Here is a 121,896-nt window from a genome sequence, read left to right as displayed (position 1 = left end):
AGATGAGAAGTTGGACTATTCCAGTGGAGCAGACATTGTGCCTCACTTGGCTGAAGCCCGCAGAGCACCTATGCTCCATGAGATGAAAACAGTAATAAGAGATGGTAGTGTGGGGTACCTCAGATATGGAACTTTGTCAGTCACTTATAGCCCAGAGTGACCTGGAAGCCTGCTAGTTGTATTTCTTCCTTCCTTCCTCAAGGTTAGGAACAAAAGTTACCTGAGAGGTAGAGCTGACAAACCTGAGGTAACTAATGCCTATGAAAGGGGATGCTGCCATGCAAAATCAGATGGATGGTGTTTTGGGGACCAAAGGGGAATGCGGGTATGTATATCCTGTATGTAAAATCATACAGGATTCTACACCTCATTGGATGCCCCCATAGAAAAGCAGGAGTCTGGGAACCATACTCTGCTTTCTCCACATAGGTAAGCATTCCTGGACTTAAACCATTCCCTGTGTAAGAAGATGGAAAAGGAAAACTGTACATTAGTTTATTATAAACTTGAAATCACTGGGAAAAGCCTCGAGTGACTCAGTCTACCTACCTCTAACTGATGAGATTTATTTTCTGCCATTGGGCAAAATATGGATGGAATTAAACACTAAGTAAATAACACTTCTTGAGCACATAGCTTGAAAATATGGTACCTGCTATATGTGAGTCTTCATTATACAGAAGTTCCTTGATGGCAGGCGCTGTACGTTTTTATCTTTGTCTTTTCACAGCTAATATAGCTCTTAACATATATTAGGCTTCTCCATCAATATCAATATATTTGGCCAATTAATGACAAACTAATAAAATTATAGTTGTTTGCTCTAAAGTAAATATAAAAAGTCAAATAAAATGAAGAGTTTTCTTAGTTGACAAATATCTTCAAATAAACTGACAAAAATATTTTTCATTTTGCTTACATATTGCATGCTTCAGTATTCTTATAAACAATGTTTTCTTAGTATTTTAAAGACATAGATAATAATTGATTTGAATTATCTCACATAAGGTGAATTTAACTGCTCCTGATGTCATATACACATGCCAAAATAATCCACAGATCTAAATTAGCTAGACCTAGCTAAAGTTTAGAATACTTTTCCACATTCAGATAACGTTTCTTGCAAATGTTTTAACAAAAGCAACACAAAGACTAACAGTAAATGTGTATTACACCGTTCTTTACTCACTCAGAAAATAATCCATCCAGTGAGAAGAACAAATTTTCAGAAGGCCAGCACAGACCACAAGAGAGATTTTTGTAAAACTCTACATGCAGGGTGTAAGGTAATCTAAAAACATAATTTTCAAACTCATACTTGCAGGTTTTATGTTCATTGTAGTGGATTATGAGTGAATAACCTTTGTAAATGTATAAAAAATATTGGTGAGGTGCAAATAAGTGAGTATGGGAAAGAGTCTCTTTGTACATACTCATATGCAGAGAAATGTTACATTTTACCTTATGCTAAAGAATAATGAGGATGTTTTCCCTTTTGTTCAATTTTGTGTGTCTGCCAGTAGATGGCGGTACCATGTTGAATGCTGTCAGCCTTTTTTTTTTTTTTTTTCCCCCCTCAAAGCTGTTTTCTGATATATGTTGGGTACCATAGAGTGAATCTCAGAACAGGAAGCGGAGGCATAAGCAGAGAGGATTCTGGAAAGGTCTCTTTGTTTTCTTGTCCACAGAGAAAGCAAAGAAAAAAAAAAAAAAACACTGTAATTAATTTGTAAATCTCTGTGGCCAAAAATCTGAAGAACCGCAGAGGAAGGCACCTTATACTCTAACCATCTTGGATACGGGGCTTTGTTATGCTGTGATCTGTAAAGCTCTGTTTTATCAGGTAAGCTGGCAAAACATTTAATTATCTGCACCATAGAATCTAGCCACCAGATCGTTTTTCTTACTTTAAACTTATCTTCATGCTGCTATTTTTAACTTAATGCTGTTTTAGTGTAAATTACAGGAACCAAACTCATCATTTGATGGGTAAACTGCTTACTATTATATCCTTTATCTCTCAAAGGAAATAGAGCCTCTGTTAGAAATGGTGACTTATGGTAGAGACTAGGCATTACTGATCTCATGCTTTTGAGACATGCAGATTGTTATGATTCATTGCATTCAAGGAAAATATTTTTTATTGCACAAAGCTGACCTAATGGATTTCATGGCTGTACATCATCTATTTGAATGTCCAGTGTGCCTACTATTTTTTAAACATAAATTTATAGTGAAATTGGAACTATCATTCTTGTGCTTTAGTCTTTTATTTAACATCTTTGCAGGGTCCATGTGTATAGGGAGTGATAACAATATAGAGGTGTAATAACCTATTTTCATGGAGGGAAAAAGATAACCAATACTAACCATTAAAAAGAGACTTACCTTTTAATGATAAAATGATCTCTATGTGCTCCATAATGTGTTATTTCTTTTATATTTTAATATGTTCTTTTTTATATTAAGTATTTATCTTTAAATTTATTGACTTAAAGGGAATTATATTTTCTTGAATAATCTCAGAAGCTTGATATATTTCTGTTTATTTTTTTCTGTATAGACTTAACAACTGGTTGTTATTATTATTATTAATTACAGGGAGAGCCACTTCAGCTATTAAACAATTACTTACTTAAACTATAATATATATTTTCTGTATTTTTCTTTAAAATATTTTATAGCAAACCACAAATTCTGTATTCAGTTAGCAATTGCATACTTAGAATAAGAAATTATTCTTATAATTTGTAGGTATTAATTGAAAGAAGGGTTTTAAATATCATAAAGTCGTTATTTTTTAATACAACAGGTGGTGTAATGTAGCATATGAGGACAAAGATAAAGGCATAAGTGCTTGTAGGAATTTGCATGAAAAAATTTCAACACAACCACTCCAAGTAGTGTATGTCCTATGTGAAATAAAGACCTCTGATTTTAACCTGGGCTTCCAGTCTGTATGGTCAAAATGGCCTAGGGATAGAACTTGAGTATTTAAAAACAATCATAATTCCTAATGATATGGCAAAATATTGACTTTTCAATATTTTACACTGAGTATCAATTATACTCCCCCTAAACATAAAATAGTGGTTGCCTCAGAGAAAAGCCCTGAGTCTTGTGTATTTTGGAAGAACTCCTACCATAGGATATGAAGAAAACTGTTTCTTTGAAAAGGGTTCCCAGAAATGGATGCTAATTGGCTTCAGTGTATTGTATGCTCCGTGCTTCTCTACAGGGGACTGCATTTGAGTAACTTTGTTCTATGTAAACACAAGAGCTGGTCTTGATTGAACTGTTTTACATTTATGAATGAATGCTTTTATTTCAGCCCTCAATATCAGCAATTTTGTCAGTATAGTTGCGATAATCACTTATTTGTCTATATATGTAGTCTGATGTGAAGAGTATATGCACACAGAGTTCTTCACAAAACTGGCTCTTAGAAAATTTTTGGAAATCAAACCTGTTTTGAGTAAGTGATATATCAAGTAAGTTTGGGCATCTTACTCTCAAGAAGAATCTAACAGTGACTTCATTTGTAAGATCAAGAAAAATACTGATATTTTCAGAAGACCAGCACAGACCACAAGAGAGATTTTTGCAAAATTCTACATGCAAGGTGTAAGGTAATCTAAAAACAATTTCAAACAGATACTTGTAGGTTTTATGTTCACTGTAGTAGATTGTAAGTGAATAAGATTTATTTAGTGAATAAGATTTATTTATTTTAGAGAGAGCACAAACAGAAGGGGCAGAGGGAGAAGGAGAAAGAAGCTAGAGCAGACTCTGTGCTGAGTGTGAAGCCCAATGTGGGGCTTGATCTCACGATCCTGAGATCATGACCTGAGCCAAAACCCAAGAGTTGGACACTTAACCGACTGAGCCACCCAGGTGCCCCAAATAAGACTGTACTGTAATTTAATGATGTAGTAGAGATAAATAAGCTGAGCACTGAACTGGAAGGCTCAATTTCTGATTCAAGTTCTGCTACTCATGAGCTATGTCACCTCAGAAAAGACACCATGTATCACTGAAGTACATTTTCCTTGCCTGTATGGTTATTAGAATCAAAAATATATAAGAACACTTACTGTTTTTAAAATTTTATGGTTCTAATTTATCTGCATTTTCTTCAATTGCTTTCTCAGCTTAACTGTAATATGATATATCTTTAACACATACTGAGTTGTATATTACCACTAATGTTGACAGTGGTAATATACACTATCTAAGGAGATAGAAAAATAGAGGACTAGAGATGTTTTAAAGGTCCTTGGCCAATTCCTTCTGTGGTGGAAATGAACAGGAAGCAATATGGAGAAGTGAAGAAGAGCAGAGCTGACAGACTGAATCTTAGCTTCACTATTAAATGACAAAGTATTTAAACTTTCTAAGCCTCTATTACATCATCTATAAAATAGGAAGGAGGGCATCTAATGCTGCAGGACTGTGTAAATAAATAGCGTCTGTCCGGTGTTTATTATATATCCTGGGACAGGACTGAATGCCCACCCTCCCCTTTTCCCCGGCCCCCCATTATTCATGATGGTGATATAGTATCCACCACCACAACAGGAAGGACAGACTGAAACTGCCAAGAAATTCTGTAGCTGAAAATTATAATTCTCATCCCAGAAGAATGCCCTTGCTGAAACAACAACAATGACAACAATAACAAATGTGCTCCCTACAATAATATCGATTAGTGTTAACATCCTGAGCATTTCCTGGGATTTTAAAAAACTTCCATAATACCTTCTAGAAAACCATTCTTTGGCCCAATGATATATTGCCATGACTCCACTTCAAAGACTTTCTTTTTTTAACAAATTAGGGGCAAGGAGCTTTATTTCGCTTGTGCCTTAACAGATACACTTATCAGAAAAAAGTCCTCTTTGAAGATTCACAAAGAAAATTAAGGTTTCACCAAGCACATTTAAATACCCCAAAATTTCTACTATGGCCATCAAATTACGGAGCCTAACTCCCAGAAATGACCACATGTGTTGGCTATGTGATCAACACACAATCTCTCTCTTGCTTAAGTCCTATTAATGATACAATAAAAGGTGGAAAGGCAAATTGTGCCTGATGAAATTGTGAACATACTGCAAAACCTCTACTTCCCTCCAAACGTTTTCTCTACATGCAGTTTTATGCTCTTGACAGCTCTGTGCTCCTGGGATCTTTGGGAGCTACAGCTGGGATGGCCATTCAGTACCCCAGGCCTCCTAATCCTGCCCTTCAGCCACCCTGGGCCTCTTTACACAGACTCAAGTAACTGCACTGTCATTTTCATCTTCATGGCAGGCAAGATGACTTAATGGGCTCATGACTAGACAGATGTGAGAAAGTTTGGGAGACTTAAAGATATGAGGGGAAGTTTTCTCAATTAAACTGTGCTCTGCCTGGAATTTGTGGGTTAGTCCGTCTGCCTTGATTCTAGGTAACTCCAGCTTTTGTGATTCCTTATCTTTAGGGTTGAAATTAACTGAAAGCACTCATAAATATAAGGATATGAAGACAAATGCACCTTTTTTCCCCACCAAAGAATGAACATGTGACTAGATAGTGAAATTTCTTTGTGTGAGTGGCCCTACAGATTACTTTTTCTCATTATCATTCATGTATAGGAATACTGTGAACTCACTGAAGGTTGGGAATTAGGGCTTTGTCAGCTAAAAATATATTATTCATTATACCTTAATACTGATGGTTGTTTTCCAGATTTTCCAAAGCTATGAAGATTAATTACCTACCTGCCCCTGAAATATAATTTAAGATATTAAGAGTACACTTCTGAACTTTTGGGATCTATTTTTAAATTTTGATTAATTTCAACACTAAGTTGTCTTTGGTTCCACTTGAATTTTACCCCAGAAACAATTTTAATGGCAATTCAACAGAAAACCTGGTATCCGAACTGTTACTTCTTGAGGTAGATATTTGTTTGAGGTAGTTAAAAAATTTGGGAAAGACAAAACCCAATTGGATTATTGCTTGTGCTGCAAGGTCATAATATTTATCTTTGATTAGGATGCTACTTTTTATTTCAGTTTTACCTGATGATATTTTTCACCCTGGGGTAGAGTTAACACATTCTTCAGATACATCTTTTTTTTTTTTTTTTTAAGATTTTATTTATTTATTTGACAGACAGAGATTATAAGTAGGCAGAGAGGCAGGCAGAGAGAGGAGGAAGCAGGCTCCCTGCTGAGCAGAGAGCCCGATGTGGGACTCGATCCCAGGACCTTGGGATCATGACCTGAGCTGAAGACAGAGGCTTTAACCCACTGAGCCACCCAGGTGCCCCACTTCAGATACATCTTAATGGAATATTAACAAGTGTAGATACCTATATCAGAGCAGAATAGTGTTAATTTTCTTTTACTTGATAATGTGGTAATAGAGAAAATCTGGCTCTCCTATTATGCAAAGACATACTTTGTTCTATGAACTGCCTGACAAGTATCAACTCTTGGGGTACCTAAAATCTGAAACTACACCCAGACGTATAATTAGCCACAGTAGAAAAATTCCTTAAAATTTGTATGAATGCCTCCTGGATACTGCAAGTTTTAATGTGCTCTATTTATTGATTTTTTTATTATACTCTATCTCTTTTCCTCAGGATTTGAAGTGTTAAAGGACCTCGTAGAAAGAGTTTTAAAGATATATGACTAGAGAATAACTTCAAAGTAGCTTATAAGCAGGGTTTACAATGTTAAATATATATATTCCGTACAAATACAGTGCATATAAACATATGCTAGCTGGTGGTTTGGATAAGGGAATTCTCAGGGGTTGTTTCAGTTCAGAGAAACCTTTTAAAAGTCTGGAGTTATTTCTGTAATAATTGAATTAGGTTTTTATCCTTTTGGAGACTGCACATAGGGAGCCCTTCATGTGATTAAGCTCTGTGCTGGCGCAAAGTGAAAGAAATGATGGTCTTTAAATTATTAAACGGTGGTTGAATATTGTTTTATTCAATGGGTGAATTCAAAGATGGGAAGTCACTCTTTAAATAACTTTGGCCATTTTCTGCCAAGAAGCTCACTTTGGGGAATTTTAATCTCCTAATATTCAGAATATTCTTACTTGGGTTGTACAGAACATTGTGTCCTTTCCTTTCCCAAGAGCTCTGACTGGAATAATTCACTAAATCCCAGTTATTATTGCTAAGTGACATTGTGATTTTGATCTAAAACCCAAAATATTCTTGCATAGGGCTTAACAGGACACATTTTAAGGGCTTAAGCCTCTAGTTAAGAACCAGTCATCTGTTAGTTTCTCTGTCTCCTCGGTGTTTTTGCTTATGACATTTATTTTTCTCTCTGTAAATTATTTTTGTTCTACCTAATGAAGTGTTGAGCACTTTCTTTTCATGGAACTTATATCATGTTGGAAATAACCTTGCAAATAAATTCTTAAGGAAACAACTCCAAATTTCTACATAGGCAAAGTAGATAAGAAAAAGAGTGAAGCTAGCCGGGTTGAGACTACAGAACTGGACAGTCATAAACAACCGTATCCTTTCCAAGAACAGGAAGTCCCATCTTAGGGCTAGGAGACTGATGAATCAAACGATTTCTCTAAAAAAGCTAAAAATCCAAATTTTCATTAGAAAGCTCCCTCTTGCTGTCAAATAAATAAATAAAATCTTTAATAAAAAAATCTCCCTCTTATTAAGTGTTGTCATCTATTTCAAATTATTTACAATACTGGTATATCCAACAAAACATACCTATAGGCAGGATATGGCCAAGGGGTTTGGCCAGGTTTTTTTGTTTTGTTTTCTTTTTGCCAATCCAACCAGTATTTTCACCAGTGAGGAAAAATAAACCTGATGGAGAGGAAATGGCTTGACTGCATTTCGAGGCACAGCCACAATAACACTCATATTTCTTATCTACTACTCCAGGCCTCAATCAACTGCCTGTAATTTTCCTATTACATTCATTTCAAACCGTTGAATATTCTGTGCATTGCCTTCCATATTTCTGTATTTCCTGCTGATATTTAAGTCATCAAATTTTACTTATCATCATAAATCCTTTTTATTCCAGTTTTGTTGTTATTAGTGTGGCTATCATGTTACTGCTATGATAGTTGAAATAGTATGTAATATTCCCACTTCTGCCCTGTTCTGAAACTACTGAAATCTGTCTTTGAATTAAAATTCAAAAATCAATCCTTTAATAGGATATATACATGTTCTTGAGTCCCATATGGTCTCAAAGTTCTAAAATATCATATTAAATGATCTTTAATCATAGTTAACAATGATTATAGTTCAAGTAAATCCATTCTTAACACTCTGTTGGGCTCCACTACCAATCTGTTTATACCAAAAATTAAAGTATATTATTATATCAGCTTTGGAAGAACAGACAAAAGTATAATTCACAATCATATTGCATTCTCTTTCATTGACATAAAAATTTGGTAGCATTAAATAAGAATACAAAACAGATACATGCTCCTGGAATGAGAACTTCTTGGCCAGTAAATGGAAAATCGGGGCGGGGGGGAGCAAAATGAGAAATGACAAAAATTAGATTTTTAAAACCTCACTAATAAAAATGACAGAAGAAAACAGTTGAAGGGAAATAGATATGCAAACATTCTGAGAAAAAACCGAAAAAGGTACAACATGATAAGCTTTAGCTGCACACTGGATTCACCTGGGAAGCTTAAAAAAGAGCAATGCTGGCTCCACGTTAGACCAATTCAATTATATTCTCTGGGGCTGAGCCTGGGTATCAGTGTTTGTTTAAAAGCTCTGCTAGTGTAGTTCAAATATGTGGCCAGGTTTGAAAACCAGTTGACTGAAGGAAGGCAGAGAAAAATAAGAAAAACTAATGAAAGTTTGGCTAGTGAAGTAAAAGAGAGCTGAGAAATGACTTTCAAAATAATTTGAAAATTCTAGTAAGTGGGCATGTTAGGTAAAGAGACTATGCAAATACTTAGGAAAATAAAAAATACATTCGTGTCCACTTCTTCCTTGGTTAGCAAGGCTGGTATTTATTCTATATGTTTAAGCAGTTTTATATTTCAAATTGCTAATTTCCTACCCTTACCTTTATCTGAAAGTTGACCCAGCTGCTGGCTATGGTATATTTTGCAAGTTAACAATACAAACAATTGTGCATGCTCAGAAATAAGCATCTGTGAACTGCAATTTGTACAACCAGAGATTCACTCTCTTTTTATTCTGTAACTCATAAATTGTTCCCTTGAAAATTAAGTCTTAAATAATCAAATAAGAGTTTCTATTGAAAGATACTCTTTGAATGTCCAGGTCATCCAACTGGGAAAAAAAAAAAAACCAACAACACATTGATTTCTATTTTTTGAAACAGCAACTGTGACAGATTGAGAAGAAAGGCAGACCAGTAAACCAACAAATTTTTTAAATTCAAAACACATTTAAAAGTATATTTTCCAGAAAGCGATATTTATAAGAAAGAAATGAATTAACCTAATAGCTAAGTGGAATTAATAATGAATTGTATTTCTTAAAAGGAATTCCATTACTAAGGTGAGTCAGCTTTTTTCAACTCTTTAAGAAGACATTTGCAGGGTTAACAACCCAGTCGTTTTTTTATGTTGGCTTCTTGCAGTGCAGTCCTTTCCACAGCTGGGAAGAGACTGCGGTAGCCTTTAATAAAACAATCTTCTATGGTCTCCAGGGCAAATTATACCCCAAAGTCTTTCCTCTAGATAAACATCATTTAATATTTACTACTTAACTCTGTTTTCTTCACAACCTCTACCATTCTGTCAACCTGGTCAGTAAAATTACCCCATAGAGAAAAGATCTGTTAAATCTCAAGATGAGAATACCCATATTTTGAGGCAGGAGGCTGGTGCTTCTATAGTAAACTGAAGAAATACAACATCATGTTTGAGGCTAGATTTATAATGGATGTCTGTGAAACAGTGCCTGGGATCATAAACTGGGATCGGATCTTTTACTTAAAAATAATTGATGTGCTATCTTTCCATACAAAGTACCTGGGTAGTAAATAATGAAAATATAAAAAACAAACCAGGGAAATGTTAATAAGAATTAAAGCCTGAACCAGAGAAGAAATGTTTTTCAGAGAAGGGTCACCTTAAATTATTCCATGAGTATAGAAAGTGAAAAATTTATGGTTGATATCAACATTCCCTTCACCAACATGGTGACAACTGTGATAACTAACGTGATTCTTTGGGGAAAAGCATTTTAACATGTCATTCAAAAGCATTTAATACAATTGAAAAGGGAAAGAGTAATGCTTAGGAGTAAATACAAAGTGGCAGAGCACATCCAAGTTGTGATGCAGATCTTTATGCAAATTAACACAAAGAAGTTAAGCTACACCACCAAAGCCACAAAAGTGAGCTCTCACTCATACCTTTGTTAGACATGTTGTTGGCTAGGTGTCTTAAAATTACTTGAAGACACTATAAGGCATGTTTCTTTTAAACATCCATTAAATGTACAATAGCGATGACATGTCTCAGACAACATACTATGAGATCAATTTAATCATAAAAGAATACACATTTTTTTTCAAAAATCCATATCCCTCAGGAAAGCTAAATTTAGAGAATTTTATGCCTGAGAAAATACTTTCTATTTATTCTCTTGAATTCGTCTCGAATAAAAAGTCTCAGGGCTAAATATTTAAAGCAATTAAAAGGCACACTTATGTGGGGTCTCTTTGAACCTTCACAACCAGTTTTTTTGTAAACCTAGAATGGCTCTAAAAAGAGAGAGTCTACTAATTTTTTTAAAAAGGGGGTGACTTGAAGAATTAGTGAATTCAATGCCCAATAATGCAGAAGCAATTTTATCAGAATCCTGAATGACCCACGTCTTTGAGATAACTCAGGGGGCACACATGGAACACTGAAGGAACGCAACAGATTCCAGTTCTGTCCTTCCTAGCATCTTCTCCCTTTAGCTTTTACATTCCTCCTTGTGATTGTTGTCCTCTCTAGCCAGGCCTTACTTGCTAGATCTTCCACCCTGGGGAGAACTAGGATGGACAATCTACACCCATCTTGGCTCTCAGCAGTTTGGTTGCTGCAAATCCTTGCCTGAAATACAAGCTTGCATCACATGTAATTTTTTCTTACCTGTGGCATTCTGGTTGTCTTTAGCCTCAACAGAACTGAGCACTGAACAGCATCCTTCCTGCCTTTACATGCAGAGACCTTCCACTGTGTGTTCCTGCTGCAGTAAGTGGCATCATTGACACCTAAATCAGGGCACTGCACTCAGGCCCTTGCTCTAATTTTGGTGCCAGTGATGTGCTCAGTGGCTGGAAAAAAAACATTGACTTTTTGGGACCTGAATTCAGATCCTAGAAAAATATTTCCCCTATTTTGGCAGGATGCAGTTGTGGAGGGGGATTTAACCAAGTGACCTGTCCTATTCACTGAAAACTAGACAATGTTTTGTGAGTTTTTTTTTTTTTTAAACTGCTATTTGTATAAATCTCTCATCTAGGAAGAAATTACATATATAAGAGTTACATAAAGAAAACTAACATGAAGAAATCATGTATACAGAATTGAATTGAACATATAGATTTAGAAGGATATAAGGGGTAGTTCTTTTCAGCAACCAACTGCCCAGCTATGTTGTACTCAAGGCATTCATAATATTTGTTTATCAAAAAAAATGGTTTAAATCTGATCAAGCCCTTACTTCATGAAAGTATTCTGAAATGAAAATAGCCTCTAACAGGTATAGTCCAGCCTAGCTCACTTACATGATTAGTCCAATATTCAATAATCCTTGCTCAGAGTACAGGACTCTTGCTGTATCCATCATTCCTTCCCAGACAGATGGATGTTGGAGTGTATCTGATACTGAGTTTCAGAGTCTGGATGGACACTAGAACTAGAGTTTTAGAAACCAAAGAGGCACTACAAATGAGCTAGTCAATTTTCCTCCTCTATATCTCTTTTGTAGATGTGGACAATGAATACCTAAGATTTGAGCGTTCAATATTTCATAGCAAGTGATGGCAAACACACTTGTATCTAGAATACAGGTTCTTTGAATTGCAGCTTCCATTCCCCTCCTGTTTTCCTCCCTCTTCCTTACCTTTTCATTAAGTCTTGTTTCTAAAAAGATTAAGCACAGCAAACTTTTCCATTATGTTACACTGTCTTCTGTGGTACCATCTTAGGATGATTAGAGTGTAAGGCATTATAATCATCTATTCCTGGGGCATGCTTAATAGAGAAGGTCCCTCACCTGGCTGGGTTCTGATGGATGAAGAATCACATGACAGTCAAAACTCAGCCCTGCCTAAATCAACCTGTGCTGCAGTGGAGTTTACCCGCAGAAGTGATCTGAAGGCAGTGATTACAACCTCTCTGCTCCAGGCTAGATAAATTTCAGTCCTCTGTATTTTATACCTCAAAAGAATGCAGGTAACATGTAGAAAAGTAAGCACCGCCATCTTGAATGAACGCAAGTTGTACCTCAAGATCCTCGTTCTAAGTTCCCTCAGGTTGCCAAGTGAAAAAGGCAATCAACTCTTAACACTCAGTTGTGAAAACAGTGTGCTGTCATTTTGATTACAGTCAGTAAACAGTCTGTGGTTGCCTGGAAAGAAGCTGCCTAAAGCACACGGCACCAGCAAGCAGTAGGAGAAACGTGGCTGAGGGCAACTCAGAGGGCTCTCCGTTATGGCTGAAGCAGCACTAATGTTACCCTGATGTTAGGGATCAAGGATTTATTATTGGTCTGAGAATGCTGTTTGCTTTCTGTTTGCCATGATGCCAATTTATTTCAAAATAGAAAGCTTTCTATAATTCTGCTATATTCAGATTGAAATGTGGTTTCCTCTCCAGAAACACATGTGCCACAGGCACACACCCACACAAACTATTTGCTTATGGACAGAGTAACTTCTTCACTATAGCGTTTCTTGGTCCCAAATCCTCTGACATAAGGACAAAAACAACAATCTGGCCAAGTAAAATAGAAAAATTATCCATCCAGAGAAAGCCCCCCACCCTTTTTGAGCATCAGAAAAGAGGATGGCCTCCCTTTTTACTTTTTAACTCATGTGTTGGTTCATGGGTTTCATCATTTGGAGGAGGATGGGGGGGGGGTGGGAAGGAGAAAGGGATATACCAGACCAGCACTATTCAATAGAAATATAGTGAGTCTTAAAATGTACTTGGAGATTTTCTAGGTGCTAAAAATATAAGGCAAAATAAACAAGGGAAATTAATGTTATTGATGCTATGTTTTACTTAAGCCAACATGCCCCAAATATTATCATTTCTGGATTTGGCACTAGCCACATTTCAAGTGCTCAATTCCTGCATCTGGCCAGTGGCTACTACACTAGACAGGGCATTTGTAAAATTTGTAACTTCCTGCTTACTAGTAGCTAGTCAATAAAATCTTTATTGACTCAAGGAATTTAACAGTGATGTTGAAACATAATAATCCTTATTCCTCAAGGAACTTAATACATAAAGGTAGAAGCAATAAGGCACATCCTTAAGAACAACAGAAGATAGAATACTGTAATTATTATATGAATTTTAAAGACAATATGTGTGTGCTCTGGGAGTTTAGAGAAATGCAAAATCACTTCTGACTTTGGAGTGAAGGTAGGATTTTAATGGCAATGACTGGTGGTGAACGATATTTCAGGCAGAAGGAATGTTTGAAAGCCCGAGGCCAGAGATTGGGAACTTTCAGGGAATGGCAAATAGATCAGTTTGACTAGAGAAGAGCATATATATAGGAAAGTATGTAAGATGAAACTGCAGAAACAGATGGTAAAATATTTTTAGAGAGAGAGAGACTCTGATTACTTTTTCTAAAGAAAAACAACACTGGATTTGGTAGCAACGTTTACTAGCCATGCAATCTTGGACAAGTTACTTATCCTCTCCGGACCTTATAGCTCCTTTATCTGCAAAATGAGAGCAATAATCACATTTATCTCATAGGGCTATTGTGAAGATTAAATGAGCTAATCAGTGCCTATCGCACAGTAAGTGCTTAATGTTCTTTATTATCATTATTATTTCTTCTCGAAGGCATTCTGGAGTAGGGAATTCTTTGAGTAAAGCATTCAGTCTTCATTTTGCTTTGTTTTAAAGAGAGTCTATAAGCTTAGCCTATTTATACAATTACCTTTGAGGTAAACAAGATTTCAATGCATGTATTTTGATCTAGAGTAAATAGGACTACGTAATTAGGAAATAGAGTATCCATAGAGAATTTGTCTTTCATTGCTGTCTTTTTGTTTCATCTTGTTAATGGCTGTGTGATACAAAACTAAGTTACTTTATTTACTTGTCCAATCTCCCATTAGCAGACATTTCAGTTTTTTCTAGGCTTTGTTATTATAAAATGTGCTGCCATGAGTAGAACACAAGCCTTTTTAAAGGGTACTTGTAGGTTGAAATAAAAATTACTAATCTGGGGGAGGACACCAAAATTAAAAATCCGTTTATTCAAAAACATGTCTGCTGAGCACCTACTATGTGTCATACACTGTTCTAAGCACTTGGTTTTCACCAGTGAACAAAATAGGCCAAGAAAGGCCAATACTCTGCAAGGCTTATATTCTACCCAGGAGAGACAGAACATGAATAATAAACATTACAAATAAGTAAATTATGTAGCACATAATGAGGTGACATGCTTTAGAAACCAATAGAATGTGGTAAGAAGCTGGAGGGGTAGCATAGTAGGCCTCTTTGAGAAGGTAAACGTTTGACCAAGACCTAAAAGAGATGGGGGAGTTAGGCACTCATCTACCTAGAGAAAGAACATTCCTGAGAGAGGGAACAGTATATCTGCGCCTGGAAGTTGCAGAAGACAGAGAGAAGCTAAGCTTGACTAAGAAGCAGTGAGGGAAGGGGAGAGCAGGAGGAGATGAACTCAGCTAGGTAACCGTAAACCCATATCATAAGGCCTGATAGGCAACTGTAAGGAGTTTGACCTTTTCTCTGGGCAACTCCTGAAGGCTTCTGGTCAGAGGAATGACATGATTTGATTTCCATTTTTCCCAAATTGCTCTGACTGCTGGTGAAAATAGGCTGGGAGCAGGGAGACAGGAAGCTATTGCAGGCTTTTGTGAAATACTGCCATAAATCATTCCAAGGTTCTGGGTTCAGAGGAATTACACCACAAGACATTAAATGAATGAACAAATGAGACTGAAGAAGCTATGATTGTCCTCTCTGAGAGATCCTAAAAATGAAAGCAATATTAATGGCACATATATTTCTAACTTCAAAAAGCAAATAAATAAAATTATAGTTTCTGCAAGCCAGTCATTGTTCAAGTGTGATTCCTGGGACAGAAGCACCAGCATCATCTGTGTGCTTGTTAGAAATGCAAAAATGCCTCACTCCTATCAATAGACTCAACTACTCTGGGGTGAGGCCTGGCAAGCTGTGTTTAAACAAAAAGCCTTCTAGGTGACTCTCATGCTAACTATGAAGAGCCACTACTATAAACTTAAATGGTGAAAATAGATGGACTGACAGATCCTTTTCAATTTTAGGATACTGGATTTCCAAGTTTAATTTTTAGCATTTATTTCCATAATAAAATGAAGTATATTCCTTGAGAAAAATAATTCATTGTAAGGAAGCATAGACTCAGTCTGAGGGTTTTGAAGGGGCGGGGGTGGGAGGTTGGGGGAGCCAGGTGGTGGGTATTATGGAGGGCACATATTGCATGGAGCACTGGGTGTGGTGCATAAACAATGAATTCTGTTACACTGAAAAGAAATTAAATTAAAAAAAAAGAAGCATAGACTCAGGCTTACGAACAAATAAATCTCTTAAATCTTGTAGAAAATTTTGACATTTATTATATCCCATCTCTTTATACAAATATGATGGGAAGTGGTATATTATTTTTTAAGTCCATATGCAATAGGAAGTTGAAGACAAGGAGAATGGACAAAATGGAGGTGATAAACTTGTTAAGACTGTGGATTAAGGAAGTTACTCTTTTGGAATATACATTTAGCTCTGGGCCTCCTGGACTCAACATTTTTAGAGGAAGGCAGGAATGAATTTTATAGAACTCAGAGAAACAGATATTAGATTTTAGGTTAATGTGAATCACCATGAAGTCTCCTGATGGTCAAATCTGATCTAGGAGAATCTTTGGAGTACCTAGAGGAGTGGATGTATGGTTTACTTTATAGACAAACTTCTGTGTTTCATTTCATAGTATCTTGGTGATTTGGCCATTTGGAATTGTCCCCTTGATAAGGGCCTCAAGTCTTAAAACCAAATGAGCAGCTGGTAGGATAGGATGATTACAGACATTGGAGAGCCAACCAGCATTCCCACCCAGATGGAAGGCTGCCTCTTCCCTGTGGGGAAATGCTGCCAGAGACCGGCTGGCAATGTCTTTGAGTTCCTCAATAAGAGGCTTTGGATCTGCTTCAGCCTTTGCACAAAGAGCTAACTAAGTCCCCAGAGTTTCAAAGCTAATGCTTGACAGAAATGGTTTTGATCTGGAAAATTCTAAGACAGGTACATCATAATATGAGTATAAAGGAAGATGGATGTACTGAAGGTTAAATGGTGAAAAACAGTGAAAAGATAAACTAAAGAGGAAAAATGATGGTCAAAACCAATGAACCTGGAATAAGACAAAATAATTTTTAAATTACTGGGACTAGGTCTTAAAGAATAAATAAAATAGATAAACTAAAATACCACAAAAAAGGAATATAAACAATTAAACTCACCTCTATAAAATTCAGTTGTTGACATTAGTATTACAATTAATAGCATTAATATAAATTCGTTAAGAAAATTAAAATCAAAGCAGCTTTGTCCAATTTTTGTCAGCTGGTGACACCTCCCCTTTTCGGGGTAAGGCCTTATCGCATTCTTTGATCTATCACTTCCTCATCTGTAGCGTGAACTTCCCTTTAATTTCCAAAATGCTGATATTCTATGAAGATGATTTCAAACTTTGGGGGCGCTCTCCTGGGCCAATACTTGTATTAGATAATCTGAAAGTAAAGTTTCTGAACTGTCTTATTTCAGTAAGTTTTTAATGGATTTCACCAAGTTCAACTAATTTTAGCCATTTGTAGAAGATTTATTTGATTTAACCTCGTTTGGCTCTTTTGTGCAATTACATTCAGGGCATCTGGTAAGCATGTGTCCCTTGTATTACCTAGTGTCCCTTGTATTATGTCCTAAGCAAGATTTCTTTTCCAGGTTTAGTTCTCAGAGAAAGTTTGTCTTTTTATATGCAGCTATTAGGAATTGTTTTTGTTTTTTCCTAAATCCAGTGTGCTTTCACTTTTTCTTGCCTACTGGGAACATTAGAGCTGAATTCCAGCTTTATTGTGTAAAGTAACCGTCTCAAATTTCTAGTAACCTCGGTTCATTTCCTTAAGAGCAGCATCCTCAAATTGTAATCCATGTGCTACATGCACCAATTTCATTTAGGGAGCTTGTTAAAATGCAGATCTCCTGGCCGTGCCCCAGACCAACTTTTTCAGAATTTCCAGAGACTGAACCCAGAAAAATGCATCCTTAACAAGTACCCCAAATGTCTCCTATGCTCACTGAAGTTCAAAACACTTTAAGGAATTCTCATGCTCTAAATAACTGGATTAGGCCAATTTTGTATTGGTGAATCTGTAAGCAATGGTCTGCTTTTAAAGATGCCTGAGAAGAGATCTTAATAAGACACAATGCCACTTGAAGTATGAGGCCTAAATGGGAGCGTGAGGCCATATACAGAAATCACTACTATTCCCCATGTGTATTTGGGGTTGGCAAATCTTTCCTATCTGGAGTCCAGGCCATAGGATATATTTTCTCTGATCCATCAATCAGTGATTTTCACAATAGAGAGAGGAGAGAGAATTCAAGCAAATCAGAACTTTTAGGGATGTTTTCTCAAACCACTTTCCTGTTCCTCCTTAACTCCTTGGTTTCCATGGATATACACCTTCCCTACCTTTTTTTTTTTTTTTAAGATTTTATTTATTTATTTGACAGAGAGAGATCACAAGCAGGCAGAGAGGCAGGCTGAGAGGGGAGGAAGCAGGCTCCCTGCAGAGCAGAGAGAAGAAGGGAAGCAGGCCCCCTGCTGAGCAGAGAGCCTGACGCGGGACTCGATCCCAGGACCCTGAGATCATGACCTGAGCCGAAGGCAGCGGCTTAACCCACTGAGCCACCCAGGCACCCTCACCTTCCCTACCTTATACCCCTCCCTGTTCCCATACTAAAAGATGATAAATATTTTGGAAATATATCTAAATTGATATTCTGGTTTTTCAATATCATGCTCATTATATGTCAGGCTGGAGATTAAGGTATTTAAACCCAGTTACCTGTGTTCTGGGGAGGAGAGGCAGCATTTATTAAGCTTGTGGCTGTAAAGTAGAGGGAACATTTATCGAAGGGCTATACATTTATTTAACAAATCATTATTTCAAGCTCCAATGCATGGGTCTGTCTGATGTGTACTATTAGTAGTACAGTAAAGCTCTAAGACTATTATTACCATTATTGCTTCTTCCTTTTTTTTTTTTAAAGATTATTTTATTTTATTTATTCAACAGAGAGAGAGACAGCAAGAGGGAGAACGTAAGCCGGGGGTAGTGGGAGAGGGAGAAGCAGGCTTCCCACAGAGAAGGGAGCCCTATGCAGGGCTCAATCCCAGGACACTGGAGGGTCAGAACGGAAGACAGACATTTAAAGACTGAGCCACCCAGGCACCCCGATGTATTTCTACTTCTAATACTACTAAAACCTCCTGCTTTTATGGGAAATCTACTTTTGCCAGCTCTTGTATGAGTGACTTACAGCCGTGTTCATGTATGTGTGTATGTATGAAATATAGATCTCATTTAGTTCTAACAACAGCCCTGTTTCACGAGGTATTGAAATCCCCATTATCTGATGGGGAACTAAAAACTGGATTGGTTGGGTAACATGTTCAATGTGACCTAGCTACTGAAAGACAGAGCTAGATCTGTGCTATTACCAAATGAAAGGTAAGAGAGGAGGCAGAGGGAAGGTCATAAAGGTGCCGGCATACTATAAGTCACTGAAGGCCACTGACAATTTTTAATAAGGGTAGGATATGTGCTTTAGAAAGATAATTTTGATGACAGTAAAGAAAAGATTGGTGGCTTAGGAATGAGTTCACATCTGGAGACAAAATTTTAAAAGACAGTGTATAAAAGAAAAAGATGAGATTTAATGGTTTTGTTTATTTGTCATAGTAAATTGTAAAGGGAGATTTATTGGTGAGACTCCATTACCAATTTGGCTTATGAGCATTGACTAAGTGAACTGATGTAAACATTGTTTTAAATATCAATTGCTGATTTTAAAATTACATATATTGTCTTTCAAAATAATGACCGGTTTAACTGGGCTAAGTTATTGCTAACAGTTATAGCTGAAAGGAATATGATATCAGACTGTTATACTTAGGTTAATATTATGTCTTGGCTTAGCATGCTAGTTTTTATTTCTGTCTAAAATTTACTCATAGAAGCCACTGAATCAGGCTTATTGGTCTTATCTTAGCCAGCCAGTCAGATGGGGTTTTAGGTGGCGAGGAAAAGGAGCGAAAAACAAACTAGAATAATGACCCACAATACCAGTGTGGACCACACACTCCACTGGTCTACCTCTTTGGTCTTTTGAAGAAAGAAAGAAAGAAAGAAAGAAAGAAAGAAAGAAAGAAAGAAAGAAAGAAAGAAAGGAAGGAAGAAAGAAAGAAAGAAAAAGAAAAGAAGGAAGGAAGAAAGAAGGGGTGCAAAGAGGGAAGAAGGAAGAAAGGAAGTAGAAAGTAGAAAGATGCTCTGGAGCTCTGGCATGTTCAGAAAGAGTAATTAAATCAAGGCTGCCCAAGAAAAGTGGCCCATCCCCACCCCAGGATTCTGGCAGTGGTTCCTGGCCCCATCCTTCCTTGAGCACATCAGGGCTTTCAGATCCAGACCCAGACCCAGAGCACCCATTTCAACCCAAATGCCAAAGATGCTAGAATAACTTCACCTGTTTCCCTTTCTACACAGATTATGCAGCAAGAAAGCTGACAGAAGTCGCAACAGAGTTCATCAGGGATGAGATATCTGTCAAGGATTTGTGGCAGAGTGGCTTACAGGAATAAAAATACAGAATCTCTTCTAGAGACAAATGAGATAATTCCCAGAAGTGGCCTGACGTTTTTCCAGAACAACGTGCTGTAATTATCTAAGGTATCTAAACTACCAGTGCGTTTAAACTTGTGTTTGTGAATGTAAACTAAAATCTCTATCAGCTAACAAGGTCAGCTGTTTCAGGGGACAGGAGGCAAAAGACTGATTACCTCCCTTCCTGCTAGTTTGTTCCTCCAAAGAAGCAAACACTTAGAAACATGGCAGAGATGACCTACAAGAGTGGAATCGTGCCAAAGGCTATTAATTTAAGAAAGAGAAATTAACCTAACTTTTTATTTCTTTTTCTTTTAAGAGACATGCATTCTGTACATTTAGTAAACTAACCAGGGCTGTATTTACTTGTATTTTATCATATTTATTTGGTGATTGGATGCATAGCTCGCCTGTTTGCAAGGGGTAAAGGACATCCAAATATGTGGTTAGTATTTATTTGATTGTAAGGTGGCTTCTGAACTGGTCAAGTTTTTGTACCAACCAAGGAGTATTTACTTGTCTGGTGTATCATCTGCAACTAACTAGAAATACTGTCTAAAACTGTCTTAGTCAAGAAAGATGCTTATTGAATATAACAAGAAGTGCAGAGGTTGTTTGGGTCCAAGAGCTGAGCGACCCATCAAGAGCCCAGGGATAGATCTGTCTCTGTGATCTGACACCCTCAGTGTGTCAGCTTTGCCCTCAGAATGGCATCCCTTCTGGATATAAGTTGACTAAAGTAGTCCCAGTATCATACCTCAATGCAATAAGGTCCAGGAACAGAATTCTGTCCCTCCTTGTCTCTTTATTAGGAGGAAAGAAAATTTCCATAGACATACACTTAGCAGGCTTCCCCTCACCTTTTATTGGCAGAACTAGGCCACAAGACTATTCATGAACCAATGATTGGCAAGGGGCTTGGAGAAGGTATTTGGAGTTGAATGGATGTTGGGGAGTTGAACATGCAATTGTGTTCAGTTTGAAAACATATGGTAGAAAAATTGAGGAGCTAATAAAACAATTTGTCTATTACAATGTTGGCTTACTTGTTATTACTTAGCAGTTGTCTCTCTGAGCTTATAGTTGTTTGATAAGGAAAAAGTCACTGAGAACATCAACACCTAGAAACTAATGATTATTTCCAAGGTAAAGATTGTTCTGATGACAGAAATGAGCTCATTCTTTCCTACTCAGCTATTCCTCCCCCACCTCCCCGGAGGTATGCCATTGAGTCCAGGTAGAGAAAGGCAGAAATAGATTCTTTTATTAAAAAGTTAGCAAATCAATTAATAACACTTATGTGTGGACAGTTATGAGTTTAGCTAACAGGAAGGGAACAATGACAGTGAAAGTCTAAATTTCATTTATATTTGGCCATGTCATAGTGACATCCTTGTCATACAATTACTTTCTTGATAGGTTTATTCAGACCAATAGTATTGCATAATTCCTTGACAGAACAATGAGAGCAAGAGGTAATGATACGTAAGATGCTAGCCTGGGCTTTTTTTTTTTTTTTTTTTTTTTAAGATTTTATTTATTTATTTGGCAGACAGAGATCACAAGTAGGCAGAGAAGCAGGCAGAGAGAGAGAGGAGGAAGCAGGCACCCTGCTGAGCAGAGAGCCCGATGCGGGCCTTGATCCCATGACCCTGAGATCATGACCCGAGCCAAAGGCAGAGGCTTTAACCCACTGAGCTACCTGGACACCCCTAGCCCAGGCTTTTAATTTATCTTCAAATAACTCAAAAGTACTTAAAGTATATGTCAATATGTACCCATTAGATGTGGGTTTTATGTTTATTATTAATTCATTCCTGTTTACTTTCTACATTAAAAACAAAGGTTATGACTATATTGCTCTGTTTCTTAGATTGTACCACCCATTTTTTTTTTTTAAGATTTTATTTATTCATTTGAGAGAGAGAGAGACAGAGCACAAGCAGAGGGAAAGGGAGAAGCAGACTCCCGGCTGAGCTGGGAGCCTGAAATGGGGCTCAATCCCAAATCCCGGAGATCATGAACTGAGCCGAAGACAAATACACAACCATCTGAGCCACTCAGGTGTCCCTGCACCACTCCATTCTTAACATGAGGCTGTATACATAGTAACTTCCCAGTGATGTAGTGGACTTATCTCAATTCCATTTCAGAACACATGAACTAAAAATCTCATTTCAGAGGCTTGGAGCCCAGGCTATTTCCTGAGTTATTTGAGTTTAAATCCTGTCTTCTTGACTTACTTCTGGAACTTGGACAAGTTATCCAACCTACCTGTACCTAGGTTTTATGATCTCTAAAATGGGAATAATAAGATTAAATAAGATTAGATGATTAAACTTCATAAGATTAAGTGAGTTAATGTATATAAATTACATGTCAGAGTATCTGAGACATAATAATAGTGTAACAGTTTTATCTATTACTACTGTTTAATTCTCAAAGCCACCTAGTTAGGTAAGCACACCAATCAGATGTCATTTCAAAAATCTTCTAAAATATGGAAAATAATGTTTAATTCTGCCTTGGAGAGTGTCCAGTGGTAATCATTATAATTGCCGGTTGCTCTGTATATGCCTTTAATAAATTATTATTCTCTTTGTCACATATGCTACCTGAAAATATAGTAAATACCAGATAATCACTAACCCAAAATGAAAACCCCTTTAGAAAATATTAATAACTTTATTTAAAGGAAGGGTAGTTATCCAGTCCATTTTGTCTTTTAGATTATGTCCTTCATACAGTAGTCTCTCATTTATACCAAAAAAACACAGCATCCTTTCCTTAGCAGTGGACTCAATCTTTTCCCAACAATTTGCTCTCTCATCATCAAGGACATGAAAATACATTGTGGGTATTTATTTTCTGATCTCTCAAGTTGTATGACACAAAGCAGCTTTCCATCCTTGAAGATGGCAAATTTACAGCCTCTGACATAATTTTGTCTCCATGGGAACAGACCAGAACTAATTGATTTTTGTCTGTAACATAATCATAAAGATCCCTACACAGGGAGAGAGAAACTATTGATATTAACAGGTTGTAGGCCATTGCAATTTTCCAAACTATCTGCTATTCTTGAAATTGGGCAAGATGAGAACTCACAGGCTATATGAGTAGTGGGAAAAATAGTACTTCTGTCCTTGCCATGTAATGCCATGGCATATTCCAAATGTTAACCATGTCCCTTTTTTTCCAGAATCTGATTCATTAACAAATATTAGCTTTGTATTTGTATTTGTTGGTTTCATATAGTTTTAGAATCTTATGTTAATATCAAATCATACAGATATGTGTATATGTGCCTGGAAAACTGAACTGAACTACATAAATCTATTTTTCTGTAGTTATTTATATAAAGCTTAGGTCTTTAAAATCAAATCATACAATAGTAAGATTCAAGATAAAAATGTCAACTATAATAGGAAAAGTCAGTCAAGAATAGAATGTGTGGAAAATGTTTTGCCTCAGAGCAACAATTTGTTTTGTCAGTAGATGTTTTGGTGAAGGTTACTGAGCTTCTCTGTGCCTGTTCTTCATTTATTTTAAGTGCAGGGAGTTGACTAATTGTCAAATCCAATATATGCCTTTTAATTAGCATCTTCAAAATTCCTCTTTTGGCATCTATGTAACTATTTTGACTTCATTGTGTAATTTTCCTCTCCTTAAAAACTGATAGTCACAGGAGTCCTGCCTTTTCATCTTTCCAGTCTTTTCCTAGACAGTGTTGTACATATTCTTATTTTCAGTTTCAACCAGTGACTCTTTAATCAACATTTTCCCAGCCCAGACAGCTTTGCGATTCTCAGACCCATATTTTAATTACATACCCAGCTGTCTCACAGATATCTCAAACTAAATGAATTCCAAACAGAATTTATTATCATGCCCTACAACCCTCTCTACTTCTCTGTTGGGTTAATAACAACTTGTGGCTTAAACCATTCTGGGATTGAGCTTGACCTCATATGTCTTCATCAAGCCACATATCAAAACATCATAAAATCTCATTGATTTTCTAATTTTGCACTGAATACAGTCCTCTGGCTATGGTTTGTTTTCTAATTTATTGATGGCCTACTCTCTTCCAGGCATTGTGCTCACCTTCCAAGAGGATTTTCTCATTTAATGTCACATTAACTCTATGAAGTATGTGCTATCATTGCTATCATTGTTCTTATTGTGCAGACAGAGAAACTGAAGATTATGAAGGATTTAAAAAAAAAAAAAAACAAAAACCTACCCAAGGTCACTCTGCTAGAGAGTAGCAGAGCCAGGGCTTGAATACAGTTCTGATTGCCAGGTCTCGGCCCTTAAATAGTACAGCTACAGTCACATTTTCTTGCCCTCTCCTTTAGACTCCTGATGTCCATCTGTTTCCTTCTAGGGAAGTTCTCAAAGGGTGGTTTGTGGACAACTGGGGGTTCCTAAGTCCCTTTCAGGGGGACAGTAAGGTCAAAACTATTTTCCTAATACTAATGCTAAGAAGACCTTTGCCTTTCTCGCTGATGGCACAAAGGTCATGGAGTGAGACAGTTCATGCCTTAGTAGGAAGCAAGGAAGTGGCATCAATCTGTAGGATGAATCCTTGTTTTCTTCACCACCACACACTTTCAGTAAGAAAAAAGTGCCAGTTCACATAAGAATGTCTTTGATGAAGCAGTAAATAGTATTCATTATATTAAATCTTGACCTAAGAACATCTGTTTTTAATGTTCTGTATGATGAAACTGGAAAAATACATGAAGCATTTCTGCTGTGTACTACAGTACCATGGCTGTCTCAAGGAAAAGCACCTGTGTGATTGTGTGAGTCAGGAGGTGAAAAAGCCACTTTTTCTTTTGTTCATGGAACTCCATTTTCACTTGAAAGAAGAACTGACAAACTAAGGAAAAGCCTGTCACTTCGGGAAAAGCAAATGACAGCATTTGTTGTCAATGTTAAAATTGGAGCTTTCAAGTGGAAATTGGAATTTTGGAAAACTTCTACCTGCCGCTGGGAACTAGACAGCCTCCCAATATATTATGACTTTTCTCATGAGATCAATGGTGATATTAACAAATGTGATCTTTGAATGTTAATGAAATTTGTCAAAGTTGGGGAAATCTGCAAAATACTGTGCCAATAGTTTCCAAATGATCCATGCACGAAGGCACAAAATCCATCCAAGAGGCAAAATCAGTACAAGTTCCTGATACAGATTCCATACTGAAACTAATACAAAAATTACCATTTGTAGAGCTTTGGTGTGTATCAAAGAATATTCACAAGTGCCTGAAAAGACAAGTAAAATACTCCTTCCTTTTTCAGTTACATATATATTTTAGGAGGATTTTCTTCATGTACTTCAATCAAAACAACGTATCTCAACAGACTGAACTTGGAACCCGATAAGAGACTCTGGCTGTATTCCATTATGCCAGACAGTAAAGAGATTTGCCCAAATCTAAAATAAATTCCTTCTTCTCACACCATTTTTAAAAATTTGTGATAATATAGTTATTTTTATTAAACATACATTTTATATGTAGACATACAAGGGCTTATTATTACATTAATAAAAGTTATAAAATCTCCTAATTTTTAATATGGTAAATATGAATAGATAAGTTGCCTATAAATAAAAGCTCTTTGACATTGTAATTTTAAGAGTATAAAAGGGTCCTGAAACCAAAATGTTTGAAAACTATTGCTCTAGGATCAGCCCACCTGTTTACCCTTCATTACTGCCACTGCTTCTTATACTCTTCAAGTTAATTCCATCACTCCTATCCATGGCTTATGAAGTGTGCTCTATGAGACCTTTGGTGATTATATCCTGCCAGTATTTCAGTCCTTGCTCTTACGAATCCCTTTTGAGCAGGTTGGTCTCTACCCATAATGAACTTCTTATTTTTTAATTTTTTAAAATTAATATATAATGTATTATTAGCCCCAGGGGTACAGGTATGTAAATTGCCAGGTTCCATAATGAACTTCTTAGTTCTTCCCAGGCCCTCCCTGCTTTTTCCCATGCATATACTGTCTCCTAGTCTAACATGTTTCTACTGATATGTCTTTGTCCCAACTTTGTCCGAACCACTACCGCCACATTAGTTCGTCAAATCCCAACCAGTCTAATAAAATTTCCTCAGGGAAATACCCTGAATTTACCCTTCCTATCCTTACCTTGATCCCATTTATGGAACTCAGACAATAACCAGCGGTACATAATTGTATTATAATTATTTGTGTCCACATCTCTCACCCTGAACTGTCAACTCCTTAAAAGCAGGGACCATGGGTGTTAATCCGAACATAGTATTGATACACAGTAGTTCCTCAATAAATATTGCTCAAATAAATGATCTTTATCCTTCCATGTTTAAAATTCTATGGTCCATCCTATAATAGGATTTTTTGAACTATAGTATTCTTGTTGATTAAGAGAGGGATGCATTTCCTTTAGTCATCCACATTCACAGACACACTTTGGTTTTTAATCAAAGAGATCACCTCCTTAGTCTTTTTTTATCTTTTTTGTCCTTGTAAGGAGAGTTCTGGAGAAAATCTGGCATATTAAATTTGATGTATTTTAATAAATTATAATGCATATATATTCATTAATAATATATATCTCACACCAAGGCATCAGTAGGAATTAATTTTTTAAAAGTCTGCTCTAATAGGAATATAAAATTATGTAAGAGGTCTATATAATGGGCTTGCAAAGAATAAGAGGAAGAGGGAAAAATTAAAATAGAACTGCCATGAAACTATGAGATGATTCTAAAAAGCAAAGCTGCAGAAGAAGCCATGAGAAGCTCCCCTCACTGTGATTTTTAATATCTCAACCTATCCAAATATTGGGCAAACCTTAGTTCACCTTAAAGGAAAAGCCGAGAGTCTGGAACTGGCCTACCTTCTCAGGATTTAGAGACAATAGTGTGGCAGTTTCAAAGAGACTTCTTTACCTCTTTTTGACTAAGACTCAAATTCTTTGTTCTAATCCTTGATAAGTGAATAGGAAGGTAAAAAATTATTTCTGTTTAAATATGTTTTTACAATTTTTTGATAACTTGCTCCATGTCATCTCAAAGAAATCAAAGTAATCTATGCAGATTATTAAAATATCTCATTAGATATTTTTAACCTAATTTCATTTTAAAAGTTAGGAATTAGGAAACTCCAGTTAAATGAGTATGATTGGTTATTTCTTTACGGCAAAGTGTTGCCACATATAGGTAAGGTATTTCAATGACACTGAGGTTGAGGGAAGTTAAATGTCATAAGCAAACTGTTAGTTACAGGCTCAATATGAACCCAGAACTCAGATTCTGATTGCTGCATGTTTTTCATTCCATTATTAATAAAGAAACAAAAATTAGTTTAACTAAATGCTCAAATACAAAAGTAACCTTTTTTTCCCTCCCATAAGAAAGCAACCATGTTTCATAGAAATGTCTTAAGATAGCTTTGTCATGCTGTTGCATTTTTTTTTCTCACCATAGCACATACCCTCCCTAATGTCCATCACCCAGCCACCATATCCCTCCCACTCCCCTCCAATCCAGCAACCCTCAGTTTGTTTCCTGAGATTTCATTTTCATTTAGCACTTGGTAAGAACCAAATCCATTCAGTTGATGAAAGGTGATTAGAAATAGGTGGATTACACATCTCTGGGTATTTAAGGCTTGCAGTTAATGTGCAAACTCCTTCCACATTCAAAAGTATAAATGCGATGATCCCATACAGCCTAGTGCTGGGTTATGTGAACATCAAAATGGACATAAAATGGCTAAAAATTTTAATTCTAGTTTGTGCCATCTACCATGAATTTGGAAGGTACAAATTAAATAGCTGAATTAGAAGATTTGAGAATACTTTTTCTATTTTAATATAAAATGAGCCAACTAATTTATTTTGTGCCTTCTAAATTCACTTGATAGGGTACAAAACAAAACAGCCCCATCCCACCATAAATCAGAAGTTCTTTTTCAGAGCTAGTGGCAAAAATGACATGGCTTTTTGACAGCTGATATTTTATAACTTACTTGGAATATACTTTCATAGTAGCAAAAAATACAGCAATGTCACATTATAAATACTAATTCAATGAAAAGACACAACTATTAAAAATACTTTAGTCATTGGAATAGACCAGGCAACTAGTAATTCAGATATAAACTCAAAAAACTTACATAATAATCTATAATCATTTTTAGTCTATATCATTTTTCTTACATTGCTGTAAGACCTAGAGTTCCTCATTCTTTGTAAGCTTAGTATATCCATGAAATAAACAGCTAAGAATTAAAAGGCCATTTAGGGATAAACTACTATGGAGACCAGAATAAGTGTGGGAGCAGAGATGAGGTGGGTGGTTGGGATAGGGAAAATGTCACAGATGACTTTGATGATTACCCTGATGTCATGGTTGTAGACTGTTCTATAAGGGATTGATGTACTAACTATATTTTGTTGTTACTGTTTCTTTTTTCTATCCTAATTTTTTAAATGTGATTTTTGGCACAATGCAAAATAAAATAACTGTTAACTTAGATTTCCAAATACAAGAAAAATACAATAATCCAGCTTGGATTTCTGGCATTTTTGACAGTTCTGTCACATTTCTAGCAGATTTTTTTTTTTTTTTCCTTTCCTGGAGAATTAAGCAGGTGTCAGCCTTCTTTCCTTTCTAATCCCAGACAGTTGCTTGGCATGGGTGAATATGACCCTGTACTCTGTACTTCCTAGCCCACTCCAGGAGCTCATTGGTCAGCTGTGGTTCCACCAAATAAGGGCCTTACTTAAAAAGGAGAGTGGCTTGAATTGTGAGAATGCCTGAAATCACAACAGAGGAAATAGCTGAAGGAACAAAAGATAATTAGATTGTGATAGATGACACCAACACAGTGCTTACTAATCCCAAAACTATTCTAGACACTTAATGTAAATTAATTCATTTATTCCTTATGATAACCTGGGAGGACAGTTCTCATAGCATCCCCATTTTATAAATGGAGACTGAAGCACTAAGGGGTTACATTCTGCAAAGTCATACAGCTCATCAATGACAGAACCAGGGTTAAGAACAGAGGCAGTCTAGTTCCATAGTCCATGCTTCCAACCACTAAACCAAATGGAAGATTCAGAAAGAATATGAAAAGTGTCTTGGAGTAGTTGAGTAACAGCAGACTGGAAAAGGAAATACATTCTGCATTGCCTCAGAAGATGCTTCAGAAGGATCCAAGGTGAGAAGCTGAAAGGAAATCGTTTTGGGGGTACTTGGGTGGCTCAGTCAGCTAAGCATCTGTCTTTGGCTCAGGTCATGATCTCAGGGTCCTGGAATGGAGCCTCATGTCAGGCTCTCTACTCAGCAGGGAGTCTCCTTCTCCCTCTCCCTTTGCTCCTTCCTCCTGTTCATGCTTTCTCTCTCTCTCTCTTTCAAATAAATAAAATCTTTGAAAAAAAAAAAAAAGAAGAAAGAAAAGAAAATAGTTTTAACTTCTCCGTCACTGCTGATGGTCAGGCTTTGTTTGGATAACCAGTGGTCAGTGATGATGATGGTGACAACCACAACAGCGGTTGGATTAGGCAAAACTTCTTTTCTTATTCTGAGATTTTAGGAGCCAGGCATATACCAGTGTATTTCTTTATTTGGAGAGCTAGTAAGATGTGATAAAAAGGAGTGGGGGTGGGGAATGATGGGTCCTTAAGTAATTTCACTGATAAGCATTACTGACATTACTCTTTTTACCAAAGTATACTATAATATGTTTTGGTTCAAAGGTCTCAGACCAGACTTTGATAGACTTATAAAACTAGTTTATTGAACATTAGACTGGATAATGATGTTTCCAGGTTAAAATTTGTTGTGCAGCACTAAGATGTTTATACTTTTAAAAAGTCACCAGAAGAATCCCCAAAGGAACATTGTAAAATGTTTATACTGCGCACTGAGAAAGAAAAGAAGTCTATGCATTGAAGAAGAGAAGTTTTTTCCCACCAAAATAAATATTCATTTATTAATATACTACCAAAGAATTTACTAGAAGAAACATTAAATGTCATCTTGGCTGATTTTCTTAATCCCTCTCACTCACTTGCTTTCCTATCTCTCGTGCATCTTTTTTCCTTGGTAGGCAATTCTTATGCAAGAAGCTAAACGTAATTAAATGTGCAGGATGAAAAGATGGCACAGGCACTGCTGGTACCCCCGGGGCCTGAAAGCTTCCGCCTTTTTACTAGAGAATCTCTTGCTGCTATCGAAAAACGTGCCGCAGAAGAGAAAGCCAAAAAGCCCAAGAGAGAACAAGACAATGATGACGAGAACAAACCAAAGCCAAATAGTGACTTGGAAGCTGGGAAGAACCTTCCATTTATTTACGGAGACATTCCTCCAGAGATGGTGTCAGAGCCCTTGGAGGACCTGGACCCGTACTATATCAATAAGAAAGTGAGTGTTGATTTTATACTTTCAAAAGTTAAGTTATATTTCCAAATTTAAGTCTTTAATTAAACACTAATGTTAATATACTTTTCTCTGGCTCATATACATACTGCATCGTAAGTTTTCTACTGTTAAAGACTTTGTACTTTTTATTTCCACTTACTTTTAAGCACAGTAGCCAAAGTCAAGATTTGGCTACAGTGAAGAGCTATGATAGATAAATGAATAATTTCTATAATTTCACAGTAACTGAAATAGTCAAAATTAAAATTGACACTTACAAAGCAAAATATCTGTTATCACTGACATATTTCAGCACATGGTAGACAACAGAAGAAGAGCCATCTAAAAGAAGAGTTATGGGCATATGTACTTCTTATTTTTTAGTTCTTAATTGTCTTGAAGTTTGCTCACAAGAGATTTGTATTCTAGAGGGTAATAATCTTACTTAGCATCCTCCTGTAAAAAGATAATACATTGACAAGCACAGTCACACCTACTTATTGTTAAAACATCACTCAGCAAAAAAAAATGTCAAGAACAAAACACAAAAACCCCTCAAGTTTTCTCTATCTACATATGATTTGAATCAAGTTATGACTATGCCTTCCTAATGCTATAATAATATTATAATTCTGTCAGAATTAACTAGTTTTTGAAGTTAAACCAGCTGTGCAGAGTTTTATAGCAAATGTTTTTTTCTTAATGGATGATAGATACTGCATCATCTAATGGGGTATTTTGGCATTTTATAACACACAATTTATATTTCACATTCATAAGCATAAAAACAGGTCTATATAGAAACTAGAGATAAATAAATATCACCATGAATTGATGGTTCGTGGTTTAAAGAAGTTACTGAACGCCTTTATTAATCAGAGCCAGTCCTTTTAGAAAGAATAGCTAAGGAAATTGCATTCTCTAAGCAGTATGTGATTTAATCTTATAAGACCAGTGATGGGTAAAGAACCTGACAGTTAACCATCCAAAGGTGGAACTAGCCCTATTGCCCCCAAGGAGGGCTTCTCAAACTCGCATGTGTATACACATCATCTGAGGATCTTGTTAAGATACAGATTCAGATTCCAGAGGTCTCAGAGATCCTGCATCTCTAACAAGTCCTTGAGTGAGACTCCTGCTATAATACAGGGGCCACACTTGGAGGAGCAAGCTCTAAAATGCTTTCTATAAGTCATAAAATCAATTTAAATAGTTAAACAGGCCCTTTCTTTTTCCTTTGAAACTAGTTTCATGAAAGTGGCATTTAATACTGATTCACACATTTTTGAAAGTCATTTGTTCCAGTACTCTACTATAGAAATGATAAGGAAAAATTTGAAAATTTGAAATTTAGTTACAGTTACTGTTATACATGATTTTGACAGTGAGACCTCCCCCCCAGAAACTAGAATAAAATTCTCCTTAAAATTACTGATTCAAAGTATATATTTGCAAAGATGTCTTTAAGAGACAGGGGTATGCTCACTCTGACATACTTAGAAGTATTAGCTACTAAAAGAAAGGAAGTATCCTTAGGAAAGGAAATTGGTAAGATTAAGGGGTGGGGAGAGTAACAGAGACAAACACTGGCATTTTCCAAAGGAAACGGGTCTTTAGAGTAGCCCTGAAAGCATTTTCCTCCCCAAATCAAGGCTATTTCATTGTAGACGAGCTATACCAGGCTCCCTAACAGAGGTGTCATTAAACATTGTGCAGCATTTGCTTAAGTCGGCTTATTTGGACTCCACCCTCTGCAGAGAACCTTCTTATTATAATTTGTCTTCCCACAGATCTGCTTGAAAGGAAAGAAAATGCTGGTTATGCCACTGCAATTATTTCAGTCCACGTGACAGTAATACATCTCATTGTAAATAAATAGATTGGCATTCTGATTTTGTATGTGAGGCTTTCAGGCTTGGTTACTGTGAGTCCGCTGCTAAGAAACAGAATTGTTCTGTGTATGTTAACGAAGTCAGTTTTTATGGCCTTCCTGTCTGAGAACCAGACTTGGACCTTGATTTATTCCTAGTGGCCATGGTCTATCTTGTGAGACATCTAGACTATTCACTTTTTACTGCTGGCGCACAGCCTTTCTTTATGAAGTATCTATAAAAATGAAGGCTGAGGTACTATTGAAGAAAAAGGTAGTTTGTGATTGTTAGGATTGAAGGAGCTAACGTAAGAAGCTAATGGAGAAGTTCTGGAATTAAAAACATGGTATGAAGTTTGTGTTAATTATTTGAATAACGCAGGTAAAAAGGCACTTCAAAACTGTAAAGCATTATGTAAGAATTTGCTGCCATTAATTATGATATATTTTACATACCTAATTTAATCAGATAATCAGATGAGCCACCTCACAATGCATTTCAATGGTGTTTAAACTGACCAGGTAACAACTGAAGAATAGTGATGGTGATAATCATAAGAAGCTAACGTTTGTTGTGCTCCTACTTTGTTGGGCACTGTTTCATCACGTTAAGTGTCATAGTTCATTTAATATTCCAAGAACCAGTCGAGCAGTACTATATTAGCCTCATTTTACACACGGGAGGTCAAGCCCAGAGTGGTTAAGTAACTTGCCCAAGTCACACTCCATAAGTGGTGAACTCAGGGATTGAAGCAAGGCAGTCAGAATGCTTAAGCACTAAGCAAAACTATGTATGGCATTTTTTAATAAAATGAAAGAAAATGTTAAAAAATTGGTTGTATGCTTTTTTGAACTCTCTATTTCATAATGTCCTATTTGGAGATATAAAGCTTACTCTTGCCTCAAGTAGTAAACATTTTAGTGAACCTGTCAGATGTATATTCATCTGGGAAAAAGCAAGCAGCATTCCAGAGTGAACAACAACTAGTTTGTCATACTTACACTATAACATTCATCACCTTAGTACTAATATGTAATAATTTTTTCAAGTCACATCATTATTTATCATCACTTGAAGACCAGATTTTGGACTTGACACTATTTATCCCTCCTCCAATTATCTGTCACTCTCTCCAGTAATTTTCAGTTTGTGCACATCTCTCAATAACCTCAGAGTCCCAAATTTCAAGTGTCTTCCTTGTAATTATTTCACTATACAGGATATTAGTATTTTATTCCTCATTTCTCAGAACTCGAGGTTTTGTGTTAGGTGGTGTTCACCAGAAATAAACTTTAAATTGTGTTCTTAAGGCCTGCTCTGTTCCAGAACCTGCAAATTCAATGAAGATGCTCTTGACATGTTATTTTTAATCCCATTAGTTCCATGAAGGCTAAGGCTAATCTTTCGGGAGAGCAGAGGATTTCGTGTTTAAAGGGACATTTCACTCCTGTCACTCTGTTTTTGGAGATTTTTCAAAATAAATTCCTCTCCTAACGCTACAAGTGGTAACTTCTTTTTCAGGGAAACTGCCTCACAAAAGAATGAGTAAATGCACTTTTAATTATTGTGAAGTTTACATCATTGAATGCCTAAATGTATCTAGATTGTTTGTAATATTAAATGATCTAATCCTGTGATTCAAGAAAGTCCTTTAATGCATTTGTGCTTCGAGGGCAGTATTCCCAATATCCAAAATCCCTTATGGATGATCTCAATGCTAGTAAAAAAGTTTACTTGCCCTCCTCATAGAATTGTTCAAATTTATAGATTGCTAATCATGGAAAACGGTTGGTTAGGTAATGTTTGGCTCCATGGTCTTGAATACAAAAGGGCAATGTATGAAGAAATTGGTTTTCTCTGTCCTTTATGCTTAAAATATAAGTATTTCTGTCTACCTATTCAAACACTACCATGTTGTCAGTGAACATGATTGTATGGGATACAAACCTTAGTTTAAGAGTAAAAAGAGTAAAAACATATTATTAAGCAAATGGATGTACTGATGTCTTAAAGGTAAATGGCATCTTAAAGGTAAGCCTGCACTTAATTAAAACAAGTGTTTATTTACAAACCACACTATTAAGTACTGTGGGGGGAAAATGGAGAAAAAGGAGATTAAGGCTTTTATGCTCAATAGGTTCTAACAACTTCTAATGTAGTCCTCAGTGGAATGAACCCTACATGTAAATTGCTACTTGACTGTAATTAAAAGCAACATGCCAACGTGTGCAAATTTATATACTAAGACTTACTGGTAAAGGGAAACAATTAGAAGTGATCAGAAGGCAGTGATTTATCTGGAAAGACATGATGGAGGAGGTGATTTTGATAACTGAGGACATTTTTGAAAGTAGGTCTTTCCAAACCTGGCTGCAGGTTTGGAAAATTACCAGAGGAAATTTTAAAAATAATACCCATGTCTAGGCCCATCCTCCAGAAATTGACTCAATTGGTTTTGTATGGGACCCAAATATTGGCAAATTTAAAATCAACTCAAGAGAATCAAATATAGAGAGAGGACTAAGAACTTTGATTAAATAGTTGGTAGGACCTCATTGTCAGGCCTGTTATGGACCTGAAAAGGGGGGAGTTTATATTAGCTGACCTCTCAGTTACCTCCATCCTCTAGGATTTTATGACATTTTCAGAATCAGAGGGCAAAGCTGACAGGTTGTGAGTTAAATTGACGGTGGACAGTCAATTTGTTGGAGCAGAGACGGCTTAGTGGGAAAAACTAAAAGTTGATCCTGGAGAGATGTGGTGGGAATCACTGAGTAACATGGCTTAAATGCTAAATTGATGGTTACAGGTTTCAGGTCATAGAATTTTAGCTACAGAATGCCCTTTGAAATGATGTATTGAAGGCTAATTCTCAATGCAGCTTTCCCTTCTTAGTATTACCAGCAGATCTACAGAATCAGCAAAACCAGGTTATTCAGCCTGTTTGAACATTTTATTTTATTTTATTTTATTTTCAGCCTGTTTGAACATTTTAAAGTAGGACAACTACCATAGGGAAAATAGAGAGGATTCATAAACTTTAGAGTTCAAAGATTTGAAATAATTAAAATAAAAAAGATTATTTTTGTAGCAATATGTACAGAATAATCTGAAAAAGTCACCAAAACTGGAGACAGATGGTAAGCTTTAAATAAAATTGGAGTCTGTAAAGTTACAATTTGATAAAAAAATTTTTGTGTAGGATCATCAGTTTGTATCAGAAAGTTGGAACTCTAGAGACAAATTAGGTAATAGTAAATCATATGTTTACTATGTTAAGTCAGGCGAGAAACATCTAACATGTATATAGTTATAATAAAACAATTTGTTTAAACAAACAAGTTTGAACAAACAAATCAGGTAAAAGGTTCTTCATCTGCTTAAGCTCTTCAAGTAAGCCACATGTCTAATCTAGTAATTTTTTTCATATTTTCTTTTTCAGACTTTTATAGTATTGAATAAAGGGAAGGCAATTTTCCGATTCAGTGCCACCTCTGCCTTGTATATTTTAACTCCGCTAAACCCTGTTAGGAAAATTGCTATTAAGATTTTGGTACATTCATATCCTTTTCATGTGACTGAATGCTGGTACTTGATTTTATAGAAAATGTCATTCTTTTATACATATTTTTATATTTATATTTCACATATATTGTGTTATATATTATATATAATTTCTTTAATATTAATTGTGACATTGTTATTTAAACTGTTCTCACTAATTTTTCTGCCACTTATTAAAAGATTTGTATAGAATGACTATTATGATCCTAGAAGTAAAAATGAACTATGTTAGTGAATGTGTAAATGAAACATACTGTGTAGAAGGAACAACAGCAAATCTACTTCACACTCTTATTATCCTCCAGACCACACATAATTATTGCTAAAGAAACATAGTCTATTGTGGTTAGTATTATTATCCATAGTACCAAATATTCTTACTTTTATGCCTTAATTGGTTCTGTATCTTCAGCACCTGGATCTGTCCATCCTTCCTTTACTAAATATTTATTAAACTATATATGTGCCTAAATATCTAATATATATTTAAAAATCACTGAACTTAAGACTACTTACAATGATAGTCAAAAACCATCAAACAAGGACAGAATAGGTGTGGATTTCAACAAATTCTCCAATAGGTAATGATAAAATGGAAAGGTATTCAGAGGCTGTGTTTAAGAATGGACATTTTTTATTTTTTTTAAGTTTTTATTTAAATTCCTGTTAGTTTAACATACAGTGTAATATTAGTATCAAGTGTACCATTTAGTGATTCAACTCTTCCATACAATACCCAGCGCTCATCACTAGTGCACTCCTTAATCCCCATCTCTATTTAACCCACTCCCCACTCACCTCCCCTCTGGTAACCATCAGTTTGTTCTCTGTAGATAAGAGTCTGTTTCTTGGTTTGCTTCTTTTTCCTCCTATGATCATTGGTTTTGTTTCTTAAATTCCACATATGAGTGAAATCATATGGTATTTGTTCTTCTCTGATTGACTTGATTCAATTAGCATTATATCCTCTAGCTCCATCCATGTCGTTGCAAATAGCAAGATTTCAATCTTTTTTATGGCTGAGTAATATTCACGTGTGTGCGTGCGTGTGTGTGTGTACACACACCACATCTTTATTCATTCCTCGGTTGATGGACATTTGGGCTTTTTCCATAATTTGACTATTGTAGATAATGCTGTTAGAAACACTGGGGTGCATGCATCCCTTTGAATTAGTATTTTTGTATTCTTTGGACAAGTGCCTAGTAGTACAATTGCTAGATTGTAGGGTAGTTCTATTTTTAACTTTTTGAGGAGCCTCCATATTGTCTTTCAGAGCAGCTGTATGTTTGCATTCCTACCAACAGTGTAAAAGCGTTCCTCTTTCTCTACATCCTTGCCAACATCATTTGTTTCTTGTGAGATGTTATCATTTTTTTCTTTTTGAAATTTTTATTTAAATTCTAGTTAATTAACATATAGTGTAATACTGGTTTCAGGGGAATTTAGTGATTCATCATTTACACAAAGCTCCAATGCTCAACATAAACGCCCTCCTTAAAACCCATCATGCATCTAGCCCATTCCCCACACACTTCCCCTCCATCAATCCTATAGTTAAGAGTCTCTTATGGTTTTTTCCCTCTTTTCCCCCCCTCCCCTATGCTCATCTCTTTTGTTTCTTAAGTTCCACATATGAGTGAAATCATATGGTATTTGCCTTTCTCTGACTGACTTATTTCGGTTAGCACAATACACTCTAGTTCCATCCACGTCATTGCAAATGGCAAGATTTTTTTCCTTTTGATGGCTAGTATTCCATTGTGTGTGTGTGTGTGTGTGTGTATACATACCACATCTTCTTTATCCACTCATCAGCTGGTAGACATTTAGGCTCTTTCCATAATTTGGTTATTGTTGAGAATGCTGCTATAAACATCAGGGTGTGTGTGCCCCTTTGAATCAGTATTTTTTTTTTAATCCTTTGGGTAAATACCCAGTAGTGCAATTACTGGGTCATAGGGTAGTTCTATTTGTAACTTTCTGAGGAACCTCCATACTGTTTTCCAGAGTGGCTGCACCAGTTTGCATTCTCATCAAGAGTATAAGAGGGTCCCCTTTTCCTACATCCTCACCAACAACTGTTGTTTCCTGTGTTGTTAATTTTAGCCATTCTGACAGGTGTGAGGTGATATCTCATTATAGTTTTGATTTGTATTCCCTTGATGATGAGTGATGTCAAACATCTTTTCATGTGTCTGTTGGCCGCCTGTATGTCTTCTTTGGAAAAAATCTATTCATATCTTCTGCCCACTTTTTAATTACATTATTTGCTTTTTGGGTGTTGAGTTTTATAAGTTCTTTATATATTTTAGATACTAATTTTTTATCAGATATGTCATTTGCAAATAATCTCCCATTCTGTAGGCTGCCTTTTAGTTTTGTTGACTATTTCCTTTGCTGTGCAGAAGCTTTTTATTTTGATGAAGTCCCAATAGTTTATTATTGCTTTTGTTTCCCTTGCTTCAGGAGACATATCTAGTAAGAAGTTGCTATGGCGGGTGTCAAGGAGACTACTGCCTGTGTTCTCCTCTAGATTTTAATGGTTTCCTGTCTCACATTTAGGTATTTAAACAAGAATGGGAATTTTATACAGATAGATTCAAAATAGCCTTATTTGAAAAAAAAAAAAACCTAACTAAAAGAGAGACAAAAGACTGGTTAACCTAGAGATAGGGTAAATAGGACCAAACTTTTTCATTTTAATTCTTTTCATTCTATGGTTTGATATTAGCAAGCACTTATATTTTTAAATTAAAGATTTACCCCCCAAATAACCATAATCTTCCTTAGAGTGAGGTCTGAGTGAGATCCTAATAGAAATTAATCACAGCTAATTCTCAGGAAGTTTTCAAAACAGCACTCATCTATTTAGGAACGGTGTGGACTAGATACAGAAGGATATCTAGATGGTCCATTAAGTTCTCCCACAGTCTAAAGTGAAAATAAAAAGTTAGAAAACAATATTAACTTATCAGCAAAAAAATTCCCTCTTCCTTTACTCTTAATAAAAACACTGAAAGAATGAGTCACATCACAATAAGATTATTAAAAGTACCTGATTACAGTACAATTCTCAATGTAATCCTTGAATATACTGGGGTATTCTTTCTCAGATTTTTATATTGCATTCATTAATGTTTTATCAGTCAGTGGTGATTTTAAATTATATCTGAAGTTGTACTTCAGATGTAATAACATACTTTTTACACTTTTATTTTACACTTATATTGTGAACTTACTAAAGAATGGTCATTTCTCCTTGCAGTGCTATTTCATATAACTGATTGGAATGCAAAATTCCCATTGCTTAAAACAGAGATCTCTTTCCATTAAATTCAGTTCTGTGAAGTTTTACATTTCATGTAAAATGAAAAAGAGTAGACCAAGGATGTATGACAGGCTTTGAAGTTTCTTATTACTTTTGCCATTGTTTTAAAACAAGTTAGATACATTTCACAGGTAACTTTGACAATTTTTTTTTGTATTGGGTTGTTTGTAAATGGTCTTGATAATATACTAGCATTTATTCCTTAACTATCATCCACTTTATTCAGCATGCTTATCATGTGCACTATTTTGACCAACTGTGTATTTATGACCTTGAGTAACCCTCCAGACTGGACGAAGAATGTAGAGTAAGTAGGAATGACCTTCGAATGAGAAATGCACATTCAAATTACCTAGCATTTGTCTTATGGTTATGGTCTGACTTAAATTTTACACGTTTCTGGAGTCAGGCTAAAAATTTCAAAGAAACAGTTATTTCCATAACATGAAAGAACATAAGGGAAGTTCTTTGGGGGAGCTTCTCTTCTATGAGGTAAGTATTCTTTCCAAAAAATGCATGATAGTATCTGTTTAAGAAAGGTTGTAAAAAGTAAATACACTAGCTGGTAAACTAAACCAATCATTTAGCATAAAAGTTAAAATTCAATAATAGGTATGCATTTTAGATTTTTTTTTAAAAAATGACCATTTTGGGCACCTGAGTGGCTTAGTGGGTTAAGCACCCAGCTCTTGATTTCAGCCCAAGCCATGATCTCAAGGAGCCTATGCAGAGCCCCACATCAAGCTCTGCACTCAGCAGGAAGTCTGCTTGTGGATTCTCTCTCTCTCAAATAAATAAATATTTAAAAATAACAAGAACAATGCCATTTGAGTAATATGATGAATAAAATTATTTTATTTTGGTATATTACTATTATTGTTATATTCTCATAAAACAGATTTAGGTGTTTAGCATAATTTATTATAGTAGGTATTTTGGATATATGTTATATCATTATAGTTGGGAAAATACATTTAGGTGTTTAAGTAACTTAGATATTTAGTTATACTTAGATATGTAGTTTATTCAGACACAGCATGTGTGCTAAAACACCACAGATGTGTTCCATAAAAGAAATAAAACATCTCTACAAAATCATAGCTCAAAAATAGTAGGGCTTAAGGGGAAAACATGATTAAGAGCAGATCACTCAAAACTTAGGAAACTTTGTAATTAAAACACTAATAAAAAACCATAACAATCCCAATAAAAATACTGCCAAGTTAAAGCTGTATAGACATTTGTACTTAAAATCACAGCCAGAAACTCCTTTGCAGACTCACAACCAGGTTGTGGCCTTTCTGCTTTAAGATGAAGACCTGGGGACATTTCTATCATGTCATCAAACTAAAATATTTGATGTATTATTTTAATACAAAGGAAAAGTTCTAAGCACAATATTTCTTGGGCATTTAACTAGCCCCTGCTTCCACTAAAGAAGGCTCTTATATGTCAACTTTCTGCATTAGTACTTAGGTCTCCCTTTAATGCTAAAGATGTTTTATTTAAATGTAAGGATAAAAATGCCACTAATTGATTCAAAACATCAATGTGCTGAGAAAATTTTTGCATTAACTAACATAATTTCTGCATTATAACAGCATTATTTCCTAAGTTTTCTTTCACATGTGAGATTATTCATGACAGAGAAACACATTATTTAGTGAAACAGAAGGTGTTTAGGTTATGTAGATTATTTATGTATTGTATAATACAATAATAACATTTGGTGAAAAAGGTTTTTAGTATGTTCTTTTTATTGTTATATTTTTAAAAAGTAATATCCAATAAGAGATAAGTTATTACAACAAATATTGCCACTTTTATAGACTTCTATTGGGGATTTAATGCACTAATCTAAGCCATCATTTGTCAGTTTAACATATTAAAGATTTTTTTTTAATAGTAGCTTGGAAATGTTCCTTAGAAATAATTTTAGTAGAGAATCCAGTTCTTATGCTGAGGTAAGCAATTTAACAGAATTCTTTGTTATCATTTATAATTTGTGGATTAACAAATGGACATACCTATATAAAACCAATCTGTATGTACTCTTCCTAGAAGAAATTACTGAAACATTTAAACAGTACAAATCACATTTATTTGTATAATATTATTAAAAGATAGGTAAAGAGGACATTTGAATATTATTACTTGAATATGCTCGTCTCTCTCTTTCCTTTCTTGGGGGCGGCAAAAGGGAGGGATTAAGGGAAGGGGAGAGAATCTTAAGCAGGCTCCACATCCAGCACAGAGCCCAGAGCTTAATCTCATGGTCTCATGAGCAGAAATCAAGAGTTAGGTGCTAAATCGACTGAGTCAATCATGTCCTTCAGCAGGTTTCTCTTTTTAAGGTCATTTTTAGAGATAACTATATCCATTATGAAAATGGTCTTGTGCATACAAAATGTTTTGACTTCATTTGGTGGGAAAACTTTGTATAATTATCAGGATCATTTATCACTTGACAGCAAAGTAGCAGGAAAACAACCAGAATTAGTAGTTATAGCCTGTAAGCCAAACCAAATAAACAAGAGTGCAAAGAAGAAAGAAATCAGTTATGACATGAAAACAGGTCACTGATAGCATAAACAGTTTGGTACAAAGAGGTGATACACACAGAATAGGCTGAGGACCATATGGTATAGTGAGGGTCATGTTATGAAAGCTAGGCACAGATATACAGACATCATAATTATAGGGAAAAAAAACTGGGTGACATGGACAGAATCAACAGTATGATCAGAAGCCTAGTGAGGCAGAGGTAAGAAAGATCAAGGCCCCCTCAATTCTCACTTACTTGTTCTATCTAGTTTGCTAATAGGCACTTCTGAACACCTGTTCTGAGGAAAGCTCTGTCTCACATGTTAAGCTCCAGGACACTCTTCCTTGGATAGGTATCAACAAAAACAGGGATAGGGGTAGGGACTTTAATATTAGATAACTTAGAATTGCCTAAGCATAGACCATAGGGCATTAACCATTAATGTGATAAATAAAACATACATTGAGCTGTCTCTTATGGCTTTTCACAAGATAGCTCTCTCCGAAAGGCAATGTCATGGTGATTATGTGTGAGGTGCAAAGGTCCAAACTAAAACACAAGTAAATATAAGCTTGGCATTGTAAACTATATCTTTTTCTAAAGAGGTCAGCTACTTCATAATAAGTAAAAATAGCAATTAAATTTATTTCTCAAAAGATCAACTGACTTATTTTAAAGAGGAGGAGGGGTGTTCTTAGGAAAACTTGATGTGAAGATTTCTACATAGATTTTCCTCTTATTTCTTTGTACCCTCATTTGAGAGAAATTTCTGCAGAAAACAATGCAGAAATAATTCTCCTAACTTTATTCACATATAAAATACTAGTAGGTGGGAAATACAATTAATTTTAATAAGAGTAAATCAAATCTTTGTGGCTGGGGTGAAATAATCTGAAGAATAATCTTAAATAGCACTTTTTAAAAGAACACAATGTTGAAAAACAAGTACTCTTTCTCAACTGTTTTTGGAAGAAATAGAGAATATTATTAACACTCGAAGGAGAGAGGGCTAAAAATGCACTATATATCAAACAGTAAATGGAAAAGCTTTTCACCATTTTGGAGGCTGAAATTTGAATGTGAGCATGTTTAAATGATTTGGCTCAATTGTATAGAAATGGTAGCTGATACAGGTAAGAATCAGAAATTTGCTTTTGCTCTGAGCTTTGATAATTTGTAAATGCACATATATAAAATACTAATAAATTATAATTTTCCTTGTATAGATATATATGAGAGAAGCAGTTTAAAACTGTATGCCTGACTCTTAAAGATAAAAAGGGGAAGCATATTTTCTAGGTTAGATATGTGAAATATGCCTAAAAATAAATCTAATCATTAATAAATTTGAATGGAGTATTTTATTATAAATAAATAAATCCAAGAAACTTTTACCTATAGAGCTGTATTGTCTAATGAGGGAAACTCTAGCCACGTGTGAAACCTGAAATTTGGTTAGTCTTAGTTGCTGAAATAATATTTTAGCTACGTTGGTTTAAATAAAATATAATATGAAAATTAAATTCAACTGTTTTTCCTTACTTTTTTGTTTGGTTACTGAAAATTTGAAGACTACATATTTAGCTGGTATTACATCTTAATCAAACAGTGTTGCTCTAGAGGGCCAAGCTTGATGATTATCCATAAAACATATGAAATTATTATTCTAAAGTCTAAATAGTTAAACAAGACAAGATTCTTTGGGGAAGATAACCCTTTATCTTTGGGGAAGATAACACTTTAACCCTTTACTCAGGCTTACAAAATCAATTAAACTAGTCAAGTCTCTGTAAATGGAAATAGGAAATAAGATTTTAGCAAATAAAAAAAACCACAAAAGGATACATTTGCCATATTTGAAACCATGTGTATTAACAGCTCAAATGAAACTGTTAATTTTTATTTGGATGCACTTCCTAGGTACACATTCACTGGAATCTACACCTTTGAGTCACTTATAAAAATCTTGGCAAGAGGGTTTTGCTTAGAAGATTTTACATTCCTTCGTGATCCATGGAACTGGCTGGATTTCAGTGTCATTGTGATGGCGTGAGTATTTTTGAAAAGTGGTTAAGCTCAAAGGAATGAAAATGGTTGTAGCACAAACCAAGTGGTTGTGACATATTTTAAATGCAGAGTTTGCTTATTAGCCAAATTAACTATATACCTTATATATTTTGAGAATACACATTACAATACATACAGTAAGGTAAATCTATCTGGTAAAGGAGCAATAAACAATTACTGTCATGCCATATAGTCTTCCATTTCATCAAGATGAAGTATTCATTGAGCATGATACCTCAACTATACTTTTATTTCTTACAAACTTGTTCATATTAGTGAAAATTTCATTGAAATAAGGCAAAATTTTATTCCTTAAAAGCAGCTTTCAGCATATGGCACCCTGAGGTCTATAGCAAGTCCGTTTGTTAAACTCAAGGGGCTCTATACACCAAGCCCAAATTTCATTCTTTATTTAGTATAAACTTTGCAAAAACTATCAGTAACTCTGATTTAATTCTACAGGTATGTAACAGAATTTGTAAGCCTAGGCAATGTTTCAGCCCTTCGAACTTTCAGAGTCTTGAGAGCTCTGAAAACTATTTCTGTAATTCCAGGTAAGAAACTGGTATAAGAAGATAGGCTCCTTGTATCTCCAACTTTTCTTGTGTATTATTGTGTTGTGTGTGAACTCCCTATTACAGATACGTGACAGAGTTTGTGGACCTGGGCAATGTCTCAGCATTGAGAACATTCAGAGTTCTCCGAGCACTGAAAACAATTTCAGTCATTCCAGGTGAGAGCTAGGTTAAACACTGGGGCTGACTTTAAATACACTGTAATAATATTTAGGTTGAAATCACACTTAGATCATTAGACTTGTTTATAATTCTTGTTTGTCAACTTCAAGAATGCCAAATGATGTTTCAAAGCTGTTCAGTTCCTAAAATTTTAGAAATTACATGCTTATTTGTAAAGTCAGCCTTTGAGTTTAACAGAGAATTGCATGAGTTGTCTATAAAAATACTAGTTTTGTGCACATGTGTGCACTCTCTCTCTCATGCTTTCTCTCTCTTTTTGCATTTATGAAGTCAAGTTTTCTCTTCTACAATATGGAAAAAGCTTTGCTACCATGCCTTTACTAACTTAGTTGGGTTTTACCATTCACTGCAGATCTATTCTGAAAATAGATCTCCTTTTATAAAGGAGAAAAGATTATTCTTGAACAGCATGGCTTAGGATATTTAATACTTTAAAATTCTTTTCTCCTCTGAATTATTGCTACTGGAGGCTGGTGTAAAGAATGGGTTGGAGGGAGAGGCCTCAAGAAACACAATCTGAAATGAAAAATAACTACAAGTTCTTTAGATGTTCATGACAACACATTAAAACCACACACAAAAAAGCTTCCCGCCTAGATATTTACACTTCCATTTTAAATCTCCAGAAAGCATACTATTCATAAATAAAATCTGCTTTTCATCCATCTCCTAAACCATCTGGCTATCCATAAAGCTTTCGTGTCTAAATAGCCAAGCAACCATTTACAGGAAAAAAGATAATGTGTGTGACTAAAAAGACATTGCAGATTATGACACTCTTCTTTGGATGACCTACTTTGTCTCTCCTCAGGTTTAAAGACCATTGTAGGGGCCCTAATCCAGTCCGTGAAGAAGCTTTCTGACGTCATGATCTTGACTGTGTTCTGTCTGAGCGTGTTTGCTCTAATTGGTCTGCAGCTGTTCATGGGCAACCTGAGGAATAAATGTTTGCAATGGCCCCCAAGCGATTCTGCTTTTGAAACCAACACCACATCCTACTTTAATGGCACAATGGATTCCAATGGGATATTTGTTAATATAACAATGAGTACATTTAACTGGAAGGATTATATTGAAGATGACAGTAAGAAATATTGCTACATTGTTAACCTTAGTGTTGCTGAATGAATTTTCAACTATAAATAGCTAAGGCTGTGGGCTTGAAACCATCTTTGTTAATACACTTCATTTTGTCATCCACTTTGGAAATAACTGAGATAGTCAAACTCTCATTTATTCCTAATGTCAGTAGGACAGATATGAAATGAAATAGTTTATTCTTTATATTAATAGGTCACTTTTATGTTTTGGATGGACAAAAGGACCCTCTACTCTGTGGAAATGGCTCAGATGCAGGGTAAGAAACACAATTTTTTTTAAAAATGTGGAACACTTTGAGAAAAATCAGATGGGAAAAATACAAGGGTATTCTTACATATGTGTAATAGTGATGCTACCTACTTAGGAAGTACCTTCTCTGTGTTAGAGGGCTGCTATCAGTTCTAAACTTGTGGTCATTAAAATCACCCCTCTGGGTGAGGACATTTTCTCCAGAATTCCATAGTTAAGATGTACCTGATTTTTACCCTAAAGTGTGAAGACCCATAGTCTGTCTTTTTTGTAAACCCATTAGAGCTGTTTAATAAATACAGGGAACATTTTGATTGATGTTGGTATGTTCTGATATGATAAGTTTTGCTGTGGCTGGAAAAAATCCAGAATATAACATGATCTTCAGCAGTTGGGAAACTGGTTTTTTTGTTTGTTTGTTTGTTTTTTAAAGATTTTATTTATTTATTTGACAGAGAGAGATCACAAGTAGACAGAGAGGCAGGCAGAGAGAGAGAGGAGGAGGAAGCAGGCTCCCTGCTGAGCAGAGAGCCCGATGTGGGACTCGATCCAGGACCCCGAGATCATGACCTGAGCCGAAGGCAGCGGCTTAACCCACTGAGCCACCCAGGCACCCTGGGAAACTGTTTTTGAGAGAGTTAGGTATTCTTGAAATAGCATGAAAACCCTGTGTGCAAAAAAGCCAAGGGACAGATATATGTCAAAGGCACATGTAGGTCTGAATCTGCATGCCTAATAGTTCTTTTTGGTCACATTCTACAATAAGAGACACTAGTCATCCTGCTAGTCACTCATGATTAACACATTTTCCCAAGAGTATTATAAATTGATTTTAGGTCAGGGTGTAATTTTTTTAGAAGCCAAGGACAGCAATAGTTTTTGACTCTTAAACCACAGAATTTACACAGAAGAATTTTGAGTCATCCTAGAAAATGGGAAACTCATGTAGCCATAAAGATCCAGGAGTATTATTGAAAATGTATATCAGTCCTGGAGATGGTGTTTGGGCGGGGCGGGGGGGTTGTTTTCCTGATATTTTCCCTAACCTTTGTTAGGCGAATGTAGTGAATAAAAGCAAGAATTCTAGAGTTCATATATATCTGGATTCAAATCCCTAACTCCACCATTTACAAACTCTGACTTTAGAAAAGTGTGTTCTAAGCTCTCTTTATCTGAGTTTATTTATTTCCAAAACATCGAGAGTAATATTATCTCTTAGGGTTGTTCTGGTGATTAATTACTTAATATACATAAGCACTTGGTTTAGCACTTGGTCCACCATAAGTGTGTATTGTATTTTAGGTATTATTTTTTATTATTAATAGTTCATCTAAAAGCCTGACAAATTTTTGGATAAGGCTGGAAGATGCATACTTTATCATTATTCAACTATAAAAATCACTTCTATTTATTGAGTACTTAGTATGGGTTAGGTGATATACATGATAAAATTAATAGCCACTCTTATTAAATATCAAATAAAATTCTAAAGAAATCTACCCAATTTGAAGAATTCTTACAAGTATACAATAATCAAGACAGTATGGTACTGGGGAAGGAGAAGATAAATAGATCAATGGAAGAGAACAGACACCCCATCCCAAGAAAAGTAGATCTACACAAATGTAATCAACTAATTTTTGACAGACAAAAATTCAATTCAATGGAGATAGGAAAGTTTTTGAACATATCATGCTGGAGCAATTGGAAATCCATATGTAAAGAAATGAACCAAATACAGATCTCACACCTTACACAAGAACTAACTCAAAATCAACCATAGATCTAAATGTAAAATTCAAAACCATAAAACTTCTTTAAGAAAGTATGGAGTAAAATCTACATGACTTAGATTTGGTGATAAGTTTTAACCAATAGCCCAATTCAGGAAAGAAAAAACTGGAAGGCTAAACTTAAGTAAAGTTAAAAACTTCTGCTCTGCAAAGACACTCTAAAGGGAATGAAAAAAAACCAGCCATAGTTAGGAAAAAATGTTTGCAAAACATTTATCTGAAAAAAAAAAAAACTTGTAGCCAAACTATACAAGGCACTCTTAAAACTCAACAACAACAAAAAACAAATAACTCAATTTAAAAATAGGCAAAAATCTGGACACCCTACAAAAGAATTTATACAGATAGTTAATAAGGATATATAAAGATGCCAAACATCATTTGTCATTAGGGAATTGAAAACTAAAACAACAATGAATTACTACTCCATACCTATTAGAATGGCTAAAATCCCAAGAAACTAGTAACCAACTGCTGGTGAGGATGCAGAACAAGAATTTTCATTCAATGCTGGTGGGAATGCAAAATAGTGCAACCATTTTGGAAGACAATTTGGCGGTTTCTTACAAAATTAATACAGTTTAACCATATGATCCAGCGATTTGCCTACTAGATATTTAGCCAATTAACTTGAACATGCATGTGAATATTTATAACAGTTGTATTCATAATCACAAGAAACTGGAAACAATCAAGATGTCCCACAATGGGTGAATGGATAACTGTGATGTATTCATCCAATGAAAAATTATTCAGTGATAAAAAGAAAATGAGCTACCAAGCCACAAAAATATATTGATGAACCTTAAATACATATTAATACATGAAAAGAAGCCCATCTGAACCTATATTTGTCTAATTCAAATTACATGACATTCTGAAAAAAAATAAACAGTAGAAATGATTAAAAAATCTGTTTTTCAAGGGTTCAAGGTAGGAGGTTGACTGGGTGATGCATGGGGGATTCTTTAGGGTGGAGAAACTTCTGTATGATTCTGTATTGATGAGCATTAAGCATTTGTCAAAACTCATAGAACTTAACAGCACAAAGAGTTAACAATGTATGCAAAAAAAAAAAAAAAAACAAAAAACCACAACATTGTATGGTTGAAATATCCCCAGGTGAAATACAGAATGTAACAAAGGGATAAAAATTATTTATAATGTATAAGATAACCTTACTGAAGGAGTATAAGTGTTGATCTAAACAACTTTGGAAATGAGTGGAGTCTATAAGGCAAAGGCAAAAAACAAACAAACAAACAAACAAACACAACTGTACTCTAGCTGATAAAGTTTTCTTCCCATGCTAGTATGGATTAATAATCCTGAAACAACTATGCATGTATGCTAGTATTGAACAATGAAGCATATAGATAGTAGTTGATAGAAGCCAGCCACTTTTGGACTAAGAAGTTACAGATAAGCAAAGGTGGGAGTCTAGAATGGTATCATGGTAATGAAATAGGGTTGGAGAGAGTATGACTTCCTGGTTAGCTTAACAGCACAAATGTTTACATATACATACACATATTCATATACATATATACACAAACTTGTTATTAGAAACCGGATCTAGGTGCTATGTTTATTGCTAAGGCAGTGTCATTGCTTCTAGGCCCTCAATTGACAAAGCAAGGAGATATATGTGTATACACATACACACACACACACTTGTCCTGGGTTCTAATACTGTTCTCCAATAAAAGAACAAGGACTTGTTGGAGAAATCACTAATTCTAGAGCAGGAAATATAAAAGATGAGCCTAAAGCATCTTGTAGTGCCACAGAGTAAGAAAGTGTTAAAAAAACAAACAAAAACAAAACACACAGAACCATGGGGTTACATCAAAGAGATACTGGAGTCAATGGCCAAATGGCCAATGGCCATTTGGAGTCAATGGCCAATGGCCAAAACTGGGACAATTTAAGCAATAAAATAAATAAAACAATTAAATTGGAATTCAAAGTATGAAATGAATATCTTAAGGACCTACTCATATAAAGAAATGATTGAAAAAGTAAATAGATAAACAAATAAATGAGAGATAATAGACAAATCTGCCATACAAAAGAATTCTAAGAAATTTGTGTACATACTCTACTCTTAAGAAGGTGGCTCATAACTCCCCGTTCCTAATATGCGGGCTGCACATAGTGACTTTACTTCAAAGAATCCACTACGGGGAAAAAAAAAAAAAGAAAGAGTAAATGTATAGTGGGAAAACCTGACAAACATTACAATCAAGTGATGAAAGTTAGTATACAGTGATGTCATATTCATCCTATGTACCCTTGATATGGTGTGACTATAATGGTATTTTACCTCCCCACAAATCCATTCCCAATCTAATTATGAGAAAAATGTCAGACAAATCCCAATTGCAAGACATTCTTCAAAATACCTGAAAATATTCCTCAAAACTATCAAGATAATAAAAAACGAGGAAAGTCTGAAAAACTTTATCAGGAGAAGCCTAAAGTGACATGGTGACTAAATGTAATGTAGTATCCTGAATGGGATCTTGAAACATAATAGGATATTAAGGAAAAACTGAGGAAATCTGAATGAAGTACGGGCTTTGGTTAATAATAATGTATCAGTATTGACTGAAACGTACCATACTAATATATTAACAAGAGAGGAAACTGGGCATGGAAGCAGGGCATTTATTCTGGGCCCTCTTTGTAATTTTTCTGTAAATCTCAAATTACTCTAAAATAGAAGCTTTATTTTATAAAATTCTACAGAAGTGCCTACTGAAATAGCTCATTAAGTGGTTCCCTATCCTTTGTTTCCTGGCCTTTCCTTTTTAACTATTGATTCTTGCAACTTTGTAAAGAGCAGAACACTGATGATCTCAGAGGCAAAAGTATGTGTTGCTACCTTTTTGCCATTCTAAAATGTCTGCAAATCTTACTCCTTGCATCCCAGTTTTCTATTGGTTTTCCTAATAAATTTCATCTAATAACAGTATCACTGTAACCAATTACCTAAAGTGCTCCGGAAATGAAGGCAAGAAAATCCATCATAGACAGCAGCCCTTGGTTTTGACAATTCCTATAAATCAACATCGACTGAAATAGCTGTAATTGACCTGACACTAGCACCATTTCTCTCTCTTATAGCCAGTGTCCAGAAGGATACATCTGTGTGAAAGCTGGTCGAAACCCCAACTATGGATACACAAGCTTTGATACCTTTAGTTGGGCTTTCCTGTCCCTATTTCGACTCATGACTCAAGACTACTGGGAGAATCTTTACCAACTGGTAAGTGTCTTGTCCATTAGGGCTGCTACAACAATATACCACAGCCTGGATAGCTTATAAATAACAGAAGTGTATTGCTTACAGTTCTGGAGACTGGGAAGTTTAAGATCAAGATGCCAGCCTTGCTTCATTCTGGCAAAAGCCCCTTTTTAGTTCCTAGGCTGTCATCTTTCTATGTCATCACCTGCGTAGAAAGGGCTAATTCAATTCATGACAGCTCCACCTTCACCATCTAATCACCTCCCAAAGGTCCCACCTTCTATCATACTAGGCATTAGATTTTCAACTTAGCAATTTGGGGGAAACACAGCATTCAGTCCACAGCAGTAAGGTTCAAATTAACACATGTGAGATTTAATTTTATGAACATATATGAACCTACTGGTATCAATATTGTTAATAACACTGTAGAATACAGAGGAGAGTCCAGTACAAAGCAGGTATGCCTAAAATCCCAACTGATCATTCAGTCAGTACATGGTACAATATAAACTTTTTATATGAAGGACATTCTGCTAGGAAGAATGGATGATGCCAAGATTGTTCAAGGCTTTGAGTTCATAATCTAGTTGCATGTGAAAATATTTTAAAAATCAATTATATAGGGGCGCCTTGGTGGCTCAGTGGGTTAAAGCCTCTGCCTTTGGCTCAGGTCATGATCCCAGAGTCCTGGGATCAAGCCCCACAACAGGCTCTCTGCTCCGCGGGGAGCTTGCTTCCTTCTCTCTCTCTCTCTGCCTACCTCTCTGCCTACTTGTGATCTCTGTCTGTCAAGTAAATAAATAAAATCTAAAAAAAAAAAAAAAATCAATTATATAAAAAATTTCAAGTTAAACCCATGGTTAATTGGAGCTAGAAAAGGAAGAAAGAAAGATGTTATCTCTAGATGATGTAGAGAATAGGCTGCCATGGAAAGAGAACTCCATGGAAAGGAATTAAAGATAATTATTTGTTATAATTAATAATTAAAGATAATTATTTATTAATGGTGCCCCCCATTATGGACTCTATGATTTTAGTGAAGTTTTACATATTTATATCCAACATATACTCATTTGAAAAGGGTGTGTTTGTATCAAATGACACTATAGTCAAGCCTCAGATAATTTAAATATTATTTGTGTGTATGCGTGTGTGCACGTGTGCACTTACATGTGTTCACTTTAATACCAAACAAATCTTGGCCAAAATACACTGGATGCTAAAAAGTATTCATCTCCTCACTATCTAATTATGGAAATCAAATCTTCATTTGGGGACATTATAGAAAATACTCATGAAATTATCCTTTGTTTCCCTAGACATTACGGGCTGCTGGAAAAACATACATGATATTTTTTGTCCTGGTGATTTTCTTGGGATCTTTCTATTTGGTGAATTTGATCCTGGCTGTGGTGGCCATGGCCTATGAAGAACAGAATCAGGCCACCTTGGAAGAAGCAGAACAGAAAGAAGCTGAATTTCAGCAAATGCTGGAACAACTTAAAAAGCAACAGGAAGAAGCTCAGGTACTGAGTGATAATAAGCAAAGTTTTATTACTATTGTTATTACTACTGTAAGTTTTAAGAATATTGTTACAGCATAGAGGTCAAACTGGAACCAGCTTTTCATTTGGTATACAAGCACTGGCATTAGAAATAAGAGAAAGCTATTCAAACTTAAAATTGTTTCTGAAGTTGAAATCAAAGGAATTTTTGACATTATATATAAAGAAGTTACTTTGGGGTAGAAAACACATTCAGGATAAGGCAGTCTATGAAAGTGTATCATGAAACCTGAAGGGAGAATCTGACATTCAGCTTAATGTGAAAAGATACATAACTGATATTTCCAACTACTCATGTTTCACCCCTAATTATAACATTTAAGGTTTTATTCTGAATTGAATTTATCTCAAATATTAACAAGAAAACTTTATATATACCTACTCTTAACCACTCTTTGGGTTTTCTGCAGCATAAAAGGTATTTGCTACAGCCCTATCAGGATATCAGGAAAGCATCTGCATTAAATGACAACTTTAAATTCTCTAGATTGATAGGTTATTTGAACTCAGGGCATGGTGAGTGGGTCATCCATGTCTTGAGGGAAGAGACAGAATAGTATCTGCTTAAAAGGAAAATAAATAAATAAATAGGTGAAAGTCATGGGAAGACAATAAAATGTGATACATGGTAGTAAGAGTTTCTCTACATTTTTACCAGTACTTGGTTATGGTTAGTCTTATTAGCCATTCTACTAAGTACCTTATCATTTTATTCTGCATTTTCTTAATGACTAATGATGTTGAGCATATTTTCACGTTCTTATTTTCTATCTGTGTAGCTTCTACTGTGAAGTGGTTGTTTAAATCTTTTGCCCGTTTGTTTTTTAAACTGGGCTTTTGGGGGGCGCCTGGGTGGCTCAGTGGGTTAAGCCGCTGCCTTCGGCTCAGTTCATGATCTCAGGGTCCTGGGATCGAGTCCCGCATCGGGCTCTCTGCTCAGCAGGGAGCCTGCTTCCTTCTCTCTCTGCCTGCCTCTCTGCCTACTTGTGATCTCTCTCTCTCTGTCAAAAAAATAAATAAATAGGGACGCCTGGGTGGCTTAGTGGGTTAAGCCGCTGCCTTCGGCTCAGGTCATGATCCCAGGGTTCTGGGATCGAGTCCCACATCGGGCTCCTTGCTCGGCAGGGAGCCTGCTTCTCCCTCTGCCTCTGCCTGCCTCTCTGTCTGCCTGTGCTCACTCGCTCTCTCTCCCTCTGTCTCTGACAAATAAATAAATAAAATCTTTAAAAATAAATAAATAAATAAATAAAATCTTAAAAAAAAAAAAGTTTCTTAGGGTTTGTCTCCCTCTTGATTTCATCTTGTTTTATTTTTTCCTCTCTTCCCCTATGATCCTAAATTCCACTTATTAGTGAGATCATGTAATTGTCTTTCTCTGATTAACATTTTCACTAGCATAATACCCTCTAGTTCCACCCACTTGGAAATGGCAAGATTTTTTTCTTTCTTTCTTTCTTTCTTTCTTTTTTTTGATGACTGAGTAGTACTGCATTATATATACATACCACATTTTCTTTATCCATTCATCTGACTATGGACATCTGGGCTCTTTCCAGAGTTTGGCTATTGTGCGTATTGCTGCTATAAACATTGGGGAGCAGGTGCCCCCAAATACAGATCACTGCATTTGTATCTTTGGGGTAAATACCTAGTAGTGCAGTTGCTGGGTGGTAGGGTAGTTCTATTTCCAACTTTTTGAGGAACCTTCATACTGTTCTCCAGAGCGGCTGCACCAGCTTGCGTTCTCACCAAGAGTGGAAGAGGGTTCCCCTTTCTCTGCATCCTAACCAACATCTGTAATTTCCTGACTTGTAAATTTTAGCCATTCTGACTAGGGTAGCACCATTTGTTGAACAAAATATTCTTTCTCCATTAAATTGCCTCTGAACCTTGTCAAAAAAGTTGTCCAGATGTGAATGAGACTATTTCTAGATTCTATTCTGTTCAATTGATTTGTTTCTCTTTACAGGAATACACATTTTCTTTATTACTGTAGCTCTTTAATAAATCTTGAAATCGATATTATAGCTCTTCAATTTTTTTTTCCAAAGCTGTTTTAACTATTCTAAGTCCTTTGCAGCTTCATGGGACTTCTGAAATCACCTTGTCAATATCAGTTCCATTAGTTTCCATTGCTATGTCTTCAAGTTTACCATGTTTCCTTCTGTAGTGTCTGCTATACCAATAATCCCATAAAGTGCATTTTTCATCTCAGTTTTTGTAATTTTCATTTCTAAAACCTTGACCTGTATCTCTTTTATATTCCCCACGTCTCTAATATTTTGAACATACAGAATATAGTAACTATTTAAAATCCTTAAAGCCCTTTTTCTTCTAATTCTAACATCTGTTTCAGATCTTGATTAGTTTTAAATTTTTTCTTCATTACTGGTCATATGTTCTTGATCTATCTTTCTTTCCTTCTCCTTCTCCTTCTTCTTTTTTCATTCCTGACAATTTTCAGTTGAATTCCAGACACTATTAATTTTACCTTTTTGGAGTTCTAGATATGTTTGTCTTCCTATAAAGATTCTTGATCCTTATTTGGGGACATTAGTTACATTACTTAAAAACAGCTTGATCCTTTTCCATCTTGAAACCTCTGAAGATTTGTTAGGTAGGACTCGTAGAGCATCTAGTCTAAGGCTCACTGTTCCCTACCACTGAGTGAAGATGCTTTTGAACACTCTAGCCAGTGCCCCATTAATGATGTGTCTTCCAAACAAGTGTTACATACATTTTGTCCATTTTAGTGGTTGTTTCAGGACGGAGAGAAAATCTATCTTAGCCAGAAGCAGTAGTCCAAATAACTTTTGAACACACTGACTTTTTGATAGTGATATTTTTTTTCAGATGGACAGGTCATTTAAAGCATTATTTGAATTACAGTAGATTTATAGATTCAATGGGTAGAGTTAAAATTTAAGTTTTTAATAATTCTGAGTTACTCTTAAGATGCACAACATATAGTATTAAGTCCTTTTTTTCTGAGGCATTTTTTGGTGAGACAGGGATTTGACAATGAATTGTTTAGCTGGTTACCCAGCCCAACCATATTCTTAGTATTTGTTAAACATACTGGCTTTGCTATTTTCATCTTTGATGAAGCATCTTTGATGAATTGATGCTTCATTTCATCTTACCACTGGGTACAGAGTAGTATCATGGCTATAGTTCAGTGATTTTACAAGGAAAGCTTTAAATATGTTTGGTGATACTTAAAAACTTCATAAAATATACCTCATGCTTGGCAGAAAGTTCTACTATATTTCAAGTACTTTAAAGTTTATTTCAGATCACTATATATATAACTATATCACTATAAATAAAACACAATTATAAGATAATGAAGTACATTAGCTATTTACAGGACTAATTATTTATTTCAAAGTTTTAAATAAACATGGGAAATAATATTTGTAGGTTGTATATAAATGTATTTTAAAGCATTGGATTATTCTACTTTCAATTATAAAAAGAAACAGAAATGTGCTTAAAAAATACTATAGTACAGAAGTAGGAATACATTCTGAAATTCAGCCACTTGAGGGTAAAATATAGCATCAATTAAAAGAGTAGAAGATTTTAAATTTAGAAGTAAAAGTGCACAATGTCTTTTAGAAGTTTAAAGAATCTAATTATCTATATCCTAATTAGGTCAACTAAAAAATGTGCATTCTTTTCACTTAAAAGTCAATTATTGGATTCCATGATTTGGCTCAGCTTTAGCTTCCTATGTACAAAAATTTACGCTGATCCTAGGGTGACTGATCCCAGTGTTTTAATTTGGACTTAGATGACACAATACAAATCCAATTTTACTTCCTTACTGAGAACACAGGTAACAATGCCCAGTAAGTAACCAATATTGAAACAGAGGAAGGTGTTGGAAGCAGACAGAGGAGGAGATGTAGTCTACCCATGAGATCATTGGTGCTCCACCATAACTTACGTCTTACTAACCACCTGTCACTCTTCAAAGGTACCATCTAGCCAATGACTTCATGAAGCCTAGCATCAATTCCATTTTCATTTAGTATTTTTTGAAGGGCCTCCTAAAGCTAGTCATTGTTTAGACATGAAAAAGTAACAGTAAGCTCATTGAACTCACAAGTCAAGTGTAACTTTAAAGGATGACTGAAGACAAAACCCAACAACAACAAAAAAAATGTTTTATGTTGAATCATCATAACTGTGTTTTGCATTTAATTTGTGATCTTTAATTCGTCAATGGGGCCTAACACAACATATCTCATAGAAGTTTATATAGGTCTGATAGGAAGAATTTTATAGTAAGCTTTAGGACAAAGTTAGAAATATTGGCATTTAAGAGAGCCAATATAATTAGAAGTAAAACTGAAATAGGTATTATAGTTAATGTCTTGTAATTTTGAACAGGTTTGTTAAACTGGATTTATGTTTAAAGTGAAGTATAATTAGAAGCAGTCATGTGGATTTATTTCTTAAGGACACACACATACAGTGAGTTATAGAGCTTATGTTGAATCACACAGAAATGTTATAAAGAGAACTAAATGTTACTCCTTGAGTAAATATTAAGCATATATTTGTTATTTGTTACAAGAGGAATTCATCAAGAGGCATCTGGGTGGCTCAGTTAGTTAAGGGTCTGCCTTCAGCTTGGGTCACGGTCCCAGGGTTCTGAGATCAAGCCCCGCATTAAGCTCCCTGCTCAGTGGGGAGTCTGCTTCTTCCTCTCCTTCTGCTGCTCCTTCTGCTTGTGCTTTCCCTCTGTCACATAAATAATTTAAAAAAAAAAAAAGAGCAATTCATCAAGCCAGTGAAAGCAATACTCTTAGTCTAAGTAAGCAGAACATTGGTCTTGTCACAGAGATGGGTAGAAACAGGTACAGACATAAGAGGTGACAGGAAACATCTGCCTTTGAGCGAATTGGCAAATCACTGGCAGTGGAACAAGTGACAGATTGAGTTGATATGTGACACAGAAAATGTGTTGTGTCGGGAGGTTACCATTGTTGCCTTAGAAATGCTTTAGTTCTGAGTTATTTGAACTGTTATCCAAAATAGGTAGGGAAATCATGTCTTATGCAAAACAAATTCCGGAAGTGATTTAAATGAACAAGAGTTTCAGGATTACGGCAAAGGAATATTACCAACACTTCCTTTGTTTCTAACTACAAACAAGTCAATAAATGATTAACACTATTCATTGCACTATGTTACTGTGTATACAAAGTGGAAAAAAGAATTAAGAACTTTATTTGGATAAAAATAAATATATGTATATTCATTCCTTCAATAAGTGCTATATATTATGTATTTTTATGTATTAAGTACTAAGCAACTACATTGAACTTGCTACAAATAAGTGCCTCATTTATTCACTTTATTTTATATATACTTACATTAGCCTCATTTGACAAAAGGCCTTTAATATTTATCTTCCATTACTGACATTAAAAATAATATTAACAATCAAGATAAAAAATCTGGTTATATGACTGTATGTAATTCCATAAATACCCAAATTCTGAATTACTGTTCCATTTAATTGCTAGGCATAGTCCTATACTGAGTCTTAAATTGAATATAGTATTCAATATGAACAAATATCTGTTTTATGTTTTATGTACATTTTACATTGCTTAGCCCAACACACATATTTATTACTTATGTAATACTATGGTTCCTATCTCTGGGATCACAATAATCTTCGAGAATTTGTATTTATAGTACCTTTAGTCTAAACCTCTTTTTTTTTCTTTGAAATTGTAGTTGAGATGAGATTCAGAAATGGAAGCTACTGTGGAGGGTTTGCTTCTCCTCAGGGAGAAAAAAACAAAAAGCATGTGTTGTCAAGCTCATTATATATAGTTTTATCTTCTTTCCTAAAATATTTCTGTTATACAGACCATTCTGACACAGAGTCTTTTATGAAACCTTGAAAATTCAAGTCTATACAGGTCTTCCTCTTCCCCAACACCACCCCAGTGTTTGAGACAATTGACAGCATAATGCCTTTTTCATTTTTATTCACCAAACATTCACTGGACACTTTTTATGTCTGGTGACATACTAGACAATGTGTATAAACCCATTTGACAAAATTCCTACCTAGCATATATCTAGTGGAGAAAATAAAACAAAGTGCGTAGATAAATTAGAGCTGTCTGTATTTAGTAATGACATATGTAAAGTTGAAACAGTATTCTCATAATTAATTTCCACTTCCATGATTATATTTAAAAACAGGAATATGCTTAATGAGAACTCAGCTTTGATAGGAACTATATCACTGTTTCATATCCTCTAGTCATGGTTAGATCACTTCCAGTCTAAAAATACTATTCATTACAAAACAATCTGCCGTGCTTCACCTTAGAGATGGTTGTTTCTTCAGTATATACAAAAATTCAAAATGATAAAATATACTTAGTGCTGAAACATAAAAAGAAAATCTTTAAAGAAAATCTCATAATCCCTTAAATGATTATTTCAGGTACTTATTGATTGATATGTTAATCATTTGTTATTTATAATAATAATAGATATTTTATAAACATTAAAAAAATTAAAGCTAAACGTGCAATGTAATAAATTAATCATGTTCATCTCTGGGATTAACATAACCCCAAGGATGTGAATGTCAATAGTAAGGGAATTCAAATGAAAGAAGAGGTCAAATGAGCCAATATATTCCCACTACTTCTATCTACGGGTAAAATAGTAGACACTTTAAATTCTTTGAGTTCACAAAAAGGGAAAAGAAAAAGTCTTAGACCTAGATTTAGAAGGAAAAAAATACCACTCAGTTGTTGGGATGGAATTGGAACAGTAATCAGACCAGCAACCACCACTAAGAGAACATTTGTTTTTAAAATGTAGAAGATATTTTTAAGAGATCAACTTTTCTTGAAAATGAAGCTAATCTCAAAAGAGTTGTTTTTTTAAGCCTCTCCAAGAGTGTGCTAAACCAGACTTTTCTTGCCTTAATGGTTAGCATATTGCTTTATACTGTTTTAAATTGTCGTTATTAAGTAAACTCTCTAAGACACAATGAAGTGACCAGAAGGCACAATGGTTACCTATTGTTCACAGTCTTAATGACAACATTTGTACCACAGTCGACTGTTTCTAAAAGTACTTGGTGTAAACAGTGCCTGACTTTGTCTTAAACAGGCAGTTGCAGCAGCATCAGCTGCTTCAAGAGATTTCAGTGGAATAGGTGGGTTAGGAGAGCTCCTGGAAAGTTCTTCAGAAGCATCAAAGTTAAGTTCTAAAAGCGCTAAGGAGTGGAGGAACCGAAGGAAGAAAAGAAGACAAAGGGAGCATTTTGAAGGAAACAACAAAGGAGAGGGAGACAGGTTTCCCAAATCTGAATCTGAGGACAGTGTCAAAAGAAGAAGCTTCCTTTTCTCCATGGATGGAAACCGACTGACTAGTGACAAGAAATTCTACTCCCCTCATCAGGTATGGTTTTCTTCGAAGAGCTCCAGTTCGTTCTGTCATTACTATTGCTTTGTAATTACTCTATATTGTTTTGGTATATTTTTATAATATCTGATATAAATGAGGGACAGGGAACTACCATTTAACATGATTCTTTAATTTGTATCATAAGCTGTCTTTAATATTATATGTGCTGCCGAAGCGAGCACATAAGCTGTCTTTAAAAGAGACTTTTAAACCATTAATAACTTTTAAGGCAATCAGCTTTAAACAACACAATTTTGAGACCATGTTTCTTAATTTTCAGTTTTTGGGGGGTTAGGGGAGTAAAACTTAGCTATCAGAACTCAGTAAGAGTTTGGCAATCTCTTGTTTACCTTTTTCATTTTGAGACCTCAAATGAACTTATTATCTCTGTATATGGGTGTCGGCCTTTATTGTCTGAGTTGTAATGGCCACATATGCATGAATTTAAAAAAAAAAAGTCTCTGGATTTTGCCTTGATCTTTTGATATGTGAACCATGCTGTCATAAGTCTCCATTATGCTGACATGGTGTCACGCTAAGAGACATCAGAATGAAATGATGACCTAAATGCTCTTGGAAGAGACCTAAACTGAACAGTCTATTTTTGCTCTGACTTAATGCCAACTACATAGTTCTTCAGCATATTTTCAAGTCGAAGAGGGAAAGTAGTCTTAACTTTGTTAACACATTTTATGGGTTACATAATGTAAAGAATAAATAATTATGAATTCTGTGATAAGTAAAGTTATGACTTTGAACACTATTTGGTTCCACTAGAATTTCATGTGCTATGAATTATTAACTCTTCTAATCATATTAATCTGGGTCAGAATTACACCCTAAAAATAATGCTTTGAGGGATACTATATAATTAAGATAAAGCAAAAAACTATATATCAACCAAGAGGTATGATATCCTTCTTATAAAGAACAAAAACTTTTTTAAAAATTGGAGTGATAAGCACAAATTCAGCATAGTGTTTAGCTCTTGGTTGGGAGGAAGAAGCATATGCAAGGTGTCAATGAGTGTTTATCATTTGTATTAAGTACGTAAATAGAATTTTAAAAAATAAATAAACACACATTAATAACTTGAATTCTCATAGTAAGACAAAATAGATGTGCACACATGAGAAGTTGAAAGATAAAAACCATTTTCCTCCAGATAATGCCAATATCAAAAGGTCCAATTATTATCTTGCATAAAACAAATATAAAGTATGGTTTAAATAAATACAACACATTTGGGATTAACTGGAAGCTCTACTGGGCAAGTTAATTTCTCTGACTAGATCTTTTTGTCACCTTGATTTTGGCATTATTAGGACTATAAGAGTCATTAGGATTAAGATTATTTGACACTATACCATAATGACTGACCTCATAGAAGCTTGTGTTCATATCTCAACTTCCAAGTGAGTTCTGTGACCCTACTCAAGTGATTTGTATTTTTGTAAGATTTCTGTAAAAGGGGGTAATAATGTCTACCTTAAAGAGTTGTGAAAGATTAAGCAATATATAGAAACCTTATGTGACAAATAATAAAGCTCTTATTAAGATAAAATTGATGAATGATTCCAAATGAAGGAAACTAAAAACTTTTGAGTAGTTGCAATTACCACAAAGGTGTATGCACAGTAGCAATATTTACATAAGCATATTTATAAGCTTATATTTTTGCATATTTTGCAAATTTAAGCATTTTTTTAAACAGTACTGTTTCCATCCTTGTTTCATTACCACACTCAAATAGAAATTGGATTAGTGCATTCAGCCAATCGACAAATATTTAATGAACACCTACTATGTGGCAGAAGTAGTTCTAGAAAATGAAAATACTTTGTGAACCAAAGAAGGATACAATTCACCGACCTCATGGAAATTTATACTAAAGAAGAAGACAGACAATAAATAAGATAAATAAGTTACAGACTATGTTACAGGGTGATAAGTGCTATGGGAAAAAATAAGCAAATCATGAAAAGGGGATCAGGAGCACTAAGTGGATGTAAGAATTTTAAATAGGGTCGTTTGGGAAGTCTTCACTGTAAAGGAGACATTTAAGCAAAGATTTGTAAGGAGGCAAAGAAAGAGATTATCTCATTGAAGAGTATCCCAGACTCAGGAAGAGCCAAGTGTAAGGCCCTGGCAAAGCAGTATGCCTGGAATGCTGAAGGAGCAGCTGGGAGGCCTGTGTTGAGTGAACCACAGAGATGCAAGAGCACAGAGAAATTAGGTGGCAGACACAGTTTTAATACTAAAAACAGAATCAGTATATACATATGTTATATGTAGTTCATTTTACAGTATTTGTAGATAGATAGGAGGTAGGTAGATAAATGGAGAGATACACAGATATAGAAGATATTTCAAAAGTAAAAGAAAGATCCTATGAACCGATACTTACAAATCCCAATAAAGACAGACAGGGAGCATTAACACAACTCACAAGCAAAAATATACCAGAAGCAGTGTACGATTTCTGGCTGTATAAACAAAAAAGAGTTCTGTGATAGTAAAAAGAATCAATGAAGGTAGCATAGGAATAGGAAGCATAAGATGGACATGGCATGCATTTAAAACAAATTTACCTTCTGAAAATGTCAAGGCCACAAATTATGGGAATGCTGCCCTCTACTAACATAAATGTTTGAATGTTGTTTTACATTTACTTCATTATTTTATCTTCAAATAGATAAATCATGTTCATAGTACAACATGGAAAGGTACTTAAGGGTGTACAATGCAAAGTGAATCTCCTCCAAAGATTTTAGCTATGTTGTTTGGACACACCGAGACTATTTATTTTAAACCAGAAGGTTTGCTGCTATAACCAGTTATAGTTGTTGATTTATTGAAAACTCTGATAGGTACAGACAACTGTTAACTTGAAATTCTATTAAGTAAGTATTTCCACTAGAACATCTTTACATTCTCTGCATCATCTTCCATCTGGACTCTTCCCAACTGACTTCAAGTTCAATCCCTACATGCAGGACTGTGTATTACAGGCCTAATTACTTCTATTTTCCTTTTTGTTAACGAAAAATTTAAGAAAGAAAGTTCATATTTTCTTTCTCGGAACAAGGCAAAACATAAAAAAGAAAGATACCTGGGATTCATGTTTTGCCATGCCTGAGGCAAAGAAAAATGGCCTTTTGGTCCTTAAAGCATAAAAGCTTGTTTTCCTTAGAGAAAGGGCTGCCACAGCTGTGGGTATTTCCTCTACTTTGCTGCATCTTCTAGTGTGTTATTTTTGGTTTATTTTCTCTGAATACTATTTTTGTTATCTTCTTTTTCGGTCTCTGTTGCCTTGAAAGCTGTGCTCATACCCATTATTATACTTTCCAAAGAGTTAACAGAAGTTTCAAATAAACTTAAAATTCTGGAACGCCTTTGAAAACACCCCAACATAAAAACATTCAAATTAAAGGCCACGTAGCAGATACATTATAAACACGTACATACACCATATACTCTCAACCGATATCATACAGACTGATTTTCAGTTTCCAAAGGTAGTCGCTGAACATATGCATATTAAGATGATTACACTGAATCATCCTAGGGGTTAATGCAAGACAAAGTTAGGATTCTTCTACTACCTGCATTAGAATCACCTGGAATGTGTATTGAATATTTAGATTCCAGAGTCCTATCCCCTACTTACTAAATCCCAAATTAAAAAACAAAAACAAAACAAAACAAAAAAACTGGAACTAAAAATATACACTAAAGTTTTGAAACACAACTCTGATAGTAGCCAGTATTATACTGATAATTAAAATTGAGTCTAAGGAGAGTAAAACATTACCATTCTTTATTACTGGGGGTTAAGTTTAAGTCTTCATGATATCTGATTTCTTGATCACTTTGATTAACTAGAAAATCAGTCTAACTACTCTCTGACATTGGGTAGCCAACTGTGTGCAAACTGAGTGTCACAAAGGCACAGTCTCAGGCTGGACAAGCTGGATAACGAATAATAGTTTCTGTGGATATTTTAACTAAGACCAAAACAAGAGCACATTTCTTAATGAGTAATATCTTTCCAGAACATCACTATGACAGAGGGCAACAACAATTACTCTGATCCTTTGCAGTCTGGGAAAAGCCATAAAAATAAGGCTAAAAATGGGGCCTAAGAAAATCAGCATGACCTAATTAGGCAGATGATCCAAAAATAAATTTGAAGGAGTCTGTCTATTCTATGTTTTTACCCCCACTAAAATTATTTTATTTGGCTTTATATACTGACTTTTGGAATAAGAATGGGAAGGTACAGGAATATTTGCTGTGGTCATATGGATATATATGCATATGTGTGTGTACATATATATACATATATAGGTATATATACATACAAGCATACATATATATAAAACCCTGGCTATGAAGACAGGTGGGGGAGGTCACGAGAGTCCAAGCAGGGGACGCAATGGGGACTGTCATTGTTAAGAAAGAGGACAGTAAACAAAGATTCCACAGACTGAATAGAGATATTTTTGAAAACTATGACGAAGGCTAGAATAGAGATATTTGGTGCTGCTGGTTTAAAATTCATCCAAAAGGTTAAAGAATGGATTTCATGTTATATCTTCATTTTCTAGTACCAGAAACCATTTGCTCAATTTATTTGTGAACACATGTAATAAAAAAGTTCTGAATCATCCAGTTCCTTCTAATAAAATTAAAGTGAGATCAGAAGGATAAGCTGTCTTCTACTTCACCCTCTTCGGTTAAGTCATGTACATACGTCTTGCTTTTTTAATCTAGTGTTGAATTTTAAGTAATAATAGCAACTTATATGGCACTTCAGGAATTCTCTCTGTTGTGGTTGTTAGCACATATATTCCCTTAAGGTGAATCACTAGTGGCTATTTAGGAAACTATCAACAAATTCAGAAGATAGCATCATAGGTAAGCTTCATGACTTTTATTCCCACGTGGACAGAGACAAACAGATTCAGAAAAAGAGTAAACTAATTTCCTTTTAGAACTTAAAAGAAGAGAGTAAGAGATAACAGTTTTGTTTTTAAATCATTATCTAGAAGTAATACATTTGATACAATATTTTAAATTTGAGCCAACACTCTCTCGAGGCATAATTTATATTCCAAGTTGCATGTCCCTCAGATCATAGCAACTCAGAGTAAAAGTCATCTACTATTTGTTTAACCACCACTTCCTCCAAAAAGAATCATTTGTCCTTTCCAGCATCATGTTCAGACCGGTAACATAATGGTAACAAAATCCACCTCACAGTATTACAGTTAAGATCAAATGAAATGGTTGTGCACTTAGCAAATTGCAAATTAGGATTCCTAATCAGAAAACAAAACAAAACAAAACTCTTTATACTTAAACTTGTATTGTGATCTTTAATAAAAATATCAAAACATGAGCTCTCTATAAACTTGAATTATATATTTTAAAAGCATAAATAAGAACTATTTATATAGTTTAAGAGCAAGACTATTCTAATCTAAATGCAAATCGATTCTGCAATATTAAGACTTTTGTTAAGTAACTGTGTTTCTGTCCCCCTCCCCTGCCCCTACAATTCCTTTCTTCCTTGCTCTCTCCCCAGTCTCTGTTAAGTATTCGTGGCTCCCTGTTTTCCCCACGACGCAATAGCAAAACAAGCATTTTCAGCTTCAGAGGACGAGCAAAGGACGTCGGTTCTGAAAATGACTTTGCTGATGATGAGCACAGTACATTTGAAGACAGCGAGAGCAGGAGAGACTCACTGTTTGTGCCGCACAGACATGGAGAGCGACGCAACAGTAACGTTAGTCAGGCCAGTATGTCATCCAGGATGGTGCCAGGGCTTCCAGCAAATGGGAAGATGCACAGCACTGTGGATTGCAATGGTGTGGTTTCCTTGGTGGGTGGACCGTCAGCTCTAACCTCACCTACTGGACAACTTCCGCCAGAGGTGATAATAGATAAGTTAGCTATGACACTACACACCAATTTGAAATAATCAAAGCCTGGGCGGTTTAGCCTGTTATACCATCCTGCTTCCCCAAAATGAAATGCCTCAAAAATAATACTCAATTTATTGAATGAAAAACAATAAATCTTTAGAACCAATTGAATCGTATGGGACCATTAGCTTCCAAATGCCTTAGAGTTTTTAGAGTCTGGGAGAAAACATATCTGCAAATTCAGTAAACTTACCAATACAAAATAATGGGTACTGTGACAACTAAATTGTTATTATACATGTATGCTCACATAGAATTATATAATTATTCTGTAAATTTAATATACTTAAAATTTAGTATTATCAAGACCAATATATGGATAATAGGCAGTTTCCACACAAATATCAGTATTATATGCTAAAATGTTTTTATATGTATTAAAATGACTCTAAAATATTTTAATTTCTTGTAGGATGGCATATAGAAATAATCAAAGAAATCTCAGGAAAGCACACACATTTCATTGTACATCTGTGTTTGTGCATGGAAAAAAATTGGCCCATATACGTCAATATTGTCAATACAGCTTCAAAGAAAACACTCAAGACTTGCAACATTATAATCCTACTATTTTGGGGGGAGAAGATTGATCTAATTACTAATCATTGTGATAAGCTGAAAATAATCTGCATTTGAGTGAAATGAAACAATATATGATTTTAGCATGCTTATGAAAATTTCTCTGAAAATTCCAACAGGTTAATTAAAACATTCCTGCAACAAACTTGCCCTGTACAATTGCATCTAACTGGTGAATTCTTGTTAAACACTATCACCTGTGATAATTTTTCAAAAGTGTTTATAACTTAATAAACGCAATATGTTATTATTACTTGAAAGTTATTACCTAGGAAAACTGCATGTAGCATGATTTTCCAAAGAAATGCTATGTGGTATTATAGTATTCATCGAAAGGGTGGTTTGAACCATTAGTATTTGGTTTGCAGGGCACCACCACTGAAACAGAAGTCCGAAAGAGAAGGCTAAGTTCTTACCAGATTTCAATGGAGATGCTGGAGGATTCCTCTGGAAGGCAAAGAGCCATGAGCATAGCTAGCATCCTAACCAACACAATGGAAGGTAAGAAGCAAGACATGAGATAGTCAGCTTTACATGATTATATATGCTTTGTGGAACTATTTCTTCATCTCATAGAATTATCAAAGTCAACTACCCAAGATCAGAATGGTGTAACAGACCTAGGTAGATGATACACAAAATATATTGTTATCACACTGGTTACAAAAACTAATACTGTTCCTTTTTCTTTTTAACAGTGGTAGTCCCCCACTCCATATTATGTTAGTGAGTTTTTATCATTATGTTACATTATCCTTAAACAATCAGAATATACATTTTCCTTCTTAATTTTTATATGTAAAAGCACAAGGAAACATCTCTTTCAAGCTTTAATCTGTTCGCTGGGCCAGGAGGTAGTGATATGGTGTGGGGGGGAGACATGTGAATGAACTGAACAAATGAAAACTTGTGTTCAACACTGACCCTAAGAAAAGACCTCTTCTCCATCTTCCACATACCCAGAAACCATTACATTCCTCCAAAGGAGAGCTTTAACAAATGCTTGTTGATTTTGACACATGCGAATGGATAGCAACTATTGTATTGTGCCCCTGTTCATTCATTAAATAATTCTCCATTTCATAAAGGTTGGAGGGTATTTCATTAGTTCTACAATTTTATAAGTCTTTTATATAAGTAGTATTTAACATGTGGTCTTCAATTTTAGTATATGTGCTGCCGAAGCGAGCACAACATGTGGTCTTCAGAAAATATCACTAACATTTTGTATCTTGTCCTGTTGGTGTGTATGATATCTGAACAGTCACGTAATAATTATAACAAGTTTCACCTACTAAAATTACTAGCAACTTTTTAAAATATTTTATGTTAAAATTCTGAAAGATATGGGTAATATGAATAACATAAGTAGATATAGGTTTGAATCTATACTAAAAAAGGACATACCACATTCTCATTTGTGTGCAAGATTAATGCTGATGTGGAGACAATCAGAAGAGAATATTGGTCCCACACATTAATAATAAGGATCACAGCTTTAGACAGCATTCTTAATAGACACTTTCAACAGAAATAATAAGTGTTTGATATATTTAATATTTCTGTAAGTCTTATTTAAAAATTGTTTTGGGACACCTAGATGGCTCAATTGGTTAAGCATCTGTCTTCAGCTCGGGTCATGATCTCAGGCTCCTAGGACCCAGCCCAGCATTTGGCTCTCTGCTCAGCAGAGAGTCTGCTTCTCCCTCTCTCTCTCAAACAAATAACATTTAAAAAAATAAAAATAAAAATTATTTTGATAAAAAGAATATGGCAATATAATCAATTACCTAGTTATTAGGTAATAAAGTTAGTTAATTTTAAGCAAAATATTACATTGATGGTGTTTATTTTCTGTATTTAATTAAAGGAGAAAGATGTTTATATGTTTATATGATATTTTTAATGAATATTTTGTGAAAATATCTAATGGGATTGCCTTCTCAAGTGTTAAGCTACTTAAGTAATACAAACATCCATCCCCAGGTAGAAGCACTGATTTTATAAAACAATGTATAATCTATAGCAACAACAATTCATTTTTATTGTTATTTACTATTCTTCCTCTTTATTATTCCCCTAGAACTTGAAGAATCTAGACAGAAATGTCCACCATGCTGGTACAGATTTGCCAACGTGTTTTTGATCTGGGACTGCTGTGATGCATGGTTAAAAGTAAAGCATCTTGTGAATTTAATTGTTATGGATCCATTTGTTGATCTGGCCATCACTATTTGCATTGTCTTAAATACCCTCTTTATGGCCATGGAGCACTACCCAATGACCGGTCAATTCAGTAGTGTCTTGACCGTAGGAAACTTGGTAAGTTCATTTAAAGTTTACTTATTTCCTTTGGTAGGAGTGGGAGATATAGACCAGAGGAAAAAATCCATTTGTGCTGTGTAGGGAATCTGAGCAATAAGATCTAAAATTCAACGTGTGGGGGCAACTGGGTGGCTCAGTTGTTGAGCATCTGCCTTCTGCTCAGGTCATGATCCCAGGATCCAGGATTGGGCTCCCTGCCAAGCAGGAAGGTTGCTTCTCCTTCTCACACTCTCCCTGCTTGTGTTCCCTCTCTCCCTGTCTCTCTCTCTCTGTGTCAAATAAATAAATAAATAAATCCTTTTTAAAATAATTAAATAAATAATAAGATTCAACTGGTATGAATGCTGATTGCTCAAACCAAAGTCCATGCTAATTGACCATGGTGTCTTACCAGTTGCAAGTTCATTAAAGTTTTTACCATCATTCTTGCTGAAATATAGGTCCAGAAAAATCATAATCTAATTCTGGCTCCACAAAAATACAGTTTTAATATACACAGCCTCTGAAGAAATCATGTCCACTGAAGGAAATATATGAAGATTGATTTCTGCTAAAAGAGGAGAGTTGTTTCAAACTGAATTAGTTAATAAAATCCTTCAGTAGAATTCACATGAGAGAAGAAATAGTTGGTGAAAATGAATTTGTAATTTAGCCATAGTTTTGTTTCAAATTATTTGAGCAGGCATCTATGTAGGTGTATGTGGACAAGTACATTTCCTCCTTTATATGATAAAATTGAAATGGATAAACAAGTAGGAGAAGGATTACTCGAGAGCTTCCTTTTTGGCACAAGACAGAAACAAACTCAAACTAGCTTAAGGGAAAATTAAAAACTGACTCCTAGAATGGAAAGAAAAAGATGAACTACAAAACCATATAAAAGGAAATTTTGCAGTTGGGCTTCAGGAAATGCTTTAACCAAGAGCTTGGAAGTAGCCCAAATGTTCACTTCATCTTTTGTCTCTGGGTCAGGAAATATGCTCAGCCATAACGCATTGGTTTTACATCTTGTAACCTCTGCACTGGAAAAAAAACTATCTCTTTTTCAGTTCTAGTTCAAACACTCACGATAGGACTCTTGTTTAGCACAGCTTAGGTCAGATACCCACCTCTGGTTTAATCATGGGCAGAAGGTAGAGCCATGTGAAAACATGACAGACTTGAGCAATCATACAGGTGGAGGAACAATTCCCAAGAAAAGCTGAAAAAGGAATACTGGGCAGACAATTACATAAATGTCTACCTAGTAAGTGACCTCAACGTTACTCCATTGTTTGAGTTAGTAGAACACCTACCAGATTCTTGGGATTTTCGTCGTCTTTGGCAACTGTGAATGGATTTTTTTAATGATTGTTCTCTGATATTTCCAATCACTCCATGTCTGACTTCTTTTCTGGACCTCTTATGTCTACTAAGGCTATGTTTCCACTCAATGTTTTTATATACTCAACAACTGTAGGAATTATCTACTCTTGTGGTATAAGCTGTGCCCTGGTCCTATATTTCCAACTGTTACAGAACGTGGTTTAAGGATAACTTTAATCAGCAACTGTAGGAATTATCTATTCTTGTGGTATAAGCTGTGCCCTGGTCCTATATTTCCAACTGTTACAGAACGTGGTTTAAGGATAACTTTAAACACAACATGTGACAGCTGAAAGATCATCTTTCTCACAGCTTATTGAAAGTCCTAACTCAGTTCAGTCTTGTGTTACCTCTAGTAGCAGCCTTCCAGCTTCAAAGAGCCTTTCAACTTCAAAGATAGAAATCTGATAGCCATTTTGACTTACTTTTCCTTTATTTTTTATATACAAGTTGATAGAAGACTCATTATTTCTTTTTTCAAGGTATCTCTTTTTTAGTCTTATAACTATGATTAAAATAATATTTTTAAGACTCTGCACTCAATAGGTTTGCACTGTGCTGAAGTATTTATTATCTGTATTTATGGTTCAACAGTCCTATCTGATTTTTAAGACTCCCCATCTGATCCCATCCTTGTATACTATCTTATTGTCCATTGTTTCCTAACCAGCCACGATTGGCCCATCAGAACAGCTATGTCACTATACCACATAAACATCACATGTTTATATATTTACATATGGGAAAATATTCACTATTTTCTATATTCTCATCTAGAGTGTTCTGACTCAAATCCCCTCAATTCTTGAAGGTTATGCCCATTTTTCCTTTGTATCTCCTACAGTGATTACATGGTTGTAGCTCAATAAATAACTAACTGGTTGTTTCCTACCCATATGGGCTGCTTAAAATAGCATGTTTTCATGAAAGAATATGGGTTTTGGAGTCAGGTGGAACTGGATTTGGCTTCATTGCCAATGCTTACTAATAATGTAGCATCTGGACAAGTCTGATAAAAAATCTGAGTCCTTGTTTTCTGTTTTGAAATGGATATAATGATACCCATCTCCTGGAGTTGTTGTGAAGGCCGAATGAGGTAATATGAAAACAATACTGAGCCTGGCATCTAGCATGTGCTCAATAAACTATTTCCTTCCTCTAATATATGCTAGTAACCTTTCTCCAAAATACTGATGGAAAACAGTCTTCTCTAGCTCGTGTATTTTTCCCAAGATACTGCACAGTTAGGGAAGTTGAACAGTAGGGAAGAAATTTTGGAAATTTGCCAGAGTGAAACAGGAAATTGAGGTTTTATAGAATTCCAAAGTTGAATCACAAGAGTTTGGAAGCACAGGATAAGAGAGGTTGGATTATAGGAAAATCAAATGGAAAAGCACTAGACTAAAGCACCAAATCTGGGTTTAAGTCCAATAGTCCGTGCTAAATAACTGGTGCTCTTGAAAAAGCTGTTTAGATCTTCGGTCTGTTTTCCAATAAGTAGACTATATTGAACAAGATGATTTTTTATGTCCCTTCCAGTTCCAAAATTCTGTAACTTAATGTGTAGCAATGGAGATAATGAGGTACAGAAGCAGGATGGAAGACTGGTGACTGACAGATTATGGTAAAACCACTGATATGCTGAGGTTAGCAATGGAGATACAAGGCTCGTCAAGATAAAGAGTGCACATGATAGGAAACAGACCTGAGTGAACTATTGCTAACCGTAAAAGTAGGAAAATGTGTAAACTGTTTCTATTAGCTGAAAGCTCCTGTTATTATTAATAATAATATCAGATATATAAGGCTTTTCATAGTTTCCCATTTATCTTATTTTATATCCATAACAAGCTTTATCATAAATATCTATGTATAGAAAATTATATCTATGTATAGAAAATTATATCTGTTTAATTATATATTAAGTAATTAAAAAAGCAATACATAGGGAGACAGAGAAAGACAAAAAAGAAAAAGAAAAAATGGGAAGTGGGGGAGAGGGAGAGAATATATTCCTTATATCATGGGTACTTAGCTAACTTTAGACTACATTATCCACTATGGATGGTTGTATTGCATATTTTATGGAGTTTATAGGTTGCTCATTTAAACAAATTTAGTTTCTATGGAGTAATTATTACTACTCCAATGATTGCAAAATACCTTACAAATAAGGACATCTAGGTTTGGGCTGAATTGTTAACAAATGGACATCTTGTAAAAGACTTGCGGAAATTTCAGGTTTATTTAGATCAATGTGCCCCATTTGTATCCTGTTTCTGGAACACATAAAAATTACATCAGTCCTCTACTAATTGGATTGACTGATCAAATTTGAGTTATCAGGAGACCTCAAATATCTGTTAAGTTTCTCTAAGATGCCTATTTTGTTTTTGTTATAACCATTATAAGGTGCACCCACCTTAGAGATTTTATAAGCAAGAAATCTTCCATCAATCATAGCAGGTTAGACAACCTCTTTATCATACAAACATTCCCAACTAACCGGTGACTCTTTCTTCAGGGAATACAGATGGAGGTTTGTAGTTCCTTACACTGATTACTATTCTTACTATAACTCTCATTGTAACCAGTGATTAAGAGTTCATGATATCCCCTTATTCTGCTGGACCCTGAAGGGAAGTCAGAACACAGTACCTGTACTAAGGATCTTACAGGTCATTTGCAAATAAAAGCCTAATGAAATACAATTAGGAAAATTATTTCAATTAAATGGTGTGGTATAGGATATGAATTTAAAATCTCAGGAAAGGACATGATAACTCTTTGAAGGAAAAAATAGCTCTTGTTTATTGAATGATAAAAAACTGAGGAGCCAAACCCTTAAATTCACTTGGAGACATCTCGCCATCAATGAGAGAGTGCTATCCAGCCCATCTAACTCCTTTCCTACTATAATATAAAGCTATCTTGTCTCCAAACTAACAATTTATAAGGAGGGTCTTTTTTTTTTTTTAAGATTTTATTTATTTATTTGACAGAGAGAGATCACAAGTAGGCAGAGAGGCAGGCAGAGAGAGAGAGAGGAGGAAGCAGGCTCCCTGCAGAGCAGAGAGCCCGATGCGGGACCCGATCCCAGGACCCTGAGATCATGACCTGAGCCGAAGGCAGCGGCCCAACCCACTGAGCCACCCAGGCGCCCTATAAGGAGGGTCTTGTGTAATAATTGTGTGTACACCAACTTCCGAATAAAATTTGATAGGTAGTACATTGCTGACAGAAATCCAAGAATTTTAGATACAGACCTTATGTCATCTCAATTAATACCCTCATTTGACAGATGAGAGAAAAGAATACCATAAATGTTAAATCATTTCCCATGATTTTTCTTAAAGTACATTTCAATTTCACCTTCCCCACCCAATCAACAACAACAACAAAAAATATTTAAAGATGTGTATCCAAAGACATGGGAATAATAATAAAACTAAAACCATTTTTAAAAGAGGCTAATAATAATACAGCAAAAGTAGACTACAGCTACATCAAATTCACTACAAAAAAAAAGGAACATCAGTCTGGGCAAGTCGAGGTTCTGCAGAGTAAACTGACCAATACTAGGCCTTCAGAATGAAAATTTCTCCTTTTAATGTATATCAACAGAATTTTCCTCACTAATACTCAATAGGAAAACCTTCCTATTCCTGAAATAAGAGCTTATTCCCCAACATTTGATCATCCTAAGGTTTGTGCCCCCCATAACAACTCAAAATGCCCTGAATTTCTTTATTCTTGGTCCAGACTCCCAGGCTGATTCTTATCTCCATCCTTAAAACTTACACTTTTGCTGTTATCATGTGTCATCATGTACAATAGGTTAGGAACTTTTCACTGAACTTCTCTCCTTACTAATGAAGCTGGCTTATTAAAGGAAGCCTATAAATTCATTGTCCATAAGAAATTTATCAGCCTAAATGAACTAGGTTTATGCAGTCTTGGGTAGGTATACATTAATTACCACTGTATTTTCAAAGGCCAGCAAAATTTCTTCCATTTAGGTGTTCAACAGACTTTTTTCCAAATGAACGACTGGATACAGAAGCATATAACCTGAGTTTCAAGAGACAAAAAGCTTCTTCAAGAAAACAAGACAGAGTTAGGATATTTGATTTGTTTATTTATTTTTATTTTTATTTTTTTTTAAAGATTTTATTTATTTATTTGACAGACAGAGATCACAAGTAGGCAGAGAGGCAGGCAGAGAGAGAGAAAGGAGGAAGCAGGCTCCCTGCTGAGCAGAGGGCCCGATGCGGGACTCGATCCCAGGACCCTGAGATCATGACCTGAGCCGAAGGCAGCGGCTTAAACCACTGAGCCACCCAGGCGCCCCGGATATTTGATTTATTAAATTATTTATTAATATTTGATATATTAAATTATTTCATATTTATTATATTACCTATAATATGTATTATATTGTGTATAATATATAATATATTCTATTTATTTAATATACTATGAATATTAATTAAATATTTGATATATTAGGTATTTCCCTAAGGTCTTTCTTTGTTTAGGAAAATAATATGTTACTAGATTAATTTCTTTTTTAAGATTTAAGTATTTGAGAAAGAGATAGGGCACGCGAGAGGGCATGTGCATTGGGGAAGGGGCAGAGGGAGAGAAATCCTCAAGCAGACTTCCTGCTGAGCTCAGGAGAGGGAGGGTTCCACTTCTCCCAGGACCCTGAGATCATGACGAGTGCTGAAATCAAGAGTCAGGCATTTAAACTACTGAACCACTCCACTGTCCCTATGTTAGCTGCATTTATACATTTTTCAGGGCAGATAATGATTTGTTTTAATTAACATGGCATTTTAGGAATTTAAATAACTTTGATACTGTTATTTTGACAGAGTTCCTTCAAGGTAAAGGCTGACTTACCTTATAAATGGTAAGCTTGACTTTATAGTCATAAAATGCAGCTTTTACTTATTGTTAATTAGGTTAATTGCTTTAAAAGATTTTTTGCAAGAGTAATTTCATAATTCTTCATGCTCTTAGGTCTCTTAGCCTGTGGTTCTGAGTTAAAAAACAAATTCTGAGTTTATTTCATTGTTTCTATTGTCAAACAGACATTCATCCAACCACTCAAATAATTTATTAATTTTAATTATGGGTATATGCATACTGAGAATGTTCTCCTGCTGCTTTCAATTAAGTCTGTAGCTCCTTGCTCTATTAATCCATTAACCTTAATTCTGAGGCATGCATCCAAAGAATATTATTATAAAACATCTGTGGCAAACTCACTCTTATTTTAGGAATACTTATGAAGTTACAGAAATAAGATGGTATCCTTTTAAAAACCCACAAAAATCAAGACTAAAATATGGTTTTTACCAAATTTAAAATACATTTAGAGTAACTTCAATTAATATATAGATTTGTTCCTAATGCAGTAATATGAAAAACAAAATTCACTGTGACTATGGGAGAAATCTGGTGTACCAAAAAGGGCAGTAATTCAGTAGTTACTACTCAGTATCACATTTACAATATGAATGAGGAAATGCTTTAAAATCAGCATTTTCTTGGAGATCTAGCTCCTGGAAAAATATGCTAAACCTTGTATCAGTTTGTCACATTTCTCCATTTTAAGTGTTAAATATTTTTTATTCAGGACTATTTCATATTCTTTACAGATTCTTACAGTGTCTAAAGGTTTTCAGTGTTTGTGATCTTTATTTTACTTCAGGTTTTCACTGGGATCTTCACAGCAGAAATGGTTCTGAAGATCATTGCCATGGATCCATATTATTATTTCCAAGAAGGCTGGAATATATTTGATGGAATTATTGTCAGCCTTAGTTTGATGGAGCTTGGCCTGGCAAATGTGGAGGGATTGTCTGTACTGAGATCATTCAGACTGGTATCTACTTAGACTATGTTTATATTCATCACTGGCATAAAATTTATTTTGAAAATGAATCAGTGCATATCTTACATTTACTATTAATAATATTTTAAATCTACACCAATACACGTGAGACTCTAAGAAGATACATAAACATTCTCTTTAAAGCTAAGTGTGACTATTTTCTAAGAATGATAAACATGGTGGAAATCATTGTTATAAAACCATGATAAAACTATGTTTTAAATTCACTCAAAAAACTTTTTTGCTTCAACTCTTTAAAGAAATGCAAATAATAATTCTAGGCCTCAATTAGCCTTTGCTTTTTATCAACCTTACTTATATTAATGGGAACTCCTTTAAAGGTACTTATAGGAAAATATTTAATACCATTAGCATTTTAAACAATAGTCTAACAAACTTTTTTAAACTTGGCAAAAAAATTATTTAAAAATGTATAAAACTTAATTGCAAACTAAATGTGTATTTTTTCAAATTGAAAAGAAGCCTTTATTTTTCATCAAATTAGTTCATTTTAGTTTTATTTTATAAATATCCATTAAAATATGTAACATACTTTTCATATTTCTTTTTACTCTAAAATATTGTCTGAGGGTGACACTAGTTTTCTAAATTCAATTTATATGTCTGTGTTTTCAGGGATATATCTGTTGATCAATCAGAAATGTTTTATTTATCTTGACATATTTTATCTTTTTAGTTTTGCTTTTAATGATTTGATTTACAATTTGTGTATTACTAACTATTTTTTCTGGATTTGAATTTTAGTATGGTTTGAGATTTTATATCCCTCAGAGGTAGGTCTACAATATGGCATATTAACAAAACACTGTCTAACTAACTTCCAAAATTATATTGTGATTACTACTGAGGGTATGTTTTCACTTAATTACAGCTTCGAGTTTTCAAGTTGGCAAAATCCTGGCCCACGCTGAATATGCTGATAAAGATCATTGGCAATTCTGTGGGGGCTTTAGGTAATCTCACCTTGGTGTTGGCCATCATCGTCTTCATTTTTGCCGTGGTCGGCATGCAGCTCTTTGGTAAGAGCTACAAAGAATGTGTCTGCAAGATCTCCAGTGACTGCCAACTCCCTCGCTGGCATATGAATGACTTTTTTCACTCCTTCCTGATTGTGTTCCGCGTGTTGTGTGGAGAGTGGATAGAAACCATGTGGGACTGTATGGAGGTTGCTGGCCAAACCATGTGCCTTATTGTTTTCATGTTGGTCATGGTCATTGGAAACCTTGTGGTACGTATATATTACAAATGTGCATAATTCAGAACAAGATCACACAGTAGCCTGATGCAATAGACAGCTCTGGTTTCATCATCAATAAATTGGACTCAAATCCCAGGACTAGCACTCTGAGCTTGGGCAAGTTACTTAACTTCTTTGAGCCTGAAGTTTCCCAGCTATGACAGCTAAATAAGAAAGCTGAAATCTTATGGTTGGTTTGAGGATTAACTGAAGTGTATTTATGAAAGTTTGGGAACAAAAATACTGGTTTTTTTCTTTGTTTTTCAAGAAAATATTTTTATGAAGACTAATTTTATCCCCATATTATCATTATGGCCTGAACTATTTTTTACCCTATTACTACTGTTAAGAAAATGATCTCCAGTAAATCCAAATTTTTAACTGTCTATTCTATATTGAAATTGCTCCTTACACAATCATAGTTCATACTGTTGGCTTATTCAGAAGCATAATTTGCATTTCACCAAATTTTGAAGATAAACTTTAAGAGAATAGAGTATTACATTGTAGCTATGTATTGTAATTATTCAAATGACTTGGAAGGGGACAAAATGTATCCTTCCCTGAATTTGTTTTATTAAAAGAAAATAAATTATTACAGTTTAAATTTATTCACATATATGGACAGTGCCCAGAGTTAAGAAGCTACTTTTAGTTCTGACTTAAAAGCACTAATGTAAAAGCACAATTTGTATTTTTATGTGTTTTAATGCTTACATTCCTCAATTACGTGTGTACATAGTGTTCTTTATGCCATAATACTTGAATCTCCTTTGAGACACACTTCAAATAAGACCACTTGAAAGAATGTGGGATAACTATAGACATGCAATTTTTTTCAGAATAGTAAATTAGGAAGCTCTAGATTCTGAACAAAATCTGATACAGAAATAAGGAAACAAACTAGGGTTCTTGCTTTGATGGGAAATGTGTTAACCTTACACAATTCACATTTAGAAATTTTCATTGTTATAAATTTTTAACCATTGGACAAAGGAATTTACATTAAAATTATACTGTTTTAACACATATTGCCAGGCTATCAAATAAATAAATTCATTATTTATACACAGGAAGCTAGACATTCTCCAGAGAAACCAATAATATGAAGTAAAATGACTAAAATGATCTTTTCTCATTGGCCAAACCCATCAAATGGAATTTTTTTCCCTTCACTGGCAACCCTGAGTAGACATCTTTAAGTCTTAGAAGTTCTAGTTTCCTGTTGTCCTCTTGGTATGAAAGAAAAGGCACTTGTTTTATCATATTGCCCTTACAGCAGGTAGACAGTGTCAGGTCCTTTAAATAGTGTATGATTAAGACACTTGTCTAAAATACAGTAAACATTCAAGAAACATTTGTTGAATTAATTTTAGCAAAGATCTATGAGTCCCCTGTTTAAGTTCTTATTTTATGCATACTTCATATTAATGTAATAAATTTTCTTTTTTTCATTTAGGTTCTGAACCTCTTTCTGGCCTTATTGTTGAGTTCATTTAGCTCAGACAATCTTGCTGCTACAGATGATGATAATGAAATGAACAATCTCCAGATTGCAGTAGGAAGGATGCAAAAGGGAATTGATTATGTGAAAAATAAAATACGAGAGTGTTTCAGAAAAACCTTTTTCAGAAAGCCAAAAGTTATAGAGATCCATGAAGGCAACAAAATAGACAGCTGCATATCCAATAATACTGGAATAGAAATAAGCAAAGAACTTAATTATCTTAAAGATGGGAATGGAACGACCAGTGGTGTAGGTACTGGAAGCAGTGTTGAAAAATACGTAATCGATGAAAATGATTACATGTCATTCATAAACAACCCTAGCCTCACTGTAACAGTGCCGATTGCTGTTGGAGAATCTGACTTCGAAAACTTAAATACTGAAGAGTTTAGCAGTGAGTCAGAACTAGAAGAAAGCAAAGAGGTAAGAATGCTTTTAAAGTTTTTGTCACCTTTCCTATAATAACCATCTATTATGGTTACTTAGGTATTTTATTGTGTTTATGTGCATTATTACAAAGTATATTGAAAGTAATACATATGACTTTCCAAGAGCAGTGTTGGAAAATTATGAGATATTTTTTTATTGGGAAATCTATTCATAGAAATTCCAGCTTTAAAAAGGAAATCATCATTCTCAATAATTTGTATATTCATCTTCTAGATAGTTTCAAAATCTGGCTAAAATTGTGGCCTGCCAAAAAAATAAACCATATTTAATACCTTCTATTCCATGTACTGCATTATACTCTTCAGACAAATCAATGAACCATATTTTATTGATCGTTGTGAAAGTATCATCTCCTTACTGTCTATACTAGGTTTTGCTCTGAATTTTTTAATGTGAGACTTTCATGTAGTTTTTGTTTACTTCTGAAAGTTTTACTGACTATGATAGAATGTTATACATTTATGGAAGTGTTACACATATTTGGAAAGTGCAAGTAGCGCTGACTGAATTTTGCCCAGTCAAGAGTAAGCAAATCCACTAAGTGTTCCAGATTAACTTGAAAATGCTAAGATCTACTTAGAAACGCTCCACTTGAGGATTATAGTTAAGAGGTAAAAATTGAAAAGCTGCTCTTATTTACATTACAAGTTGTTCAAAATAAAACAAAGGAGAAAGGAAATTGTTCTTACTGTGTGATTAGAATTCACAGAATCCCATAATGGCAGCTTAATGGTATTAATTCTGCAATTTTGTGTTATGGAGAACAGGAAAAATTTTTTACTATTACTTAATTTTGCACTTCTAATACACCAGTGGGAAGTAAGTCTAGCACAGAGTTATAAGGACAGATTTTAGCTTAAGGGTATGATATTAGCATCACAGGAATCAGACATGGTGTCTGATTTTGTGAGCATATTTTAAAAACTTCTCTTTTTAAGAATGGTATCTGTAGAATTTGTATAAGTAATACGTAGTTGACAATGTCATAACTCATAGCTCCTGACCCTTTCTTTCTGGCATTTTGGTGCTGCTGAGATATATTTTGATGGTAAATTTGAAAATATTTTTTAAAGGTAATAACATATACAAAATGATGTATAATATTCCTGGAATTCCACTTGAAGTCCACTTACTGAGCTTTCAATTCCAATGTATGTATTGCTCATTCTGAGAAAATAAAAATTCAGTCTAATTTTATTTTTCATCACTTAAAAGATTTATTTAAGAAAAAATAACAATTAGCTAATGAGCAATTATTGAACTTTTTTTGTGAACTCGGCATTCTGCTGCATACTAAAAGTAAAAAAGAGTTAAAGGAGAGCTCTACAATATATCTCCCTTTGGGAAATCTCAACATCTTTGAGGAAGCCGACACTAATTCTCAAAATCATTAAAGACCTATTAAAAAGTTTTATCCTGCAGGACTGAATATAAAAATTATAGGTACTAAGAACAGCAAGAACATAGCAAGTTGCTAAATGGAAGAGATAAAATTGAAATAGGCTTTGGGTCAAATGTATGATTAAAAAGTCATAGCAAAACCCTACTGAAGGAAAACCACAGTTGAGAATGAGCTTGGTATTGAGGTACAGTAGTGGAACAATCAGCATGAATAAAGTATTCGTTGAGAAAACAATGGAAATTTGTTTGGGCGAATCAGGTATTTTCAGATTGTAAAGTCTCTGAAGTAAGTAGAAAAATTTAGAATTGCCTGCATAGTCAATACAGAGCTATTTGTTCTGAAGCAGGGGAAGGGCAAAAAGAAAGTGATGTTTTAGCAAAGGATATCAATGAGTAAAACAAAGTGAGGGATGAAATTGTTTATCTTGAGGAATGTGGTAACAACCATTTGATAGCAGAGGTGATGAAATTTTGGGCTAAGATAAGGTAATATGTGTGGGCACTGAGACATTCTGGCAATCTGACAAACTAGTGAAGACTACGAAATTGGAAAAAACAGTAAGTTCACTCTCTGAAATGGCCTTTTTAGAAACGTTACCAGGTGTAAGTGGTAAGGGAAAGAAGTCAATTGGAATATACTGAATTAGAAGTGAGAATGTTGGGGGGAAAAGGCTGGGTGAGAAATCAGGGTTTAAAAACAGATTTGATAATTATCTGACTCCTTAAAAATAGACGAGTTTACCAAAGAAGGAATTATAAAGAGAAAATAAGGGAAGATTAGGGACAAGACTAGGGGTCAATCTGGGGTCAAGAAGAGGCAGAAAATCCAAAGAGGTAGAGAAATCCTGTTACATTAATATCACAGGTTTTATCACATTGGATTTATGGAAATTAAATATTTAATTACTTTCTACCAAAAAGTTGGTTTCCAGAATATTTAAAAAACTCTATAATGCTTGCAGATATTTCAAATGACTGCCTAGAAAGATACCACCTCATTGCCATGTCTTTTTAATGGCTAGAACATCATAAATTTGGTATATAGAGATACACTGTCTAGAAAACAGTTTATCATCTGAACAAAAATTCCTTTTTAGGTGACTCTTTATAAGCCTTTCATCCTCTTCCAAGCTAAATTTTGGATACATGGAAACCAATTACAGAGTGTAATGAAATTGTTTAAAGTGTATATATAGTGTGAAAATTTATCAAACTAAATATAAAATCAAATACTTTTACAAAGCTAAGATAAAATTTCAAATTATTTCACATGGTAGAAATAAATTCAATAATAAATTGTATATGATTTTTGGTTAGCACAAAAAAAGTTAACAGGAAATTCTCATATATGCTCACACAAAGTTTAAAAAATATAATGTTTCTAAAAAATAAAAAGCAAAAAATCAGCATTTTCTAACATTTTACAGTAGGCTTAGATAAATTCCAGAAAAGTTCATTTTAACCTGGAACTTCTGAAAACTGCTGGCACTGAACACAGGTCATGTTTCAGATGCATAGTTACGTTGGCTGGGTTATTCTTTTTTAATAATCATTGCCCACACACATATACACACAAATGAAAAATAACATATGCATAAAGTAACACTTGGGTTCATGCTTCTGAGTTTTTTGACCATAAATAGAAAAAGAACATTGAGCTATGTTTTGAAGAACACAGAATATCCTTTCTTTTTACTGACAAAGTAAGAAATCATACAAACTAAACAAATGGAGTGATACATTTCTCACTAAAAGATTAATAAGTAATTTAAAAAGCTTGTAATATATCTGCTTTAGGGAGCAGTAAGCTAATCATTAACTTAGATAGTATTTGAAAGCTCTGGTCACTCTACTCTTTACATTCATTTTCATAATACTGCATATCTAGCTATAGTATACAATTAAGAAAGAATGATCCCTGAAAGTTGTTAGAAATAAAGATAAAAATTGCTGATATTATTTTTATAATATATGTTGATATATCTATATTCATTATATCCACATATATGGCTCGCTAACATAAACAGGCTGGTATGAAAACAACTACAAAGCTTGGCATGAAAAAAATGTAAGAGAATGAAAGGTATGAAATGCAAATTAGTGATCTTTTTATCATGGGAAATCTTGGAATTATACAAATCTTGTAACAAGATAAAAAGTAGAATTTTGTTTGTTTTCGTATTTTTAAAGTTCACGTAATCATGATCTCTTGGAATATTTATAGAACTATGAATTTTTGCAGTTTAATTTTTTAAAAGGTTTCATTGTCTTCCTAGATGAGGATATGGAATAAATGTTCTTAAGAATCGTATCTGAAGTTGAATTCCAAAGCACATTCTAGCAATATCATACCGTGACCTTCACTACTTACCGTTCTTACTTCTCACAGGGGTAAAATCAAGCTGGAGCCATCAAGAGTGCAGCTCTGGTGTTTTTTAACCAGCCAGAGGCTCGGGCCACCACTTTTACCCAGGTTACCCAAGCAAGTGGTACATGTACAATCACTTTCGAAGTGAATTTTGACTGGCCTGCATGCTACTCAGCTGTTCCTTCCCCTGCCATGGCAAGGAAGCGCTAGATGTGCCCAGCCGCTCTCTGCTGAATTGTGTGACACATCATAGCATGGTCAGGAGAGATGGGCAGTCCCATATCATACTTGATTCTGCTAATGAGTCTTCCAGTTTAGTCTTTTAAACTCTGAAAAGCAATAATTGCATGCTCTATAGGATTTATAGCTGTTTTAAAACATGACAGGAATGTTTAAAGTACAATATACTCAAGAATTTAAGAGAGCATGCATTTTTTTTTATTTCTCTGCTTTTATTTCATTAAAATGAGACCACAATTTTTTGTTGTTGTTGATTCAGCCCTTATAAGTAAATTGTATTACCAAAATGAGCCTCATGGGATATTTTTTGGTAGTGCCATTTTTAGATCATTATATTCAGATTCATGAATATCATTTCCAACCCTTCTAATTCATTTGCTCAAGACAAAAATGTGTGCTTTCATGTTTTTTTTTAAGGCTCTATAAAAAATAAAAGCAGGGTGATCATAAGCTTCTGGATATGAAGGGCCATAGTCTGTATGTATTTGGGCACCACATATCTTGGATTTCATGTAGTTTAGGAAAGTTTTTAAGTCATATTGTAAAATCGTTAAGTGTTCACTGCAAAGAAATCAAAAGAAGGAAAGCATCATGATATGGGTAGTTCACATCTTGATAATTAATTGGTCCAGTGTACCCATTTTTCAAAAAAATTTCCCTAATCTACCTTAATGTTCCCTAAAACTAAGCAGCTAAAAAAGAGACACAGAAAATGTCCTGTTTTTTTAGTATTAATGATGGTTTTATGACAAGTAAAGGGCATCTCCCAAGATTACTAGAGGTTTATGGATTAAGCCTTTAGTTTATTCTTTTCATGCAACCTTCTCTTATTGATTTCAGTGCTTACTGGAATCTCAGCCAAAGTGTGGGTTCTGGAAAGAAAATTACAAAACAAAAGTAGAATAAAGTTCTTGAGTATTGGCAACTTCAACACTTTTGGTGAAAAAGAGTATCTAACTAGAGTTTGGGGTTGTCTCTAGGTTTAATTCATACATTCTCTCTTCTTCCTTAGGGATAACTGAGAATTAGCTGGAGAATGCAACAAATTCAGAAATAAAATTATTAATGAACTGTAGAAAAAGGTATATAGTCCCTGATTTATGCAATTTTTACTTAGCAATTACTTTTAATTTTGTGGTGTAAACCAACACTGACCAGTTGAAAAAAATCTAATTCATTCTTTCTTCAAAAGCAGAATAGAATTAAATGGTACTGGAAAATTATCTTTTACATCAAGTTTATAGCAATATTCCCTCCTTTACAAAGCCTTCATAGAACTGAAAATAGATACTTGATTAAGATCCCAAGCACGTGCCCTTCTGGAAAAGGCACTGTGTTCTGTTTTCAGAATCTGGAGAGCAATGGGCTTTCTCTCATTTCCCATTTCTCAATGGGAAACCTCTGGGCTTTCTCTGTCTTGCTCTCAGCGTCTTCCAAACATTCTTTGAGAAACTGAATGTGAGGCAACTCTTCCAGAAGCACAGATGAGTATATGAATACCATTTTAAACCCATATTGACCTTCAGAGAACTGTTTTGGTGCTTTCATGTACTTCTGTTGAAATAAAACCTAATTAGCACTAGTTTAGATTTAAATTTTTGTATATCTTCTCAAGATAAACCAGCTTTTTCTTTTGGCTTCTTGATGCCCTTTTACCTTACTCTTCAACTACCACACAGTTATTTTCACTTTCAAATATCATGTTGTTATTAAGGCCACTTTAAAATTAAAGAAGCACCAGGGCTATTGCGCATTTAAAATATGTTGAGGCAAAAACCACATGCATGTGGTTTATACACTTAACCATTCAATAAATGGTCCAGAAAAGAGAGCTATTGATTTTAGTCTTGTTCTTCCTGCCTTGGACAAGCAGCCCAACGGCCACCTGGTGTGTCTACCTATTCTTTAAGTGAAATATTATAAGTCAAGATATGGATTTGCATATCCAAAAGATCAGACTAAGGCCCTAATAGTATGTGTGACCAAAAGATTTTCCTCTTCTACTTGTAAGACAAAACTCCGAAGTTGTGAGAGAAATGGCTAGATTTTAAAGGCAATCTGTAATGGCTGAATCTTTTATTTTTGCCTCTTGAATCATACAGCAGTTTGTGAGAGTCAAACATTTGACAGCTGATTGAAAACAAATGAAATGTAAGCGCATTTCAGTGGAAGTAGGCCAGTTGCTAACATTCTCTTCTATCTCTGAAAGTTAAAATTTCATTATTTAATTGGATAAAAATCAAGAGCAATATTCATCACAATGGAGAATTTCTAAATAAGTTCATGTTATTAGAGGGGAAAATTGTCTCGTGGCCTTTATGGGTGCTGATTCTGTCATTTCTTAATGAACGGTATTTGCAGTTAATCTTCTCGAAAACTTCATATTCAGGGACCATGTCCTCGAGAACATGGTTCTTGAATCAGCGTGCGGCTTCCACAGTATTGCGCCAGGCTTCTGCTATAGCCAGGCATGTTTTCTGTGGCTGAATTAGGCCTGGAGAATGTTGCATCTTAAAACCTGCTTTCCAGTGTGCATTTGTAGAGCATAAGCCATCATCCCTCTGTAGACTCAGTACTTTCTACAAGGGATGGAAGAATCAAACCTTAAGTGCCATAAAATATTGGAGGGGTAAGAAGAAAATAGTACAAGAACACAAGTTTGAGCTTGTACTATATGGTTTTATATGGAAGCTTTCTATAGTTATGCCTATATAACTAATTATATTTTTCTAACTACTTCTGAATAAGTATTAATTTAGTTATTTAGTATAGTATTGAGCTCCTTAATATGGAAAATTTCATTTCAGTTTTCTTTGCTTTTTTTTAATACCATTGTAGTATCACAGCTATGGCAATATAAAGAAAGTAAGTTATTCTTTGTGTTTATCATCAGTCACTTGCTTTTAAATCAGTTACTTGCTTTTAATAAATACAGAAGTCATTTTGGTATGGCTATGATAAAATATATCACAGACTACACTCTGCCAAAGTACTGAAATAGGAACTGCTTAGAATACATAGACGGTATTATATCAACATATACGATTTTAAATGCTTAAGTAGTTTCTAGGGCAGAAATGAATTATTTAAAAAGACAGTTGTAAAGTTCTTTATGTATACAATGACTATCAAGCAGTATATCGTAATTGTTAAGTTGTTATACATTAATAAGAATACACTCTAAGGTTTACTTTATAAAAATGTGAATAAATTCATGACTTTTGAAATTTTATGCAGTTGATACAAGATTTTTGTAACTTCATAGAATAAAATGTATGCACTCTCCTATGACCTCCTGCAAAAAAGGGGCCTATGAAGGTTACAACATGAATAAGCCTGATTCTCCAAGTTAAGAATTAACTTTATGTCAAACTTCATAAGGAAAGGAGCCCCCCACAAAACACTTCTTAGTGAAATGAACCCTTGCCTACCAACTACCTTTTAAGCTTTGGTGCATGAGGGTCTAAAAGACTGAACATTCCTTAAGAAGTGTAAGTTTAAAAAGCTTACCCTTAGGGGCGCCTGGGTGGCTCAGTGGGTTAAGCCGCTGCCTTCGGCTCAGGTCATGATCTCAGGGTCCTGGGATTGAGCCTCACATCGGGCTCTCTGCTCAGCAGGAAGCCTGCTTCCCCCTCTTTCTCTGCCTGCCTCTCTGCCTACTTGTGATCTAATTCTCTGTCAAACAAATAAATAAAATCTTTAAAAAAAAAAAAAAGCTGACCCTTATATTCAGAAAAACTCCTGAATAATAGTGAAGAAATTCTTCATGTAAAATGGGTTCTGCTCATTTAAAAGAGCAGACTACATGTGGAGCTTTGGCAAGGGTTCAGAGATGTCTGTTTTTAAAACACAAGTTGTGCCTCATAATACCATGCAGATAGAGGCAAATGAATTCACCACTGACCCTCTACTTTACAATCTTTACAATATATAAATGTATAACCTCACATAGCTATTTAGAAAATTGAAAGCATTTCTATTCAAACATGTTAACCACATTCACAGAAATATTTATATTGAAAGACAGTACTAATCCAAAAATACATCCGTAGGTCAGTAGTTGATAAAGAGTAGATTCAGTTGTCATTCAGATTAGTGGCTACTAGTAGTTGTGCCATTTGGGTTTGTTTTATGTAAATATTTGTATTTAAATATAAGATGAAACCTGTAGACTATATGGCAGACTATTATAATGCAAAAAATTGAACATTTCACCTTATATTAACACTGGTAAAATGAGAACAGTATGTTTTCTAGAGGTTTCAAATGGAAAAATATACATGTATTTGTGTATATATACACATATACTGATTACTTTCTCCCCTTGTATTTCTTTATTGACTATCTGCCAGTATTTTAGAAAAACATTTTGGAAATAGCATGTGTTTTTATTGCTAAAATATTATTAACTAAATAATTCCTATTCATTAAAAATGTATTTTCTAATACAACTAAATAAACTTCTGTCAAGGACATTATTGAGTTATACAACAAAGTAGAGAGATGAAACTATCTGAACACTATAATTCTCTCTATGAGAGTAATTCAGAAATGCAATCAATCATTCATTTATTGGCTCTTTATAAATTTGATAGAACTATTTTGTGTCCATTCTATGCTTGGGTCTTTTGGTATATGTATGTGTGTGTATTTTTGGTATATATGTTTATATTTATGTAATAATAAATATATAATTTGTATCTATGTATAACTTTATGTACATACATAATTTATAAATATTCATGAGCATATCTGATCAAACAAAAAAGCATAATAGCCTAACATTCTACAAAATTTAGCATGGAGAAATCATGCAAGAAAGAAAGGCTTCATGGAGGAGGTGGACCAGGACTAGGCTCAGAAGAAATTATCCAACTTGGTTTGACCAACAGGAAGAAGAAACATGAAACTTTTTATAACTAATCTCAAAATAATTTGGTTTCTTACTGGATTTATTTACACAGTGGTTATTATTGCTTCCACTCATCAGATGTCATAGTGTTCAACCCATCAACCACCAGTGAAATTGGAAGGGAAGAAGAGTTAGTTGCTTAGTTCAAACAGCTATTCTGCTTTTTCTTCGTTTTATCAGAAGCTGTTACAGTTCTATACAGTGGTAGCTTCCCTGGGATTTTCTTAAAAGAATAAAGATATTCTGGTTAAGAAGCAGAAATATCCTGGGGGAAGAAAATATGTCGTGGCCTTTCTCACCTCTCCAGAAGAGTAGAGGAATTTATTGGCAAAAACTCTCGCACTATAACGATCCTAAGAACTATCAGCCAAAATTGATGGCCTAGCTTCTCTCATTAGCATACTCCATACTAGGAAATATTTTATTATCGAATTCAATTTGACTTATTTTTCATAATATATTTAATGTTCATAATATATTTAGTTGGACATGATTAACCTCACCCTCAAAGTAACATCACAGAAAATATTATCTGGATAATACTTTCCAAATAGTTCACATTATAAAATATTAAACTACATTTGTGTTATGATATTAGTAAATCAAGAATCTTGAGCCAAATTTTCTCCAATATGACCAATGTTTAGGGAGTCATTTGGGTGCTCGCTTCGGCAGCACATATACTAAAATAGGGAGTCATTTGGGGATTTTTCAGTAACACATTAACTCTTTCAGAAGGTTAGGGCAGAGTGACCCCCTACCACTTAAAAGTTAATGGGGACTTAGAAACCATTACAATGTCCATGTGCCGTTTTTTCATCCTAAAAGCTTTACATTGGCCAGGCTGTGTGGTATGTCATGTCTTTGCATCTGTTTTCATAAAACACTGCAAATCCATGTTGTTTTCACAAGTGATCTCCAAGTACTTATATATTTATTTTTGTATCATTAAAGTGGTTCTTCCTAACCATGTGGCATGCCGCAACGATTTATTTAAAGGAAAAATTCACAGCCTGATAACATGTTGAATTCAGAATGTGCTCCTAACAAAGGTCTATACAGATTCTGCCCAATGTCATTTATGAAGAAATTTCCATTTCATTTAGAATTCTTTGGCAATATTGAATTCATTTAAGCAGTTCAGAGAGAGAGAGAGAGAGATCCATCATTTTTCTTCTAAGTAAAGTCAGAAGATTATGTAAGCCGGAGGAAAAATATAGCTCAAAGTTGAAATATAATGACTGTGACTAATGTTAATATGCTGCTCTTCCTTTCTAAAATTACAGAAACATGGACAGTAGTTAGAGACAACTGGTAATGGTCTTTGCTCTGAAAAATTCCATCATAAGAAGTGGAAATTACAATTTAATTTGATGTATTTTAATTAATATAATCAGTAGTGAATGTCAGCATATCAAACTTTCATCAAACTATTTTTGATTTGGCCTGAGAATTAACTTATTAAACTATTTCATATGACATCCATATACAAATAGATATCATAAAACAAATGAACCAGTACAGTTCATCCTTTCCAAATCACCCACGTTGAATGCTGTCTAACCTCTTTCTGTCTGAATCAGGTCAGTAATTACATTGTTTTAAATATTAGAACTTTAATTATGTTCAATTATTAGTACATAATTTATCAGAAATGTCAATAGAGTCAAATGTGATCGCTATCATTTTTTCACACTATGACAAAAAGTTTCCAAATAAGCTGAATAAAAAGGGAGAAAAATCACAATTTACAATGGGGTTTCTTTCTAGAAATTAAATGCAACCAGCTCATCTGAAGGAAGCACAGTTGATGTTGCTCCACCCAGAGAAGGCGAACAAGCTGAAATTGAACCTGAGGAAGACCTTAAACCAGAAGCTTGCTTTACTGAAGGTAAACAAGCTCTAATAGGATTAAAGTTCAACCTCCCCTCTTTTCTTACAGTGACCCAAAATACCCCACTTGAGGGAACTATTTCAAAGAAATGGTAAGGGCATGTTTATCTTTGCTTTTTCTCTTTTCTTCTGAAAAGTTAACTTATCTATTTCCAGATTATATTATAGCAGTGACTGTGCCTGGACAATTAAGATGATCTGACCTGTCTTTTTTGTTGTTGTTTTCTTTACCCTTCAGAATGTGGAGAAGGTAACCCTGTGAGATAAATGGCATTCTGGAATGTCATCTCATTGATAATGACTGCAATCCCTTCAGACCTCATTGGCAGTGTTGTGATTTGATTTATAGATGCTGCAGTAATTACACACCATCCTTCACAGTTTCAAATGTGGTTAATTTGTGCTGTGATCAGAGCTGTTTGGGGATGCAGATGTACTGTAGAGCCTTGACAGGCAAAACAGTGCTCTCGTAGTGATCAGTACAAAGTCTTGCACACAAATAAATAAAGATTTGCTGAGTCAATGTGATTGGGTTCAATCCAGTGAGTAGTAGCTCAGAGAATTAGAGCAAGGAATGGATGGAAATGAGAAATAATATGAAAACTAGGAGAGGGAGGACAAAGGAACAGTGATACTGACTAACAAGATGAGTCATAGGTATAACTAAGAAAAGCACTGAGGGTGAAAATAAATAAGCTTGGGAAAACTGACAGTGGATGATACCTAGAAGACAGGGGGCTTTTCTGTGCATGAAAAGCAGGAAGTGAAAAATTCAGGATCACATCAAAAGATTAATAAGCAATTTTAACATGCAGCTTTTCCCCAGACCTGAGAGGTATTCTTGGACCCTATTTCCATCAATGGCCTTGAGGCAAAGAAAGATTCTAACTAGTGTTAAAAATGAAACTATATTCATACAACCCTCGATAAAGTAATTCCTTGAATTTTAGGTGCCTGGCTAAATATATAACACTGAGAATGATTCATTGTATAGGAAAGATGTTGAGATGACTAAGGAATGAAGTACCCAGTTACCCTATAAATGATGATCTGAGATTGGCATGGAAGAAAGCAACAAAGTTTACTTTTTCCCATCTAAGATTTAAGTATATTTTCTAGAAAAGATGAAGGTGGGTGGGAAAGCAAAGAAAGTGGGTAGGGTGATGGGCAAAATAGATAAAGGGGATTAATAGGTACAAACTTCCAGTTACAAGACAAACAAGTCGTGGAGATAAAAGGTTTAGCAAAGAGAATACAGTCAGTAATACTGTAATAACTTTATATGTGACAGATGGTGATTACACTTACTGAGGTGAGCACTTAGTATGTATGTGATTATTGAATCCATAGGTTGTACAAAACATGTTTTTTTCTAACTTCTTCTATTTAATGTTATATTTTAGGATGTATTAAAAAGTTTCCATTCTGTCAAGTAAGTATAGAAGAAGGCAAAGGAAAGGTCTGGTGGAATCTTCGGAAAACCTGCTACAGCATTGTTGAACACAACTGGTTTGAGACTTTCATTGTCTTCATGATTCTTCTCAGCAGTGGTGCTTTGGTAAGTGAAATGCAAAGTGTTTAAGAGTCAGGTTCTAGTGAAATAACTTATTTTCTGAAAATACCACAAACAGACATTGAGTTTAAGAAGCAAAAGAGAAGGTATATCTATGCCTGGCAAAGCATGGCACCCAGGGTTTAACTATGCAAAATGAAGTACATTAATAAATCAAAACTATGAACAGCCAAATGGAATTTCTCATCCGGTATTTATCTAATAGATGTTTTCCTCACTGAGACATCCATTTACAGAGACATTCTGTAACTACGTTAACTTCCATGTCAAATACCATCCAGTTTGCCCTAATAATTATATTAACATTTATGGACTAAAAATGTATTTTGTTTTCTTTATAAATAATTAATTTACTCTTTCAAAATAAGCCAAATCAGTCAGGGAATCATTGAAAGTAATGTTGGAATAGGCCAAGTCTATCGCTCATTACCAGAACTTCTAGTTATTTCTTGAGTTCACATTACTTCTCTAAAAACATGTCTTTATAGCAATAATTGAGATAGAGATTTGGGGGTGAGAGGCAGGAAAAAAAACATACTAAATCAGTAAAGATATTGACATTTCCTTGCCAACATTTTCTGTTAGTTTTAGTCTCTAGCTTTTGTCTGATGTTTGTGAGATATTAGCCAGTATTTATCAAATTACTGCTTTGTATCTGATATTATACTAAGCAATTTTATCAAGTACTTGGGGGAGGCCAGCCTTTCAAGTAAAATAAAAATATTCTTGATTCACAGGCATTTGAAGATATATACATTGAACAGCGAAAGACCATCAAAACCATGCTAGAATACGCTGACAAGGTCTTCACTTACATATTCATTCTGGAAATGCTCCTCAAATGGGTAGCTTATGGATTTCAAACATATTTCACCAATGCCTGGTGCTGGCTAGATTTCCTGATTGTTGATGTAAGTATCCTCAGTTGTTTTTATGAAATTACTTTTTAAAGATGCAAGTTTAACATTTCATATATTCCTATGATTAAAACCTTGATTTTGAGAACCTAGTTTCACTAATGCTGACACAACTCTGCACTTAAACACACATACACACATACACACACACACACACACACACAAAACCACACACACACACACACACACAAACACAATAAATGTAAGAATTAAAAAAGTTTCATGGGAAAGGGTAGAAGAGTCCAAAAAATGTGGACAGTGGTAAGGAAAACACAGAGGGCTCTATGCCATAAGCAGACAGTTCTTTTTTCCAAAAAGTAAGGACCTGAAGGTAGGAAATAGCTAAAAATCTGTTGACAATCTAAGCACTTACCTTATTAACAGTTACATTAAAAAAAAAAAAAAAACCCACAAAACTCCAGGGAGTAAAATTAAGAAAGATTTGGGACTCCTGAGTGGCTCAGTCAGTTAAGCATCTGCCTTCAGCTCGGGTCATGATCCCAGGGTCCTGGAATCGAGTCCCATGTCAAATAACTGCTTAGCAGGAAGCCTGCTTCTCCCTCTCCCCACTTGTGCTCCTGCTATCTCTGTCACTCTCTCTCAAATAAATAAATACAAATTTTTTTTAAAAAAAGATTTAGGGCCACGAATTGTGAGATTGCATTTTAATCCCTTATGAGAGTACTGTTACTAAATAATGTTAAAACAACCGATTTACTGTATTTATTCAGCCACATACCCACAGAGACAATAAAATACATTTCTATTCTTAAAACAGTAGTTAGATACCCCAGTAGCTATTCAGAAATTTACTATGCAGATCGTTAGGTGTAAGAGCCCTGCTTTGAATCTGATTACCCTGGCGTGAGTAGTCATAAAAACATTACCAATTATAGGATCTGTCTGACTTGCAGCCTATTTTCTTATTCCAAGCAATGAAGAAGCACTGGGGCAAAATGACAGTCATCTGGTTCTTTGTAGTATGGGATATTCCATTGCACAAGGCTTTACAGCCTCCCAACAAAACAAGGTACTTTAAACACTATCTCTAGCTGTTCCCTAGCAGTCATAAAGCACTTTATTTTTAGCTCTAACACTTGCCAATAAGAATCAATAATTGCTGTATGTGTACATTCATTCTTTTTATCATTTTGACCAGTACGGGCATATCTAAATTCTACTCCCCTTTCTGAGACACATACATACTTAGAGTGCTATAACCAAAATGTGTTTAACCCTTTGAGTTGATAAGAAATCTGCTCCCAAGTCACTTTAATAGACCAGAAATGATTTCCAATTTCCATGGTTGGCTTTAAATGGATAATAGAGGTGAATTTCAATGTTATCCTGAAAAGCCATCCAGAAAGGGAAGTTTAATATTCTTATAGTCTGCAGCTGGAGTGAGCTTCAAAGAATATCTAGGCTTTATTCTAGACATTAGGAAACCGAAGCCTGAGTTTAAATAATTTTCCTAAGATCAAACAACTACTTAGTAACAAAGCTGAGATCAGTGTCCAAATTTCCTAAATCCCAATTCAGTTCTTCTTTACTCCAGGGGTTTCTTATCTGTTATAAATGTAATACTGTATTTTCCGACTGGCTTTGGGATTTAGCATTTGTAATCTCCAGCTTTTTCCTGAAATGATGGAACACTGAATACATTTAAGAATCCTCTCTGCTTCAGAAAGATTTTGTCATGCATTGAAGATCATTTACAAATGTAACAGAACTTCTCGAGAATTCTGAAATTTTCTGAAATATTATTTACTAAAAATTTTACATTTACTAAAATACTACATTGTACTTCAAGTACTTCCATATAGTTGGCCCATACAGAAAATATGAGTAAGATGTAAAACTCTCTCAAGAGGAGGGGTTTTGTATCCTGTTTGTATCCTTAGAGACACCTAATAAAGATACTTAAGTATCTACTGAAAAATGTCTAAATGAATAAATTTAATTTCAAAAAATATGCCAAAAAAAATTACTTCCCTTTTAGTGAGTTGCAATTAGTAAACTGAAAGTGGGTAATTAAAGCCTTCTACTTTGGGACAAGTTATGTTATTCTAAATTGGTCTATTCTTCTTCACAAAGCCAGGGCAGAAATATGTGGATTAATATAACCTCAGTAAATGGAGTGCCAAAACTGTTTTTGAAAGTACAAGTAAAAACATACTTAAAAGAGTTTCACCAGTCCATCAAGTACATTGATGTAAAATAACTAAAAAACTACAGAAAGCATATCCAAAAAATAAAAAAAATAAAAAAAAAAATCTGAGGTATAAGTGAAGTACTGCCAACCAGAAGGAATATGCTTTCAAACCTTGAAAAGTTTATTTGTATAAAAAAATATAATCTGGGGGCGCCTGAGTGGCTCAGTGAGTTAAAGCCTCTGCCTTCAGCTCAGGTCATGATTCCAAGGTCCTGGGATCGAGCCCCACATTGCATCGGGCTTTCTGCTCCTCAGGGAGCCTGCTTCCTCCCCTCTCTCTCTCTGCCTGCCTCTCTGCCTACTTGTGATCTCTGTCTGTCAAATAAATGAATAAAATCTTTAAATATATATGTATATTTAAATATATATATATATGTATAATCTGTTCAATTCCTTACCTAAAAGTAGACTGCCGTGGACTATCTATCCAACCCTCTTAACATTCATTCATTTATTCAATAAATGTGTTGAGCACCTAAAAAGGACCATATGCTATTTTAAACAAAGGAGGTATGAACATGAGCAGACCAAGTCCTGTTAGAGCTTACACCCTGTGGTAGGAAGGAACAAACAGGAAAGAGGCAAACAAAATTTAAAAATAAGCTATTTTGTCACATGTGATGTGATTGTTTTTCCTATTTGGGTTTTGGTTTCTTGGCTTTGTGTGTGTGTGTGTGTGTGTGTGTGTGTGTGTGTGTGTGTGTGTGTGTTTTGTCATGAAGAAATGTTTCATATTGATTTGGTCAAATCTATCAGTCTATTTTTTCTCCTTGGTTTGTTCATGCTTCTTAAGACCCTTTCATATCAAAATTATTAAAACATTTTTCCATGTTTTTCCCCAATTTTACAGTTTAAGTTTTGTGTTTCTTCATCCATTTTTATTATGTTATTTTCATTTTTTATCAGTCTGAAATTTGTTTTGGTGTAAGGTGTGAGGTTAGGATCCAATATTATTTTCTTCAAAATGGTTTCTCATTTATTTTTTTCACCTCTCATTTGAAATGCTACCCTTATGTACATGCTAAATCTTGGCAAATCTTAGGTATAATATGGACTTTATTTTGTTTCATTCATTTCTTTGTCTACTATTATGACAGCTTTAATTATTGCATATTTATAATTCCTTTTACTATCTGGTGGAGTCAGTCTTCTTTGTTCTTCTTAAAATAACACTTAAGTTTTGGTATGCCTGTGTGGCACAGTCAATTAAGTGGCTGCCTTTGGCTCAGGTCATGATCCCAGCATTTTGGGATGGAGTCCCACTTCAGGCTCCTTGCTCAGCAGGAAGCCTGCTTCTCCCTCTGCCTCTGCCTGCCACTCTGCCTGCCTGTGCTCTCTCTTTTTCTCTGACAAATAAATAAATAGAATTTTAAAATAATAATAATATTTAAGTTTTACTTTTTCATGTTAATATTTTAAAGTTTATCCAGTTCCAAAAGACTCCTACACAACTTTTTAAAAAATACATGAAAAAATATATTGGTTAGCACCTAAAATAATTATAGCATTGCTTGTAATAGTTTTCACTTTTTCCCCTTGGTTTTTTGAGGTCAACAACAATATATCTGCAAATAATAAATTATTCTGCTTTTCAAATTCATACAGCCTCATTTCTTTTTCCAAAAAATGTTAAAAAAAAAAAGTTGGTAGTGAGCATTTCTTTAAGCTCATTTTAAAGAGAATGCTTCTAGATTTTGCTATCAAAAATTATACAAGTGTTTGGATTGAAATGTCTCACTGGAATGCATGGAAGTAATTGTATGATTCTTATTTCAACTTGCTCATACTGAACTTAAAAAAAATATTTTTAGCCATTTTAAGGAGAAATACATTCATATTATGTGGTTCAATAAACAATCACAGAACTTCTAGAGTCTTCTTCAGAACCATCAAATCCCTCCTGCATTATTTCTCCTTCTCAATCTCACTGCCATAGGAATGCAGAAAGGTGTGGATGACAGCCATCCCCCTGAAACTTCTAACATAGTTATATATTTGCTGTATTGTGAGGCACCTAGATTCATATAAATTTATACTAAAATGTCAGTTTTTGTCAAAGGGCTTCTGTTACACTTTGCACACATTAGCAAGTGCCTTTTATGTTTAGCACATAAGAGATGAGGATAAAAATACTATATATTGAAAGGCTGGGGACATGTTTGTTGAGGTGGAAGACACACTGGGCAACAAAACAGAAGACATAAATTCTAGTTACGGCCTTGCCCCTTGTTACCTTTCTTAGACTAGTCATTTGGCTACTCTCAGACAGAGATAACAAGTAAAAAAGCACACTACCAATATGTGTTGGTATCTTCAAATTTTAAGTACATTGCAAATCTTTAAAAATATTTATTTCAAAATTGCCTTTAAGGTATATTAAGTTTTTTGCATTAACTCAATAAATGAATTTTTGTCCTACACAAAATAGGATAAGGTCTATTAAAAGAAATTCACTAATGCCCCAATTCTCTAGAAACTCACAGAGTCAGTCCACTGTGGGGTGGTTATATGGAAGTGGTGTCTCCCAGCCTTTGAATCCCGAATTTCCTATCCATCCAGTACTCTCTGATTTAGACCATTTCTTTTCTTTTCAAACCATAAGCTTTCTTACTTGAGGTTGTGAGGAATTTGCAGCCACTTCCCTTTAAATGCTCAGTTCTCAAATAAAGGACTTGGAGAGCATGAGGGAAGTATTCTGAAAGAAGCTCGAAAAGCCTAAAGCTGCTGTTAATACTTCCGAGGCAAAGGAGCCCAGAAAATATAAGCCCGTACATTCTCTAATAACCTTTCCCATCTTACCAGTCTTCTGTGGCAGCGAACAGTAGATAGAAATGAATAGCTCAATAAATTATCCTGCCACTAGTCATTTATTTTTCTGTTAAATTCTCTGAGATGTATGCTAAATTAAACAATGAGGAAGAGGCTCCGTTTGCCTCTAAAGCTTCAAGTTCTAGCTTTTACGTCACCCTTTAAACCACATGTTCTTGGGCAGATTAGTTTCCATCCTACCTCACAAGACTCTTGGAAGGATTTATTTAGATAGATTCATTTTCAATGGCCCTTCTTGCAAGAAATTAAGCCCCAATGCCTTTAAACCTTTCCATCGATATAATGAATTAACTCCTCCCTAAGCCTCAAGGAAAGTCCTAGATGGATTTGTACTGCCCTTGCAAGAACTGAAAAGATAGTCACTCAAACCATTTTCCATGTTCTATGGTTCAGATAAGGAACAAATTTTTGGTCATGTATGCAAAAGGTTAAGATATGGTTTTGAAGTCAGATCACCTGGGTTCAAGACCCACCCAACTCCACCTCTTATTACCATACATCCCTTTTCTTGGGGTGGTGTAAGGAGGGTGCAGGGGGGCTCAACACCCTCACCAGTAAAAAGGCAATAGTAATAGTACCTACTTCTTAAGATTTACATGCATAAGGCACTTAGAACAGAAAGTTGCATACAGCAAATGTTCAATAAATGTTATTATATTGAAAGAAAAAATAAGTAAATAAAGTCTCTTCCTCTCAAAAAAGGTATGTCTTCTTTAACCTTTCATATATTTAAGTAAAATTTAGTACATGTGTAAATATCAGAAGATGTATTATCACTATGAATTATAAGTCCAGAAGTTCAGATAAACATTTCTTCATTATCATGAAACTACAACACAGTCTGATAAAATTTTTTCAGGTAAAATTATTCTATTTTTATTTATCCAACACATATTGACTAAAGCTTATTTAACCAGACAGTATTAGGCACCATAAGAGAAGAATGTTTCAGCCCAGCCCATAAAAAGTTTGTGTGACCTGGCAGGGGGAAAGAAGATACATAATCAATTGATTCTATTAAATGGGAAATGCCTCCAGTACACATAACCAAGATACTACATAAGTTCAGAAGAGAAACATGATTTCCAACTAATGATATTAAGCACAGACCCATGGAGGATCTGGCTTTAGAACCAAATCCTGAATCACCAGTGGTATATCCACAGGTTGAAAGGGATTCCGTGGGGTGAAATATCTAACTGGAAGGTCTTACATGTTTATAAAAATGGGCAGAGGGGCACCTGAGTGGCTCAGTCATTAAGCAGCTGCCTTTGGCTCAGGTCATAATCCCAGGGTCCTGGGATAGAGTCCCACATCAGGCTTCCTGCTCAGTGGGAAGCCTGCTTCTCCCTCTCCCACTCCCCCTGCTTGTATTCCCCTCTCACTGTGTCTCTCTCTGTTAAATAAATGAATAAAATCTTTGAAAAAAAAAAATGGACAGAGATTATTTTCATTGGTAAGAAAAGCAGTAACATGAATATAAAATGAACCCACTATGTAGAAGATGAAGGCTGCCAAGATATGTCTGAATGTTATTTAGTTGATGTTAAAGAACAGACACCATATCTTATGCCTTCAGTCAACAGTTTATTTCCAGGTGAACTATTAATATCTTTTCTTTTTGTAGGTTTCTTTGGTTAGCTTGGTAGCCAATGCTCTCGGCTACTCAGAACTTGGTGCCATTAAATCCCTACGGACATTAAGGGCTTTAAGACCTCTGAGAGCTCTATCCCGGTTTGAAGGCATGAGGGTAAGAAGAATAAAATCTCTCTGACGATTCATATCAGAATTAAATGTAGGTAATGATTTAGATACAGACGGGTACCATAGTCCTCTGATATTTACTTCACGGAATTACAGAATTTCAGAGCAGAAATCTTAGCTGTCACTAAGGCCAGCTGCCTTAAACCGAAGTTTATTTCAACAAATCCACAGAAATTGTTTGTGGCAGAACTAAGACTGGAATCCAAGTCTTCTGACAAGAGTTCAAGGGTGTTTCCACAACATCCAAAAAAAATATGCTGCCATTTATTTCTTTTCATTGCTTATTATACATATTTAAATAATTTTTTACTACAGACATTCATCCTACTAAGGGTTTTTGTAGGCAGTTTGATTCTTCAAAAAATCACTGGTAATGAATGAAAGGTAAATGGTTTTTGTCTGCTTTACTTCTTCAATTAGTATCAGTAACAAAAATACTTGTTGTACAAGAAAACAACTCTAAATTGTAGTCTCTGATAAAATCTGTACATTCTAATAAGCAACCAAAATAAAGGGTTAGAATAATTAACCAGGCATTTCAGGCAACCCCTGGAGTTTGTTTTAAAGATTGCTCTTTTAAGTAAGCATTCTGAATGAGGTTCACTTTTTCCACAACATGTATTTTCCTCTTCACCTTAGTGTATATTTCTTGCATTTACACATAAAGTACACACTTACTTAGGTACACAACCACTTGTCACACCCCTCGAAATACTATTTCAAAGGCCAGGTTTGTTTAATCCAGCATGCAAATGCACAGAGATATTGAATTTCTCCCTAGCCATAGGCTTTTATGTTAGAAGGTTTGTTTAGAGCAATGAAAACACTTCAGCCTTGACTTAGAGATACACCCATCACAGAAAATGAAACCACTCTCTAGACTTTCCAGAAGCTCTGTAAGCAAAGAAATATTTGGTTTTATATTCTAATTTCATTTCAGTGCTACTTGATTAAAAAAAAGTCACAAAATTCATAAAAATTGTTACAAAATTTCAAGTTCTATTCAAACCTATCTTTGCCATTACTAACACTACTTAAGCCCTCATTTGCTTGCATGGTTTCACATTAGCAATTCCTTTTGGAGAAAAGATAGCAATGAACAAAATAAGAAACTTATCAATTTGCTCTAATCTGAAAAAATATTCTGTTTGGCATTTTTAATTCAATCATATGACGGAATTAATGTTCCAGCTATGAAACATGGTAAAATGTATCACACAGTTATTTGATAAGAAAATTTGTGGAGGTCATTTTACACAAATTGTAGTAGCAAAGAAACATGGCAAGTATTACATAACTTAATTTCTAAAAGAAATCAAATTCAAGTAGTATATGAAATTTTTACAGTTTTGGATTTCAGATTTTGATGTCAATTTAAAAATTTTTGGTATTGATTTCTAACATAACATTTACATTATTTTAAAACAATAGTTTCATTTAACATAAATGCTTAACTGAAGAGTTCACTATTAATCAGATTAAATTAGATATGAAAAGATGCTATCAGCTTCCCTAGGGATTTCAAAATACATCTTAAGCTTTTGAATTTAATGAGAAAATAGGTAACTTGATTTCTTCTTCATGAAACAGGTCAGCTTAGGTTGATGAAGTAACACGTACACTAAAGTGAACATTTGAGAGAATTAGAATAATAATGAGGACATATTTGGTATTTTTATGTCCAGAGATAATGTCCATCTCATTTAATATAGTTTTTTAAATTGGGATTTACCAATAGAGAAAAAAAGAATTTACCTTGCAAATTCTTAACCCTATCTTCGTAGTCATAAAAAGTTGACTTGATCTGAGGAGGCAGATTTAAGGCATTACTAATACTTTATTTGCAAAGGGTTTGTTTAACCATGTTTTCAGATCATCATTCATTAACACTCCTAAAAATTAAAATGTATTGCTGAATGACGATTATTTCTTCTGTTGGCATTTAATGTGTTTTTTTTTTTCTTTTTTCCCCAGCATACAAACATTTTCTGACTCCATCTTACTATATATCAGGTTTTTATTTCTTTTCACACTTTGGTATATTTTGCTTTCCTTAAATCCTTTAGCTATTTAGTTGTGTTACTGTTTATTTTCCCTTTTCAAATATGTCCTAGAAAACATGACGAGAAACAACTTACCCACCTAGATTTTTATTTAACTCTTTTTGCACCCATTTTAGTATTAAATAAATAAATGAAAGGAATGGTTTTCATTCTAGAGATTTGTAAGCGGCCTTATCCTCATTTTCTCTTCTAGGTTGTTGTGAATGCTCTTGTTGGAGCAATTCCCTCTATCATGAATGTACTCTTGGTATGTCTCATCTTCTGGCTGATCTTTAGCATCATGGGTGTGAATTTGTTTGCTGGCAAGTTCTACCACTGTGTTAACACGACAACGGGTAACATGTTTGAAGTTAGTGAAGTCAACAATCTGAGCGACTGTCAGGCTCTTGGCAAGCAAGCTCGGTGGAAAAACGTCAAAGTAAACTTTGATAATGTTGGCGCTGGCTATCTTGCATTGCTTCAAGTGGTAAGTTACCACTGTATGAGTTCTGGAAACATTTTCAAAATGTTTCACAAAAGATCATTTCTCTGATGTTCTTTGCTTGAATAAAATTATCTGACAGTACAAAAGCAGTTGGTAATAACACCTATACTACTAGCTTAACTTGACCTTCAGATGTTTTGCAGTTATTTTAATATGTATTTCCCCAGTGTTCGGCTTTTAGTATGTTAAATATGGCCTTATTTTACTGCTTCCTGTTTTTTTTTTCCTTATTATATTATTGAGTGCTATTGCATTATTACTGTTTTTAGTTTTCCTTAGCAATCATTGCCAAAGGAGCAATTTTATATGTTAAAATAACAATGTACATATTTTAGTGGTTAATTAAATGTATAAATTATTAGCCTAGGGGGTGCCTGGGTGGCTAGTTGTTAAATATCTGCCTTCGGCTCAGCTTATGATCCCAGGGTCCTGGGATGGAGCCTCGCATCGAGCTCTCTGCTCAGCAGGAAGCCTGCTTCTCCATCTCCCACTCCCCCTGCTTGTGTTCCCTCTCTCTCTGTCTCTCTCCTGCCCTGTCAAATAAATAAATAAATGAATCTTAAAAATATATATTAAAAATTAAAAAATAAATTATTAGCCAGAAAATTTATTGTGCCAACGTCTAAGGAGTATGGTTCTACTATTTGCAGAAATACAAATCTTATGGAATAGATTTCAAAATGTATAATGTTAATAATTTTGGCTTAACTGATCACATATTAACTAATCAGTAACTCACTAATGACAACAACCAAGCTGTGTTTAAACACACCATAGGTTTGAATCACAGAGCTTATGTTTCAGTATAGAAAGGATTTGAGGGGCACCTGGGTGGCTCAGTGGGTTAAAGCTTCTGCCTTCAGCTCAGGTCATGATCCCAGGGTCCTGGGATTGAGCCCTGCATCAGGCTATCTGCTCAGCAGGGAGCCTGCTTCCTCCTCTCTCTCTCTCTCTGCCTGCCTCTCTGCCTACTTGTGATCTCTCTCTCTCTGTCAAATAAATAAATAAAATCTTAAAAAAAAAAAAAAAGAAAGAATTTGAGACTGAGATGGGTATTCTATGAATCAAGCCTCTAGTTAAATTTTTGTAAGAAGAAAATTAATATCTTCCAAGAGAGAGAAAATGAATTCCAGACTCTAAATACAATCATATTCTACTTCAATTCAATTTCTTGATTCAATTCATTTCAATCTCTTGATACAGAATTTTATGATATCATACAAAAACCTACTTGTAGTAACACTATCAGATTTTCATATGGTAAAATGCCACATTCTTGGATTGGGTTTTTATGCAGAATTCAAATATGTATTGTTCACAGGCCACATTTAAAGGCTGGATGGATATTATGTATGCAGCTGTTGATTCACGAGATGTAAGTATCACTCAAATACTATTAATAGTTACAAGATTTTCCATAGTGAACATTTGTAATAATTTAAGTGAATGACCAAAAATTTCATATTAGATGCAATCAGAATATTTATAATTACATACAGAAATCATCCTCTTAAGCTAATGTACTTCAATAAAGATGGTATTTTGGTTAATATATGTCTGACATATCTATCTATATATAGATATCTACTATGAAAGGATATCTAACTGCATGGGATCAGAAGACCTCAAATTGATCTATAAATGAGACTCAAGATTGGGAACATTGCTCATGAGAAAGTAACTTGCTTCTCCTTATCCCTGGAGAGTATGATAAATCAAGAGTTTGTGAAGCAACTTCCAAAAATATCTTGGGGGGAAAAAAAAAAAAGCAAGTTTCAGAGAAACTCAATTTTGAAAATAGGAATTTAAAAATATTCCTCAGAACGTATCTGTTTATATTACATTCCCCTTAGAAGCTGATGTTCTATTATTAAAGCCATATCTTCAAGAACCAATCCAGACCCAAATTTAAAATGCTGCAAAAAAATTTATAAGACTAATAATAGATTCAAAATATTTCTTGTTATACCACTGTTATTTACTCTAAAGAAAATGTACAGGTAAGCCACAAAGGAAAAATAAATTCAAGAACAAGCATAAAATTTACAAACTTCCATTATCCTAGATCATACCAGTTTGAAAAAATAACTTTTTTGCAGAACAGTATCTCAGGGCAAGGCAAAAATAGCTCTAGATTAAGTAACAACACTCACTAAATTGTTAACTTAGTTTAAGTATTTGTTTTTAAATGTTTAAATGTTTTTAAATATTATTTAATATTTTCAATACTATTCAGGTAAAACTTCAGCCTGTATATGAAGAAAATCTATATATGTATTTGTATTTCGTCATCTTCATCATCTTTGGGTCATTCTTCACTCTGAACCTATTCATTGGTGTAATCATAGATAACTTCAACCAACAGAAAAAGAAGATAAGTATTCCTCAGCTTTCAGCTTTCCCCATTCTGAGATTCTGTCTGTTGTACATCCAAATAGTCAGGATACTCATAGTCAAGACAGACTTAGATCATTTTTATATTCTTTTCAGTTCACTATGTGGTCAGTTCAGCTGCAGTTTCCAGTCCCTAGTTGGTGGCTCCTCTCCAGGTTTGTCCTCTGCAGAGCTGCTTTAGTGTCTGTGACAACTGCTTCAAAGCATCCAGTGGGCTTCCTCTAATGCTTTACCCTTGCTTACAGAGAATTTTGGGAATTACTTCCACCCACTTTTCTAGCCTCATTTTCTCCCACACATTTCTATATCTCCTTCCCTACTTCTCAGTCAATACCTGCCGTCACCACTATCATACGTTACACACATAGTCACGTGGATTTTTTTTTTCCTGTTTTGTTTTGTTTTGTACCTCTATGACTTTACACAGGGTATTTTCTTTACCTGGAATGCTCTGCCTAGCATACCTCTAATCATCTGTTAAAGCCTAGCTTATAAAGACTGTTTCTGAGTCTTCAGGGTTTATTTTGGTCCCTGCAATACTTTTTTATATATCCTTATGCATTTTCCACCTGTCTTTATTTTCCTATTCCATACGACAACAAGATATTGTATCTCATATTATCTATTTAATTCTGATAACAGTTACATTTTCTAGCACACAGGAGGTACTTAAAATTATTGAATAAAGAAGGAAAACTGCCAAAAGTGAAATGGACTAAGAAAACACTTTTTCTTTCACAAAAATATATTTGAGATCTCTGAGCCTCCTTCTAAATATAATATAATCAAATTACAATCCTGTACTAATCAGAGATTTATGTGATTATAGGTTTTCTATAATAGTAAAGTACTCCAAATTTTACATAAATGAGAAAAGCGGAATATGCGTGTGTGTGCGCGCGCACGCATGAAATGGGAGAACTTGATTTAAAAATTGAGAAAAGACTAAAGACTCAGAAATGTTTTTGTACTGGTGCTCTTGTAATACATATTGAGATTGTAACTGGTTTTATACCATATCTTTACTTTGGAGGTCAAGACATCTTTATGACAGAGGAACAGAAAAAATACTACAATGCAATGAAGAAACTTGGATCCAAGAAACCTCAGAAGCCCATACCTCGGCCAGCAGTAAGAATTACTCATCTGTGGGGGCGCCTGGGTGGCTCAGTGGTTTAAGCCTCTGCCTTCAGCTCGGGTCATGATCTCGGGGTCCTGGGATCGAGCCCCACATCGGGCTCTCTGCTCAGCGGGGAGCCTGCTTCCCCCTCTCTCTCTGCCTACTTGTGATCTCTCTCTATCAAATAAATAAATAAAAATCTTAAAAAAAAAAAAAAGAATTACTCATCTGACTTTTAGTATTCTAAAGCCTTACTTCCATATGATGAAGTTGGGAGTGCTTTGGATGAGAACATACTGAGTGACATCACCAATATATCATAGGCCCTAATATTGAAGTTCATATTGTTTAACACCATTCACAACTGCCACACTCAATAAGAATTACTAAATTCTTAAAAAGGAGGTAATGTTCTTTACAGTTTGTCAGTTGAAAAAGTCCAACTTGAGGTTCTCAATAACTATTTCCAAAGCAGCCTCCATATTCCAGCTACCACCTACTGCTTCCCGGAATGTACCCAATCTTGTTACATGGCACTGTGTTGCCATTTAAATAAATGGAGTCTGGAAAACTCCCATCCTACTCCAGTACTTCCCTCTATACTATTTGTTCTCTCCATTCATATGACTAGAAAATACTCTTAACCTTCTTAGGAAGGAAAAGGGCATCGTCAAAATAGTTTGTTTCACCAAATACACAAAAAAGAAAAAGACTTAATCAGAATGCATACTCTCTAGAGCTTCATAATATATGAAAAGACATAATAATGATGGATTATGGTCATAGAGCTGTTTGCACTATAACTTATCTCTTAGATGGGTAAGGAATAAGGAAACTGAGCCCCCCAAAAAATCGTACCCCACGACATAAAGCCTGTAATTGCCAGAACTGGGACATGGCAAGCCCTCATGAAGCCCATCAGTGACTTGACTTTACCATATTTCTAATTTGGAGTTGAGGTCAGAAGCGACAAAGTGGGGAGGTAGAGCAGGATACACAAAAGGGCATAAATCTGCTTTACTGAAGGTCATTTAAATATATTTAAAAGAAGGAAACTTGGTCAATTCATGAAATTGATTTTTAGTAAGTTGTGAAATTTCATTTGATATTTTTTATTCTAAATTATTGAAAATTTATCTTCCTAACAGAACTATATTCAATGACCATAAGAGTACAGTAATCTTTGAAAGTATGTGACTCCTGAGATGATTGCTAACAAAATAAAGAAAAAGTGCCATGCATTTTTGTTGAAGCATAGATAAAGAACAGATCTTAAAGAAAGATAAATAAATAACAAACACACAGACACACATAGTTAGAAGTTAGAATAAAATAGACAGTGACTTATATATTTTGAAGGAGGGAAAGATGGAAATAATATATAAACCAAAATTCCTAAAGTATTGACAAATGAGTTAGGGTATTCATCCATTAAAAGTCTGTCCATATCAAACTACTTTGTAAATCTTCTTTGTTTCCATAATTTTTTACAAAAATTATCATAGTTTTTTTTTAATCAAGCAAAGCCCATGCATATTAACAGCCAATTGTCATCAATTTATGTCTTACTGAGTTTTGTCTTTCCGTGGAACTTAAATATACCAAATATGTTTTGTTCTTATCCTATGACTTTTTTCATTTCCTCCTCATATTTTAATGTGAAGAGAAATGGAGCACAAAGAATTGTTTGGACTAATGTGAGAAGGGTGTATATCACGTGGCGACATATGGAAGGACTTCACTTGCAATTTCACTGGATCATTATTTATTAAGCTTCTCTCTGCTCTCTCTCTTCCTAGAACAAATTCCAAGGAATGGTCTTTGATTTTGTAACCAGACAAGTCTTTGATATCAGCATCATGATCCTCATCTGCCTCAACATGGTCACCATGATGGTGGAAACTGATGACCAGAGCAAATATATGACTCTAGTTTTGTCCCGGATCAACCTTGTGTTCATTATCTTGTTCACTGGAGAATTTGTGCTAAAGCTCGTCTCTCTCAGATACTACTACTTCACCATAGGTTGGAACATTTTTGATTTTGTGGTGGTGATTCTCTCCATTGTAGGTAAGAATAGTTTAATTACAGAGAGGTACCATTGTAGGTAAATTTCTCCAAAGCCTGACAGCTGTACAACACAGACATTAGATCTAAGAATGTTAATATGTATAATTCTAAAGTTTACACTTTCCTTTCCCTCTAACTGAAGAATGTCAGCATTCAAAAACAGAAAATATATTTAGAGATTTCAGAAATAATCTTTGTTTGTAATCAGCACATTTCATGTATGCGGATAACTCCTCATAGTAACCAAGTGTATATAATCTTAAATTGCCAGGACATTCTCAGATAATTTAATTGTTGGATTTTCTAAAAATCTGTATTGGTTTTTAACATTATAGAATCATTTAATAAAATTCTGTAATCCAATTACTAATACTAGGGAGTGGACCCAAATATTTAGTAAAAATTTATACTCATAACAATCCTGCTGTTTTCGTAAACCTTGCAAAGACAAAGCATTCATATAAACATAAAATACTCACTGTTTAGCTGTTTTCTCTATTTTTCCACAGGCATGTTTCTGGCTGAGCTGATAGAAAAATACTTTGTGTCTCCTACCCTGTTCCGAGTGATCCGGCTCGCCAGGATTGGTCGAATCTTGCGTCTGATCAAAGGGGCCAAGGGCATCCGCACGCTGCTCTTTGCTCTGATGATGTCCCTTCCTGCCTTGTTTAACATTGGCCTCCTGCTCTTCCTGGTCATGTTCATCTACGCCATCTTTGGAATGTCCAACTTTGCCTATGTTAAAAAGGAAGCTGGAATTGATGACATGTTCAACTTTGAGACCTTTGGCAACAGCATGATCTGCCTGTTCCAAATTACCACCTCTGCTGGCTGGGACGGACTGCTAGCACCTATTCTCAACAGTGCACCCCCTGACTGTGATCCTGACACAATTCACCCTGGAAGCTCAGTTAAAGGAGACTGTGGGAACCCCTCAGTGGGGATTTTCTTTTTTGTGAGTTACATCATCATATCATTTCTGGTTGTGGTGAACATGTACATCGCTGTCATCCTGGAGAACTTCAGTGTTGCTACGGAAGAAAGTGCAGAGCCCCTGAGTGAGGATGACTTTGAGATGTTCTATGAGGTTTGGGAGAAGTTTGATCCTGATGCCACCCAGTTTATAGAGTTCTCCAAGCTCTCTGATTTTGCAGCTGCCCTGGATCCTCCTCTTCTCATAGCAAAACCCAACAAAGTCCAGCTCATTGCCATGGACCTGCCCATGGTCAGTGGGGACCGGATCCATTGCCTTGACATTTTATTTGCCTTTACAAAGCGTGTTTTGGGTGAGAGTGGAGAGATGGATGCCCTTCGAATACAGATGGAAGACCGGTTCATGGCATCAAATCCCTCCAAAGTCTCCTATGAACCCATTACAACCACTTTGAAACGCAAACAAGAGGAGGTGTCCGCTGCTATTATTCAGCGTAATTTCAGATGTTATCTTTTAAGACAAAGGTTAAAAAAGGTATCAAGTGAATATAACAAAGAAGCAATTAAAGGAAGGATTGACTTACCTATCAAAGAAGACATGATTATTGACAAATTAAATGGAAACTCCACCCCAGAAAAAACAGATGGAAGTTCCTCTACCACATCTCCTCCTTCCTACGACAGTGTAACAAAGCCAGACAAAGAAAAGTTTGAGAAAGACAAACCAGAAAAAGAGAGCAAAGGGAAAGAGGGCAGGGAAAATCAAAAGTAAAAAAGAAACAAAGAATTATCTTTGTGATCAATTGTTTACAGCCTATGATGGTAAAGTCTATGTGTCAACTGGACTCCCAGAGGAGGTGTATGCCAAACTGACTGTTTTAATAAATACGTATGGTCAGTGCCTATAATAAGACAGTGACCTCTCCATCACTACTACTCTGTGAGTCAGGGTATCAACAAGATTGACAAGCGGTTGCTGTTTTCATTACCAGCTGACACTGCTGAAGAGAAACTCAGTGGCTATCTAGACTGTAGGGATAATTGTGCAAAGTGATCATTGTAACTACACCAAACACCTTTAGTACAGTACTTGCATCCACTCTATTTTTAACTTCCATATCTGCCATATTTTTACAAAATTTGTTCTAGTGGATTCCCTTGCTCCCTAATTCATAGTTTATTCATAATACTATGTCACTATTTTTGTAAATGATGTTTAAGTTGAGAAAAAAGCGTATAAGAGCCCTGTGTTCCTACTCCAAAAGTCTCTCAAATAATTAGCAAAAGTATTTTGAGAGATAAAGTTCATGCTCAAAACAAGAAAAAATATTCTAATGTCAATAATTTCAGGTACTTCCATTTTCTAGATGGCTTTAATTTCGGAAGTGTTTTAGTCTGTTACATTTGTTTATATCTGAACAGTTATGTGCCTGTAAAGTCACCTCTAATTTTAAAGGATTATTTTTATGCAAATATTGTTTCAGCAAGTGCAAATTTTATTCTAAGTTCCAGAGCTCTATATTTAATTTGGTTAAATGCTTTCCAAAAACAAAATGAAAAAAATCTAGAAAAAGTGTATCTAAAGTGTCACTTTAGAATAGTTGTCCCACTTTCTGCTGCAGTTTTGCTTTGCCATCTTCTACTCTCAGCAAAGCTGACATTTTATGTCAATTCAACACCCCCTGTTATGTAAATAGTTATTTTATCCTGTGGTGCATGTTTGGGCAGGAATTGAATATATATATATATATATATACACACACACACACATATAAAATTGGATATATATGTATATATGCATATACATATATATTCAATTTTATATGTATATATACACACACACACATATATATGTGTATATATATATTTTTTTCTGCTAAACAATATCTATTAAATCAAATATGTACCACACTGTTACGTGTCTTTTGCAAGCTTCCAACAGGGATGTATCCTGTACCATTCATTAAACATAAATAGTTTGAAGACTATCACTAATGCATGTCAATATTGCCTATGCTGCTCTATTTTACTCAACCCATTCTTCACAAGCCTTGGTTAGAAGAAGTCACATGTCGATAGAGTGAATTCAAAGAGCTCTATCCAGTATGTCAAGCAGAATAGCTTGCAGTTACTTAAAAGTACCTTTACTTTCACATTTTTAATTCAATTTGAGTGTCATATGGTGTCTCTCTATATTTCAAAGAAACACACTGCATACTGCCTATTGTCAAAACCTATACTTCATATTTTGCTAAAAATATGTCCAAAATTTGTTTAAATATAAATAATGTAAAAATATGATCAATTTTATTTGTTGCATTTTGTACATAAGAAAATTATTTTCAGGTTGATGACATGGCAATTTTATTTTACTTTATGCTTTTGCTTTTTATTTTTAATCACAACTCCAAACTTTTGAATCCATAAGACTTTTCAATGGATAATTTCCTAAAATAAAAGTTAGACAATGGGTTTTGTGGATTTCTTTGTTATAATATATTTTCTACCATTCCAATAGGAGATACATTGGTCAATATTCAAACTTAGATCATTTTTTACCAACTATGGTTGCCTCAATATTACCCATTATTCATGGAATTTTTTTTTTACTCAAACTTTTGTAGTATTTGCTTATGCAGACTAGTCTTATTTTTTTAATTCTTGCTACATTAGAGCTATTAGAGAAATAACATGGGCTCGGTCCTTTTTAGCCATGAACAAAGTGGCAAAGTTGTGCAATTACCTAACATGATATAAATTTTTGTTTTTTGCACAAACCAAAAGTTTAATGTTAACCTTTTACAAAACTATTTACTTGTAGTGTACTAATGAACTGCATGCAGGGAATTGCTATTACTAAAAAGAATGGTGAGCTACGTCATTATTGAGCCAAAAGAATAAATATTTCATTTTTTATTATATTTAATTTGTTGGCCTCTTTTATTTTTATTGATGGATGTTAGAAATAATACATATGAAACCTGTACTTGATCTGACATTTGTATGCATAAAAGTTCACAGGGATTTTATAACAGCCTAACACATGATCCACCAAGTACTAAAAGCTATGAGAAGACATTTTTGTGAACTTTTTTGTGTGCAAAGGATCAAATCCACATGTTTCAACTTACAGTTTCAGTAACAATAATAGTAGTCTTTTAACAATGGTGTTCAATACCAATCATCTGTATTGGCTGTCAGCATTTTAATCTCAGCTCCTCTCAGTGTTATTGATACCATCGCTTAATTTCTTGGTAGGTAGCAAAGGTTACATACCTTGCTATTTAAATGTGTTTTACCAACTCCTATTTACATATAAAGTACTAATGATGCAGTGATTGAGAATTTATCTTTTTTTTAAGACTTTTTATTTGACAGAGAGAGAGAGATCACAAGTAGGCAGGCAAAGAGAGAGGGGGAAGCAGGCTCCCTGCTGAGCAGAGAGCATGATGTGGGGCTCGATCCCAGGACCCTGGGATCAGTACCTGAGCTGAAGGCAGAGGATTAACCCACTGAGCCACTCAGGTGCCCCTGTTATCTTTTTTTTCAAGACCCTTGGATTTATGTTATCTCAAATCCAAATGTTTATACTCCGTGGAAAACCCCAGTTGTAAGGCAAAGTTGATCTAAATAAGCATTTCATAATTTCCTCAATGTAAATGACATAAACTGACTTCAGAAGAACTCAATGACTTCTTTCTGCTAAAGTAAGTTTTCAGATCTTCCCAATAGCATAAAGAAGTCAAGTACTACTTTGCAAAACCCTTAGCCTTTTTATGCATCCCATCATATAATCTTAGCCAAGTATTCTATTAGTTGATATGCATTATAACTAAATAATTATCTTCTAAAATAGTCACAAGAGCCTTCAGCTGAGAAAACTTTTAAAAATATAGTTAGCTAACAGATAAGCTGAAAATACTGTTCAGAATATAAAGCTGTTAATCAAGTTTAAAAGATTTTTTAAATAACTAATTCCTCAAGAAAAATCCTTCTATTACTGAACTTCATGACAAAATTCTGTTTAAAATAACATAATAGAAAAAAGTTTAAAAATAAAATAACATACTAGAAATAATCAACTTAGACATAGAAATAACAATACTATGAAATTAAGGAAACTTAAACTCAACCAATAAGTGATACTGAATGGCTGCCCTTCAGTAAGGGAAGAACATTTGTATGGAGGAAAAAAAGGGTATTCCAGTTTTTAAATATTATAGCTAAAATATAACAGCTATATAAATTTATGTGCTTACTAACTTTCAAATAACTAGAATATTAAAAAAAACAAGCATTTCAAACCATTTAGTAGTAATCATAAAGAAAGTTGCTGCTGACCATTTTTGCAGAAATGGAAAATACCAAAAGACCAGACCAGGAGTTCTAACACTTGTATCAGTTCCGGCATCAAATTAGCAATGTACTTCAGGCAAATCAAATTCTGGTCCCTCAGATTTCTCCTTTGTTGAATGAGACAACATATTGTCTCAAATAGGTGTTTAATTCTAAAATTCTATCTTCAAAGGCAACTTGTCTATTCAAAGTGATTAATCTTCTCTATACAGGTTAATACTTCTCTTCAGACTTCCTAATATGATCTGTGAGGGTGTGGATCACACTGTGCTGTATTACTTCCTTTGCATTTATCTCTTCTTAATAGACTGTAGCACATCCAATGTATGGGACACTTCTCATTAATTTCATCACTCTTCTTTCCTTTAGGAGTAGCAGAATATGTGACTATCAATATTTAGACAATATTGCTAGTAGAATTGATTCTTGCAGAAACACACAGATATATTTAAGTGCCAAAGAAGAAATACTAACAAAATTTTCAGTCTTTATGGAAGACAATTCTCAAATTTATTAATATGTAAATTCAGACAATCCACCTTTATAATCAGTTGAAATATATACAAACATCTTGAAAATAAAGTACACCTAGGAACTATGTTTACAAGTCGTGTTTTTTACCTAACAAAAACTACTGAAACAAAAACTCTATCAGTGAAATAATTAACTCTATCAGTGAAATAATCTTATTGAGTTGTCTTTAGTAGAAATATGTTGCATAGATAAAAACAGACTCAGGTTTTATCTCACTGTCTTGATGTAGATATTCTTAACTTTAATAGTTCATGAATACACCAATAATACACTAATAACTTCAGAAAATTTGCTGGAGAAAGGTATATTTCACCATATAATGGTACAACTATTGTTACCTACCCCTATCATAAAATATTTAAAAATGGAGGGTAAAATATTGTTAAAAGACCATTTATTACATATAGCTGGACTTACAAAAAAGCAAAAGAAATTCCCTGGGACTGATGGAGAAAGGCAAGCAAACATTGAAGTCAAATGATACTTGGTGGTCTTCTATTGATCTCAGTGACCTACATCTCAGTTTAAATTGCCTAGGTGCAAGAAATAGAACACAAAGATTTGGCTCCAGTATGGGTTAGAGATCCTGAGAAAATTCAAGGCATATAAAAAGTTACATGCTTTTTTTTTTCCCCCAAAAAGCTACACACTTAATAAAAGCATTTTCAAAAATCAATTTTGCAAAAGCAGACAGGAAGGTAATTTGGCAAGCAGATTTTCCTGTCTTGTCTTAGGTCTGAGTATATGCAGAAAAGCCTCTCTTGAGACTCATAGCTATTGATGCAGAATTCACCTGGAATTTATGGCACAAATTTACACTATCTGCCTAGTACAAAATACTACAAGCCAAAAATTCAAGTTGCTAGTGTTTTGAGGCTTCTGTGAGAAACTAACTGAAATCCATTTTGAAAGACCACACTTCACCCCAGGCCTCAAAAATTTCCCACAAATAAAGTCCAAGAAACATGAAATCACAATAAGAGAAATAACAAAACAACAATGAGAATACAAAGCTGAGAGATGAGAGACAGAGAACATATCAACAAATTCTTCAGATATAGGATAAAAGTATATTTAACAGCATTTTAAAAAGAGGGATTAGGGGCACCTGGGTGGCTCAGTGGGTTAAAGCCTCTGCCTTCAGCTCAGGTCATGATCCCAGGGTCTCTGCTAAGCGGGGAGCCTGCTTCCCTTCCTCCCTCTCTGCCTGCCTCTCTGCCTACTTGTGATCTCTCTCTGTCAAATAAATAAAATCTTAAAAAAAAAAAAAAAGAGGGATTAAAGTATGAATAATGGTGAGAAATAAAAATTGTAAAAATTATAAGGCACATTTAAAATAGAAAATTATGCTAGTTCTAGAAATAAAAAATTGAAATTAAAACAATCTGTAAGACTTAAAGTATCGGGTTACATGGCACTAAAGAGAGAAATCATGAATCAGAATCTGAAACACTTATGAGCAAAATAGCAGAGGCAAAAAAGCTAAAATATATGAAACCCATAAGGGAATTTCAGTAAAGGTGAGAAGATACAAAATACCTGGAATTACAAAAGAAGAACTGACATATTAGGGGTAAGTGAATATTTGATTATAAAATGATTAAGAATTAGTTATTATTGATAATGGACACAAATCCTAACACCTGGGAATCACAAAAATACTAACTAAAATTAAATATATATATATATATATATATATATATATATATATATATCTCCAGGCAATTCTTTATAAAATTTCAGAACAATAAAGTACAAGAGAAAATCTTAAAACTAAAAAGACACAACAGAACAGTTCAACTATAGCAGCAATAACAAAAATGTTGTAAGAAGGGACGCCTGGGTGGCGCAGTTGGTTAAACGACTGCCTCCGGCTCAGGGCGTGATCCTGGAGTCCCGGGATCGAGTCCCACATCGGGCTCCCAGCTTCATGGGGAGTCTGCTTCTCCCTCTGACCTTCTCCTCGCTCATGCTCTCTCTCACTGTCTCTCTCTCTCAAATAAATAAAATAAAATCTTAAAAAAAAAAAAAAAAAAAAAAAAATGTTGTAAGAAAATGTCTGTTACTGCATAGCCTGCAAAGTCTGAAATATTTGCTATCTGGCCCTTAAATAAAAAGTTTTCAATCCTATAAAAAAGGAAATGTCTGTTAAAATTAGTACTTTATACCCAGAAAAAAAAAATCCTTAAGAGTAAAAAGAAATAAAAACACTTGTTATTGGGAGTTCAAGAATTCTAATTGTATTGTTCAGGAGGATTATAAAAATAGTAACTTCTAATTTTGCTTAGAATGCTTACTAAAATTTCAAGGGTATACATGGAAAGATAAATGGGACAAAATGATTAAAAGAGTAAAGAAGAAAAATGAAATAGCTTGACATTTAATAAACTTAAAAGCACAAAAAGGAGGAGAAAAATAAGACAAATGAAAAGTATACAATACCTGGTAGAAATTAATAATAGCCCATTATGAGTGCCTATTACCTTCTAATCATTTTTTCAAATACCTTACATGATAATTCTCATATTATCCCTACTAAAATAAGAACTATGAAGAAACTAAGACATTGAATATTCTTAACTTGTCCATGGGATGCAGTGCTAAGGAAGAACAACAACAGAGATATTAATCTAGGAAATCTGGCTCCAGACACAATCTTTTAATCACTATATCATAATACTTGACACCAAGAATGACTGTGTTACACAACTCTACATGAAAAGTCACACTGTAAGGGATGCCTGGGTGGCTCTGTTGGTTAAGAGTCTGCCTTCAGGAGCGCCTGGGTGGCTCAGTCATGGAGTGTCTGCCTTCAGCTCGGGTCATGATCCCAGGGTCCTGCGATCAAGCCCTGCATCGAGCTCTCTGCTCAGCGGGAAGCCTGCTTCCCCCTCTTCCACTCCCCCTGCTTGTGTTCCCTTTCTCTCTGTCTCTCTTTCTGTCAAATAAATAAGTAAAATATTTTAAAAGAATAAAATTTAAAAAATTTAAAAAAGAGTCTGCCTTCAGCTCAGGTCATGATCCCAGCGTCCTGGGATCAAGTCCCACGTTGGGCTCTTTGCTCAGCAGTGATCTTGCTTCTCCCTCTGCCTGACACTCTCCCTATTTGTGTGCTCTCTCTCTCTCTCTCTTTCACACACACAAATAAATAAAATCTTAAGAAAGAAAGAAAGAAAGAAAAACCACACTGTATTCTAAAAATGGTACACTCTGAAGAACAATTCCAATGTAGAATACAATCTAACACCATGGCATTGGTGAGATCTATAAAAACATATAAATAATATGTGAAAAATTACTAGAAAGTACATTGAACTGCTCAGTTAAAAGACTAAAATCAGGTTGAACCATTTAAAATCAGGTTGATTTTTACAAGGCAGCTATTTAAAATAAATAAACCTAAAACATAAAAATTCAGAAAAGTGAAAAAGTAACAGGACTGGAAAAATATCAAATACTAACAAAATAAATACGCATGAAAGAAATTGAGGATGACACAAAGAAATGGAAAAACATTCCATGCTCATGGATTGGAAGAACAAATACTGTGAAAATGTCTATGCTACCTAGAGCAATCAACACATTCCATACAATCCCTATCAAAATACCACCAATATTTTTCACAGAGCTGGAACAAATAATCCTAAAATTTGTAGGGAACCAGAAAAGACCTCAAATAGCCAAAGGAATGTTGAAAAAGAAAATGAAATCTGGTGGCATCAAAATTCCAGACTTCAAGCTCTATCACAAAGCTGTCATCATCAAGACAGTACCGTACTGGCATAAAAACAGACAAACAGATCAATGGACTAGAATAGAGAACCCAGAATGGACCCTTACTTCTACAGTCAACTCATCTTCAACAAAGCAGGAAAGCATATCCAACAGAAAAAAGACAGTCTCTTCAACAAATGGCGTTGGAAAAATTGGACAGCCATATGCAGAAGAATGAAACTGGACCATTTTCTTACACTATACACAAAATTATACTCAAAATAGATGAAAGACCTAAATCTAAGACAGGAATCCATCAAAATCCTAGAGAAGAACACAGGCAATAACCTCTGTGACCTCGGCTGTAGCAACCTCTTACTAAGCACAGCTCCAAAGCCAAGGGAAACAAAGGCAAAAATGAACTATTGGGACTTCATAAAGATGAAAAACTTTCACACAACAAAGGAAACAGTCAACAAAACCAAAGGACAACCGACAGAATGGGAGAAGATATTCACAAATGACATATCAGATAAAGGACTAGTATCCAAAATCTATAAAGAACTAATCAAACTCAACATTCAAAGAACAAATAATCCAGGAAATAGCAGAATACATGAACAGACATTTCTCCGAAGAAGACATACAAATGGTCAACAGAAATATGAAAAAATGCTCAACATCACTCAGCGTCAGGGAAATACAAATCAAAAACATAATAAGATACCACCTCACACCAGTCAGAATGACTAAAATTAACAAGTCAGGAAATGACAGATGTTGGTGAGGATGTGGAGAAAGGGGAACCCTCCTACACTGTTGGTGGGAATGCAAGCTGGTGCAGTCACTCTGGAAAACAGTACGGAGGTTCCTCAAAAAGTCGAAAATAGAGCTACCCTATGACTCAGCAATTGCACTACTGGGTATTTACCCCCAAAGGTACAAATGTAGTGATCCAAATGGGCACCTGTACCCCAATGGTTATAGCAGCAATGAATGTCCCCAGTAGCCAAACTATGGAAAGAGCCAAAACATCCACTGACAGAAAAATGGATAAAAAAGACATGGTGTATGTATATACAATAGAATATTTATTACTCACCTATCAAAAAAAGGAAATCTTGTCATTTGCAATGAACTAGATGGAACTAGAGGGTATAATGCCAAACCAAAAAAGTCAATCAGAAAAAGACAATTATTATGTGATTTCACTCATATATGAAATTTAAGAAACAAAACAGTGGATCATAGGGGAAGAGAGGATTAAATAAAACAACATGAAACCAGAGAAAGAAATAAACCATAAGAGACTCTTCACAGGAAACAAATTGAGGTTTGCTTGGAGGGAGGGCAGGGAAATATTAACTGGATGATGGATACTAAAGAGGGCTTGAGATGTAATGAGCATTGGGTATACATAAGACTGATGATGGGGCACCTGGGTGGCTCAGTGGGTTGAGCCTCTGCCTTCGGCTCAGGTCATGATCCCAGGATCCTGGGATCAAGCCCCGCATCAGGCTCTCTGCTCAGTGGGGAGCCTGCTTCCCTCTCTCTCTGCCTGCCTCTCTGCCTAATTGTGATCTCTGTCAAGTAAATAAATAAAATTTAAAAAAAAAGACTGATGAATGACTGAATTCTACTTCTAAAACTAATAATACACTGTATGTTAATCAACTGAATTTAAGTTTAAAAAAATAAGGAAAATAAATAAATAAATAAATACTTAACTATTTTCATAATTAGGGTCAAAATAGGTTTAAAACACCAATACATGGGCGCCTGGGTGGCTCAGCCAGTTAAGTGTCTGTCTTTGGTTCAGGTCATGATCCCAGGAACCTGGGATTATGTCCCACATTGGGCTCCCTGCTCAGCTGGGAGCCTGCTTCTCCCTCTGCCCCCCCTTCCTACTCATGATCTCTCCCCCTTCTCCCCACCCCCCCACTCATGGTCTCTCTCCCTCTCTCTTGCAAAAATAAATAAAATCCTGGGGCACCTGGGTGGCTCAGTGGGTTAAGCCTCTGACTTTGGCTCAGGTCCTGATCTTAGGGTCCTGGGATCAAGCCCCACATCAGGCTTTCTGCCCAGTGGGAAGCCTGCTTCATGCTCTCTCTCTGCCTTCCTCTCTGCCTACTTGTGATTTCTCTCTCTCTGTCAAATAAATAAATACAACCTTTAATAAATAAATAAATAAAATCTTTAAAAATAAATAAAACTCCAAGATACAACTATTTCAAATTGGATCCACCTATTAAACTGATCTTTAAAATACACAAGGCAAAAATCCATTCAATCGCAAGGAGAAATAGACAAATCTATCACATAATAAAGAAAATAACATACTTCCCTGAATAACTGATAGCTCAGGTGGACAGAAAAACCTAAGAGAATATTCAAATTATGATTACAATTAACAGCTTTACCTATTAGGCACACAAAGAACTCCACAACATTTGAAAAAGTCTCTGGATTTTTTTTTTTTTAATGTACATGTTACATTTGTTAAGATGCATTAAATGAAATACCAAAATGCATTTCATATAATTGGTATCAAACAGAGAACACTATATTCTCTAATTCAAATACAATTAGGGGTGCCTAGGTGGCTCACTGCTTAAGCATCCAACTCTTGGTTTCAGCTCAGGTCATGATCTCAGGGTTGTGAAATCAAGCCTGAGTCAGCCTCTGCACTGGTCATAGATCCTGCTTAAGACTCTCCCTCTCATGTGGACAAAGGGGAACCCTCCTACACTGTTGGTGGGAATGCAAGCTGATGCAACCACTCTAGAAAACAGCATGGAGGTTATTCAAAAAGTTGAAAATAGAGCTTCCCTACAACCCAGAAATTGCACTACTAGGTATTTACCCTAAAGATACAAACATAGTGATCCGAAGGGGCACGTGCACCCGAATGTTTATAACAGCAATGTCCCCAGTAGCCAAACTATGGAAAGAACCTAGATGTCCATCAACAGATAAATGGATAAAGAACATGTGGTATATATACACAATGGAATACTATGCAGCCATCAAAAGAAATGAAATCTTGCCATTTGCGACAACGTGGATGGAACTAGAGGGTATTATGCTTAGCGAAATAAGTCAATTGGAGAAAGACAACTATCATATGATCTCCCTCATATGAGGAAGCGGAGATACAACGTGGGGGGGTTGGGGGGGGTAGGAAAAGAATAAATGAAACCAGATGGGATTGGGAGGGAGACAAACCATAAGAGACTCTTAATGTCACAAAACAAACTGAGGGTGGCTAGGGGGAGAGGGGTAGGGAAAGGGTGGTAGGGTTATGGACACTGAGAATGGTATGTGCTATGGTAAGTACTGTGAAGTGTGTAAACCTGGCAATTCACTGACCTGTATCCCTGCGGCTAATAATACATTAAATTTTTTTTAATTAAAAATTTTTTAAAAAAAGATTCTCCCTCTCTCCCTCTCCTACTGTCCTTCCCCATCTCTCAAAAAAAAAAAAAAAAGCAATTAAATTAAGAATCTAACTTTTTGGAATATTTGGGAGCTGAAAAATGTAAATCTAGTTTCCAGTCCTAGAAATGGTGAGGTAGCTAATATCAGACCAGTGCTCCAAGAGGTAACAACTACAATTTGGAACAAAATATACTTATCTTGAGGTACTAGAGATTAACCCCCAAAAGCCAGAAAACTGGAAAAGAAATGGCACTAGATGAGCTTCCTGTTTATTATGGCTTTTCTCTGAGTTCAGGACCAGTTAGTAGTGAACTGAAATTCAGATAAAAATCTGCAGTCTTACTTACTGAGAACTCAGAGGACAGAGTTTAAAACAATCATAGCAGCTGAAGAATTACAGAAGCATAGGTGGGAAGCCCCAAATTCAGCATATGAACTGAATTATCTGGCTGATTCTTGAACTTTGCATATGTGGTCTAGATTTAAAGCAGTCATTGCCAAGGCATACAGATTCAGAGTTTCCAGTTATTGCCCACTTAAGAAGATAGAGTCTAGAGTTAAGTTCAGCCAATATTCTTCAGAGGAACAGAAAAGAAACCAGATAATCTGCAAGACTTCTTTCACAATACTCAAAAGAAAAGGCAAACAATGGAGGCCCAAATGTTAGATTTAATAGGCAGGAATTCCAAAGGGATTTAATTACCATCAAGAATTGTAAAGGAATACATGCTCATAATGAACAAGCAGATAGGAAGTGTCAGAAGAAAAAAAATACAAACTATAAAATGAATCTAAAGAAACCAGATGGGAAATTTGAGAATTGAAGAATATAATATCTGATATAATCTAGGATATTAAAAATATGAGAAGAAAAAGGTAAGGAACCTGAAGATCAATAGAAATTAACAAATCTGAAAATACAGTTCTTTATAACTGAAGAATATTAAAAGAAATTAAATGAAGGTTCCTTTTTCTCCACATCCTTGACAACACTTGTTTCTTGTGCTGTTGATTTTAGCCATTCTAACAGGTACGAGATGATATCTTACTGTAGTTTTGATTTGCATTTTCCTGATGATTAGTGATGTTAAGCATATATCTATGTGTCTGTTGGCCATCTGTACATGTTCT

The 121,896-nt window shown here is 34.8% G+C and overlaps 1 protein-coding gene across 5 annotated transcripts; it reads left to right on the top strand.

Moving 5' to 3' along the window:
* The first annotated feature begins 1,613 nt into the window (after window positions 1–1,613).
* Window positions 1,614–110,495, top strand: SCN3A (sodium voltage-gated channel alpha subunit 3). Of its 5 annotated transcripts, none has more exons than XM_044242240.1 (28): window positions 1,614–1,843; window positions 20,064–20,246; window positions 30,309–30,622; window positions 35,933–36,051; window positions 39,603–39,692; window positions 43,851–43,979; window positions 44,639–44,730; window positions 45,567–45,839; window positions 46,049–46,112; window positions 51,028–51,169; window positions 52,471–52,677; window positions 59,878–60,168; window positions 65,765–65,965; window positions 67,112–67,244; window positions 68,827–69,065; window positions 76,153–76,326; window positions 77,228–77,584; window positions 79,053–79,523; window positions 90,242–90,362; window positions 91,768–91,922; window positions 92,675–92,848; window positions 99,523–99,645; window positions 101,916–102,188; window positions 103,528–103,581; window positions 104,443–104,580; window positions 105,627–105,731; window positions 107,520–107,790; window positions 108,300–110,495. In XM_044242240.1, exons 3-28 carry the CDS (start codon window positions 30,359–30,361, stop codon window positions 109,493–109,495), a joined length of 5,856 nt encoding a protein of 1,951 aa, XP_044098175.1. In that variant the 5' UTR covers window positions 1,614–1,843; window positions 20,064–20,246; window positions 30,309–30,358; the 3' UTR covers window positions 109,496–110,495. The 5 variants fall into 5 exon arrangements, with proteins under 5 accessions (XP_044098175.1, XP_044098174.1, XP_044098173.1 ...); XM_044242239.1 differs by having other exon boundaries at window positions 65,765–66,061; XM_044242238.1 differs by having other exon boundaries at window positions 65,765–66,112.
* The last annotated feature ends 11,401 nt before the right edge of the window (window positions 110,496–121,896 follow it).

This window comes from Neovison vison, chromosome 3 (genome assembly GCF_020171115.1).
Source record: "Neovison vison isolate M4711 chromosome 3, ASM_NN_V1, whole genome shotgun sequence".
NCBI lineage: Eukaryota > Metazoa > Chordata > Mammalia > Carnivora > Mustelidae > Neogale > Neogale vison.
Note: the sequence above shows the minus strand (reverse complement) of the source record. Positions and strands in the feature narration are given on the sequence as shown.

Bases quoted from the DNA above. Each gene is read 5' to 3' on its own strand.
- SCN3A (XM_044242238.1), top strand. From the start codon at position 30,359: ATGGCACAGGCACTGCTGGTACCCCCGGGGCCTGAAAGCTTCCGCCTT. The intron at 39,693-43,850 runs GTAAGTAGGAAT...TGCACTTCCTAG, and splicing joins GACTGGACGAAGAATGTAGA to GTACACATTCACTGGAATCT. The intron at 79,524-90,241 runs GTAAGAATGCTT...GTTTCTTTCTAG, and splicing joins AACTAGAAGAAAGCAAAGAG to AAATTAAATGCAACCAGCTC.